General features: G+C 38.7%; 2 protein-coding genes and 1 long non-coding RNA gene across 5 annotated transcripts; 1 reads left to right on the top strand and 2 right to left on the bottom strand.

Moving 5' to 3' along the window:
* Nucleotides 1–21,402: 21,402 nt before the first annotated feature.
* On the bottom strand, nt 21,403–56,039 carry LOC108673281 (cadherin-23). The gene is made up of 34 exons (XM_018161081.2): nt 55,797–56,039; nt 53,730–53,904; nt 52,995–53,242; nt 52,128–52,208; nt 51,462–51,608; nt 49,796–49,927; nt 47,754–47,832; nt 46,676–46,842; nt 45,040–45,186; nt 44,046–44,216; nt 43,078–43,442; nt 42,214–42,436; nt 41,221–41,357; nt 40,607–40,767; nt 39,797–39,962; nt 38,805–38,943; nt 38,170–38,311; nt 37,058–37,144; nt 35,883–35,999; nt 35,271–35,377; nt 34,396–34,549; nt 33,819–33,931; nt 33,046–33,187; nt 32,769–32,858; nt 31,797–31,981; nt 30,352–30,465; nt 29,240–29,331; nt 27,960–28,063; nt 27,334–27,462; nt 25,155–25,332; nt 24,663–24,875; nt 23,634–23,804; nt 23,045–23,223; nt 21,403–22,186 (listed from the first exon to the last, which is right to left on the bottom strand). Exons 1-34 carry the CDS (start codon nt 55,839–55,841, stop codon nt 22,104–22,106), a joined length of 4,983 nt encoding a protein of 1,660 aa, XP_018016570.1. The 5' UTR covers nt 55,842–56,039; the 3' UTR covers nt 21,403–22,103.
* Nucleotides 56,040–80,101: 24,062 nt separating this feature from the next.
* Nucleotides 80,102–92,788, top strand: LOC108673292 (zinc finger and BTB domain-containing protein 44). 3 transcript variants are annotated; one of them, XM_018161093.2, is made up of 8 exons: nt 80,102–80,350; nt 85,998–86,203; nt 87,371–87,460; nt 88,226–88,772; nt 90,030–90,290; nt 91,210–91,307; nt 92,016–92,145; nt 92,176–92,788. In XM_018161093.2, the coding sequence occupies exons 2-8, from the start codon at nt 86,012–86,014 to the stop codon at nt 92,181–92,183; spliced, it is 1,326 nt and encodes a 441-aa protein (XP_018016582.1). In that variant the 5' UTR covers nt 80,102–80,350; nt 85,998–86,011; the 3' UTR covers nt 92,184–92,788. The 3 variants fall into 3 exon arrangements, with proteins under 3 accessions (XP_018016582.1, XP_018016583.1, XP_018016581.1); XM_018161094.2 differs by having other exon boundaries at nt 90,033–90,290; nt 92,016–92,788; XM_018161092.2 differs by having other exon boundaries at nt 92,016–92,788.
* A 3,921-nt stretch (nt 92,789–96,709) lies between these two features.
* Nucleotides 96,710–97,898, bottom strand: LOC125178669. The gene is made up of 2 exons (XR_007156983.1): nt 97,778–97,898; nt 96,710–97,389 (listed from the first exon to the last, which is right to left on the bottom strand). It is a non-coding gene; the product is annotated as an uncharacterized LOC125178669 (long non-coding RNA).
* Between the last annotated feature and the right edge of the window lie 31,520 nt (nt 97,899–129,418).

Here is a 129,418-nt window from a genome sequence, read left to right as displayed (position 1 = left end):
GTCTCTTACATTCCCCTTACTATTGCCTGTGTTGCCACCTCAACATCAGCGTGCAGTGCTCGTAGTTATACTCCGAATGTCAAAAATCTAGTTTACTAGTGATGGCTTACCAGCCAATGAGTTGATGCGAAATTTAACCCCTAAGTATTTCAGATATCTGCCGTCATCGAGGCTCAAATATTCGTTTATACGGTAAATGTGCTAAAAAATTGCAGGGTTCCACGTCAACCCTGAACAGATGTATTTGAGCGGAAAGTCCTGCAATTTGCTGGTGCATCATTACCATTGTAATGGAATGCGGGCATTATTAGAAGCGAGTGGCGTCGCTATTTAAAGGCTAGAAGAGTATAATCCAATTAATCGAATCAACTTTAGTGTTTGCAACGCAACGCGGAAGCATCGTTAACAGAAGAAAATTCGTGTTGAAATCCAGCCTGAAAAATAATCAATAATTGCGTTGAATTTTTTAGCAATGTCCAGCCTAAAATGATCCTTTGCTCTGGCAGCATATTTATGAAAATGTTATCCATCTTTCTGGCATCGTTACAGATATGAGATATCGGATCAATCTTTTAATTTAAATGACATGTGAGCGCAAAAAAATGTTGAACATATGTTTAAGATTGCTACTCTGTCTTAGCAGCAAGTAATTTTGTCTATGAAATTAATCCTGTCAATGTATAATTTACCTGCCTACGGTAAGAATGTGATTGACGACACTTGAACATGATAAAAAAAAGTCACAAGATAGTTGACCCATTTATTAAAGTTATCTCTATCATAAGCTAATTCTTAGGTACCTACAAACTTAATTACAGTTGGAACTCGTTATATTTCGTATTCTGCCTGCCTAATAGAGTGAGTCTATGAAAAATGTATTTTAATTTTAATACTTTTTATTATTTAATGCAAATGCAGTTCTACAACAAATTATACTTAAGCTGACCATGCACCTCAAAGAAAATGGACGAAATCGCCCTCACTATCAACTGTTGATGGTAGACTGATATATACAAGCGTACTGTTGTGTTGACAGCTAGCAACGGTTGTTTATTTGTAAATTAGTATCCTTTAAGGTCGGTTTCCATTGACTGGTTGAGTTCGCCTGGTAATAATGGCATTGTCATCGTAAACCACGAAGCCATTAAAGATTCATTTTCGAAGTTGCACTAACTTTGCAGTTGCGATCTTGCTGATAAATTAAAATAAATCTATCACTCTTCACTCAAAACCTCTTGCTACATTTCGAAACATTTCGTTCAACTCTTTAAGAGAAAGTATCCTAACCGAAGAGCACTATACTGTATACAATATAGAATTCAAATACAAATGTTATTCTCTATGTTGATCCCAATGTTTGTTTTTTCAAAGCCTTTTCATAGCCTCAACACAGGCCATTATGCTCGACGTCAGCTCTTGCTCCCTTTCAGTCAGGGAGAGGTGGCGCTGCTGCTCCTCACGCAGTTCGTTCTCCAGCCTCTGACGCTCTTCTTTCTTCCGTTGCGTGTATCTCTTGGTGCACTTCTGGTTCAGCTTCTTCGTCCGTTGTTCCTTCTCTTCTGGAGTGAACTTGTTGTACTCACTGTTGGGAAGTCGGTCTCGCTTTTGGTTTGTTTTGTTCCTGCTCTTGGATGTTTTCTTGACCGCACCGGAACTCGGCCCTGGTGCTGGCGACCATAGAGACTGCGACGAATCTTGGTTGCTTCCTGAGCCGGTCGAACACTCGCTATGGAAGTCTTCGGGACTGCCAAATGATTTCCCTTCATACTGGGAAGACCCAAAGCTATCATAGGCATTCTCGCCCATGCTTGAAGTAGATGCATAACCGTAAGACGTTTCCCAATAGGATGAAGGGAAAGCAGTCTGGAAACCTGACGAATTCTGGCTGTACTCTCCGTGATGACTGACAAGCTCATTCGTATCTTGCAGTGATCCTGTAAGTTCGCCTTCATCACACCCGACGTCATATTCATACCTTGAGTAACTCGCTGGTTCGTTTCCTGCTTGGAAATGGGACTCAGCCCATAAATTTGTTTGTTGACTAAGCGGATGATCGGTACCGAGGTACACATTCGCATCGGACATTGAATTAGGATCATTTACCAATGTCCTTCGGTGTGTTCTCACCACTTGGGTCTGCACATTCTGACTATCCAAGTTGAAATACTCCAATTTGTAAGTGGTTGTCTCGTCACCCAGCGAAGAACTTACGCACCAGCTCTCGGATGCACTTGACGGCGAATCAAAATCCTGGTTATTTGAGATCCTTGCGTTGTCTGGATTCTCTTGGAAAACGTCATTTTCTTGAAAAAGGCTGGATCCATTCATTTTTTGCTGGAATTTTTCCTTGTAATTTTCAACAGGAGAAAATGGTCCTTCGGCGTAAAGATGTTCTTGCTTCAAAGTGTCGTGATGCTTAGGAGTTTTGATCTTTTTTTGGCACCCTCTTCTGCTTCGATTGTCCTGAAATAATGAGATAATGGGTACTCTTGTTACGAGAAGTTGAGTCAGAAAATGCTCAATTTATGAGAAACCACTATTCATGAAACCAAAAAACCATCCGGGCTGTAAAAGGTTACTTCTTTAGCATTCAAAATCAGATATATATTATTGTAATCTTTTTATTATATATTAGTCATTTAATATTATACAGGGTTATTATAAATTATGGACACACTTTAATAAATTCGCATTTATTTGAGGGCTTTCACAAAATGTGCTTTCTCGTGTGTGGGACGAGTTTGGCTACCGTTTAGATGTTTGTCGTGCAGCACAAGGGTATGTATTGAACTTTTATGCATTGTATAGAACATTTACAGGTTTATGTAGGAAAATAACTTTGAATATTTATCTTTCCAGTGGTTTATAAATTACTCATTTTAAATTTATAATTAAATAAATACGAATTTATTAAATTGGGTCCAAAATTCACAATAACCCTTTATTTTATTAATAAGATAAAATAATATCTAAGTTCTATTAAATTATGTAGCCGAAGCCTATGTATCTTTTAAGGCCACAACCACTATCTAATACCGAAGTCATTTATAATTTCTGATTGCGTAAGAAAAGTTGTGGCATCAACCAGAAATTTCGCCAGAGCGCAGAACTGAATTGAACTTTCAATAGTCTATTTTTATCCATAGAATGACTTCATGCATGAGTTTTTATTTTGCTCCTTTGAAATGTTTAATCCCTTAAAGGTTTTGACCCATCAAAATCTTAAATTCATTAAAAGATTTACTCACTGTTGCTAGGAGCGAAGCAGCAGAGCTCTGCTGAGTATCTTCTAGCTGCAGATTCACGAGTTGGTAGACGACTGCTGGTCCACGGTCGAAGTTTTCACACGAATCAGAGTGAAATTGATTGTAATTAATATTATTTATAGGCCTTGCATCTTCATATTGTAAACCAGTTCCTGAAAGTGAATGTCCAGCGAAAAAATTTGAGTCAATGGGTTGCACCGAAGAATTAGGGAAAACGCAAGCAATACTGGGCAACCGGAGATTAGATGAAAGATTAGGAGTCGTTGTTGGTTCCCCGTTCAAGGGATCCAGCTTGATGCCTTCTAGATCCCAGGGTAACTGTGATCCTGAAATCGAATCCCGGTCATATGTGCCACTTGCATATGCAGGTATTGAATGCATTTCAGTAGGTTAGTTCGAGGATACAAATTTTCTGAAAAAAATATTTAACGCGATTGAAATACTCGTACAATCAACAAAAATTTGACTGACACCGCTTGGATGTTTCAAATGCTTGAAGCTGAAGTTTGGAGTTCACTTATTTGAAATCTTCTTCGCCAGTTGGGGTTCTACTCTACAGCAAACCCAGAAGGCGACTGTCCTCGTCAGTAGATCAGACTGCCTTAAATCATGAGGCAGAACGTTTCTCTCGGCACGAGGGACCCTACTCACATGGTGAAACACCGTAGCAAATTTCTCAACGTATTTTTAACAGAAATTTAGTAGAGAATGATAATAACGAACCGATGTATAAGACTTTGTTTCACAGCACAGAGGAAAGACGTTATTCCGCGTGAAAATTATCGAAATTTGCGACTCGGACTTCGTTTGGTCTCAATAGTACAGCACCAATAGGCAAGAGGCTATCGTTCGCTAAATATTTCATCACTGAAACAAGCTCTATTCTTAAACTTGCTTGCTTAAGTCTCAATTTAAATAAAGGTCTGCATTTAAAACGTGATTTTATTATCATATATCATCTTAAATAGTAAACGTAATTACTTTGAATTATTATTTATAGGTATAATTTCGAATACTTTGATTTATTATTTGTAATTAGAATTCGAAAAATTCATATTTAATATTAATTTAAATTCGAATTTTATTATTTAATTTTTTTAATGAAAATTTTACTTTGATTGGATAATATTTGACCCACGCCAACACGCAGTGCGCGGGCGCGAACGTCTCGCCTGACCGTAAGCCATCCTGACGTACGATCGCCTTACGTGACCGCGACGCACGGCAGGCATAGTAACGAACAGCGTTCCCATGCACCTTGTGCTGAGCAACGTTACTCAGAAGTCTGATGCGTAATGTTGCCATCCTCTTTATAATAATAACGCTACCAAGCCCTGAACAAACGTTACCAGCACGTAACAATAACGTTACCAAGCACTTAACAATAAGTAACGTTACCAAGCACGTAACAATAAGTAACGTTACCAAGCACGTAACAATAAGTAACGTTATCAAGCACGTAGCTATAAATAACGTTACCAAGCACGAAACAAAAAGTGTCGTTACCAAACGTCACGAGAACTAACGTTACTAGCAGCACATAAGTAACGTAACTTGTCATTACAAGTTCAGCAGTGTGACTAAACCAAATAGAAAATACGAAATAAAACGATCTGAATATGGCGCACGATTTGTACGACCGACTCATATGCATGCCGTACTATAATGTATGTCATCACATTATAAGATCTACGGCAAAATGCTACCAAGACGATGCAGTAATATTACTCCTAAATATTTCGATTGAATTTTCGTGCAGGAGGAATGCTGTGAGAGCTTATATAGGCCTATATAGTGTTGTACAGGAGACGGAAGAAATACAAGGATAAGCTTTGAATATAGATAGCTACACGAAAATCTCCCTCGATACTGTCTTGCTGCCGCCGATCAGAGATTATGCATGAACACTCTCATAATTTTCATCAATTTAATTATTGAACGATGAGAATTTAATCCGAATGAAACTGAATCGTTAGCGTTTCAGCAATGATACATATATATAACTATAATAAAATAACGGGTGTAAAGCTCTTCATCGTAGTTCTGGTGTCGTGCTCAGTACAACAGAACGAGCCGAGGACTGCAGTCCCAGGCATTTCAAGGCTTCTTTTTAAGCGATTAACGCCGGATGAGGTCAAGAATTTTAAATACTACAAGATCTACTTATCGACGCCACACAGATAACATAATAGCGCCAGCCTACTGCAGGGCAGCCCAGATAAGAAACAGCGGCTGCGAAGTCTCACATCGAGTTCGTCGAAGAATGACCTTTTTTTTCCTTCAACTTGTTCTGGTTAACATGTTTAAACAGATGTGGTGAATTTTCCTATTGGACATTAGAAACCAACTTCGTATTACGATAAAATAATTGCACTTAGCTAATGTATGAACTCTGCAAAGCATCAATTTGTAGATGATCCTGGAATGAAAAGCTTGTGAGAAAATTGTACAGGCTTGCAGCTTCGTGGCGCTCGACGCGCTGGTGCCTGAATATTTTTATTTATTCAAACACTGACTACAGTTATGCATTGAGTACTGCGAAACCAGAGAATGAGTTGTATTAACAATTTTTTATTATATTTTTATTTTGTCCAACAAGACTTACAGTTTGATTTGCAAGTTCAAAGATAAGGTTTCCAAGAGACATTTAATTGTCGACAAAAAATTTACATTAAAAAGCATCATAACTAAACTAATATTCGCTTCGAGTAATGTGTGATTTGGATATATTTTGTTCCTGCTGATGCCTTAATGCTTAACTTCCATAATTAACCCAAATTGAACGCTTGGCTCCATTTCAATTCATGCCACCACGTCCTACGAGGCTACGAGACTATATGAGTGATGTATGTCAGTGAAGACGGATTATTATCAATTTCTTGATCCAACACATAATAGGTTAACCATTACGGCTTTTTCGCCCTCTTTCTATATTTGCGGCATCGTACTCGACGCAACCTTTCATTTTTTCTCACTCCAATATTCTTATCCATCCCGGTCACTAGGACTGATATATACGGACTGTCATGAATATGCAATGCACACCTAATTGTGACTCGTGCTTGAACATGGGAGCAATCGTGAAGCAGCTAACTTCTCCATGATGTTGACGGCATTCTATTATAGATGGTGCAACTATAATGAGATCATGCACTAGAACTGTTATGTGAATCCCAACATATCATCCGCACGATATTATGCACAATTCGACCAATTCGTGGCCCAAGTTTCGTAGTGCAACGTCGTACGTACGAAGAGGCAATATACCGCAATGGGTTGCGTGCAGGTCGTTCTTCAATAAAAGTTAACCTGAGGTTTGCATTTTTTCGTACAAAATTTATTCTGCCGGCACGCGTCTGCGTTTCTATGAAAAGCGTTACTTAGAAATGTTATACTTCATTTACTTTTTTCGGCGTGTGTAGTACGGATAAGAATTTATTTGGTTCAAGACTTAATCGCTTTGCCAATCTCGCTTTTGTGGGCGAAAATTTCTTTTCAAAACTTTTCGATTTAATTTTTTTATTATCAATTATACGAGAAATAGGTTATACTGTATATGTCTGAATAATATCAATGTGAGCAAATCTGTGTGTCATGGAAGCTGAAGTCTCGTATAATAAAGAGCTTATTACTAATTGAAAATTTAAAAGAACACCTCTTACCGCAACAATTAACCACTTCCCCAGACAATATAACTAACTTTCAAGATATAAATCTGGAAGTCAAAGATGATCATCAAGTTTTTGTATCGAAGACTGAACTTGGCATTAGTTCAGTGACAGTTTTGTCGAGCTCAAACAATATTCATCAATCGCGGCTTTTGTAATTCATTCCCTGACAAAATGTCTTAATAATTACGTATAATACGTTGATGAAAACACAAGATCTCAGAATAATCCTCTAAACACTGAAGGTCCACAAACTCATCCTATTTGCCGACACCGACCATATTGCACGATGTAAAAAACCGGTGAAGGGATACTGAAATAAATGAACATACCGTCAAGTTTGCGCGTAAAGCGTTCAACAAACTGTCACGGTTATTTTTCGACTAAATTACTTTATTCCTAATGGGAAAATCCCAAGTCTTCGGAAGGCTCTAGACCGTCAATCATTTTATCCAAAAGCTTGAGTCGATCGATTGGCTCAAGCGTGATTGACCGTGTTGGAACTCGTATGACGCTTGAAGCGAGATTTGATGTTGATAGATGAAAATTAAATTTGCAGGACTCAAGCGTTCAGAATTGGAGAAGATTAATCGTACCATGGAGATTTTGACCATGTATTGCGTTAGTCACTAGGTATAAACAATGGCGCAACCATTCCACTGGTTCCGAATCCCGCGGAAAATGCGACATATTGTTTATCGCTTTAGCGGGCAAGTTACGATAAATGGTCACTTAAAATTTCCTCCTAAAAAGATCCACAACAGCCCCCAGTTTGGGTTGGCTGTTACTTTAACATGCCTCTACCAATCACCAATCATCTGACCATCATTCCGTACTATTTCCTCATCTCCAACCATGGCCAAGAATTAAAATGTGACGTAGTTTGACGCTGCGGCGGTGGCAATCTCTATTCGATTAATATAATTAATTTGATGAAATATTAATAAATTGATGTTGGATAGTTACTTTTTATATTTGCATCTTTAAATTTAAATTACATCAATTTTTGCTAGCGTAGTGTCCGTTTTTGAAAATTCATCAACTGCGATTTACTCCTTCAATATGCAAAATTTCATGTAATTCATTGGAGTAAGTATATCTTCGAATGATTCATGCATTCTTTTAACGGAATGATAAATTTGAAGTTTTGCATATTTCAATGCCCGCGTAAGGGTTAAAGATGAACTTTCTCATTTTGCACCGCGCCTTGGATCACCTTTGCTCTTTCTTCCGCTCGAGGGCATGCAATGTTAGAGAGAGGAAGGCCAAATCTGATTTCTAAACCATTGCTATCCACTAAAATCAACACAGCTGATCAAAAAATAAGCACCAGCGAAAATATAAGTGTGTACTTATCCAATTTCTGACGAGAAGAAGGTTTTGATCAAAAGATTGAAGGCCTGATTGAGGATGATTGATGCGCGCGTCAATCAAATGACTCAATCGTTTGATCAAGCCCATTGATCGTTTAGACTTTAGAGCCTCCTTCAATCACCAGCACAAGAAGAGACCAACTTCATGTACGAACACTAACAGTCACGGCTCCGCAAACGTTCGGGGACGTGACCACCGCACTCCTGCCAAGACGACACACGGTTTTCTTAGATTTGGTTGGATCTACTGCTGTAAATCACATCCCAACGCCAGCCATTCCCAAATCACAGAAGAAGTATTCGAACATACCCAAATTCTACGTCACTCTTGCCTTCATAGACAAGACGTAATAACATAACATAACATAATGATGTCGGCGCTGAAATGTAGGCCTGATATGGCCTGTCGCCGATTCTTTTCCTTTTCGTGCCTTGTTCATAGATCTAAACTCGTGTCATTTGATCGGATCTTTTCATGACTGGCGATAGTTTGAAGTAGCTACTAGACTTCCACCGGGTTCGATAAGGAGCTAGGCATTTCAAATCTGAATATATATTTTTCCATAGCTTTATCTAGTCTATTCTTGAACGCGATGGAAGCCATAAAAATGGAAGCCATTTTTATGTAAAAACGACTCATTTCTTTTATATTGCAAACTCGCAGCATAACATGGAGTATTTCGGGATAGGTAATCCCTAAGATTTGTCTATCCTGTTCCCATGGCATTATTAAATCCCCAAAATCCCACTCACTTCGTCAGATAGTTCTCCAATATCGTTTCAGTCTGTGAACGAATGTAATGGGAATTACAATAAGTTATTTCAATTAAATAAAGTACAATTTAGCGGTAAACTCGACGTAGGCCTCAATGTAGATGTGGTTTTAAATTGGCAAAGGATTTTATTTGCTGATTTACGGGAAAATTTATTAATGATCATGGTTATTGATTAATATTTAAATTTGTTGAATTGTTCAATATTAATTGATTAAACTAGGTTCCATTTACTTTATCCAGTCCCCGTTTTTCGATGCCTCATGACCTCGTCGCTCTAAAAGTTTAAATGAAATCCTGCCCTCAGTTATATCTGGCCACCTACATGCGCTCAAACGGACCCTCTATTTAGTTACAGTGCCAGGCTTCCAACACGCATACAAGTAAACCTACACAAGTATATATTCGATTGCAACATAATTTAATTAATTACTTGCACTTTTGGCTGCAAGACTACAAGTTTTGGAGATGATTTTTTTATTCGATTCGTAAGAATCTTCACATCTTCGACGAGTCCAATACCTACTACTTACAGTATTTTCACTACAGAGATGAGGCAGTACTCGTGTGTGGGGTGAAACCTATAACGAATGAGGTTTGCAAAACATTTTCACAATATGGTATGATCTTATATATCTATTTTCAATTATTCAAAAGTGAAAATTTCACCACCAAAGGCAACGACATATTCGACAAGATATGATCTTAAAAGTTTCAATTTATTGATATAAACTATTGATTAAAATCTTTCAAATCGCCTGTTATGTGGTTGCAGTATCTGGATATTGACAATGACAGTAGAGTTCCGGGATTTAACTGTTTAAGTTTAATGCCACTGGTAGGAATTGTAGCTTGGCTAATGACAGCTCATCATCCGTCAAGGAGGCATAACGTTGACGTGACGTGAAGGTGCCGTGGCATGACGAACAGGACGGAAGTCAGAAGCGCGGTGATAGCATCTTCATTTGCCGAGAAAATGAGTAATGTTCCATTACGCTTCAACCGTATGTTATTTGACTGGCTTGGTTCATTCGATGAGGTGTTATCTTCAGTAATTGCCAAGTAACTGTAGATGTAGAATTTTGATGCAACAGATAACATGGCGTTATTAATGCCCAGTGCTAGTACGTAATTGATGAGATTAAGGGAAACAGTAAATTGGACAGAGAAAAATTTATTGTATGGTAAGAATAATAATACCTAAACCTTATGCCTAAATAATACTTAAACATAATTTATTATTAATTGGTTTTGTCATAAATCTAATCAGAATTGAGATTTTTTAAGCTTACATGAAAATCATAGTCAAATACATTAAAAATTTATCTAAATTTAAATATATTTCAAAATATTTGAATTCATTTTTATATATACTTTATTTATCCACTTGGACCAACTAAGTTTCATTTTTAAATAGTTTGAAACTAATTCAAATATAAATAAAATAAATAAATCAAGTAAATAGTCCAACTCCCTACAGATGCATAAAATCAGCATAAAGATGTTGCAAACAAAAGAAAACGACAATGACGCGAGATTCACGCAAAATAAGGGACACCGAATTAGGTTTATAGGAAGATTTTGATAGCGACTTAATAACTGCTGATAGTTTAAGAAGCTCCTTAAGCCATTGATTCGAAAATGGCACATAACACAATAATATAGATTTGACTGATATAGCCGACCAATACTCGGGACTGCGAGGAACTACGTCAGAAGTGAATGCAACCCCTGATTTGAATTTCCCCTACACCACCTAAAATAATATGTCGCAATTTTCACTCGATAAATGTTATTTTAGAGGCCATATAATCCCATATATGTATATAATTATCTCTGAAGAATTAAGATTTTCTCGTATTCTTGATTCGAGCATTTGATAGGCGCCAATCTCCCTAGTTATTACGTTGTAAAGAATCTAATTATGTAATTATGATTTGTGTCGCAAGGAAGACTAAAGAGGTACGAGTTTTAGCTAAGGCGACGCAAAACTACAGCGCGTGAGCTTTCGTGTGTGAGCTTCTGAGAAGAAATCTCGGTGTCACTTCTTGGTAATCTCTGTGAAGCGTCCGTCTAGGCGACGCCTACGCCAAACTGTAACTAGTGGCATATATATACCCGTGGTGGTATTTCAGTTCGGTTGTCTAAAAGCAAGAAAAAATATATAACTCATTACTCACTGCAGTGAGTGACAGAGAGCGCATTTTCTAAAAATCGCCGAAAACGTGAAGTCGCGGACAGACGGACGGACATGATGAGCACAATATGACATTTTTCCATAAATGAGAAAATGCGCTAAAAACGTTTGTATCATTGACCTTGATAAAATGAAATTTTTTTTCTACGGTCAGCTACATGGATCCGGAAAAGGATTTTTCTATACATCAAATTGTCATTTCGCATCGCATAAATTGAATTGTGTATTAAATCGAAGCATGGAAGTGAATTTTAACGGTAATTAATAAATTAATATGTAGGAAGAAGGGATCTATTGGAATCGAGCTTGCTTTTCAAAATGGGCTTTTTCTGGACAAATTCTAAGATTTCTTTTTTTATTCAGTTGGCCGGCAAAAAATCAAAATCAATTATGGCCAAAAATTTATTCTATTTTTCAGCGTTTGAAAATTCTGAAAATGTTTTACGTTATACCGCTAATTTCAAATTTACTTACAAATGTTGAATTGTGGCTGCTTGGGCCGTTTTGGATTTGGCCGTTTTCTTTTGCCAGATGGTGGCATGAGAAATCGGGTCATATCCAAATTGCTCACAAATGCTCGCAAATGATCATCAAACAATTTAATGATGATTGGAAATTTTTTAATTTACCGATAATAATTTACCAATAACCGATAATTACCGGTAACCGATAATTACCGATAATTTTAATTTACCAATAATTAAATTTTCGTGACCTAGGAAACACAAATTGTTTTCATCCATTGAAAAAATCAATAAGGTGAAAACCTTCTTAGATTTTTATCGCCCAACGCAATGGGAAAAAGGCCAAATCGTCTAATATGGCAGTGAAAAGGCACATCTGATAACCTTGCTGACAAGTCTGTAAGAAGTTCTTTGTGCGACAGATATGTAGTGAAAGTGATGCCTGCATGGTGATTTCAGCCTCTCCATTTTTCGATGTATTTGCAACGTCGTTTTCTGATGAACTTGTCGTTTGTCTCAGTTGTATGAACTCAATGAATTTAGTTAGGTTTCATCTCCCATTTATACGACTAAATTGCGTACCTCTAGGATTAGCGATAGATTTCCTAAATTTTCCAGGCCTGTGCATCTAATACTGTATAATTTTATACTTGAATAAAGCCACTTTTGTACCCCGCGTTGTCTTGAGACCAAACACTTTTCGTGCAGTTTTTTCGAATGGATCATGTAAGTTATTATCTGCCGTTCACTTCGTTTGATTGAAGCTTTTGTATACAACACTTTCTGCAGTCGATTAATTTTCGTGTCTGTATTTCAATCATCGACAAGTATCAAACCATAATAATGTTTCTAGTATCGTAATTGCTGTACCGAATCATTTTGTGTATTTTCTAATGTGTATTTTTGTTGCATTTTTGCAAGATAGAATAATTGCCTCATTTCATTTCGACACCGAGTCCGGAGTTTAATTGACTACTTATGACTTTCTGATTATACAATTCCAAGAACCCCAATGTATTACAGGAAGACTCCCCGTCAGCCAGAAAGAAACTATCGCAGCGCGCCAGCGTTCGAACCCCTCATGACCGAGCTGGTTTTATAATTAATGAATGTTTTTGTTTTCTGATAAACTTTAATTTCCTGGACAATATAGTCGTTATCCATGGACTTTCTTATCTTATGGACTTTCGTTATCTGACTTTCTTTCGTCAGCTTATCCGAAAAATCAATCTAATTCGTACCAAACAAGTGGATAACCGCTTGGTGGGGATAGCTCACCCGCTTGAATTGAAAATGAACTGGTTGAAAAATAATCTGGTTGACTGGAAGACTGGAAACTGGACTGGAAAATGTTTTATGTTGTGTTGTTATAATGTTGTTGTTGCTTTAAAACTGGAAAATGTTTTATGTATTTAGTCCTGATCTAAAGTTAACAATGATTTAGAACTCCAACATCATTTTTGTCAGTCGCAAATTTGTACGAAATCCATTTCAGCCGATTTACGCCTACTGTGTCGATTTGAAAAAAAAAAATTAACTGATCCGCAGCAAAGGCCGAGAGAATCATGTAGTATGTTGCAATAGAAGGGCCAGACTAACAAAAATAAGTGTGAATTCGTAATTCCGGCTTTCAATAACTCACGGCTTTTTAAGCTAAACTCACCAATCATAGACGAGGAATCGACCGCTACGTGTAACTTGGCCGCTACGTGGACTTAAGGTCGATACGTGTTTTTATTGGCCGTTAAGTGTACTTATGCGAGTTTGAGAAGATGAGGAGATTCAGTGAGAAGATGAGGGTGTCATGCTATCTGCATGTATGCGTGGAAGGATGCCGTACGTCTGCCATACGATACGATTCGTTGTTCAAGATATGGCCCAGCATGAATTCTCTGATTGAATCAACGTTGAAATAATCTCCGTTCGCAACGTTTAAATCATATTGAACACTAGTCCACAATGGAAATTGAAGATACGTTATTCCTGAAAGGTCATGTTGCTGTACAAAATTCAATTGATATTACAACTTTCAAAATTTACGTTTAAATTGCAGTGATTAAAAACTGGTTTTGAAAATTGAATCGACGTTTTTAATGCAATGTTATAATCATGCTTATCCACGACCGGATTCATTATATATGTATTAACGTGCATCGATTAACGTGCATTATTATCGATTTTATTATGTTCTAGATGATTATCATTATAATCTGATATCAACTTTTAATCGATGCCGTTTTAATGCCAGCAGCCAATGTCCCTGTCGGGTTGAAGCTTGACCGTTTTCAGATTTTTAGAAAGAATGAACAGAATTTCTGAAAATATAATTTTTCTCTCGTCATCTCTGTCGTCGATCTGGTATGGACAAACTCTACCGCCAGTTTTCTTTATTAAATCAAATCAGATGTATAGTCATGTATACGTCCACTCATCATGTATATAATACGTCCACTCAACGTTTCTCGAGAACGTCACGCGGTGCTTGTGTGGCCGTTTACGTTGTTTTTGAAAGATTCAGACGTACTTGGAAGCATAAGCAACGTTACCCACACGTTTGAACGTAGCGAGCACCTATACTGTACAACGACGAAACGCGCTCCATCACCAGCGATTAAGGTGTTGTATAATATGAATACCTAACATTTTTCACTATAGGAGAAAAGGGCCAAATTAACAGCAAGATAAAAGGCATTTCATGATTTAGTTTGAATTCCCAACTATTCAGCAAACACTACCGTAAATTTTGGCCGCCATCTGAATAAGAATTTAAGGTTAGTGTCCCCTCCATAACAATTTTTAAAGACTGGCAATTGCGTTCTGTGCGTCAGTATCAATGACGGCACATTTCGCTTGCTGAATGAACAGGAATTATGCTTCTTTTCCTGCGTTATTATTTTTTGTCATTGGCCAGTGTCCCCTTCCAAATTTGTCCTTTGCGTGATCTGTCATTTCTTCAAGGAACCTTGTATCACGGACTGATTAATTATTCTAATAATCTTAACCTTCATTTGATCAAAATAGTTTATCGGTTATCATGGACCGACGATCGTGTCGTCCCTGATTTTCCTTCCAAAAGAATAAAACCTCAGAATTCAAAGTTCAAATCCGTTTACGTACAAGGCATACATTAATTTTTAGAATTAAATTTTCATGTATTGTGTTTTTATTATGCCTAACCTTCGTTTGAGCACCTTAAGGAAAGTATTGGCATTAGATGCTTCTTATCAAGTAGTGAAGAATTGTATAACTTAAATGCTACTTACCTTCAGACCTGTTCATCTGCAAGGCACGAAAGTAGTTCATCTGTACGGACATTGCGTACGTGCAGCTAGGACGCTCGGCCAGATAAGCGGGGGCAGAGTCTTGCAGTTACTGCGAAGATCGGCCATTTTTCCGTCACTAGATTCTTATAGGTAGCTAGGCAGATGGTCAGAATAGGTGCGGTTCATTTACAGTTTATGCAATACGCAGCCATGTTTTTTTAACCGAGTTTGTGTCTTGCTTCTTGACGTAAGCAATGGTACTTGAGTACGTTTGAGTTTTTATGTTATTCTAAAATTATTTAAATTCAAATTTCCGAATTACGTGTTGCTCATCACAACTTAGCGTTCGCACATGACACGTGCAACCTTCCGCCCGCGCCATTTTCGACGTTCTCAAGTGGGCTCATGCGGTAGAGTCAATCCTATTCACGAATACTGAAATGTCAACGATATTGGGCCCGAACTCTGATCTTTCCTCGAGTTATTCGATCGGTAGTAATCATTTCGAAGACCATTGCACGTCTTCAATCTCATGCGTATAAATTCCAATGGTTACTTCTAATTATGTAGAAATTTCTACAATGTCATGCTGCCAAAAGGTAGAAGCTTTTTTTCTCATCGTTAAACTAATTATCCACACTACAAATTATTTTCATTGTCCTCGAAACAGACTAAAATTTCCGTAAATACTAATTCATGTAAAGGTAATTGATGGTCTGGAGGAAAATACATTCATAATTTTCACAATAATAATCAATAAAATAGAAGGCTATTACTTCTCATTTTTAAGCGGCTTGTTAAGCTCCAATCACAACGCCTCGCTCAACCGTTGAAATTCATGCTTGGTTTTAAGTACATGAATTCAGTTTTACATTTGGAATACAGGTTTTTAAGAAATCTGGCCGTTAGTAAATCAATCAGATAGTCTGAAATGAGTTGATATTATGCTTTCAATATGGATTATCATGTTCAAATTGAACTTTCTATGCTCTAAAAGTCTATTCATCATCACATTTACGTAAATTCTACTGATCTCTACCTTCAGCGAACAAATACATATATCCGTACTATCGTGAATGAGCAAAAAAATAATCTCGTACATTCGTTAATAGGATCAGTCAGTGTAATATTATTTAAGCCTAGAATAAATTTAAGATTTATTTCTACAGATTTTGCATCAGATACGGAGTCCATTCAGCCATGTCGTCAAGAGCAGCTGAAGGCGGCCTCAACGACCCATCGCACGAGCGGCGTTACCGCTCGCCCCCCGTCATCTCAGATGACGTGCCGGGACCCTAGCGCCGGCATCACCAGCTGGTATACTACCCCGTAAAAATTTACAGGCGCGGCAGCTTCTGATTTGGGTTACCAGAAGCTGAAGCGACTCTAAATTTTGTTAGGGTACCCCTTCACGTCTGATGGGATGCGATTTGATTTTGTTTAAAGGGGGCAATCGCGATGTAAAATTTTGTTTTCTTCGTTGCTTATAGTATTAAAGTGGAATAATTGTCTCATAGCATCGAATTTCATGAGAATTTTATTCAAAGGTAATTCCAAATATATTCACCATAATTTCTATTGAAATTTTTTTTAGACAAACTTCATAAAAAACTTTCAAATTGAAGCAGGATAAATTTGAACGACAAAATTTTCACGGTGGAGACTAAAACTCATAAGTTGACCAGCTAGCGACAAAGAAACAAATAAATCATTATAGCTATAGACAAAATCAAGCGGGTGAGATAAGTAAACGTTGTTCAAACAAGATTCCCGTTCAATTTTCAAATGATCCCAACATTTTAAAATGCTTGAATCTAGAGTGACGGGGACAGAGAATACTTTAAGTCGCTTCCGGATACGGGTACGTTGCACTCGCTGTTCGCATACCTGAATGAAGTGGCGGCGAAAATAAGTTTCCGGAAAGATGAATCGAGACCAGGTGTCTCAGAGGCAGACGCGAGCCCAGGTGTCTCAGAGACAGACGCGAGCCCAGGTGTCTCAGAGGCAGACGCGAGCCCAGGTGTCTCAGAGGTAGACTCGAGCCCAGGTGTCTCAGAGGTAGACTCGAGCCCAGGTGTCTCAGAGGTAGATTCGAGCCCAGGTGTCTCAGAGGTAAGCTCGAGACCAGGTGTCTCAGAGGCAGGCGCGAGCCCAGCGTTTTAGAGGGAGGGTCGAGCCGAGGTGTCTCAGAGGTAGATTCGAACCCAGGTGTCTCAGAGGTTCCGAAAATTTAATGTAAAGAATTTCCGTTACCTCAGTTCGACGTAAGCCCGGTGCACAATTTAATGTACACTACTGCAGTCGTAAACCTCACTACTACATGTACGTGCTCGTAATATTCCAAAAGCCATGGGTCAAAATTATTTAGATATTCCCATTGGGCTCACTTAACGAATGAATCATCCGAGTGAAGTGTTTAATAACTTTTGATCCATCGACGTCTCAGATTATCTTTATAGTGCATAAGAAAGCTCTTGCGACGCTGATTATAACGGTATAATCATTTTTGCTGTAAATTGAAAATTTGATAACCCTCTGCACTTAGAGTAAAAACCATCCTTTATCTTAACGAGAAATTCACTTACGATGAAAAAGCCACGATCATGGGTCTGGTCGCAGGTGTCATTTTTGGTTAGAATATGTTATGTTAGGTTAGGTTAGGTTGGGTTGGTGGGTTGGGTTGGGTTGGGTTGGGTTGGGTTGGGTTAGGTTAGGTTAGGTTCAGTTAAAGTGCCTTTTTTTACTTTTTTAAGTGAATCTAGTATGAATATTACAAGCGCGTAAAGTTCATCAATGCTCTTAAATCTCATGGCTACAGTGACAGGCCACGATGGATCGCCGCCTCTGATTTTATCGTTCATCCGCCCTCATTTGGGCCACCTGATGTACGATGCTGTTGCTTGCTTCTCGCCGCTGGTAGTGATGCAGGGGAGGTCGATCTGGGATTGTGCCCAGGAAAACGTCCAGTTGTCTCTTGAAGGTCTCCAGGGTGAGCTCCCCCTCTTTTAGATCCTTTGGTAGGGCGTTGAACAGCCTTGGCCCTGCCACGGAAAGTGATCCTTCCCGCAGGGATTGAAATCAGATTCCGGATCTGTTACGTAATGGGGGGATATTGCACAGTCTCCCCCTTCTATCGTTGTGATATGTCTCAATCCTGAAGTTCTCACTCTCGAAGTTCGGCACCATTCCGGTTATCATTTTCCATGTGTACAGAATGACATACCTCTCCAGTCTCCTCTGCAGTGAATACAGATCCAGGTGCCTCAACCTCTCCCAGTAGTTCAACTATTCCATCCCTCTGATCCTGGAAGTGAAGGTTCGCTGGACACCTTCCAGTTGTCGCACTGCGCCGAGTGGAAACGGGGTCCAGAGCTGGCAGCAGTATTCAAGAATTGGTATTGCAAGGGTTCTAAAGTGTGATCATCGGTTCCGCTTATCTTGTTCTGAACGTCCGCCAGATCCACCCCATCTGTCGCCTACCTCTTGCGGTTATTGCCGTTACGTGATCACCAAAATTGACCTGAGTATTCATCAACACTCCTAGATCACGAACAAGTTGCTTCTCTTCGATATCCGAGTTGTCAGGTGGTAGGTAGCGGTGCTCCATACCAGCTCTTCCGCTACCTCTGTATCTCAGAACCTCAAACTTGGTCCCGTTGAACTGCATGTTGCTCAGTTGGGCCCAGTCATATATTGCAGAGAGGTCTTTTTGCAGCCTCTCGCAGTCCCTCTGTCCGTTATGGTCATTAGTATCCTGGTGTCGTCCGCGAATGACGGTGCAGTGGCGTGGTTCACAGCCACATCTATGTCGGCGAAGTGAATGAGGAAGAGGATTGGGCCGAGTACCGTTCCCTGTGGTACTCCACTCTTCACCCTAGCCTCGCTCGATCTCGAGCCTCCTCCAACGACAGCAGGTAGTCTTTCTGTTAGGAAGCTGTGGATCCATGCCAGCAATTCACCTCCGACTCCCAGGATTCTTACTTCTCTGAAGAGGCCACCACCCCGGCCCCCTTCTCCAGCATGGCCAGGACTGGGTGGTGATGCTCCAGTAACTGAGAAAAACAGGAACGATTTCGTTTAAACCGTGTTGCCTTCTGTTGAAAAGGTCAGCGTCTTCCATGTACTGCACCAACCTTCTGGCAACAACCTCCTCAAATACTTTGATTACGTGTGATGGTAATGTAACCGGCCTGTAATTTTGGGGTTTGTCTCTTGCACCTCATTTGTAGGTTAGGGGTAATTAGCCCTAATTTTAGGTCACTTGGAACATTTCCTTATCTCAATGATGTTTTCCAGAGCAAAGTCAGAGGGACCTTTAATGCACCGACACATTTTTTCAGTAATACTGCAGGGACCCCATCCGGCCCGGGAACCGAATACGTAGATAATTCCTGAATACTCATCTCTAGATCCGGTGTTTCAAACTCAATGTTCATCAGCTCCCGGTCCCTGGAAGTTCTTGAATGACTCCAATTTCGTTCTCCTGTCTTGAGTATCGGGGTTCGCTGAATACTTTTTGAAATTGAGCTCCCATGCAGAAGTTCGCACATGCCCTGGTCGTCTCCAACAAGGACATCGTTATTTTTCAGAGGCCCCACTGAGGCTCTGATTTTTGAGGCTCTCTGATAGTGTCACATTTGTATGTATAAGTTAGTATCCTCGCAAAACTATGTCACATTTGTATGTATAAGTTAGTATCCCCGCAAAATAGCGTCACATTTGTATGTATAAGTTAGTATCCCCACAAAACTATGTCGCATTTTTATGTATATATTAGTGTCCCCGCAAAAAAAATGAAATATATATTAGTCTCCCGAAAAATGGTATCGCATTTCTTAGTATCCCCGTAAAATAATGTCACATTTGTATATATAAGTTAGTATCCTCGTAAAATAGTTTCGCTTTTGTATTTATATATTAGTATCCCCGCAAAATAATGTCATATTTGTATGTATAAGTTAGTATTCTCGTAAAATAATGCCACATTCATATATTAGTATCCCCATAAAATGGTGTCATATTTGCGCAGGTCGGCGCGTGTGCCCCGGAGAGAACTTGGCCCGGCAGACGATGTTCCTGTTCGGCAGCGCGCTGCTGCAAACCTTCGTGTTCGAGGCTCCCGAGGGCGAGGTACTGAGCACTCAACGCGACCCTGCCGAGCGCATGATTATCATCCCCAAGCCCTTCAGGGTCATCATGAGGCAGCGCAGTTAGGCTGTGTTGTTGCAGTGCAGTATCGCAATGCAGGGTCGCAGTGCAGGGTTGCAGTGCAGTGTGACAGTGTAGTGTGACAGAGTAGTGCGACAGAGTAGTGTGACAGAGTAGTGCGACAGAGTAGTGTGACAGAGTAGTGTGACATAGTAGTGTGACAGAGTAGTGTGACAGAGTAGTGTGACATAGTAGTGTGACAGAGTAGTGTGACAGAGTTGTGTGACATTGTATTGTGACTGTGCAGTGTGGCAGTGAAGTGTGACAGTGCAGTGTGTCAGTGAAGTGTGTCAGTAAAGTGTGTCAGCAAAGTGTGACAGTGCAGTGTGTCAGCGAAGTGTGTCAGCGAAGTGTGACAGTGAAGTTTGTCAGCGAAGTGTGTCAGCGAAGTGTGGCAGTGAAGTGTGTCAGTGAAGTGTGTCAGCGAAGTGTGACAGTGCAGTGTGTCAGCGATGTGTGTCAGCGAAGTGTGTCAGCGAAGTGTGTCAGTGAAGTGTGTCAGCGAAGTGTGTCAGCGAAGTGTGTCGGCGAAGTGTGGCAGTGAAGTGTGTCAGCGAAGTGCGGCAGTGCAGTGTGTCAGCGAAGTGTGACAGTGAAGTGTGTCAGCGAAGTGTGGCAGTGAAGTGTGTCAGCGAAGTGTGTCAGTAAAGTGTGTCAGCGAAGTGTGACAGTGCAGTGTGTCAGCGAAGTGTGGCAGTGAAGTGTGTCAGCGAAGTGTGGCAGTGAAGTGTGTCAGCGAAGTGTGACAGTGAAGTATGTCAGCGAAGTGTGACAGTGAAGTGTGTCAGTGAAGTGTGACAGTGCAGTGTGTCGGCGAAGTGTGGCAGTGAAGTGTGTCAGCGAAGTATGACAGTGCAGTGTGTCAGCGAAGTGTGACAGTAAAGTGTGTCAGCGAAGTGTGACAGTGCAGTGTGTCAGCGAAGTGTGACAGTGCAGTGTGACAGTGCAGTGTGACAGTGCAGTGTGGCAGTGAAGTGTGACAGTGAAGTGTGACAGTGCAGTGTATCAGTGAAGTGTGGCAGTGCTATATATAGGGCAGTGTATGGTGGCTGTGTAGTGTGACAATGCAAAGGGTAGTGTATGACGGCATTGCAAGATGGTAACGATAGTAAGTCATGTAACGGGTAGCGTTGTGATGCGCGTTACGATAAGTAATATTTTCCGGAAAAGTTAGGTAAGCTATGTTTACATACCATTTATTGATTTTAAACAGTTCTTAAAATTAGGCTTTATAAATTGACATCGAAAGTGTAGGTATAAATCAAAACAAAATTATGAACATGCAAATTCAAATAATGACTAGTACATGCTTATATAATTGTGTTTAATAATAATATCGTAGCTATCTCTAATGTAACAACAATTAAGAAGAAATTTGTTGTCTCTTCCTGCAAGTTTTAACGCGAACTTACTTTATGATTTTTCTCTATGCCATATGATATAACCATATTCTAGAATATGTTCAGCCGTACGCCGCATGATATTCACGAACCCGTTCAATTGTCGATTAATTGATCACACCTGAACTCATCATTGACTACTCGAATAATTAATAAAATAATTGGTTAGTAGCCTCCAGAGATCGTGGCAAGTCAAAATCATGTTTAATAATTTAACGGTGGCCGGTCCAAAGGAGATGTTCAGGCGAATCCCTGTTGACTTCTTTATTTATTTTGTGACATTGAGCATGAATTTATTTTTGTATTCGGTTCGTCTCAAAGGTATTTTTGATGGTATGTCCGAGAATACAATTTAAAGTAAATCTGTCAGTCCATGTGGTAAATAACTCATTTACCTTCAGAAGCAATGAATTTTAACATGAGTTTTATATTGTAATAATTAAAGACATATATTTTGATTACGTGGTTAAAGATTCTTGTTGTTGCACTTGTCACTGGAAAATGAAGTTCGAGTTCGGGGTCCCTAGGTCCCCGGCGACGTACGAGCCTCCGTCGCTGCCTTGGTCTGAAGGCGCTGATGGAGAGATGATCAAAGTTATTATGTTAGTTGGTGAGAGTTATTGTGGTAGTTGGTGAAAGTTATTGTGGTAGTTGGTGAAAGTTATTATGTTAGTTGGTGAAAGTGATTGTGGTAGTTGGTGAAAGTTATTATGTTAGTTGGTAAAAGTGATTGTGATAGTTGGTGAAAGTTAATATGTTGACTGGTAAAGATTATTATGATAGCTGGTGGAGGTTGTTATTCGAGCTAATGAAGATTGTTATTGAAACTGGTGACGGTTGGTATTCTAGTTGTTGAAGGTCATTACGGCAACTGGAGAAAGTTGTTATGATAACTGATGAAAGTTATTATGGTAACTGTTAAAAATTATTGTGGCAGTTGGCGAAAATAATTAAGTTGTGGTTGGTGCAATAGACACTACAAATAGGCTGCAAGGGATCAGATGGTGAAAGTTAATATGGTATTGAAGGAAAAAGCAGGATCGGTTAAATCGGTTCATATGCAGAAAAGTTTCTACTTTGGATACGTATGCATAAAAAATTCAAAACATTGCGAAACTTCAAAATGAAATTATCGATATATTCAATCATTTGTAAGGTACATGAGTCCATAAACTTAGGGCCCATAAATCTTGTACTTCTTGAAGATATAGTCTATTTCTCATTTATGCATTAAAATCGAATTATATAATGAATTAGTGATTAGTCGATGCTGCCTCCCTGGATATTTACTTTCCTACTTCTTTAATGGACCTTCTCTACACACAAAAGTGGAGGGATCTTTGTATCAAACAATCACCATACACTTCCCTCTAATGTACCTGTAGCTGACGTCGCGCTACACAGCCACTATATACACTCCCCTCTAATGTACCTGTAGCTGACGGCTGGTCGAGGACAGCAAAAAGCGGATTGTTAGACGCTACGCCATCCGCGCCCACGTAAGCAGGAGCATCCATTCTGCTGCTGTTGTCCTGCTTCTGTCCGGCTTTGTAATCGCGGAATTCCGGGTTGTCTTCAACCCCAACCAGCACCGAATCACCGCTGTTTATGCTGAAGCGAAATTCGTGGTAATTAAAGACGGTAGTAAATTCACTGGGCTTCAACTTTTAAATTTATAATTTCTAATTTAATCTGAAGATTCTGTTTGGAAACTCTAAAAAATACACAGAAAGGAAATTTTATTGATGACACTGATTTTCTGTGAACTCGATTCGATCAGACATCTTTAGGTGAATCGGACATAATTATATTCATAGGTTACAATCGTAATAGATATCAAGTTTTTCGTGAATATTAATAGTGCACATTGAGAGTGATCAGAGCTTCACGATCGAGCAATTTTCCAGTTTCTAGTTGATATCACGCGTAGATACATTGTACTTTCCTGTTTTCTGAGTGTTGAACTCCAGGATACACATTGAGTTGGTACCAACATAACCAAAAGTTTCAAATTGGCCCACCTCCCAGTTTCCTGTTTGTTGAACTCCTGCAAGGAGATGTTGAACATAGGGTTGGTTCCTTCTCCCTTGAACAAGTTGCTGTTGGGCACCGCCGCGAGGCCGGCGCGGTTCAGATCAGAGGAGTGCGAGCCGAACGTGTTGGTCGTGAGCACCTTGACACGGCGCTCCAGCCTGCACAAGTTTATAGTGTCGGGTGTCAATCAGGGCCCATACTTTCCAAAAAAGTTAAGAGATCGTAAGTTCATCCGCCAATCATTGACGGCTTTTCAAGAAAAATCCACCAATCACAGACAAGAAAATAGAGCGTAAGTACTTACGATCACTTAGCGAGTTTTGAAAGTAAGGCCCCTGGCGTAAAATTCTATGAATTATAATTGAGACGTAATATTCATTAGACGTGGTGGAGATTGATGGAACAGTACTAGACCTGAGTCAGCACGGGCAACATCACGTGATAGATCATGTGATCAAGACCTCAGTAGTGGGCGGAAGCCGTGATTCAATAAAAGGGCTGGGAACTTTATTTAAGCCCCCCAGAAGCTGACAAGTACGCACGCCGCAATGTAACCAGCGTTAAAGCTACTCCTACCTAACGGTTGACGTCTTAGCTTTACCTGTATCGCATCCCTCACATATAACCACCCCGTATCAAGATAAGATCTCTAGACCTGCAGACGGTGTTTAGTTATCCCTCACAAACTTTGTCAACGAATCCCTGTCCTCAAGTGGCGTTTTATATAGCGCCTGACAGTATATTTATTGCACATTAATATTCCAGCTGATAGTCCTAGCGCATTTCTCAATTTCCTACTAACATTCTCGTATATTTATATAATATAACATTTATATTTCTCAAAACGAGAAAAGGAAAGGCAAATTGGATTAAAACGATGTGAATTAAGACAGAAGACGTACAATGCCCTGTTAAAAGAACATCAAGAACGAATTAGACATAACTTTAATCCAATATTTTTCATGGCAATAAAAATTTTCACTTATTCTGAATCACATACGCATGTTAATAATTACTTTCTAGTCCTGACGCAGTACGCGGTGGTCAGGAGGAAGACCAGGGAGCCAAGTACCATGGCGACCACGGCAAGCGTTATCTGGTAAGTTAAAAGTTGGGCCTCCAGTTCGTCGCGGTTGGAGATCGGAGACTCCCCCACTTGGTAGAGGTCCAAACCAAGCATCCTCAAGGATGACTGAAGCTGCGAGCTGGTCACCGCCGAAGAGGCCAAACTGAAGTGGAGTTCATACAATTATGTCATTTAAAGTTGTTACCGTAATTCGAAATAACGTTAGCAGTCTATTAACAGTTATATCTTATATAACAGTCTATTTTGAAGAGTGTATAGCGAGTAGAAGGGTCACAATGGACTCACGTGACTATAATCGAACCGAACGCTAAATTTGGTAAAAGTTTTATTAATCAATATTGATTGCTGAGAATTTCAATTAAATTTGATTAGAGTTTCATTAGCTTAAATCAACTTAAAATAATAAAATGCGTAAAATCACCTCTCGATGACATTGGGCGGCACGATGTTACCGGGCGCCGAGTCTGCGGCGCGTAGGGGCGCCGTGGCGTTGTCGACGAAGTGCGCCGCCACGACGGAGTCACGGGTTGTGTTGTCGCCCCCGCCGGTTATGAACGCGAGGTAACCGAATGTGGACCTTATGACGAGTTTGGGACTTCCTAGTCCCCGGTCACGCTGATGCGCCGCCTTCATCGTCCTCCGTCTCCGAGTCGTTGCTCGGCAGGACACCCCGCCCTCGGGTGCCGGCTGTAATGTTGGGCGTGTTCCGTATATTTGCCCTCTTTTGGGCCAGCTGATGCAAGATGCTGTTGCTTGTCACTCGCTGAGGGTAGTATCCCATTACTGGACAATCCGGGATCTTTCTCAACCACTTGTCCAGTCGTCTCTTGAATGTTGTAAGGGTGAACTCCCCTCCTCTCAGCACTTTTGGCAAGGCATTAAAAAGCCTCGGTCCTACCACGGACAGTTATCCCTCACGAAGAGTCTGTACTCTGGCCGCGGCTCGGTTATTAAATGGGGGAATCCTGCACATTCTCCCCTCCTTTCGTTGCACTATGTCATTATTCTGGAGGTCTCACCCTCAAAGTTGGGAGCCAGTCCGGTTATCATTTCCAAGTGTACAGTATAATATACCTTTATCTTCTCCTCTCCAGTGAGTACAGTCCCAGGTGTTTCAGCCTTTCCCAGTAGTTCAGGTTCAGCTCCCTCGTGCCGCTGATCCTGTACGTGAAGGTCCGCTGCACTGCCTAGCTCTAGTTTCCGCACCGCACCCGCCTTGAGTGATGCCCAAAGTTGTCAGCAATACTCTAGATTGGGGAGCACAAGGGCCCTGAAGAGTGTAATCATTGGTGCTGCTCCTCTCGTTCGAAATGTCCGCCATATCCACCCCATTCACAGCCGGCTGCGCGCGACTATTTCTTCGATGTGGGCATCGAACGTAGCTTCGGTACTCATCAACACACCGAGATCTGGAACTAGTTGCTTCTCCTCAATTTCTGTGTCATTTGATGCCAAGTAGCGATGTGGCATCCCGATCTCTGGGCGGACTCTGTTGTTCACTAGGGCCCAATCGTAGATTGTCGACAAGTCATCCTGTAACCTCTCGCAGTCAAGGTCATCTGTGATCTTCATCAGCACTCTTGTATCTTCCGCAAATGACGATGTAGATGCGTGGGTAAGTTCCGAGTCGATATCAGTAATGTGGATGAGGTAAGAGGATCGGTCCAAGCACTGAGCCCTGTGGAACTTCGCTTTTCACCCCCGCTTCTCTCGATTTCGAGTTTCCAATTGCGACAGCTTATACTCTGTCTGTAAAGAAGTTGTGGATCCACCCTAATAGGCTTCCTCCTACCCCCAACAGCCTCAGCTTTCTAAAGAGCACCCATGGTCAACTTTGTCAAAAGCTTTAGCAAAGTCTAGGTATACTACGTCCACGCCACTGACGCCAGCTCCCTCCTCCAGTAGGCGTGAAATTCACTTCACCTCATCCTCAGTTGAAGTGAAAATTTCAGCGGTCTGTTGACATTGAGTCGATGAACGCGAGGTAGCCGAATGTTGAAGTGAAAATGTCTGCTATATGTTGACATGGTTTCTATGAATGCGAGGTACTCGAATGTTGAAGTGAGATAGTCAGCGATCTGTCGACATGGAGTCTACGAATACGAGGTACTCGAATGTTGAAGAGTGAATGTCAGTGATCTCGTTGGCAGTGATGTAGTTGTTGCAGGGATGTTTGGACTTGTTGATTTAGACCAAATATAGCATGCAACCGTAAATAGGTTGTCACGGTGTAAAAGCTTGTCACAGAAGCAATAACCTGTCCGAAGCTTCACAAGTTGTTGAACCTTACCGTTCAAGGCTAGAGTTGAGTAAGGGAGCTACCGTGCATAGCTCATGCCATGAATTAGAGTTTGAGTTTGTGAATTTGAGTTATGTTGCCTAAACATGATAAACTAAAATTTTGATAACCATCGTACAATTGACCGGAAACTGCACAGATAAGCATACGAAAATTGGAGTAACTCGGCAGAAGCTTTTCTCTTATGCAGTTTTATTATTGATAAAAAGCATGCTCTGGTATTTAATCAAACTTGCATAAAATATGCTTACATAAATACACACACACGTACTCACACATACACACGTACGAAAATACAAACCAACACAGGCATGACTCACGTCGTCTTCTACACTTATGAGCGTTTCGATGTCATTCTTGAAGTAGAAGGAAACTTCGTCATCAGTTGTGACGATGAAGATCTGAACCAGGGCTGTGTCTTTGTGCTCATCTGCACTTACAACAATACTTTCAGTACTTCAGATACGAACATGTTACACTTTTAAATGCAGGATCTGAACTTTATATTTTCAGGGTTAAATACTTTAATATTATCGTAAATGTTAATACAATTTCCTGGATGATAATACAGACTACTTAAAAAGCAATTTGTAGTTTAAAATTAATATACTGTCTAAAAATTGAAGTTAATTGGTTGAAGTAAGCTATGAATACAAAATATAATTGACACCAGAGTTCATGTAAAAAAATTTTCAAGGTGATCTACGAGAATGGTTTCGGAAGAGAACTCCACGGAATCAAAGGCTGTCCATTATCCGAGTTTGAGGACGGAGTTTAATCCAACATAATAGAAGCAAGCAGACTTTTTATGTTTTTTATTAACTGTTAAGTTCTAAAGTTCTTTGTATTATCAAGTACAAACATTGCTGTTGTAAAAGCATAATACGAATAAAAGTTCTCGCTTCATTGAATAGAGCTGTAACTCACCGCCCAAGTGATCGGTGACTTGAACACTAAAAGTGCAATACCCCTTCAGGTTTGAAGGAGACTGACGCAGCCATACGGTGCCGGTAACTGAGTCGTCCAGCACTCTGGCATCGAAATGCAGCATTATATTAAAAAATATAACTCAGTACTCACTGCAGTGAGTGACAGAGAACGCATTTTCTCGTCGACGAAAACTTGAGGTCACGAACGGACGGACAGACGGACAGACGGACAGACGGACGGACGGACATGGCGAGCACAATAGTGAATTTTTTCCATAAATGAGGAAAGGCGCTAAAAAAGAGCATCGCAATGCAATTTCAACGAACAATTAAAATAGTTCAAAATATTCAATAAAAGTTTCGTTAAAAAATTTTAAAATTTTTTATTTCGGCAAATCGATAAAATTATTTTGCTAAAAAACATTTTAATTTAATAGACGTTTCAATTTAAAAACTAGAATTCTGGCTGGTGGATAACAATGGAGGCTTAGAAATAAAGATTCAGCAGAAGTACTTACATTACACAAAATGACTACCTATACCTATAAATAAAGCAAATTATGACTAAAATATAAAAATTTGACCTAAATTTCACTTGTGCTACAAAACGATGAGACGAGGAAAAAGTTGTCGGTTAAATAGAATTTTGATAAGGTTCTATCAACTTCAATTTGAGATTCGGTGAACGGTTAACAATATTTACTGAGAAAAACAAAATGAACAAAAAATCACAGTCGAATAAGGGAAAGTAAAATGTTCATGAGATTAAACAGTTTTGGTTGACGACTATGAATATCTGCATATAAATTGAAATCGCGCAGAATGAAGCTTTTTCTGAAATAAAAGCGAATTTTAGCTCAGTCGGGAAAAAAATAAAATTTCAACATTAGAAGGAGATTCTAAATATGGCCAGAAATGTTGACAAACAAATAAAAGTTGTGAAAGCAAACTTACAATTTGTATTTTGCTTCACATAATGCAAAATTTTGTTAAAAAAATTTAAATTATGCTTAGAGAAGAGATCAGTCACTGAATTAAATATTATTAATAAATAAATTAACAATACTGAAAAAGTTGATGTTCTTATTTTAATATTCCTATGTGTTATTAATGTAACAAAAAATTAGCTCATTCAAGATGAAACATCTTAACTAACGTTATGCAATGCAGCATTTTTTTCAATTAGTTTTACTACCCAGTGAAAATTTACGGACGCGTTAGCTTCTGATTTGGATTACCAGAAGCTGGGGCGACTCTAAATTTTGTTAGGGTACTTACTGGAACACCGAGTCATCGTATTGGACAGGATCCCAATTGATGTCGCCAATCCTCGAATAGATTAGCGTCTCGTTCAGATCCTTGTCAGTAGCCTGAGAAACGACAATTATTTAATTACTACAACCTTGTAATGGTTATTTGTTCGCTCTGTACTTTTTTAATTTTATCTAATTATTACACCCTTGTAATTAGAAGTTGTGCCTCGACTTTGATTTATCAAATTACTAGATATTCTAGATGATTAATTGTCAGCGTGTATAAATTCCTGGATAGGAATCTCTTTCCTTTTTCATGACGAGAGCTGAGATTATGAAAACAGTTACAAAATTAAGAATTTGACGTATACACTCAGATACAGTCCGCAATATTTATTTTTGCGTCTCACATCAAGGTATGAAATTAAGTAATACTTTTTAAAATTAAATTGTCCTTCAAATTTTTCATGCACACATTAATTCTGGGTTAATTTAGAAAAATCGTCGTAAATCAAAAAATAAAATCGTCTCAAATTAGGGTAACGAATCTAGGATAACTCATAATAATTCTTCTGTAAATAATTAAGCTGATATCCATAGCTGAGACGAGGTCAAATTTAATAAGATAATAGACTTGTGGAGAAAATTTTTTTATCATGATGTACAATGAGCGAACGAATGATCTTTTAGAACCTATAATGTGCAATCAAATGTTTTTCAAGGATGTACAATGCGTGAACAAATGTTACGTGAGGATTTACGTGGTGCGGAAAACTTTGCAATTTGAAAGGCACCAAACTTTAACAAAGGGAACCAAGTTGATGGCCTATAATGGGTCCACCAAACTTTTGGCCGGATTTTCGTAACCTTGACAAGTACTCGATCATCATACTCGATCTTTTTTTTAATTTCCGTAATTTATCGAAAGAAATTTAAAAAAATAATCGTTCCACAAAATGTTTCATGGCAATCTGATGAAATATTTATTTTACGTACAATCTTATACAAATACAAATTATTGTGTGTACAATCTGATAAAAAATGCTAAGCAAAGAACGTAATTTAAGCAATAAAAAATTGTCATATATATTATTCACATAATAATCGATATGTATTATTAAGCTATTTTTCTCGTACCAGCAGATATGCCGCAACTTGGTCAACGCTGCCGGTCTGCAGAACACTGCCGTAGATAACTTCTGAATCAAATATCGGTGCGTTGTCGTTCTTGTCGATAAGGACAATTTTCAGCTGAAATGCAAATATTAAAATAATTAAGAGACAATATAGAGCAGGATAATTTTCAGCTGAAATGCAAATATTAAAATCATTGGGAGACAATATAGATCAGGACAATTTTCAGCTGAAATGCAAATATTAAAATCATTGGGAGACAATATAGATCAGGACAATTTTCAGCTGAAATGCAAATATTAAAATCATTGGGAGACAATATAGATCAGGACAATTTTCAGCTGAAATGCAAATATTAAAATCATTGGGAGACAATATAGATCAGGACAATTTTCAGCTGAAATGCAAATATTAAAATCATTGGGAGACAATATAGATCAGGACAATTTTCAGCTGAAATGTAAATATTAAAATCATTGGGAGACAATATAGACCAGGACAATTTTCAGCTGAAATGCAAATATTGAAATCATTGGGAGACATTATAGATCAGGACAATTTTCAGCTGAAATTCATAAATTAGGTTGAGGGTTTCGCTTGTCTGGAGATACGATTTGCAATGGTGTACGATTCATACTTCGGGATTCGAAAATTTTTATTGCATTTTTAGCAAGTGCAGCGCGATTATTGCCATCTCGTACAATGGTGCTAAGATAGAACTTCAGTTCGCTTCCGTGATTTGCAGGAATCAGCTTTGAAAAATCGCTGGAATGTCTGTTTAGGCCTCATAATATGTGAGCTCAATACTGGCCTGCGCTTCTTAATATATGGATAAATACGTAGATGCATTAGCTCTTTCATAGTTGATATATATTTGCGTCAATTTATGCGTTTCACAATGCACAGGCTCCTCAATATGTTTATGAAGAGAAGCAGAGAAGCCTTAATCCACACGTTGCACATTTCAATAGCTCCTAAAAATGTTGATAAATAGGAACAACTATCAACAATTCTCGTATGTTAACAATAGAAGAAATATGAAACTAAATCTGTGGCAACATAGACGCTTAAAATTCTTGTTTATACAGGGTCTCATATAAAATAGTTAAAACTTGTAGGGTCGTACCTTTAGCGGAGTAAGTGGGTCGACAGCTCGAAATTAGAAAATGGCCTCAATTGAATCCAGAATATCAAACAATCACAGCAGAAAAACTCAACCTTTGATGATAAAAAATAATAAACTAACCAAATTTGTAGGAAACATTACCATGTAGAATTATGCCCAATAGTATGGTCGCATGATAGACCACATTCCGTGGTCGGTTAATGCGACGTAAAAGAACTAAGATATCAACAAAATGATGCTAGATCTGTTTAATCTTAAAAACATCGGACAAAAATCTTTTATTTTGTTGCAAGAGACACAATAGTAAGGAGTCAACTATTACCTGTAGCATGGCAGTTGTTGTTGGATTGATGTCGGTACCCTGAGAAAGTGGAGGATTCTTGGAGTTGGTAGCTTGTATTAGTACAAGGTACTCTCCAGGTCCAGGGTAATCCCTATCCAGAGGCTTGAGTGGTTTCACAAACGGCTCTTCAGGGTCGGGGATCTCAAAATTTGCAAATTCCTGACCTGCGGCATTAATTAGAAATCAAAGACTAGTTAATAAAATTTGGTAAAAAGTCAACTCTTAGCGTGTAATCAATTAATCGAAAAATATTAATCAATAATTAATCAATAAATCAATCAATCAATAATAATCAATCAATTATTATTAATTAATAATTAAGCGTATATATTAATAATTAATAATCAATAATCTCCAGACATGTTTTTCTCCAGGAGTTCTATGGAGCTTTCATTGCTACAATAGCACCAATGATGTCATACTGATAAACGGTATCTAGGAAAGCATGCTTGCGAAAAAATGTTTCTTAAAGTTAAAAAGAATGTATATCCTTGCTCCTCCGTACTTGTTTTGAGCTAAAAAATTACTGGTCTGGCTTAGGTTGATATGATGAGAAAAGGGCTGGAAAGTTTTATATTTATATTTTTCGCCTAACTCTTCAAAATATTCTACATGTTTGCCAGTTATAAACTCATTGACAGATGAAATCTATCAACAGCCTGCGATTTCATGTGAACAGTAAATTTATCCGTAATTTCTAGACATTCCTATTTCAATGCCGAAATTAATATTAAAATAATAATTTTCAAAATAATGTTAGCCTCAATCTTGAAATAAACCAAATTAAATTGAATTCAGTTCATTAGGTTTCCAGAAAAAAACTGCCTGATACAAAAATCAAGAGTTAATTATAAGGTTGTAATCTTATATGATGATTTTCTGTGTCCAAGGATTATATGATTAAATTATAAATAAATGCATAATGCATATCTTAATGTTATGCCAACCCACCGACGATGTAATAATAAATGATGTCATCGACCGCGTAGAGGTTGTCTTCATCTGTAGCGACCCTAAATTTTCCGGCATCCGTTGTTTCCTCTACAGAGAAAATTAGAAAAAGAATTTTGTAAACGCATACCAAAAACCCCCACAAATATACATAGATATAAATATATCGGTCATGGTAAAATAAGATATTAAGATGAAAAATGCATAGTACACTAATAGGAAAATGTTACATACGTGCTTTATTAAAATTTCTAATTTCTATACGGTGACGTCTCACCTAAAATGTAGGTTTCGCCATGGCACTCGGTGATGTTGGTGCAGAACGCGGGTTCGAACTCGGAGACTGGCTTGAGGTTAACGTAAATCCACGAGTAGGTTACCAGGGGAGGCTCGCCGTAATCCGTCGCTATTAAACTCAGCTGCAAAAAAAAAAGAACAATAGCAATCTAAGAAAATGTTTTCTTCGCAAGCCAATAGTGAAGATAATATGAACATCTTATGCATGATTTCAATCAAATGATATTTAATTTAGTTTAGCGCCAAGTCGTCGCAATGTTGAAGCAGGAAGATATTTTCCATGCAAGCCCAAATAAAAGATAATATAAAACTATTATGGATGATATTTACGATCATAATTGAAATTTCATTTAACAAAAAGCTATTTTACTGGTAGCTAAGTATATTTCATCCTTAATAGCCCTGACGAAAAATTATATAAAACTAATTTTTGATGATTTGAACCACAGTGAAAGCACTGATTCAAATTTAATCGTTAAACTGCTACCGATCCAACAAAATTAACGTAATATCAATGTGCAGTTAAGGGACATAATTGATGCCTACAACTGGATTTAACACTGATAAGAAGTGCCACATAATTCTGCAAAGAAGCAGCACACTTCATTAAATCTATAAAATTTTAATTTTCCACATATAATATATGATTTTATCTCTGTACTTGTTCAATTGAAATAATTTCAAATTCAATACTACATAAGATTTTCGTCACAATATCAATACGGGAACTTCACTAAACATGTTACTGCTCACGTTATAGGCCAAAGCTTCAGTCCGACTCAAGTTGCCGACCATGTCAGACTTGAGGCAAAGGTTGAAAGTTCTTGGTTTAGACGCAGCTTTCATAATGAAGTTTTCTAGCTGCCCTGTAGAACACAAAGTTTAATAAACTCAGTAAATATTACCTATTATATAAATATTGTAACTATGATATTAGTAATGTTATAACCATTATTATAAATATTGTAACTATAATATTAGTAATACTATAACTATTATTATTACAATTTCTATTATAAAATATTCTTTTTAAATACGAACTACTCGTATCCTTGTTGTGTAGCTATTTAGTCTCGTATATGCTAAGATTATCATAGAGAAAGTTTGAAAATAATTAGGCGGAAAATTTGTTTCATAGGTAAGGTTTGAAATATTATCCAAATCGAACTAGTTGTAATCGAAAATGGAAGTACGCCTTAACCATAAAATCTTGAATTATTTTTTCAAAATAATCAAGAACTTTGATCAAGTTTTTGCTGAACAATATAGCGAAGCCTATTTAAATTTTCCGCACTAAAGTTTTTCTAGAAAGCCTTTTACTTGATCTCACCAGTAGCATTACTAGGATAAATCACAGAGTTGTCATAGTTGATCACGATTTCAGCTTGGTTGTTTGGTTTATCTTCATCGTTATCTGTGTAGCTCACTTCTACCCAGTCCAAGTCATCCAAACAGGGCAGACAGTCTCCTCCTCCGTATGTGGACTGAAAATATAAACAGGATAGACAGTCTCCTCCTCCTGTCTCTTATACACATCTAGATGTGTATAAGAGACAGAGCATATGTTCAGTCTTAAAATGCCTAGCAAATTACGGAGCAGGCAATAAGTCCAGCAGCTATCTCAATCAATCGTCAGTTATGGAAAGATCGGGTTCCAAAGGCCGGATCCCTTGTGAATCAAGTCACGAAAAGTTCAAGAATCGGCAACAGGCCATGGGCCTATTTCTTCAACGCCGACACTTCTATTCTATTCTATTCTATATACAGCTATTTGTGAATAAATCTTGTTTCCACTTGATTTTAATTTATTCAGTAAAACGAACGCGTAAATTCGTAAGTATACATTTCAGTAAGGCAGAAAGAAATGGCTTAACGGGAAAAATTAAGAGATTGAAATACCTTCATTTGCTTATTTATAAATACATTGCACTCTACGCAATATATGGCTAATTTCGATACCTTTGCAGGATTGTTGCTAAGAAAGAGTGATAAAAAATTGAAAGACTCAAAGAAAACATGGACCAAACATTCAATTTACATTGTGGAAGTAACACGATGTTGCTATTTTTTTGCTGATACTTTGACTGATTTTAAGCTCTCGAGGTAGGAAAGGGAAAAAATATGTATAAATAAATATTTTTTTGAAAAAATTGCTGTGAAAATGTAATACGGCGCGAATGAGCTTAAATTGCTTCTAAACCTCACCGCTGTTAGAGCCTCGTTTGCCGTTAAGGTGAGAGGGGCGGGTAGGTAAGGCGTCTCGTCGTTCTCGTCTTGGACGCTGATTGTTATGTTGCAAGCGTTGGTCCTTTCTGCAGTGTTAAACAACATTTCAACTTAAAGAAGCAATTTTCACCACTGGTGCACAACTTCGTACCACAACGAACTAAATGAATAGCCATGCAACGAATAGATTCATGCCAGAAAATTTGAACAGCGGATGTTTCTTCCGTAACTTGGGAATAGAAATCCCGACATTAATGCTTAAGGTAGAATTAACATCGATCTAATAAAGCTATACGATTACAACATCTAATTTTTAAGTTTATCCACTTCCAATTACTATTGGTATATAAGTTAGTGCATGAATTGAATTATTAGACACAAATCTTTCCGACATTACTTCACACAGTCTAGCGATTCGTTGTATAGAAAACACAAATTTAAAAACAATTACTATCAAAAAAATTTAAAATACCATTCGAACCAAACATATCTCATCTCATCAAGTTTTAAGCTGTGAGTGCACACAATTCAAAGTTCTACAAGTTATTTGAAGTTTGGCATACATGCAGCGCGCGTCCCCTTATATCCCACCTGTACAGCTGGGCTCGTTAAATTCACAGCTGTCGATGGCTTTTACTTGCAGCACCCATGTAGCGGTCTCTTCTCTGTCTAGAGTAATTCCGTTACCCACTTTCACAACTATTTCACCTGGAACAAAAAGAATTTGTTTTTTACAACACTCCTCTTTAACTTCACTTCTTGTTGTGTGTTTGTTTGTTTGTCTGTCTGCTACAAATCTTATAGTCGATATTTAGCACACTTCTACCTCTCCAATCGATCTGAAATTTTGCACACTTGCGTGAAGTTGGAGACAATGCGTGAATCGATTGGCAGAATAAATAATTTTGGAAATTTTAAAAATTTAATTTTTAATATTAAAACAATGAAATAATAATTGTTTCTGATACATATCTTATAATCAATATTTAACATACTCCTACCTGTCCAATCGATCTGAAATTTTGCACACTTGCGTGTTGGAGACAATGCGTGATTCAAGCGACACAATAAATAGTTTTGGAAAATTTTAAAAAATTCAATTTTCAAAAATAAAATTTAAAAATTACTTTTTTAATATTTGATAATATTTGCTACCAAAATTAGTAACCCATTGTACATGTGTAACATCAGAGACACTGGATTCTTTAGGTGTTGTCTTTAAAAAGTAATTTTTAAACTCATTTTATTTAACCTTCATTTCCAACATTATTAAATGATATATCATTATTATATGACTGAAGTGACATATAAGTGATGCATCGTTAAATTTAACGATGCAACAGTCGACTTCTATTATCTAAGATTTTAAAAGTAGATGAAACGCCAAAGAAATTCATTATATTTTAAATAGAGTTTTTATTTACAGAAAACATTTTGGAGTGCAGTCATATCGTTAATTAGAAGATTCTATAATTCAAATACAATCAGTTAACACAACTGAAATTCGAAAGTTGAACTAATATTATAAGTTCAACTTATATTATTAGTTTAACTAATATTATTAGCTCAACTAATATTATTACCTCAACTGATATCATTAGTTACACTAATACTTTACTTCAACTAATATTATTACTTCAACTGATATCATTAGTTCATCTAATATTATTAGTTCAACTAATATTGTTATTTCAATTAATATTATTTCTTCAACTAATATTATTAGTCCGAATAATATTACAGTATAGGCTCAGCCATGCTCTCACCTGTATCGGCGTCGATGGCGAAGGGACTCAAAGGGCCTGTGCCGCCCGCTATCTTCGTCAGGATGTAACTGATTTTTGCATGCGCGCCTTGGGTAGAAAAAGAGCGTCAACGTCAACATAATTTTGGGTGGCGGGACTGCCACGCCGAACATAATTTTGGGTGACGGGACTGCCACGCTCGAACATAATTTTGGGTGGCGGGACTGCCACGCGCGAACATAATTTTGGGCGGCGGGACTGCCACGCGCGAACATAATTTTGGGTGGCGGGACTGCCACGCTCGAACATAATTTTGGGTGGCGGGACTGCCACGCGCGAACATAATTTTGGGCGAGCGGGACTGCCACGCGCGAACATAATTTTGGGTAGCGGGACTGCCACGCGCGAACATAATTTTGTGTAGCGGGACTGTCACGCGCGAACATAATTTTGGGTAGCGGGACTGCCACGCGCGAACATAATTTTGGGTGGTGGGACTGCCACGCGCGAACATAATTTTGTGTAGCGGGACTCCCACGCGCGAACATAATTTTAGGTGGCGGGACTGCCACGCGCGAAGGAAATATGGAACTTGGACTGTGGTATAACTGGAACATTGGCTGGCGAAATTTGAAATACGATACGTAGTATAGGTGGCAGGACTGCTATGTTTTCGCTTTGTAAACTGATATGACTAATAGAGATTATTATTGATGCAAGATAAATGGGGAATTTTATATAAAATATATAGATAACAAAATATTTTTGTGTACTTATACCGGGAAATAGAATACCGTGGGAAAAATACTGATTAAATAAGGAGTAAGAAAACTGTTATTTAATGAGGCATGAGTATGGATATGAATGAAATAATTGACTAATATATACGAACGGGGAAGTTTTCTGTCATTTTCAAATAAACTGTTATCACTTTATCATTTTTAATAACTACCATAAAATGTTTCGCACTTATATGGCGCCTTCAACCAAGTAGATTATCTTAGAATTATTCAATAATTTAAGTCACTTTAATTTGATTTAAGCAATCCATTTCATACCAAAACTTAAGGTCGTAGTTTTAAAGGGTCGGCAAAAACTGCCAACTTAAGGTCGGCAAAAATTGTAATAATTACCTTCATCTTTGTCAGTCGCCGTCATCGTTACGACGTGCGTTCCGTTGGCGGCGTTTTCGAAGACGTTGTCGTAAGTTTTACCGCATAAAGCTTCGTCCAGAACCGGAGATTCATCATTCCGATCTTTAACGGTTATGGAGACCTGAAAGAATTTATTTTACTATTAAAAATTAATAATCATATCATGTTTACTCCAAGATAAAAATCTATTTTTGGAGTCACCGATAAAGAGTCTTTTCTTGGAAGAAAACAATTGAGTCAATGTATGTGTTTCGCACTTCACAAATTCTAGAAATATCCTGCTACTTAGAAATGGAAAACTTCAGTCAATAAATATATATATATAAATCCGCGTTCAATCAATGATCGTATGCATTCCGTGTTTTACGATATCACAAAATATCTTACGCCATAACGGAAAATCACCGTTACACCTCCAACAAAACAGACGCCTTATATTTTATATACATAATTAATTATTATTATATAATAATAATAGCTGTACAATAATAATAATATATAATGATAATAATGACAATAATGCTTTTATGTAATATATTAATATCGTGAACAAAGGTTCGTTTTAAAGCAGTAATAATAACTTAAGATGGCGGCACTTGCAGCCTCGCTCTTGCCTCCATCACTGCGGAGTGGCCGGCAGCATCGGTGACGGTGATGGTTACGTTGATGTAGGCTTGGGTCTCCCGATCAATGGAGTTTACTCCAACAGTTAAGGCGCCCGTCGAATTATCCAGTACAACGGTGTCGCAAGAACTGCCCGAGTTTAATTAAAATAAATTATAAAAATAAAGTCGTAACTCACAGCCGCTTCACAGTTCAATTAACCAACCTCCATTTAAAATTGATTAATTTCACCGGGGTGCATTTGGAACACTTTTTTGGTAAATTTTGACTTTAATAGCTTTGTATTCCTTCTCAGGCGATGAAAAATTGTCTTAAAATCAACGATTGACGTTTAAATTGCTGCTCGAGAATAATTTTGTTCCTACATAATTATTGCAAAACAACGTCACAACAAAAAATAGTAATTTCACATGAAATGAACCAATTGAATATTTTGAAGCCTAGAAGAATATTTTTAACCAAACGGTAGAGACATTCACACTTAATTGAACCTTACTTTAGATACAAAAATTTCAAGTAAAGTTAACTCGAGAGGAATTGAAATTTTTTGCAAACTGTTAAACAAAAATATTTCCACATACACGACGGATTAAAGTGATGCGAACTGTTCCCGATGTCCAGTACTGGTGCAAAGACTAAACCATTTCACTCTCAAAGGCCGCGCTTGTTATCATGTACTTTAGGATTAAAGTTTCTGTAGATCGGCTGGTAGATTATGTTCAACTTATGTTCAACTCACCCTGAGTGTGATGAGTGCACTCACCGGCGTGTGTGAGTAATAGACTAGTGGGGGAGCGCTGGTCATACTCATTGAAGTAGGCATGACAATCTGCCATCGTACGTGTAGTACGAATGGCCCGCATACGTGCCATCGTGCATACAGTAGTCAAGTAGTAGGAAATTTCAGCATACCAGCCATCGTACGTATTAGAATAGATCAGCATACCTGCCATCCAATGTATAGTACAATAAATCATATTACCTACAATCGTAGATCAGAATATCGTCAAGATCCTCGTCGGTGGCGTAGATCCTAGCTATCAAAGATCCGCTCGGCGAGTTCTCGTAGACAGAGTCGTCCTGGGCACAGGTGTCGCAGAAGACGGGCGTCTTGTCGTTAACGTCCAGCAATGTTATGGTCACGTCAACTGCAGCAATCAAGGAGTTCGTCAGAGACAAGAGATTTTCATGTATTTTAAGCTTTTATGAATTTTCATGTTTTTCGCGCATTTTCTCATTTATGAAAAAAATGCACTATTGTGCTCGCCATGTCCGTCGGTCCGTCCGTCTGTCTGTCCGTCCATGACTTCAAGTTTTCGTCGACGAGAAAATGCGCTCTCTGTCACTCACTGCAGTGAGTACTGAGTTATATTTTTTCATGTATTTTAAGCTCTGATGAATTTTCATGTTTACGAATCTCAACGCTTATTAATAAAGGTTGAGCTAATATCAAGAATTAATAATACCTTCTCACTAAAGTGAGATTGAGATATTATCACGTCGAGATATCTAGGTTGAATTATTACTTTGATTCAACCACAGAAAGGTAGAAACTTTAAGCCTACTACGTTGAATGACCTCATTAATTTCACAGTAATGCCCTATGATGTTGAATTACTACGCAAAGTTTTTTACTGCGTGCTACGTTGAGCCCGTAAAAACAATTTAATTTATACAGTTAGCTCACACTCTAAGTTTTAGCGTTCATTCTCTCAGATTAATGAATACAATATACATTTATTTTTTGCGTTCATAATAAATCTAAGTTCCTAACCGAAAAAATAATTCCCACCTGAATCAGTTGCAGCGTTCATGTCAGTGTTGTTGTCAACAGCAATGATCTTGATAGCCACCTTGTCTTGCGTCTCCCGGTCCAGCTCAGCATTTGTTTTAACATCAGCGCAGAAGTCGCCTTCTTCTGGCTCACATGGTCGGTCTTCGATGATAAACCAACTGTCGGAAATATCGAATTCGATTTAACGAACGAAACCAGCTGTTCTTCCATATAAGAAAGTGGTGCATCTCTGTATAATGGAGATGTAAACACGGGTTCCTCCAACTCAATATAATTAGTTTAAAAATTAACTTGGCTGCAGAAAAGACAATTATTTTTCTTTAACCATAATTACCATACATCAGCCATACTCTTAATTCCGGTCAACAATGAGGACAACCTACTAGTATTTAGCGATATTCATTTTTATCTCTGAACTCTTATTTGGTACAATGTAAGCTTGATATTTTATATATTAAATATTAACCAAGTTGATATAAACACGTCAATTAAATTATTAGTACAGCAAATATTACTTTACATTATAATTATTCTCGAGAAATGCACGGTTAACTCGCAAGTAAAGCAAACCTTAATTCTCAACGCTCAAATGAACGGATGAAGCAACTCACTCTTCAACACCTGGCCTGTTATTGTCCTCATAAATGATGTAGAAGTTAACCGAGGCGTTGGTGTCCTTGTCTGTAGCCGCGACCGACACCAGTACGCTACCTACGGTCTCGTTCTCCAACACTTCATACGAGGTTGACTGAAAAAGAAATTAACCCTGTTAAATGCAATATTTGAAGCGTGACCACTACGATTAACAGCGTAAAGTAATTCACAAATGTACGTGAATGTACCTGCGACTTTGACTACAACATCGCAGGTAAAAATCGTGCTCAATAAAGCCTTTATATGAGACTAGAAGCATGTTCCCGGAAATTCTCTCAATTGGAAAATTGCTGAAAGTCTGCTTCATTTTCCCGCTCAAAGATTGTGAAAGGGACGGGTTGACTATATTTTTTTATAAAAGCAGATTTAATTACTCAGTATTGAGAAACTCACTGCAATCAGGTGGTATCTGTAGAGCATTATTACTTCAACTTGTATTGGGTTATAGGTATAAATTGTTTCAAAAGTTTTTTATCCCCGTAGAGCTTCAGAATGCATTACGATACTTGAATAATAATCGTTAGTTTAAATATGAGGAAAGGAATTGAGATCAAATGAATCCACTCCTGGGTCAATAAAATGATGAAACGTTACCCTCGTGGTCGTCTTGAATCTTAACGAAAACTTCAAGATATCTCCAACGATTCCCTGGACTGCAGCTTAAATTGATATCAATTTCACAAGTGGTCGCAAATACAGGGGCAGAGTTTTTAATTAATGTGACGCCAGTAATTGACTTGATAGCTGATTAAACTCATCTACCATGCAATGTTGTACTTGATCAACTAGAGCGACCAAGGTCTGGGCTCATATCTAACGGGGAAAATATGGAGATTCGTACGTACCTAATTTCCGGGTTCACATTCTAGGTCAAAAGTTTTGAAATTCATCTACTGAAACTGATATTTGAATTCATTTGAACAAAACGAGTTAAGCCTCTGGGTCCTGACCATGACAGCTATGTCGGGAGGAGTGTCGTCCACATCTACCAATTCCACGACCAACGTCGACGTTCCTTTCAGGTATCCAGTTCCTCCCTCCAGATCTCGGGCTTCTAAATTGCACTCAATTGTGTCGCGCTGCTCATAGTCCAAATTCTGCTGCCCAGTCACGGTTATTGTTCCAGTCACGTCATTGATGGTAAAATACGAGTCACAGTTGAACATGAAGTATCTGCAAATTGATTGCGTTAATACATCAATAGATCATTTATCAGCGCTTTATCATTAGTAATCAGATCAAAGCACTTTAAAACGTGCACTTGCCGCTACATGTAACTTAAACAAATGAATACGTTTTTTTTTGCTGTTCGTCATTATAATTAATCCAAAGCATCATGGTAATCTTCCCCAATTTAAGAAATCGATTCATTACAGAAATTATCAAATTAAGGAGTTATTTCATAATTACTCTAGTGCGCATTGGCGCACGTTGAAGCTACATTCACTCGGTACTAAGTTTATGATCCCTATAGGGGGTTATGAGACCATTCAAACTTTTAAGTGAACCTTTGTTGTTAACTCAATGCTGTTCTAGAGCAACTTATAACTACCCTTTAAAACATTTTCAACTAAAACCTTCTCGTTTAATCTGTATCATACAAATAGCATTGAAAAAGTTATGATGTGTACACTTCGTTTAGTGTAAATCGTTTAATATGATGAATTACGATACCTAATTTCTTTCATTGATACAAATTTATTGAAAATTAAGCTAAATCTCTGCACTCGGGTTTGCAAGTTACTGAGTATCAAAAATATTTCTACCGTAGCTAGCAAAATTTGAATGTTAATGATGACATTATAGAAACTTACCTTAAACTAAGAGTGCCATACTCATCCGACTTGTCGTTGTCCGTCGCTAAAACGTTGATCACTGGTAATTCATTTGCTAAGTTTTCGTAAATCGAAGCGGGGTATTGTAAATATTTGAAGACAGGATAATTGTCGTTGACGTCTTCGAGTGTGATGATTAGAGTGATGGAGCTGACGTGTGAGGGGTCTGCTACCTCCGTAGCGTTGATCTGAGGGAAGAAAATGAGTGTGATGATTAGAGTGGGGGAGCTGACGTGTGAGGGGTCTGAAGCAACATTAGAGTTGATCTGAGGGTAGAAAATGAGTGTGATGATTAGAGTGGTGGAGCTGACGTGTGAGGGGTCTGCTACCTCCGTAGCGTTGATCTGAGGGAAGAAAATGAGTGTGATGATTAGAGTGGGGGAGCTGACGTGTGAGAGGTCTGAAGCCACAGTAGCGTTGATCTGAGGGAAGAAAATGAGTGTGATGATTAGAGTGGAGCTGACGTGCGAGGGGTCTGAAGACACAGTCGAGTTGATCTGAGGGTAGAAAATGTATGTTTCCAGTTTGTTTATACTATTCTTTAGGTTAAAAATTAAAATAGGTGCACGTGCTAAAATCGTTGGCAATTTTCCTGAATGTCCTCTTCGAATCCTATTTATTCGCCAATTCCTTTAATTTTTAACGGTAAATTTCCAGCCAATGAACATCCTCGAAGAAATCTCTGTAATTTTAGCGGTATCCAATCAAATTATTTAATCACCATTTCGTTTCTACCATATTTCTATCACTTAACATCTTTACAACTCACGACGGTATTAAACTCATATGCAGTGGTTAAAAAAATTTCTAGTGGTATCGAGTCATTATTTCTTACGTATTACGTGCAACAAAATTGAAGCACACATCGCAATTGCTGGTTTCTTACGTATTACTTGCTACAAAGTTGAAACATACATCGCAATTTCTTCTTCTTCAATACTGGTTACCTCAATAATGATGTCGTAATCATTGTCTGGCCTTGACTCATAGTCGTAAATGTTGTCATCAGGAACATAGAGAGCCGTGACCGTGAAGTTAGTTTCACCGGAACCGGAGCGCGGACTGAACGCCAGGTGTTGGGGCTGCGAACTGGTGAGCGCGTACTCCCCTGCTTGGTCCTATAATGTACAGAAATAATCGAATTATTTGTAATGACTATGATAATTTCTTTTCTACAGATGTTTGTAGTGATAAGCAATTGTGAAACTCAAGTTAACATCCCTGGGCTGCGAACTGGTGAGCGCGTACTGCCCAGCTTGACCCTACACCGTACAGATATTATAATAGAATTATTTGTAATTACTATGATTAGAATTATTGTACGGTGAGACATTTATACAGCATGCATTGTGTATAACACATAGTGATAGCTATGTATGTTTTTTACATGCACTCCTTTTATCAGCATCAGCACTGAACATTCACACAACGAGCAACAGCTAAGTAGATATAGCTCAGTAGATAGCAATATAACGTGATATATATCAATATAACGCAGTATTTCGTGCGTATATAGCAATATGACCTAATATTACCTACGTACGTAACTATATAACTTATTATTCTATACGCAGAAAGCAATATATCATCTTATATAGCAATATAACCTACTATTACCTACGCACGTAACCATTTAACTTATTATTACATGTGCAGAAAGCAATATAAGATGCAGATATAGCAATATAACCTAGTATTACTGCGTACGTAACCACATAACTTATTATTATACACGCAGGAAGCAATAGAACATATAATATAGCAATATAACCTAATATTACATGCATACGTAACCATATAACTTATTATTATGTACGCATAAAGCAATATAAGATGCGTAGATAGCAATATAACCTAATATTACATGCATACGTAACCACATAACTTATTATTATATACGCAGAAAGCGATATATGATGCGTAGATATAGCATTACCGCACCTCGTCGAGATCTTCCACGGTGATGTAGCCGATGACGAACGACCCGCCGCCCGCCAGCGCTGTCAGCTCCGACATCGTCACGTTCATGGCGGCGGCCCCGAACTCCGGCACGCAGTCGTTCACGTCTGTCACTTGCACGTTGGTTACCTACGTGCACGTCAGGGTAGACTTGTTCACGTGGTTATTAATTGTACTTTATTAAGCGTAAACGTTGTTTTTTTAACGAAATTATTCAACTGTGAAAGAATAATTTATATTTTTGGATTCTATTAATGTGGTATTTATTTCATGTCCGTCCACCGACATCATGCAATTTTTACGCACAATTAATACATCTCACGGCACAATTAAATGCATGTCATTTATGAACTACACATCTCGCGTACATCACATCTACACCATGTGCAATTAAAGCGTTTGACACTGTGGTTCCCAAAGTGGGCGATATCGCCCCCCTGGGGACGGCGGAAAGATCTGGGAGGGGGGGGGGGCGGTGAGGAAGAAATGGGCAGTAGGGGAGCGGCAGTCCTCGAAGTCGAAGTCAGAAGTTCGTACGATTGTTTGACGATTTGTACACAACACATGCAGAACATGACTCTGACTCGAATCAATTTTCACATGCTAAAAATCACTGTTTGTTAGTAAGGAATTTATATTCAAAATGTCGTTCGAATCTGTTCCGTAGTTTGGAAAAAATTCTTTGATCACTGCGAATTTCGGCCCGTATCGTCATATAACTCCCGAATGAAGGTGAAATTGAAAAAAAATTTCGCGAGCTAAACATCATTGTTAGGTCCTAATTAATGAATACGTGTTCCAAGTTTTATCGAGCTGCGTTCATTAGTTTGGGAAATATTCCTTGGTCACTAAATGTAAAGATTGGCCGTGAGGCCGGCTGCGAGACCGGCCACGAGTCAGGCCGTAAATTTGTCCGAGCCGTCTTGAATTTCTAGTGCCGGAACAGTTAAAACTGTAAAAAAAATATATTGGCTTACTAAATTGGGTTCTATTTGTGAAATACACATTTGTGTTTAACTTTTCTCCCTTTCTCTTTTAAAATTGCAGCGTACTAAATATCAAGAAAGAGGCGTTTGTTTTTATGTTTCTGTCGGGGGGGGGGAGAGGCGCTAGAGATTCACCAGGGAGCCAAAGGGGGCGCCAGCCTGAAAAAAATTTGGGAACCACTCTCTCATCGCATCCACATTTATCGCGTGTGTCCGATGAAAAGCGCGATGAATGTCTTAAGTGCATCACGTACGTAGGTCTTAGTAACGACATACGTGTTGCATTCATCACGTAGGCCTCACAATCACGTCCTACTTGTCGCATTCAACACGTATAGGCCTCACAATCACGTCCTACTTGTCGCGTTCAACACGTATAGGTCTTACAATCACGTCCTACTTGTCGCGTTCACCACGTATAGGTCTTACAATCACGTCCTACTTGTCGCGTTCAACACGTATAGGTCTTACAATCACGTCCTACTTGTCGCGTTCAAAACGTATAGGTCTCACAATTACAACAGACAAGTCACGTTCAACACGTATAAAAACGTACGTAAAACGTATTAAGTCTCACAATTACAACGCACGTCTCACGTACCGGAGCTCATGGTCTCTCGTGCTCCTCGTACCTGAGTCACGTTGTTGGGGTCTGGAGCCATGCTGCCGTTTGCCAGGACTTCGTACGCCATCACCTCCAGGTTGAAGAACGTCGCATTCAGAACCTCCCTGTCTATTGCTTTGGCTGTCGTCACGACGCCCTTCGCTTTATCTATCGCGAAGTAGCCTCCATCGTTGCCTTAGTCCAGAGAAAAATAGACGGAAATTATAAAAAAAGTGAACAGAAAGTGTATAATGAATTAGACGTTATATTCCTATGGGAGAAAGTTTACAGAAAATGTATTGTGAAATTGACGGTATAGCTCTACTAAACAGAGTAAACCTGGAATGCATCATATTAATTGGCATTCATAATGATGTCAGAAGAAATTAACGTTTAATGTTATGTAACTTTGAATTAAATTATGTTGTAAATTAAGCGTTTTTTTAAGAGAGTTGAGTCACGGTTTCAGCCACAAATGGCTTCATATTATTGAATTTTATTTGATTTTGACTCATTTGGCCTTCTTGGATTTTTCATTTACTTCAGTTTTGTGATGCTCGGACCGAAACGATTTTGCTTTCAAGCTTAAGTCGTTAAGAGAGCAAATTTCATGTTTAATTCGTAAATAAAATAAGTTCCAAATTAAGTTCGGCAAGAAGGCGAATTAGGAAATACCGGAGCATCGTGAATTAAACGTGAACTGGAGTAGAAATAGTGTAAGAGAACAATTGTAGGCTGTATGCCTGCATGATGAATTAATCTCAACACAGAATCGATAATATCAATGCGATGCTGAATCGTTAAAACAAACCCAGAAGCAGTCATTTAACAATTCAATTGAACTAGACTCAAAGACGCTTATCTTGGATACATTAGCATTATTTCGAAGTTTCGAGCGAAGTTAATTGCCGAGAAAATAATACTCTCATACTGAACAAATGAAAAACATTTAATAATCAATGATAATGGGAAACACGATATTACTATACTATTACTATAGTCACCCATAAACCTCAGTACGCTTCATAAATTCGATACTGGTGGCTACTCCAAGAAAATTCATCATAATAATGGTATGAATGAATGTTGTCGCTATGCCGACTTACCATTGGTGATATCATAGTTGATGTCGTTGTCGATGCCGATGTCTCGATCTCTAGCCAACACGCTGAACACTTCCTTGCCCTGAGGGATGAAAAGAAGGCAACTGGCGTGAGAGGGGAGCTGGGGCATGATAGGTGACATAGTATAGTATAGTATAGTATCTTCGGCATTAAATAAATAGGCCTGGATAGGCCTGTCGCCGATTCTTGTACTTTTCTTGACTAGACTGGCCTTACGGACGGTAGATTTAAAATCGCTTCTAGATATCAGATGTTCCGTAGGGTACGAGGCATTTTAAGACTGATTAACCCACAGACCTACACCTCTACTACACTGCTCTTCGTTTAAATTATGAAAGCAATCAAAACCTGGCAACTGAAATTCAACTGGTAAAATTTTCTCCCCGTGATTTTTGGGGAGTGTCTCTGTAATACAAATAATGTCTATACACTCGTTTTCGATCACAGTTAACAGTTCATTTATTTTGTTCAAAACGGAATCAGAGTTCGTGTAGAAACATTTCAAAACTTTTTGTGCACTTCCATCTTGATGTATGAATAAACTTTTTACCTTATTTACAGAGCTGGATTTATATACATGATTATCACTATTTAATTGTCTTCCATCTCCCGTGACTGTCGGCGAGCGGTCGGAGTCCTCGTGAGATCTTGAATGGTGTTGACATGATTTTCCGTGTTTCTGCGTCTGTTTCGCTCCTGCCATTTCTTGCGGTATTCCGCCCTCTCTAAAGGGGTGGAATCCTTTTTCACAAAAACAGACTTGAATTCAACAGTTTCTCCTAATTTTTTCGCTGCTTTCAGCACGCTCCAAACCTGGGCCGGATCCTTCACAGTCACCAATAGAGGTCTGCATGCGTTAGTAGCAGCATTCTTGGAGCGCAGCCTCTTACACAATGCAATATCAACCGGCGTGCTTAGTGCTTTACTACAACAGTCTGCCACATACTTATTGTCGGCCATCACACGTTTGTTCGTCTCAGATGCGGTGCTTTCGGGAATGCTGAACCAAACAAGGTTGCACTTCCTTCGTTCTCTGTCTAGTAATTCGCGGGAGCTTTCGCTAGCGATTTCGGCTATGTCCACGTTGTGATTCTTCCGTTCCATCTTTTCCAAGTTTTCTATATTTTTCCGTTGAGCTCTCTCTTCGATCAGCTCTTTGCGCAACGAGCTCAGTGGGGCATGATAGGTGACGTGGGGCATGATATTGGACGTGGGTTATGATAAGGAACAAGGAACGTAAGCATGATAAGGAACGGGGGCATGATATGGGACGTGGAGCATGAGAAGGGACGTAAGCAAGATAGGTGACGTGAGGCACGATAGGGGACGAAAGGGCTTGAGAGGTTAGATAGGTCGTGGGAAGAGGGCTGGGGATGAGAGGAGGGCTATGGAATGAATGGGATACTGAAGAATGAACGTGGAACTGGGAGAACAAGAGGTGGCTGTGACTTGGGACTGGAACTAGGGCGTAAAGGTGGAACTAGGCTAAGAGAGTGTAACTAAGGTATAAGGGTAGAAGTAGGGCATAAGGGTGGAACTAGAGCAAAAGGGTGGGACTAGAGCATATAATGATATAAGGTTTGAACTAGGATACTCCTTAACTTGGTCTGATTCCACCTGTACAATAGTTCAACTGTGTATCTGCTCTTCAGCTTTGTTTCTCTCTCCCTTCAAGACGGTCTGGCGAGGATTCGTTTTGATACTTGGTCTGACGAAGCGGTCAGCCTTGGATCCATTTCGATACATAGTCTGACTCTAGATCCAAGGTGGTCAGCCTTGGATCCATTTTGATACATAGTCTGACTCTAGATCCAAGGTGGTCAGCCGTGGATCCATTTTGATACATAGTCTGACTCTAGATCCAAGGCGGTCAGCCTTGGATTTGTTTCGATACGTATAGTCTAACTCTACATCCAAGGCGGTCAGCTGTGGATCCGCTTTGATACTTGATCTGACTCTACATCCAAGACGTTCAGCCGTGTATCTGACTCACCACACTAATATAATACACTAATCTCACTCACCACTTCGTCTGACTCCTGCACAGAGACGGTCGGCACGATCTTGAGCCAGAAGGGCGGGGAGTCTGGCAAGTCGTTGATGAACAGCAGCACCGTAATCTGCGTCGTGTTGTGGCTTCCTCGGGAGTCAGAAGACTGGAATAGGTTATACCTTTACTAACTTCAAAAAGCATGAATATAATTTTTGAATTATAAATGATTGTATTCATTTTTTAGATTGTCGAACTGATGATGGAGCTGGACTCCGAAGCGCTTTCAATATCGATATGGTGAATTTGCATGGCGTTTTCTTTGCTTTTAAATTCCTTGTGAACTTGCGATTTAAGCCGACTGTTAAAATAAGCAAAAATGTGATTTTGACATAGGGAAAATTTGTAGACTAGCTTCCATTTTTTCGTATCGTAGCTTCCAATTTTTCCGCAAAAGTTAATATGTGCATTGTACTCGTACTTTAGAATTAACATATTCACGACGCATTTCGTTCCTCCGCAAACTTTAAAGTTACTATACGTAAGTCCACATCTCTGATAAAAAATAATGAAAAATTTCAGAAAATTCTGATATGATAACTGTGATCAGAATTTTTTTTACTTCCGGATCAAATTTGTATAGTAATTTATATTCAAGCTTTCTTTGTAAATACAAAAAAAAAATCCACATTCTGCCCTAACAAATTTAGAGGTGGGCTAGACTCTGGATTAGGTGCCACCTAGGGCTCGTGGAAAACGTAAACCAGCCATTCTATATGTCTGCTTTGGCTCCGGGTTTTGAGTGCAGCCTCTGGCAGCTTGCTAGCTTGGGGTGTGCCTATGCTCGGCAACCCTTCTCATACTCTCAAGCTACTATATGTATAGCCAGCCGGACAGGAGATTCCGACCAGAAACTGATTCAGATTGGGTGGCCGAGCAAAGACAGAATATGTTAATTCAAGTCGAGTGTAGCGCCTCTTGGGCAGAAGCCTATAGGCGGTACCCGAATTATGTTAAGGTATTATAGCTTTACCCCTGTCAATTAATATTCGGGAACCACCTATATAGGCTTCGGCCGAATAGTCACCACACTCGGCACAAAGTTATTCTGGGCCTTCTTGGCCACCCGATCGAAATCAGTTTCTGGTCAGAATCTCCTTTCCGACTTTATAGTCGCCTAAGAGTATGGCAAGGGCTGGCAGAGTCGAGTCATTCCGAGCTATCAATTTGCTCAGAGGCTGTCATTCAAACCCTGAGCCGAAGCGGACACAGAGCAGCTGATTTACGTGCTCCCTGAGTCCAGCGCGGCACCTAAAGCAGGGTCGCGCCACCATCTCAAAATTGTGTAAGGGACAGACCAATTTATTGAATATAGTTTCACAATGTTTACAACATCTCAGTTGGAGACGTTAGAGAATTAATCTTAAAAGGTGATTTTGCTGTTTTCTAAAACCATTATCCATACTTTTATTCATTTATATACAAATTATGCGTTTTATTTTCATGCAATCTGGAAGCTTTGGAGATTACAAACTTTTCTTAATTAGAATATGATAACTCTGTATATCATAAGCATTTTTATTTAATTTATAAAAATTTCAGAAAAATTGGTCGACATCTTTGCTAGGATTAAGACTTACCGTTGTGTTACATAACTGTAGGCAAGCTGACTTTTTGGCTGCAAAGCATTAAGTTCTCACCGTAAAAGTGGCTTCAATTTCATAGAAGACGCCGTCTTCGTAGTCGAGGGACTTGGCCGCCACGAGGTCGAATGTGGCCACCTCACAGGAGCTTGCCTCGCATCCGTCATGTCGGCGTAAGGCAAATCGGTCGTCAAAAGTATCGAGCTACGAAAGTAAAAAACAGTTATTTGAGGCAACCATGGATATATGGCACTAGCTAAGCAGTGGATATATTAATCAGTACAATAGAAAACTCTGTTACAGATTATGAAGTATACAGCATCTGGTGGTTGTTTTAAGGGCATAACATGCCAGCATGACATTTGACGCTGCATCACCAAGGTGTTGGTATCAATACATAACTTGAGATAGTGCTCGAATTTGGCTTGAATATAACTTTCCTACATTATTAAGTTTTGAAAAATCTAAATTGCATAATTTCAAATTAGTATTATTCTTTTAAGGTTATTTGGCGTCTGCCTCCAGGAGACATTGCATCAACAGCATCATGCGATTAACCGCTCCAGTTTGATTTGCCCTTCTTGTCTTGAATGCATAATTAACATTCACCGAACAAAGTTTCTCGCGTCTCTGTGGTTGTATTCAGCGTATTTCTTGCGCATTTAAATTAATTAAAATAACGTCGAGTGTTAAGATACACCAATAACGAGATGAACAACTCACAAGAACTCCACTCAAGGTTGATGTCTCCCCGTAGTCTGGGTCGCTAACGTTGATGGCGAGTAAGAAATAATCCGGCTGGTTCTGGAGGATAGAACGTGAGAAAATTATAGAACATCAATTAAAAAATAAAATCCTTTCACTTTCGTACTGGTTTTACCGAAAGAATCTCAATTGTCGCGTACCGTGTATGGAAGTCTGAATTGCATCCTAACAACTGGACTTCAAATTGATTCCAACATCAGGTATTTGGATATGCAATCTTTCCAATCTGAAGTTGTTTTCCAACCTGGTTTATGAGAACAGTTGTGAATCGTGTGCATCAACGTACGTCTGAATGACGTCTTACATCATTTACATAACATTGGTTGAACACTAAGGAGAAAGTTATCATCCAGAAAACCTTCTTGCACACCTACCTCATTCAACAGTGCAACTTTACATTGAACGGTGAGCCGTCCTGTTGTTTAAAAGCGAGCATAAAACACCATGTGTCTGAACAACCATACAGTTTATTTCCACTTGAAACTGATAATGAATAAGTTATGCGTTACTTTGTCAATTATTAGTAAATCTGGATTATAATCACTTCCGAGTTAGTTCATTTGTCTCGTGGTTTCTAAACTGACGATGGAATTGGCCCTCGTTGCGTTTCCAACGATAATAACATAAATTCAATTGGTATTTGTTAGTTGTTTAATTTTGGGTGAATTTTTATTTTTGACATCAATTCTCATTTCAAATAACTGTAAAAACAGTCGTCAATAGCAATCCAGCGAAACTTTATTGCCCTATCACGTTTGATTGAGTACGTGTGATATATTTGATTAAGATTACACAACCTCGGTAATTAAAATATTAATCACTTACATTTTCGTCCGTGTAGATAGTGAGCGCGGGCGCCTGGTTGGTCAGCATAGGCGGAAATTCGTCAACATCGACGGTTTGTAAGAGGGCAGAGAATTCTGTGCCATTGATTGTATATATTATTTTTTGTAAACAAGACGGAGGTATGCTCCCAAGTTCAGCATCAAGTGCATTGTTCAGTACAACCGCATTATTGTCGTCAATGTCGACAGCTCCTTTGCAGTTAGAAGTGCCGAATGAAACTGAAGAACCTGAGGAAAAAATACACAGTTAAGGTTTCAAGACACAAGGTTGTTATCAAGATCGCTCACGTATAATGAATCGCGGTACAAGTGTACTCTACCGCGGCACATGCATGATCATTGATCGCATTATAGACGCACTTGTGATTGCAGCACACGCACATTGAGCGTAACACACGCACATCTATCGCAGCTCACGTACAGTTATCGCAGAACACGCACATTAGTCGCAGCACACGCACATTTATCGCAGCACACGCACATTTATCGCAGCACACGAACATTTATCGCAGTTCACGCACCGTTGATCGCAGCACACACACATTTATCGCAGCACCCGCACATTTACCGCAGCACACGCACATTTATCGCAGCACACGCACAGTTATTGCAGGACACGCACACAATTTACATAAATCGAATTTACATTTTATTTACGTAAATGGACAATTTACACAAATCGAATACCAAACAGGGAAACATATTGAATATTCACCTTCAACAATGAAGAGCGACGATCCCTCCTCGCAGTCTTCGTATACGTTGACGACGATATTGCAATTTTCTGGGTTCGTCCCGACCTTGCCGTTCTGGAGGCAATCTGGATTTTGGTCCAAAATCTTTGGACATTCGAGAGCAGCGACCGGCAGAACAAGAATGCCCGCCAATATCTTCGGAGGATAACAGTTCAAAACAAAATTTTTAATAAAGATTACATATCATAGAGGATATAGGTATTGCAAATGGTTTACAGCTGAATCCACGTAGCAGCAGCAAATGGTGTACGGCACCTGGCAATGCATGGCCAGGTATGACTGTTTAGGAAAAATGTTTGACTTTGGTTATCGTCGTTGAATTTCCTTTTTCAATCGCAAATGAATGCGAATCATCAAGATTGAAACATAATCATTTTCGAGTTTTATTTCCCGCATTAGATCATATTCGATCATTATATTCGAACGCAATATACATCACAGTCAAGTCATCCTGAAGAAATTTATCGTAGTATAAGGCTGAGAGTCTGATACAATTGTTTACTTTAACAATAATCAACTGTTATGTTTTTTCTTCGTCACATGCGGCATATTCTTTGCTTTTTGTTATTAATTTTAGTTACAAATTAATGCCAGAGATGATCGTTTTTTGCAGGTGTTGTTTTGGAGGTCGGCCACATGCAGCAGAATCCTTTCTCGGAAATCTAATATCTGATGAGCTCATGGAAATTTGCTTTTCGCTTTGGAATTTGCTTTTCAATTTTACGATACATGCAGCTTCTTCATGCTAAGCTCGTTATTCATAGATGGAGAATGATTAAATGGTCAAATTGTTCGAAATTGTACGTACAGTGTACAATTATACATTATTTCAACACGGGTGGTTAATGGCCAGAGAATTCGTGACTCCATCTATCATCTCAAAACTACCTGATTTTCTAAGCTTTGAGATTGTTTTGGAATTATTTTCACGGTTCCAGATTTTCTTGTTGTATCCTATTTACTTGTATCATGTACTAATTTCCACCAAAATTTCTGTATTCAATGCTTCCTGTAACTTGAAAATGAATGTTGTTACATTCGAAACGTCGTTAATAAAGTGATATTACTCCCTTGAACCTGCATTTTGATCAACTAATGTCGTCTGAAGAATATTGTTCGACCCTGAAAATTTAAATTGACGAATTCTCTGGCCATTAACCACCCGCGTTGAAACAAGCTTATTCTGCCTTCTGATACTAAATTATACATTAATGTATTAGTTGTATTAATACAGTGTACATACAATTTCGTAGATACACAACTTTATGTACGATACACTGTATTACTTAATAACATTAATCCTCAGGCGAACTATCACTATAATTAAAATTTTCGTCTGTGTCCATTGATGTATGAATCATGTAAGGCACAATTCATTAAAATTATCGTCTGTTTCACGTGATAACATTGATCCCCAGGTGCACCGCCAGACATTCATGGTTGATATCGTTCTCGTATGATGAAGATAAGTTTGAAAAACAATAAATTCTTCGTAAATATTTAAAAATACGTTATAAATGAAACGCTACTAATACAAACTGAATTAATCTGCTAAAGATTAATTGATGATTGATGCAGTAGGAACGATCATAATACGATCAGACATATCCAAACTGATCATAATACGTTGGTTATTATCTTATTGCAAATTAATAATCATGAGAGAAATGATATGACTATGTTATAAATTACATCATCACAATACAAATTATATGTTCAGAATATAAATATAAAACTTGAAAATAAAGATGAAATTGGATATGAAAATTTGATGGTCATAATAATATTTGACGAATCTCAATGCAACAAAAAGCGAATAAGAGAGACTGAAAAAGAGAGGCCAAAATAAAAGAGGTCGAAAAAGAGAAATCCGAAAAGAGAAGCCGAAAAAGGAAATCCGAAAAAATAGGCCTTAAAATAGAGGCTAGAAAAGAGGTCGAAAAAGAGAAATAGAGAAAAAGAGGGACCGAAAAAGAGAATCCGAAAAAGAGAGGCCTTAAAAGAGAGGCTAGGAAAGAGGCTCTTACCAGGATGAGAGATGACAGCAGCGCTCGTTGTCCCGAGCTCGACATCTTCGTCCTCGTCTTGATTAAATAATCACCTTCTTGATTAATTAATCTCCTTCTTGATTAATTAATCACCTTCTTGATTAATTAATTAATCACCTTCTTGATTAGTTAATCACCTTCTGATAAATCGGCTTCGGCTTCCTATTTATTGCTTATGTATTAAAAATGCCCGTTTAGAAGAATTCAATCGAAAAACCACGTCTGGAAGGAAGCACGGTGACTGAAATTATCGAGTATATAGCTTTAATTTTCTGAATTAAGTTGATGTATGCATATCATTATTATTAATAATTTTTTGCTGTAGTAGCTGAATCTTCTAAATATTAAATTCGTGGTAGTTAATTGGAAACTAGTCTTAAGGTTTCAAAGTTTCCGAACGTGCAGGGAAACCACACTTCTACCACTGATGACGAACACCATCACCTAGCCTACCATCGCTGTACTACACACCGACCACTAGTAATTAGGACCACTAGCAAACTATCGCTAGTGTTACACTCCTACCACTGGTAACTATAGGAGCAAACCATTGCTAGTGCTGCACTCCTATGGTTTAGAATCTAGGCTCACTAGCAAACCGTCCCTAGTGCTGTACTAATACAACTAGAATCTAGGACCACTAGCAAACTATCACTAGTGCCGTTCTAATACCACTAGTGCCTAGGACCACTAGCAAACTATCACTAGTGCCGTACTAATACCACTAGTGCCTAGGACCACTAGCAAACCACCACTAGCACTGCACTCCTGCCACTAGTGACTAGGACCACTAGCAAACCACCAGGTCTTGACGGTAGGCTGAGGCCCACTGGCCATTTGATGATGCAGGAGATAGCGCGATAACGGCTTTCTTATCGCCACGATAATGTCTCCGCATTGCATCCGCGACCTGTTATCGTATCAACACGCTGCGTTGGTTAATTATGTCATTGATACATTATGTTGAAAATGTTATGAATCATCGAATGTTGAACAGTGGATCGAATATCGAAATTCTGTCATGAATGTGGCGAAGCAAATTCATGATTTGTAAAATTTATAAGTTCGCCATTTAAATTTTACGCATTTATAACTTCGCCATCCTTCGACTTATGGATATGAATACTTTGACTAATAAATATGCAGTCTTAGAAATGCTGAAACGTAATTATTTGTTTTCTATTTAACTGTTAAGGTTTTACTGAGATGTTAAAACAGACATTTCGGTTCTTGTTCGTCCGCTTGAACACATAAGACTACAAAAAGCTTACGTAACAGCATGCGCTGCTTCAATGCTAGTGCTTCGGTGATGGTATATGAATTTATTATTTTTATAAGCTAAAAGTGTAGCTTCTCCTTTGACATAGAAGATATTGTTTTGATCTACGCAAAAGTGTTCGTTGACACATCTTGAGTCAACTGTCCAGTTGCTGCATGATATCTGTCAACTTATAATCCAGTTGACGCATGATATTTGTCAAGTAATGTACTAGATAGTCTAGTTGACGCATGATATCTGTCAACTTATGTCCTATAGTCAATTTGACTCATAATATATGTCAACTTATATCCTATAGTCCAGCTGACGCAAGATATCTGTCAACTTACATCCTGTAGTCCAGTTGACGCAAGATATCTGTCAACTTATATCCTATAGTCCAGTTGACGCATGATATCTGTCAACTTATATCCTATAGTCCAGCTGACGCAAGATATCTGTCAACTTACATCCTGTAGTCCAGCTGACGCAAGATATCTGTCAACTTACATCCTGTAGTCCAGTTGACGCAAGATACCTGTCAATTTATATCCTATAGTCCAGTTGACGCAAGATATCTGTCAACTTATATCCTATAGTCCAGTTGACGCAAGATATCTGTCAACTTATATCCTATAGTCCAGTTGACGCATGATATCTGTCAACTTATATCCTATAGTTCAGTTGACGCATGATATCTGTCAACTTATATCCTATAGTCCACTTGGCGCATGATATCTGTCAACTTATCCTTTAGTCCAGTTGACGCATGATATCTGTCAACTTATATCCTTTAGTCCAGTTGACGCATGATATCTGTCAACTTATATCCTATAGTTCAGTTAACGCATGGTACCAGTCAACTTATATCCTATAGTCCAGTTGACGCATGATATCTGTAAACTTATATCCTATAGTCTAGTTGACGCATGACGTGTGTCAACTTATATCCTTTAGTCCAGTTGACGCATGATATCTGTCAACTTATATCCTATAGTCTCGTTGACACAGGACGTGTGTCAACTTACCTCCAGTTGACATATCCACTCGACAGAGTATATTGCTGCTCCGTCGTTCGTTATCCATGACGGCAAATTTGCACACAGTTATGAGATTATGACTCATAATAATACATTACAATAATGAGCTTTATTTCCATTTTGGAAAAATTTGTCCTGCACTGAAAATTGTGCTGTTGATTAACCATTTCAAAAATAACCACAATATGTACCTCCACAAACGAGGCACTCCCAAAATCATCCATATGATAACCATCACAATCGATCCAGCCACTGCAGTTGCCACACACTCAAGCCACTTCCAAAATAACCAGCATGATAACCTTCACAAACGTCGTGCACTGACGCCCGATATTCGAGTATTTTTGGGACATGGATTACTTCTGTCATACATTACATAAATGTTAATAACAAAGAAATGCTAAGGAATCTTTGAAATAATACTTTTTTAATTTATTTTCGAAGAATTTTGAAATAATGCTTTTCTATACGTGAAAACCCTGTCTTATGTAACGTCCATTAGCCTCTGAATTGCCACCGATAAACCGGCGATGAATTTGCTCATTATGTGGGATTTCTCTGTGCAGCGATATCGACATGATGCGTTCGAGAATGCATGGTATGAAATTAATAGTTTCCTTGTTATTTAGGAATGAAAGGAAATTATATTCGTCTAGTGTACCATTACATTCTCACGAAAGGATAGGTTCACGATGTAGGCTTTCATGACACTATCACTTTCATCACAGTATATGTCCATATTGGTTGCAGTATCTAAATTATAATTACATTACTTGTGAACTTCATAAGCTTATGCAATCCCAAAATAAATTATAATTTTTAATGTTTGTCCATGTTTGAGTATTTTAAACCTGGCATCATATATATACAGCCACTGTTTGTTATGCGTATCGTCTCGGGATATTATCCTGGACCTGAATATTTGTTCCTACCGGGAAAATAGTGAGGCATTGAAATACAATGATGGATTGAATAAAAAAGTATAATTTCAATTTTAAATTTTTTAATATAAATATAGTTTCAAAACCAGGATCTTGTTAAGAATAAGCACCACAGTATCAAAATATGGAATCATATTTTGGAATAAACAGAAGAGCCGGATGAAGAAAATGTTTGGCCGCGAAATGAGTTTTTTAAATTCCTATCTTCAATAATTCACGTGGCGAGATCGCTTCTCAAGAAATGCTCTTGAAATTTCATGTGATCTTATTAAGGCCCCGTACTTTGACAAAGATGTTTAGCTTATCGTTTGGGATTTAATGTTTTGCAATGTATTTTTACATTGAATTGGAATTCATAAAAAATGCTTAAATGTAGCCAATTTGTTTCCATTATTCATTCAAATAACCTTGTTGAGATTAAGCACCCCAGTAACGTCTAGGGATGCTTATTCTTAAAAAGATCTAAAAACCGCTAATTACTTATTCAAAATTTTGTAGCAAAACTCGAATAATTCTTAAGCTAAAATTCTGCGGCAAAGATTTGGAGAATAAGTGCTGAAAATAAGAAAAATAACAACTGACGCTTGTAACATCGAAGGCATTCTCCTCACATGTAACATATCCGAAAAGCATCGACCCAACGGCGTTTAGGTTTAATTTACGTAGAATAATTAATGAATCGATTGGAGTTGACGCTTCACTATTCTACCAAAAAATTGTTTAGGTTGTTTCATAATATTTACAATTAACTAACTATTCAAACGGTGATCGCAACCTTGATGATGATAATTCGTCAATGTTCTTTCATAATCGATGAAACGATCAATGTTCTACGATATGAAAGACTTCATTCATTCTTGAATGAATTTGCGCGTTATTCCGAGGCAGGTGTGGTTTGCCATTTAGCTCGACGTTCAGGAACTAGTTGACCTCGCGTATAGTTAGTCGCATGGCGGCCAGATTTCTCGGTAGTTGGTAGTGTTGCGCCCTTTTGGGTCGCGAGGCGAGGGTTAATCTTCGGAAAGGATTAGGCTGAACAAGCGGTGAGAAACAGGTTACACATAGGTCACTTGTTCCAAGGTTTTGCGTTGCAGGAGGAGGTTATTTTCTTCTAAAAATTACTGTAATTATTGCTTGGTTCTCGGCACAATCAAGACGATTCGCTTCAAGTATAGAAAATCTTGCCCGCGCTATTTTTGTACTCAGGAACGTGCATTTCGTTGTATGCGCACTGTCATCTGTTTTCTACCAACATGCTTTTAATTTCCGAATTAAAAACGATTTAACTACCTCAGGGCTTCAACAATTACAATAAAATCAATTGGCAAATGACATTACCAAAGTCTTTGACTCGCTTGCTGCTAGTGACAGATATGAACGATTTTCTGCGAATTCTATCCCGCGATGCATGACACTCAAGGATACGAGGATACGATCCTCTAAGAGTGAAAGCGTCCGACCTTTAGCTACTCGACCGCAGTCGGGATAATTTGACCATGGAATTTTTTAAGCCCTAAGAATTATTCTGTTAAAGAGGCATACATATGAACACACTCTGCTTCCTTTTGACACTTATTGTTCTCCAACTTAATGAGTGACGGAATGAAATGTGGGATGTGTCGTTGAAGTTTGTGTTCGACGTCATTATGGTTCATCATTATCACTCAGCTGCCAATTTGCTGTTCAACAACTGATCACCAAACAGTTAAGTAAATTATAGCAATTAAGTAAATTAAGCAAGTTCATTACGGTTCGACTAAAAGATTGTCATGTCTTCCTATCCATTCAGCTGATGCCTGGCGTTGGCGTTGCTTCTGACGGCATTCCAACTCCTGAGAAACTGTGTTCGTGGTTCCAAGGTTATGAGCAGCTAATATATGCCTGCGACCCAGATAGATCTGTGATGCGACCGCAATATATAACAATGCATGTAAGTGAATAACTAAAACAGCGGATGGATTTCAAGGTTAGCATTCATTTTATGTTGAATGCGTTATGTAGGCTGTCTTGTTGACGAGCAGAAACAATGCCCAAAGTGAGGACGAACATCCAGCAACTGCAGGGACACTAGTTCCATGTTCCATTTCTTCCTTGGTCACCTTGCATTTCTTCTTCTTTGTCCGATTGCTTTGCTTCTTCTTTGCTGGCTATTTCCAGCAGCTGTTCTTTCCAAGACGCAGTAGCTCAAAGTCATGCTAATCCTGACGCAAGATGAAGTAAGAATCTTTATGTGTATCGCGAATTATTTGCTTTTTGCGTCTTTGTATTGCATTGTTTGCCACTCGAAGTAAAGTTCTGCTGAGGTTACAATGACGTTGAAAATGTTCTTGACCTAATGTTACCGGGACCCTAAATTTAAAACGAAGGTTTTGTGTAATATTTGATGTTACTCCAATATTTGAAATTAATCCTAAGAACAGAACGATACTGCAAAATGAAGCGGCTACTCTTGCCTTGCAGCCGCACAACCATAACTTATTTAGTACACGTAGCGGCCAATTTCTTGATTTTTATTCATTGGTTTAGTGAGAAAATCCGTCAGTGATTGGCGGGTGGAGATATTATTTGTGATAGTATGACCAATGTCGACCATGGAAACTTTCATATCATCGCCCCTAGAGTTTGTCATAGAATTGAGTTAGGAATTTTTTACTGTCAGGACAGACTGTGTTAAAAATATGGAAAGTGATCGGATAGTGGATATAAAATATTTCGACATATTTTTGAAAAATTTTTCTACATGATAGTTATATTCAGTTCTTTAGCAGCAATCAGCAGTATCTTCATGCGAACAATCATTAGTTGTTGTCGACGTAAATGCTGGTGATTGTTTAATTTTGGTCCGTGGCAAATCCTAACTAACTACCGAAAAATCACCTAAATGGATTGGAATAAGTTTGGGGAATTCACGTCTGTTTTTTTTTTGCGTGTCCGGAACTAACGTGACGATAAGTAAGGTGAGCGGTGAATGTCATGCACTGCGCTTCCATTACCGTGCCGAGCAAACGCTACCCGCTTCCATTACCGTGCCGAGCAAACGCTACCCGCTTCCATTACCGTGCCGAGCAAACGCTCCTCGCTTCCATTACCGTGCCGAGCAAACGCTCCNCACATCTAGATGTGTATAAGAGACAGCTTCCATTACCGTGCCGAACAAACACACCGCTCTTCCATTACCGTGCCGAGCAAACGCTCCGCGCTTCCATTACCGTGCCGAGCTAACGATACTCGCTTCCATTGCCGTGGTGAGTAATCACCCCGCGGAATGAATGCCAAAACTAGCAGGCCAAGAATGCGCGCTGCACGCGATTTTCTTCACTGCGAGACCATGAAAACGAAGCGTCGACGCTATCGCTGCTCCGGCAGAGACCACCAAGTTCAAGGTTGGACAACAAAAACTTGCTCAACTTGTTCCTCAAGCAAACGCCGCAGCCTTCACGCGCGCGATGCGAAACTGACACGCCTCTGCGCTCGCTGGTTCGCCTCAGTGTCTCGTCGCTCGTTGTAATTTAGATGTTCGATGAAACTTCCAAATGTTACTGATTTTGGAAGCTGTTGACGGTAATATTTATCAATTTTACTGTAAATCTTTTCCCTTCAAGATTGAAGCCCGTTCTATTTTCTAAGGTGACAGAATTTGCAGCACGAAAATTTTCACTTGTAACATTGAAATAAACTTTAAAACTCTATGCCTGGCCATCATCGTCTCCCTAGTTGACGAATAAAAAAGTTGCGTATAGTTTACTAAAAATGATTCATTGTTCATTGCTTTAAATGTAACAGAAAATAAATGTTATTGGCCCGAAATTCTTTTAGAAAGGCCATCCGATGTTAAAATAATTCTAACAACATGTTTTGACTTTCGTTAGACCAATCTTACGATGAAACCAACGAGCATTTTTTTCGAGTAACTCAGCTTCGAGAGCAACTTTTATTCAGATAAGTCGTCAAAACTGAGAATTTGTTTCTACCTTGCTATTCTCGGCGCACGTTTTCACTTTCTGGTCCCCGTGGGGTTGGCAGCACACGGTGGGCTCAATATCAACCTGCTTAGCAGCAATCGAAACTCGCGGGAGCTACCGACAAAAAGCGACCAACCTTGACACTGCGCGGGCCGACGACGCTCTCCAGTATAGAGTGAAGCGCGCTCATCTGGCCCGCTGAAAATGTGCTCAAACTAATTCTTAGTTTTACTAGTTGTTCTCTACTACCTACTAGTTTTTCTCAAACTAATTCTTAGTTTTACTAGTTGTTCTCTACTAACTACTAGTTGTTCTCTCAAACTAATTCTTAGGCTTTCCTAGTTGTTCTCTCAAACTAATTCTTTGGCTTTACTAGTTGTTCTCTCAAACTAATCCTTAGGCTTTACTAGTTGTTCTCTCAAACTAATTCTTAGGCTTTACTAGTTGTTCTCTCAGACTAATTCTTAGGCTTTCCTAGTTGTTCTCTCTGACTAATTCTTAGGCTTTCCTAGTTGTTCTCTCAAACTAACTCTTGGCCTTAATTTCTCTCAAACTACAGTAACTCTTGACATTAACTAATTGTTCTCTCAGACTAATTATTAAGCTTTAGTAAATGTTTCCTCAGATTAATTCTTAAGCTTTGCTAAATGTTCTCTCAAACTAACTCTTAGCCTTAACTAGTTGTTCTCTCTAACGAATTCTTCCTACCAGTCTTGCTGATTGTCGCCGATGACAGTGAGGGATAAGTTAGTTCATTTCACTTGATGAAGAAACACCCGTCCTCAACGTTCCCTGTGATAAGTTGCAGTTTGCAGGGTCATATAAACAGATTTCTCGTTTCGCAGATGCAACATATTCTAAACCCCAACAAACTTGGACGATTTTGTCTACGATATCGAACCTTGCAGTCTAATTACCAGGTATGGTACAAATTTTGTTAATTATCAGTAATTAAATGTGCTAAACAGACAATTTCAAAACTTTTTCATAAGTACGCTCAGAGTACTTGTGTTCGGATACTCTAATCCTTTGAAGAAAGTAAAACATAAATTCTTCTGTATCTGGAATCTTTCCACATTATTTCGTTGGGATAAGATATAAAAATCTGTGTTATATCTAGAGACAATACATCTCGTGACATTACATCTAGAGACATTGCCTCTAGTGCAATTGCATCAGTGAAATGCATCAACGGAAATTGCATCAAATGGCATTGCATCTAGTGACGTTGCTTCTAGTGACGCTGCATCTAGTGACGTTGCATCTAGTGACGCTGCATCTAGTGACGTTGCATCAAATGGCATTGCATCNCATCTAGTGACGTTGCATCTAGTGCCGTTGCATCTAGTGACATTGCATCTAGTGACGTTGCATCTAGTGACATTGCATCTAGTGACATTGCATCTAGTGACGTTGCATCTGGTGATGTTGCATCTAGTGACATTGCATCTGGTGACGTTGCATCAAGTTACGATGCATCTAGTAACGTTGCATCTAGTGACGTTGCATCTAGTGACGTTGCATCTAGTGACGTTGCATCTAGTGACGTTGAATCAAGTGACGTTGCATCTAGTGGCATTGTATCAAGTTACGATGCATCTAGTAACGTTGCATCTAGTGATGTTGCTTCTTGTGGCGTTGCATCTAGTGACGTTGCATCTAGTGATGTTGCATCTAGTGATGTTGCATCTAGTGACGTTGCATCTAATGACGTTGCATCTAGTGACGTTGCATCTAGTGAAGTTGCATCTAGTGACGTTGCATTAGTGACATTGCATCTAGTGGCATTGCACCTAGTTACATTGCATCTAGTTATATTACATCTAGTTACATTGCATCTAGTTACATTGCATCTAGTTACATTGCATCTAGTTAAATTGCATCTAGTTACATTGTATCTAGTTACATTGCATCTAGTTACATTGCATCTAGTTACATTGCATCTAGTTACATTGCATCTAGTTACATTGCATCTAGTTACATTGCATCTAGTTACATAGCATCTATTTACATTGCATCTAGTGACAGTGCATTCTGTGATGTTGCATCTAATTACATTGCATTTAGTTATATTGCATCTAGTTACATTGCATCTAGTGATGTTGCATCTAGTGACATTACATCAAGTGACATAACATCAAGTGAAAAAACATGGTGATATCAATTCAAATATCCAGTACATCAGTGGATGCCACTGATATTACATGTAATTAAATGAAATTTTCAGAAATATGTGGACGTGTTCTCAGTGGTGCAGGTGGTACTTCATGTCATTGATTTTATATCTAATTATTTTTCTAAATGATGTGAACTTTTTTTACGTCAGGCCTCGCAGCGCTACACGTTTCACCCTCAGCCTTGAGTGAGAACCGCCCTCTGTGTCTACACTCTGAGAAATGATGGAAAATTTGTCTAAATAGCGATGCCATTTCTACTTTAGTGTGTGTCATCATGACACCGTTTAGGGAGTTCTAAAAAGCGTTTCGGTGCTACTTGCTGGAAGTGCGTCCTAATATGACCAATTAATTCTTTTAAAGTGCTGGAGCCAACATAAAAGTTCATAAAAGTTTGTTAGATGACCAACCCTGCCGCTGAACAACAGTGTGGATGTAAAGACGTGTAAAAATAGACGAAGACGTGTAAAGTGTAAAGATAGACGAAGGAAATGTAAGGAAAATGAAGGATGGTTGAAGTTTTAGCAGAAGTTTGAAGACATGAAGAGTGAGAAATCGAAAGTGAGAGCGTGGGTGGTGAGAAGGAGGAAGAGGGAGGGAGGGAAGGGGTGGAGAAGTATGAGTTAGGGAGAGTTTCTAGGGCAGAGGCCGGTTTGCCCCCTCTACCTCACTCCCCCTTCATTCTCTGCCCCCTCACTCACTCCACTTCCTCCTCTGATCGTTACCTTACTCCCTCCCTCTTCCATCTCCCTCACTCCATTTCCATCTTGCCCCCTCTATCGTCTATCTCACTTACCACCATTATAAACATTTCATATCATTCACGCTTCATCCATCCTTCGTTCTTGACATAATTCATTGTTAGTGTAACCAACATTGAAGATCATAAGATCAACCAACTCATTTTCATTCAAAATATTAACCAAGTTGTTTTTCAAATAATCGTGAGTATCACAAACGAATAATAGTGATTCGTAAATATCTTTTTAGCGCATTTTCTCATTTATGGAAAAAAAGGCGCTATATTGTGCTCGTCATAACCGTCTGTCCGTCCGTCCGTGACTTCACGTTTTCGTCGACGAGAAAATGCGCTCTCTGTCACTCACTGCAGTGGGTACTGAGTTATATTTTTTTTATTGATATACTCAGAATAAGAAAAATACTTTAGAAAAGACACATTTTTTTCTACCACTAAATTTTTGAACTGACGAACCGAGACGATGTGAACGGCGACGCTCCGTCGCGTTGTCAGATCCTGTTGTCTACACGTGCATCCCTGTTGTTATCTATAATATGACACCACGTGTTATCTTTACTTGTTCACTTATCACACTTATCATCTACTCTCTTCTATATACAGTCCCGTTTTTTCCTTTGCATTCACATAGGCTGCACCCGCGAGTCCGGTTAAGCTCATTCATGTTTATTTGCCCATCAAACTTCATTCATGTTAATATATCCATCTATTTTCATTTAAATTCATTTATCCATCAATCTTTAATCATGTTCATTTATGCATCTATCTTCATTTATAACCATTTATCCATCAATCTTTATTCATTTTAGAGTGTGCATCAATCTTCATTAATGTTAATATATCAATCTATATTCATTCATATCCGTTTATCCACGGACCGCGAGTCTTCATTTATGCATCAATCTTCATTCATGTTCATATATCCATCAATCTTCATTCATGTTCACATACTCATGCATGTTCAATGTTTTTGTTCATATTTATCCATCTATGTTCAGTGTTCATGTTCTTGGACCCCGCGACATTCACGCCATCCTGGCTTGGCTATCAGAAATCTTGTGTCACGACCGCCTCCGCTGCAACCTTATTTACATTGCATTTTTGACGCCATTATTCCCAATACATCCGCTATCAATTTCGTTATTAAATATTCGTTGATTTCGTTCAACAGCATTCTTTTTTCGATCAATTATTCGGCATTCTTGATATTAGCAGCTTATTTGTCTTATATTTATTTATTTTGTATGCTTGTGTTCATTATAAATTCAGCACAGTTAGTCTTTTAATCTTGATTGCTATCTAACACGAATCTGATAATCCGTCTCCGAGATTCTTCTCTAGTGTTTTTGCGATAGTTTTGCCTCGTTCGAGGGCTTGGGTAATCAAAAGTTTAAAATAAACTTACGACCACAAGGGTCATGGTTGGGCTTCGTGTTTCAACACGCTCAAGGACTCGATATTTCTTTTATTATTTCATTTCATAAACCACATCAAAACATTTCATCCGTGCTGAATGATAAGCCTTGGCTTTAAAGTCCACGGACACACATCGGCTTGATAATGTTTTTTTTTCCTTTTCACTGCTCAAGCATTTGCCTGTATTCATTAGGGTGGTTATAAGTTTGAATGATTTATTGTATTAGCGTGAATGATTGTTTAAAATCTTTCGAACTGTTTCAAACCATAATTCAGTTTCCTGATATTCTCCCAGCAATAACTGGCATAGCTGTCCAAGCTAAAGCTGTCCAAGCTAAAATCTAGTGGGGAAATTCTGGATATGAAAGAGGCAGCTTGTTACATGCAGTTTTTCCATGTTCCTAAAATATTTAGTTGCAATTTACATTTCCATACAATTTCCGAACAATGTAAGCTATAGCTGCGGTACTGCCTGTTGACGTATAAATAAAAACCTATTTTAAAAAAACTATCCTTGAAATGACTTAGTTTTCGCTGAAATAAGTTTGCTAAAAGTACATGTATGGAATTATCTGTCCCTACATCTTAATTTTTTATCAAATTAAGCAGCAAAAGGTCCACGAACAAAGACGTTGCTGGAACCATAGCAGTTCGTCGTCAAGGTTCTGATCCAGTCTGAAAAATCAGGTTTGTGAACCGTTACATCTGAAGAACGCTGTTAACCTCGCGGTCACTAATACCTTTACTGGTCCTAGCAGCCAGTTCCTGCCAATCCTCTGTGATGGGCTGCTTGAAATACGGTGATAGTGAATTATATTGATAGATATTGGCTACTGAACATTAAAATTTATGTTTGATTCCTACATATACGCGATATCCGACAATGGATTTTCAAATGTTGTCTCGGATATTAAATATGAAAATTCTTCATAATTATTCAGTATACTTAGAGTATTGTAGCACGGTTTAGGATGAATTAATCCTTTAAGGTGCATATAATCATATATTTGTACCCTATTCAACGGCCGCAATGGCATGGGTAGCGGGAAGATGAGTGATGTTGAAGCCTGAACAGAGAGGCTGAAGCTGAAGAGTAAAGGTCGACTGGATCACATGACAAGACCTCCTTCCTCACATGGGTTTGGGGTGATAAAATGCTTTGCCATATTCAGTTTATGTTCAGCACACCTAAATTCCGAAATGCGTTGGCATGTTCAACGTACGTTCAACAAGCATAATATACCGGAATGCATTCTCATGTTCAACGTATGTTAATCACACCAAGCTACCGGAATGCGTTCACATGTTCACCGTAGGTTAGTCGTGTCAGCGTCTCAGGAGCTCATTTCGTGGGAGAATTAGCCCCGAGAACAACACAGACGTCTGAAGGTCCACAGGTTCTCGCTTCGTCACAAAGACCATCTTTTATTCCTGCCACACGTCCTCGAAGTTTGAAAACTTGCTAGTGTTTTTCGTTAGTTCTTTTGCTCCTCATTAGTTGAATTAGTCCATTAATAAAGATGGCGACACTACCATATTCGATTAAAGTAGGAAATTCTACCCTTACTTACGAGAATTTCAGTTTGTAAAATTGTACATTTCTTTCAAACCACTTTGTATTAACATAACTGTGGTTGTAATCGCTGCCTTGCAGTCTAAGAGTTACGTACCATTCTAGTAATGGTCTTCACGTTTACTGACTTAGTAATTCACACAAGGGCATGAAACTATAATGGATATTCAACACAAACAAGTTTTATTACAGCAAAGTTTCGCCAAACGGGCTTCAAGTTAGTCTCACAGGTCTAATTCCGCAGGTTGAAATTATTTGCATTTTCGTCTGCAAAGAGATTAAGGGCTATTACATACAGTAATAAATCCTACAACTATTCAAAATAGCAATATGACAAATGTTCAACATCTCCGCACCATACCGTACTGGTCGGCGTCGGGAGCAAAGTGACACGTGGAGAAAGAGTGATGCTGAAAAGTGAAATCTACTAATGGTAAACAAATGCTATAAGAGATGCGTCAACCTGCGGCTACAGTGGTCAACCGCCCATGTACGTTTACAAAGTTTACAAATTCTAAGTGCAGCATCGATACGTTAGTGGGACCTTAACCCTCTACCGTGTGACACGAGTAACCGAAGTAATATCTATTGTCACAAGCCTACCTCCCAAAATGAATACGTTCTAGTGAGCGCAAAATGACTTGCACTGATGGTTGCCGCCACCTACGGCAACTTTAAAACGTTCTCTGGTGAGTACAAACGTCCTCAGGATGCTGCCCTCAATAGTTTTCGTATAATTTAAGTTGAAAGTTATGTTCCCGGAGAGTGACATACGGCGGTAGAGGGTTAAGTCGTCTGCTGCGGCATTGTAAGAATTTGGACCAATTGGAGGTTGACGCTTGACTAGAAAATAAATTAGAGCTTTTTTCTTCCTATATTCGTACATTGAAAATTTTAGCACCTTGCGTATTTTCTGCAAGACGATCGAACAGCTCATCTTTCTCTACTGGTAAAATCGTGTATGGTCTGTACCATGTTTGGTGGCAGCATGGTAAGTGGTAAATCATGGTTAAAAAAGTAAAATATCAGTATTTTAATTCACGCGAGGTTCTGTAACGCGGTAAAACACTTTGTTTTGTAATTCATTCTTGTAAATATACACGTGTGTGGTGTGCGACAAGCGGTAAAACACGTTGTAAAAAATTTAAATGCATACATTGAAACCATACTTTACAAATAAATAATAAATCAATTTAAAGTAACCACAAAGAGACAGACCTGTCTATTTAAACTTCTAGGAAATAAGAACTAAGTGCTACATTTTATACTAGGCTTCTGTTTGAAAATATATATGCATTTTTGTAAAATCGTAAGTCACAGCTCGGCATTAACTCGTACAGGTGGAGGGAGGTCTATGCAAGTAGATTTCTTGTACGATAACTCCGCCCTTTTCGGTGGCAGAACGTTGTATGCATGTTCATTCATGCGACTGTGCACGTGTATGGTGTCTGCAAAGCGATAAAAAAAGTCCAAAAGTGGCCAGACTAATACAGTCTGGCGTCTGTAGAGGCGCGTGGTGTCTGCAACGCTGTAAAACATGTCTATCAATACAGTCTGGCGACTGTAGAGGCGAGTTGTGTCTGCAACGCTGTAAAACACGTCTATCAATTCAGTTTGGCGACTGTACAGGCGCGTGATGTCTGCAACGCTGTAAAACAGGTTTTTCAATACAGTCTAGCAACTGTTGAGGCGCGTGGAGTGTGCAACGCTGTAAAACACGTCTACCAATACAGTCTGGCGACTGTACAGGCGCGTGGTGTCTGCAGCGCTGTAAAACAGGTTAACCAATACAGTCTGGCGACTGTAGAGGCGCGTGGTGTCTGCAGCGCTGTAAAACAGGTTAACCAATACAGTCTGGCGTCTGTACAGGCGCGTTGTGTGCAAGGTTTTCTCACAAGGCTTCTCCTTATCGTGACCTGCATCGCCTTCTTGCATGGCCTTCCCTCGCCAAGTCCAGAAAGCTGCCCTGGCTAACCTGCTGCCAGGCTTGACCTTCATGCCTTCCTTACATGGCTGCTACACGGCCAACCTGACACGGTGAAACTTCTACCCAACTCTGACCTTCTCATGAATAAATACAATGAGTAATTTCCTCGTGATTAGTTGATACATCGGACTAACGTAAAGGGTACCGGTATAAACTAAGTATGAATAAGTACTATTAGTAATTCCCTCGTGATTAGTTGATACATCGGACTAACTTAAAGGGTATTAAATAAGCGTGAATAAGTACAATGAGTAATTCCCTCGTGATTAGTTGATGCATCAGACTAACTTAAAGGGTATCAAATAAATATGAATAAGTACTATGAGTAAATTCTTCGTGATTAGTTGATGCTTTTGACTAACCTAAACGGGATTAAATAAGTATGAATGAGTACAATGAGTAATTTCTTCGTGATTAGTTGATGCTTTTGACTAACTTTGTACCTGTTAGGATATTAAATAAGTTCTACTGAATGTGGAATGTTTTTTAGTCGCCTGGGTCTCTTCATGTGTTGAGGTTCGCGCTAAACTTCCATGTTAATGACGAATTTATTACCTTGATGTTCAACCCGCATAGATTTAGGCTTCTATTGAAGAGCATAATATACGCTCTACTTACTCAGAAGTTCTCGGCATGCGTACTCAGAAATGATCTGTTTAATCAAGAAATTATGTACTCGACTACTCAGAAATGTTCTGCGGTTCTAGAAATGTACTGATAACGAATTAGCAAGCATGATATCTAGTAGAGTTCTACTTACGTGTTATTCATACGAGGTATTCATGGTATCTAGTAGAGATCTACTTGCGTGTTATTCGTACGTGGCAAGCATGGTCTCTAGTAGAGTTCTACTTGCGTGTTATTCGTACGTGGCAAGCATGGTACAAGCATGGTATCTAGTAGAGTTCTACTTGCGTGTTATTCGTACGTGGCAAGCATCGTATCTAGTAGAATTCTACTTGCATGTTATTCGTACGTGATTCGTATGTTATTCGTACGGCGGGATGTGGGACAGACGAGCGTCACAGTGCAGGCGGGATGTGGGGACAGACGAGCGTCACAGTGCAGGCGGGATGTGGGGACAGACGAGCGTCACAGTGCAGGCGGGATGTGGGACAGACGAGCGTCACAGTGCAGGCGAGATATGGGACAGACGAGCGTCACAGTGCAGGCGAGATGTGGGGGCAGACGAGCGTCACAGTGCAGGCGAGATGTGGGACAGACGAGCGTCACAGTGCAGGCGAGATGTGGGACAGACGAGCGTCACAGTGCAGGCGAGATGTAGGTCAGGCGACGTGTATTCAAAGCACATAGCCAATCAGGACACGTAGTGTGCGGCCAATCATCCAATTAACGAATTAATTCAGTTACAGAGAGCTTTAACTCAGCCTCGGCTGTGATGTGTTGGCCAAAACTGTCGATTAGGTGATTATAACCTCTAGTTCAGGTGATTTAACGGGCTATCAAGAAGTCATAATTAATGAATAAATTATAATTGATCTTAATCAAACAAGTTAAAAATTAATCATTATAAACTCAGCTTTTGTATACCTTCTAATAATACAATGATTATGTTTATTAATAATATGAACCTATACATTATATATAAATAACTTAGGCCTATTTTATCTTAGCACAATTACTCATTAATCAGTCAGCTTTAGAAATCAAATGGCTACAACTCCATTAATTATTTAATATGCAGTAGTTGTGGAAATTGCGAGCCTTCATATACTTCATATACTACTGATTACATATCTTTAACTTAGGACGAATTGCCTGGAATTATGAATGGTTTTCCCTCAGTAATATACCGCGGTCGAAAACTGATCGATGTCAAACCTCATGATATGATGACCAAAAATTTTCAAAGTTTTTACAGCCAGAAGTGTCAAAAAGCAGCACCTGACATGAATATATACAGTTTAAGTATGAACTTATATGGTGTAACACTAACACTAACACTAACACTTGTTTTACCGAAGTGTTGCAAAAAGAAAGGAAAAAATACACGCTAAGAAATATGTTTCCAATATATTTTATTGATAAATTAACTACTAATGGCAATTATTCATAAATTTGAATATATAAGGCAAGGTTAAGAAATTATTTTTATATTTTAAATTATAATTACATTCCTAATATGCGAAATAATGTGAGAATATTGAATTTTCCTAGAAACGACATGGCGCGCCAGCGCGATTTCGTTCTTGGACGCTTATCTCACTTATTAATATAAAATGCTTCTTGAGATATCCATGTGCTATATACTGTGCATGGCTCAGCTAGATGTCCAGTATGTGCTATATACTGTGCATGGCTCAACTATATGTCCAGCATGTGCTATATACTGTGCATGGCTCAACTAGATGTCCAGCATGTGCTATATACTGTGCATGGCTCAACTAGATGTCCAGCATGTGCTATATACTGTGCATGGCTCAACTATATGTCCAGCATGTGCTATATACTGTGCATGGCTCAACTATATGTCCAGCATGTGCTATATATTGAGCATGGGTCGACTAGATGTCCAGCACACACTAGATATTGACAGAGCAAAGGTCTTATCTGAGTGTTGCTGTGTTGTTCATGTATAGAATACATCACATCTCCTAGTCAGTTCTATTTCAATAGAACTTTTGACCCTACTGATTCTAGATAACATTTGTAGCGGCGAGTTCAGTACACCCATCGCTTGAATTCTCTTCTAACGTTTTTTTTTTCAATACTTTTATATTAAAGTTTAATGTTCGTATTATACAGTATATGTCGACCGGTTTGAATTACTTACAAGTTTCCCCGGATATGAACGATGTTTTTTTATTATACTATAATTCTTTTATATTCAATCCTATTTGTATAATTTTTAGATGTGAACCGATGTGCGGTTTGGTGCCAATATTTCGTGGCTGTTATAAAAAATTAACGTTTTTATTACTCGTTAAACAATTTTGCATGTTTACTTATTCAACTCATTTAAATGCGTATAGCATTGAAAATTATTCACATGTTATGCTCCGCAAACGAAATTTAATTTTCAAGTTTTTTTTATTCGTTGAGATCGTATCGTTTTGTCCCTACCTTCAGTCTTGAATTCGAAGAATAATTTATAATTGATTAAATCAACTTACGGAAGGTTTTTAAGCAATAATCTATTTTCCTAAAACGGATATATCAGACTTTATTTTTATTTTATATATTTATAATAGTTATATTATAAATATATAAAATATTATATATATATTCTATACAAATATTCTATATATCTTATATATCTTTATGTTCTATATAAATATAGAATACATTTGAATTTTAAATCAAATTTTTTACCCTTACTTAATACGTTTATTTTTTTGTACCCTAATTCTTATTTGGTTCGCCTGCTTATCGCTAGCAGGAGATAAGGTGCAATTAATCAAAAGCTTTTATATATCTCAAACTTTACGAGTTCTTAATCCAGAACCAAACAGGATATTTCTAGAGCTGGTGCCGCTGCAGACTGGGTTACTTATCTCTGACCAAATTTTGTATTTCACTTTATTCTCTTAACCATCACTGCTATTATAATATAGAATTCCTGGTACATTAAACAAATTTTATTTGGAGTATATACAGCAACTATATTCACTACTACCCACCATCGTATTAAATAATGACCACTATCATAGAAAGTGCTTATACCGCCATCATATAAAATACTAACTATACTCATAAACAAATAGAAAAATACAAAGAAAACTTATGGTTGAAATATTGAGCTTCATCAATTTCCTGCATAATATTCATATGTGGTGCACACATATAGCACATATTATAGTGCACACATAATATTCATATGTAGTGCACCATAAATATTATACATAAAATCATATTTAGTACACACATAATATTCGTATGTGGTGCATACATAATATTCATATGTGGTGCACACATAATATTCACATGTAGTACACCATAAATATTATCCATAAAATCACATGTGGTGCACATATATGTTCGCTCCGCAACTGCAAGCCTCGGTTGGCTGCGGATGAAATTCCTTCTTCGTGTTCAAGATATCGCAACATCTCATCTTTTAACCCCTCAGCTGAGGCCAAACTTGCGTTCCCGTGTAATGTTCACTGCATGTTCTTCTCATTATAATGATATTCCTACCTGCATTGAGAATGAGTCATTAAACTGTCGCATTTTTGGTATGTTATTCTTACGAGAAAAGAACTTTTATAGGTCATTTTACATTCGTCACTTCAATTGCGATTCAAATCTCCCCGGTCTCAATAAAGAAGGATTTTTTGCAAAGCAATGCTATTCCTACCTGAATTGAGAACTGAGAAACAAGCGGAGTGTATCACCAAGTACATAGTTTGATTTGTACTGAAAAAAGATTAAATCAGGGTCGGGGTTTAACGCTGCGTGCCGTTGTGTTAGTTACGAGTGCCATTTATATGCATGATCCGTGATCACGTTATGTTGTTATATTTTTGAGTTTATGTAATGAAATACTGAAATTTATCAAGCGTACAAGTAGAGGAATTACATTGACAAACAATATATTACTCGACTTTCATAGTAAAATTTAGTAAATACATTATACTTTTATTCAAGTTTTTTGTTAGAAATTTGACCTGGGAAGTTTTTGTATAGGTAAATATTAGTAAATTTTACTGAATAAATGATAAAAAAAGTAACAAAAATTAACTTAGTATTGTTCTTTTCATTTTCCACTTGTCGTTATCAGAAACATTTCCTTCTAATATTATTTCTCAAAATTATGACTGCAGGTAACGAAATTTAGAAGCAGAACCACTTTTTCATTCACGTCTCATGCATCCCATCCGTGTGTGGCCGGTGTGAAGCATTCCTCATCCCTGTACATCATCTGCACTCCTTCATCCCTCCCTTGGGATGTGAAATGTTTCTCTTGTAGCTGTAGTTGTGATGATGGCAGTGTCTGCAGCACTAGCAGTGTCTGCAGCACTAGCAGTGTCTGCAGCACTAGCAGTGTCTGCAGCACTAGCAGTGTCTGCAGCACTAGCAGTGTCTGCAGTGAGCTCTTGATAGGGAAAGTTGAGTCTCAGGTAAGAGCGAGAGTTTAAATGAAAATAAAAGTGTGAACTTGGAGCAGCAGGCAAGCTATTTCGACTGAACAATAGTTTAGCCAAAACAATGATATAATGGAACATCCATGGAGCGCTAACAGAACCTGAACAGACCACCATCATAGCTCCGTGTAACAGCATGACAACGGTGGCAGCGGACGGGTAGCAGCGGTGGCTAGGAGCAGGGGACGACTGGCAGGGAGGCAAAGTCCTGCAGTGATGGCAGGAGGTGGCAAGGGGGCAGGTGACAGCGGTGGCAGGTGGCAGCGGTGGCAGGGGTGGCAGGGGTGGCAGGTGGCAGCTGTGGCAGCTGTGGCAGGGGATATTTAAAAAAAAAGTTACCCAAAACGAGTTAAAAAAGGTAATCGAAAAGTTGAAATTGTTGAGAATGTAGGATTCGAGAAACAATGTTGCACCTGAGAAACCTCACCAATGGAGTCAATGTATTAATATGACAAGTTCTCCCTCGATACCACAACACATTCTTATCAAACTTTATAGCTTATTATTCTGAACGTTATTGTTCTTGCTGAAGTTCTGGCACACGATTTCACATATACCGTTCGAAAAAACGCCGTAAAATATTAAAACGGTCCCACCAGCATTGCAGTGGCCGGGGACATACCGTTAAATTAAACGCTGGGGACGTTTTTCTGGAGAAAACGGTGCGCCGGTTCTTGTATTTATTTAGTCTTTCATTAGCGGTTTCTTACTATAATATCAGTATTGTCGAAGGGCATAATAAAAACTCAGAAAATTTATTGAAATATTAATTCTTCATGTTCAACATTGAATAATTTTAATTAATTTTCAAGCTCAATATTTATGATTTATTTGAGTTGTTTTTCTAACCGGGATCGCGAGTCTTAAGTCACTCGCGTTCAAGTTCATAAAAATTGTTAAGTTCAAGGATAACAGAACTTGAGCGTTCATCTCAAGTAAAAACTCACTTCAAGAAATTAAGAATCAAGAAAACTTTTCTTTTGAATCAATCAGACGTTAGCGGCTAATAACTATCATTGAAATTTTATTTGAAATTATGTCACAAAGAGTCTCTACATTTCTGTTTATTCCTTGTATTAATTTATTTTTATATTAATTACTTACACAAGCGTCATGATAATTGAAAAAATCATGATAATTTATTCACAATTTTTTTATCAAATTTGAATAACTTGATACTAGAATACACAGGCTAATATTTACTAGTGAAAGAAACACCGAGATTTTGAGACAGAATAATAAAAATCTTATAAGCAGACAACTTCAAAACCCAAAAGTATTCACAATATCACGAACCGAAATCTCATCTGCATTTCAAATCATATTCTTAATCTTATTAAGAATATGATTTGCATTTGTTTAATTTCCCTCGAATCTAAATTATTTATTTATTCGGCACCTGCCACGGGTGGCGGCACCTGCCACGGGTGGCGGCACCTGCCACGAGTGGCAGCACCTGCCACGGGTGGCAGCACCTGCCACGGGTGGCGGCACCTGCCACGGGTGGCAGCACCTGCCATGGGTGGCGGCACCTGCCACGGGTGGCAGCACCTGTCACGGGTGGCGGCACCTGCCACGGGTGGCAGCACCTGCCACGGGTGGCAGCACCTACCATGGGTGGCGGCACCTGCCACGGGTGGCGGAAGTGTTTTCGACTGTCCGCATTTCCTTGACGGTTGCAATTACAATTAAAGTTGAAAATAATAACCCAGGGCACAGTGGATAACATGATAAGCAGGAAGCGTTTTAGGTTGTTTTCAAATCTCGATACCATTTTAAAAATTTCAGCTGAAATATTTTTAAGCACGAGAAAAAGACGTGAAAATTACAAGCGGATATACGTGCATTAGGATATAGTAGTTAAATGCTTGTTTTCTTGCAGGATCAGGTCACAAGCTCGAGTCCTGAGTCTGTCCTTAAATCATAAAAAATGCATCAAGTATCTTCAATTAACATCCGTTCTATTTTAATTCTGGGCTAACTTAAACTCTTATAAAAATAACTATATACGACACTATGTAATTTTTTAAATTTAATTTAATTTATTTTATTATATTTAAAATAAAAAAAAATAACTATATACGACAGTTTTTAATTATATTTACACTGGTCAAATGCTTGGTTTTACTGAGCGCTGACCAAATGCTTTACAGTTTTTATTAAGGGCTGAAACACTCCTACTCCATTGTACATTCCATTTTAATTTCTAACATTTATTTTGCATTTAGTGAAAGCGTGCACCTCTAGGCTAAACTTGGGTTTGTGGAAGCGCATATCAAGGTTATACGTTGTCATAACCAATTGCTGCTGCAAGTAACAATACATTTATAAGTGAAATTCTCGTCGAGTTACTTCTTAAACTAAATATGGCTCTTCAACATTACGTTCCCCCTCCAAAATCCACCCACGACCCATGAAGTACTTCAAAACTACTAAAAAATATCAGACGAGGTCTTAAAAGCAGTTGCGAGCAGCAGGCAGCGTGAAGTGCATCCACAATCCTGCTCGTCGACCATGAACTACTTTAACCCGAGCCTCTTGGCTACAACCAACACCATCTTCGTCCGCCTCACCACCACGGTCAACTGGTTTAGTCTAGCGAGGTCATCCTTGCCATCGCAGCCGTACAGTCAGAGTCACACGGCACAGTCATACAGCCAGAGTCACTAGTAAGCAGTCGTACAGCCAGAGCCACACGGCACAGCAGTACAGTCAGAGTCACAAGGCGCAGCCGTACAGTCAGAGTCACACGGCACAGCTGTACAGTCAGAGTCACAAGGCACAGCTGTACATTCACAGTCACTAGTAAGTAGTCGTACAGTCAAGAGTCCCAAGTACGAAGTCGTACTGTCAAAGTCACACGGCACAGTCGTACAGTCAGAATCACATGGCACAGCTATACAGTCAGATTCACAAGTGCGAAGTCGTACAGTCAGAGTCACAAATACGAAGTCGCACAGTCAGAGTTACAAATACGAAGTCGCACAGTCAGAGTCGCAAGTACGAAGTCGTACAGTCAGAGTCACAAATACGAAGTCGCACAGTCAGAGTCTCAAATACGAAGTCGTACAGTCAGAGTCACAAATACGAAGTCGTACAGTCAGAGTCTCAAGTACGAAATCGTTCAGTCGGAGTCACAAGTACGAAGTCGTACAGTCAGAGTCAAAAGTACGAAGTCGTACAGTCGAGTCACAAGTACGAAGCTGTACAGTCAGAGTCACAAATGCGAAGTCGTTCAGTCAGAGTCACAAGTACGAAGTCGTACAGTCGAGTCACATGTACACAGCTGTACAGTGAACATTCATAATCACAAGCAGCGCTCATTTAGATGCAGTTTCTTCAGTAAACCTAGTGCCAATAAATTAATTTAATGTAAGGTAGAAACAAAATTGGAATATATTTGAAGGCGTCGATTATTCATAACAATGTGGAGAACCAGAGAAGACTAGAAAATGTATAATGCTCATGATGATATAGGAGTGCAAACTAAATTGTCGTCGGAAACAAGAAAAGTGAGTAATGAGAAACGTGTTCAGGCTGCTTCATATATAAATATGGCATTGACGAATGTTATTCGGAATTAAATGAGTTAGTGAATGAATTTGAACATATATTATATATAATGTCATCATCCCTAGTAAGGGAAATGATCGGGTGAGTAATGGATTTCGGTACACATCATTGTAATAAAAACTCTTCTCTTTATAATTAATTCTTTATAATTATTTCTTAAAAGGATTCAAGAGTAATGCGATAAAGAAAGTTTGTTGAATTTTCTTAAATGTATCAATTATTTTCAAGGTCTGCCTGTTGGTTGGTAAGCTGTTCTTTAAGGTGAACTAATTCGAGGAAGGCTGTTTGGTTCGGGTTGAACCAGTAAAATGAATCCAAATAAAAACTAAAACAGACAGGAGCGTTTGAAATATGTGTTTTTGCTTATAAGACGAATGAGACATCCTGTAAGCGTTTTTAGTGCTCACGCTGTGTCGCAACTCAGCCTGAGTTACCTGCTGGGTACAACTGGCACTTCCCACTCCAGCTTTTCAATGACGCCTCGTCAGTGGAAGTGAGTCAGTTGCGGACGCAGGTGATGTCTGCAGTGAGCTCCGCCCTTCAGTGCAACCGTCTCTTGACCGAATGTCTCAGTCAAGGTGCACTCTTATCACAATAAACGAGTTATTTCGGACGTTTCTCCATCAGTGTTCTTTGATGCTAAATTACTGAACTTAGTGTTTACTTTGTAGTACATAATTCATAGAGATTATCGTTTTCCCTTGTTTAGTGGCGAAGCAAGGCCGAGGATCGCTGAAGGAGGTCAAGGTTAGTGCTGTGCTTGAGAAGCGGTGCCCGGATCAGCAGGGCCAGTTTCGCTTTCGTTGGTCCCCTAACTCTTAGTTGCTCGAACCTATGCAGGTCACGTGAAACCCATACGCTCGATTTTATTTAATATATCGAATTATTCTGTCAAATTGCTTCATATCACTATAATTGGGCTTCAGCCATCATGTTTTTATGTTAGAGGCTCTTAGTCAATAGTCTTAGAGCTGCTTTGGCAGGCTCAGCCCTCAGGCTGAGCAGCTGTTTTATCTCTATTCAAATTATTCAATGATTCCATTCTACTGTAAGTGCATGACCAAAATTTCTCAACGCAAGCACAATTCTGTGCATCCTGTGTTGTGTAGGCTAGCTTTTTAATTATGTGTTCTGAAGTCTGAACTTCTGAAAGGTACTTGCTTAGTCTTTATATTAGTGATTACTGATTTGTAATTGTGCAGTGCTTATCCCAATTTTATACTCGTGAGTTTTGATGCCTTAGAGTTTTACTTGAAGTATAAAAGTTTAGCATTAACACAACACATCCAAACAACTGAAACAAGCAAACATCAAAATTATTCTTATTTTTAGTGCATAATAATAATAGTGGTAAAAAAATATAGTATGTCTATATTATTTTGTTGACTGTGGACTGTGGTTTGTCATGGCTAAATATGAAGGCTTTTACCATAAAAATTTACAAGTTATTATGTCCATTTCTCAAAGATCTCTACCAAAAAAGTAGTAAGTGTAACAATTTCTTAAATACCTAGTCTTATTTTCCATGCAAATGGTACAAAAATGACAAAATTTGTGTCCATAGAAGAAAGCAAAATATTGGTATCTATGTGACTATGCCTAAAAATTAATAACAATTATACTCATTTTAGAAGCAGGTAGGCCTAATTATGAATTTTGAAGCTCTTGTAGTTTGTGACTTTGTGGTTGTGGTATTTTATTAACCACCCAGTAATAAAACTGGAGCCCAGTGTTTGGTTGTGCATTGAAAGCCAGACCTGCCTGCTGCCAGAGAGCTCTGTCTAAGTCAAATTAATTTTATGAGCTATTTATAGGAATTATAGCTAGCACTTTTTGGCCATGTATAGAGCTGTGCAATGTGCATTTTATCCATGGAAAGTTAAATACTATCCAATTGTTAATAAACCCATGCATTATGCAACATGCATACATTCAAGCCATAACATTCAAAAATCACGTATTTTTAACATTTATCTTCTCAGCTGTTTAGAAAATATCAAGTCATTTCTAAATCTTCTTCCAATGCTTTTGTACATGCTTTTTTGGAAGTGACAATAAACATAAATAAAAATAGAATTTAAATCTTTAGAGACATTCATCTCCTAAAGAAAAGTTTTGGATAATAGTGATGTCAGTGGAATTCATGAAGAATTGTGGCAGCAATGATTTATTAAGTATAGTGGCAGCAACTGTCATGTTATAAGGAAGGCCAATAATAATAATAATTATATTGTTAGTGTATTGTATTGTGCAACTTTTTATAGGTATTGGTTTCACTAGTATCTGAGAAATAATTATGCTCTACTTGTGAAATTTGTAAGTAATTTTCTAAATGTCTATGATTGCTATAGAATAAATTTAACAAAAGGTATAAAGAGCCATGAAATTCATTGTTTTAGTTGGGAATCAATATATAAAGATATATGCCATCATTTGACAGTATCATTCATTTGACTGATTATCATCATAATTTGACATTATCATCATCATTTGACATTAACTTATGACACCAACTTTTCCTGACCATGTCCATTTGCAAGGCCAAAATTCAATCTGTAATATTCATTTAGCCTTCTATGTGTACCGGTATTGATTATTGTTGTAAAATTGAAGCCTATGTGTTTGCCTTGAAATGTATACACCTATACCGGTACTTATGTATTTTTTGTGTATGCAGGAGAGGGAATTGCTCATGTTTTTGCATTTTCTAGGTTTCATTAGTGTGGTTCTGAAATGACTGTCCAATTTTTTTTTTTAGATTTTGATCTGAGGCTTGGTTAGTCTGATGCTTTATGTTCGGCTTTAGTTTTCCTTTTGGGACTTCTTACTGTATTAATATCACACACCTTTGGCTTTATAAAAATAGTTTTCACTGCTTCAATTTTCTTCATACAAACCTTTATAATATTGATATGATATATATGTACTTATATATAAATATCTTGTAGGACACCACCTTATCACCTTATATATAACTAATGTGAAAAATACAAAACATTTCAGATGTTGAATGTAGGACACCACCTTAGCTACATTTATATTGGTGTCCTACACTGCCATGATAACAGATCAAATACTCTTCCGATATACACTGGTTTTATATAAAATCAAATTTACTTGCGATTTACCCTTTCTCTAAAACCTATCAAATTAATTTCTGATATAGACCGCTTTCTGCTGTTGAATTTCATGTTGCTTTGTCTAGACTCTAGACTCTTAGACATTTATTTGACTTTAACACCTTGTTGCACTGGCTTTAATAACATTCAACATCTGAAATGTTTTGTATTTTCACATTAGTTATTTCTAGTTGTTGAATTTGATATACTTGGGATTTGATGCAGCCCTTAGATGTATATGTGTTACAAAATTCGTAGTAACAGCCATGGTATCATGAATGGATAAAGAACTGCTTTGAAGCACTGGGTGCTGGTGGAGTATATATATAGACTTGTGGCAATACATAGCAGTAAAGGCCGCGTGTAGATTATCAGCAATAATAATAAAATACTAACACGCCTGACCTCGTTTTTCACTACAATCTAAAATACAATTGTGTCTCAAATCTTATAATTCTTTCTCCATACTCTACCTGAACCGAACCACGCCATGCCAGACAGCATTGATCGGTAAATATTGCGCATACTGTACGTGAACGGAAATCCCTGTGCTTGAACGTTCAATTCTACACATTTGTATTTCTTGTAATTTGTAAAAGTTTGCTCTAACATGTACCCGGCACCTTCACGCGTTGTGCCCTAAAGCTTATCGAACGATATCAGGCGCTACGTGACCTAAAAGAAAGATTTAAGTTAACTTTAGCGCTCTTCGTAAAGAAATCCTCGTCAATAGCGTTTATATGCTTGCGGGTAATACTTGTATGAAACTGAACCTTTGTGGCCAATATTCTGCTTTTTCAGTTAGGGACGCGTTTGTATGTAATATGGGATCATTTAATTCAAACAAATAAAGGACCAAGCAACTACGAGATTCAAACATATTCATAATAGATGCCTGCTTTCCGTTAGATTCGCATTCTATTTTTCGTTTTTTTAAACCAAGTTAATAGACGAGAAATTTATCTATAACAATAAAATAATTCAAGTCGTATAATTTCGAAGCAGTATTTTCATGCTCCACGTACATGGATGCCCGATGCGTACGGTATATGATTTGCAGTCTAACCATATTTTATAGCCGGGGTTTTAAACTGAATATAGACCTACCTATATTAGGTGAGACTGCTTGATACGAACGGTTATAAAATGCGCTCAAGGACTGGTGTCGGCCAATTCGACTCGTCTTAACACTGCCATGATAACAGATCAAATACACTTCCGATATACTACACTGGTTTTATATAAAAAATCAAATTTACTTGCGATTTACACTTTCTTTAAAACCTATCAAATTAATTTCCGATATAGACCGCTTTCTGCTGTTGAAGTTCATGCCGCTTCGTCTAGACTCTAGAGCTTCGAGATAAATATAGATATAGATGCATATTTTACATTAAGGGATGAAACACTCCTTTAAAATTTATATCCCCCAATAAATATATTGTATATATTTACAATTGAACCTTGAGTTACGAGTTTTTCCCTGAGTTCGGTCAGGTTTGATCATCAATCGATTTAAATTGATGTGATTATCTACTGAAACGTTGTTTGCGATAATTAACTGAGCTGTATCTCTTAGTTCACTGCACAAATGCTTAGTCAGCTTAGTATGAAGACAGTGAAATGCTGCCAGCGACTGCTGACGCTATATGTAATCGAGGATGCTTTGTCTGACACTAACATAAAAGTTTAGTGCTGATGTCCAAAAATTTCATCTGTAGTGATAATATTTGTTATAAGTTCCTTTGGCTAAATGAAAAAAGTATTTACGTATAATATTAAGCCTTACAACAGCCTGACAATCCGCTTGTTCGATACTGAGATCGAGGATACAGTAGCGTGTTAAAAGAAAATTACGACTGCCTATTATTTATTCCTTGTAGGATATTAGCTGTCGCATATTAGGATACACTGTCATGAGGAAATTGCCCTCAAACTCAGCTGGCGTCCAAAACATCTTGAATTCGGCGCGTCCACACGAATCGCATGCAGTTAGAGCGCCATATCATGAAATTTCAAAACCAAGTTTCAAAAGAAATTCTTTCCATCGAAAAAAAAACGGCGTTGATCGTGTGACAGTCTTTCCTCAAGTTCTGTCAGGATAATTGAAATACTGGCTGCAAATTAGGAAGACCCGTATTAATAGCTTTTACGTACTATTTATTTCGTATCAATTCTTTCATTTCAATATGCAATAATTCCGGGTGTGGTGCACATCTCATTTTTTTTATTTTTCATTAAATCTTACTCAGAAACTACTCAAGCCAACTTTGCGACGCGTTTTCCCATGCCACATTTACTTTTCAGTACAAAATAGTACATATATTAATGGTAATTGCACAAAATATACGGACTCTTCAATGGCTAATTTGTCTCTTATTCTTCAATATTTTAATCCGATCAAGTAGCCTCAGCCGCAGCCCATCTCTCCTCAGTATGGAAGGCCGCAAACATCTCTTAATTATAGCGAACACTTGCATGCTTATTGCAGCCTTACGTCAGAACAAGGTGCTTAAAATTGTCATCTTAAATTGCCCTTGAAATTAATTAATTTATCATTCGAACAAAGTCTCTCCTCGTCACAGTTTTCATTTGCTACGTCATTGAGTGGAGTAACTTCATACGTCGTTGGGATTCATCCTGCCATGCCCGCTTGATCTAAATTGCTCAATACGTCTCGTTTTAGGGTTGACTTTATCAATTATTTTTTAACCCTTAAAAATATCACTATCATTCACTGAAATCAATACAGCTCGAGCTGAATTAAGCTCTCAAGTTCTTTATTTTTTTATTTCCTACGTTTCAGTTTCACTTGAAAACGCTATTTAAACTTAGCGGAACTTTCGCCTTGCACGTCTTAACAGCCCTTGCATGCCTTTACATCCATAAAGTGACTTCCATGTAATATCATCCATGCAGTGACTTCCAAACAATATTCACCCAGTGATTTTCAAGTAATAACATCCATGCTGTGACTTCCACGTAATATCATCCATGAAGTGACTTTTATTTAAGATCATCCATGCAGTGACTCGTCTATAATTACTTCTCGCATTGACTTGCAAATAATGTCATCCAAGCAGTGAATCTCTAGTAATATCATTATATGATGCTTGCATTGATTAAGTAATATCATCGATGCTGTGACATTCATGTACTATCCATGCAGTTACTCTCAAGTAATATATACTGCAAGTAATATATTACAATACATTATATCAAGTAACATGTATCACACGTAATATATTACATAGAAGTAATCTAATACATTGCAGTTATAGCTGACAACATGGACAGCAACGGTAGCCAATGTTTCTGTCTGCGCTGGAACAACTTCCAGAGCAGCGTGGTGACAGTGATGCGCACGCTACTGCAGGACAGAGCCTTCCTGGACGTCACGCTGGCCTGCGATGGCCGCAGTCTGCAGGCTCATCGTCTCGTGCTCGCATCCTGCTCTGATTTCTTCAGTGACGTACTTAAGGTAAGGCATTAATTATAAACGTATTTTAATGATCATTAGAAGTAGCATTTTAATGATCAGTGGCTGTTGACCCGGGCATGAAATTGTGTGGTAGTGTTTAAACTAGCAGCTTGCAACATTTGCTAGCTTCTTCAGTGACGTACTTAAGGTGAGGCATTAATTATCAACGTATTTTAATGGTCATTAAAAGTAGCATTTTAATGATCAGTGGCTGTTGACCCGGGGTTGAAATTGTGTAGTGCTTAAACAAGCAGCTAGCTACATCATCTCCGACTTCTTTAATGACGAACTTTAGATGAGTATTATTAGCACAGTGGCAATTTTCAGGCTGTAGACCCAGGGCTTCTAATGGTTTGTAGTGTTTAAACAAGCAGCTAGCTATACACCTGCGCTCCCTTCTTCAGTGACGCCCTTGAGTCGAGCATTATCATCACTACGGCAATTGTTCAAAACACTCGTGGCTCGAAAGCTACACCTAGTGCATTGAATAGTGAGTGCATCACTATGGAACCCATCTTTTTCCTACCAATTCTACAAACAGCCTCACTGTGAGAGCCAATTTTTTCGTCCTTAAAATTCTATTACCAGCTTTTCCATGAAACCCCATTTTTGTACGATCAATTCTATCAACCGCTTTACGAGACGCCATTTTTAAGCAAGATCTCCTAATTAAACCAATCCGTTTCGTGATATTATTTTATTACATGTAAAATCTTTCGGAACGTTTGGTGTGGATTAATATATGGCCATAGAAATCATTAGGTACATTTCTGTGGATCATTTTTCCGTAATGGTAATATTATGTGTATACTATGTACTATTTCGTACATATACATAGTTGATTTTAGATCACACATATAATATTTTATTGGGCTATTTAGTTTGATCGGACGGACGTTGCATAATTTAGCGATACTATTTCTTCTTTTTTTTTCAAGGAAACCGTAGCAATTTCTCTAAGATTTATTTTTCTTTTTATTCATAGTTTGACATTTGCCAACCACATGCATGGGTTTTCATAATCGTCACTATCTTGCCGGAGAAATTTTTATTTCTGCGATGCAATTTATAAATTGAGTATATTCGGGATTCATGTAACTATCTGCAGCAAATGTTTTCATTTTAGTATACGACCATCGATGTGTATTTTTAAATATTTATTTGCAGGAGAACCAGACGGAACATCCCATCATTTTCTTGCGGGATGTGAGCTTCTGGGAACTGGAAGCCATCATGGACTTCATCTACAATGGCCAGGTCAAATTTATTGCTTATAAAATTTATGTTAATTTACGGTAATTAAAAATTTAAATAGCACTCTCGGTTACAATGGCTTATGATGAGATTCAATCTTAATTGCTTCTGAGGGTTCAATTCAATATTTTAATAATTTTCACTGTAATGTCGGGAATAAATTGAAACTTGCATTGGTGACCATCGAGCTATGTTTTAAGTATCGCTAAGCTGATTTATTTTTCATTTGCATTGTGAATTTCATACTCCGAGTTTCCGTATAGTACATGGATTGGTTACTCACCGTCATCGCATTCATCTTGAACTTTAATTTGTATTAACTTGTTTCCTATCAATTTCAAGCTCTGCAGCACCGTATTAACGAATGTGTTTTTTCTTGAATTTCAAATAGTATATTTAAGCTCTGTAGCACCGTATAAATGAATATGTTCTTTCCTGAATTTACAATAATATATGCAAGCTCTGTAGCACCGTATTAACAAATGTGTCCTTTCCTGAATTTCATGTTATAGGTATATTTAAGCTCTGTAGCACCGTATTAATGAATGTTTTTTTTCTGAATTTCAAATAATATATTTAAGATCTGTAGCATACCGTATTAAGGAATATGTTTTTTTCTGAATTTCATATAATATATCTAAGCTCTGTAGTACCGTATTAGCGATTGTGTCTTTTTCCTGAATTTCAAATAAAATATTTAAGCTCTGCAGCACCGTATAAATGAATGTTATATACTGAACTTGACGTAACAGCAACATGTTTTTGCAGGTAAACATCATGCGGGAACAATTGCCAGGCTTCATCCGCACAGCGTGTGCACTGCAGATCAAAGGACTCGCGGCCGTTAATAACAACAACAGTCCATTTAATTTCAATAATAACAGCTGCAGTCCCACAAGCACCAGCAACCCATTCAGTTTTAACAGCTCCATCAGTTCCAATAACGAAATAAACAGCTTTTTAAATTACAACAACAACAACATCAACAGTGTTAACAATAACATTATTGCCGCTGTTAACAATAACAATAATGATTCAAAATTTAGCAATAGACAACTAGAACCTATGGCTCTAGACACCAAGTTTAGGGTACGTTCTCAGAGCCCTAGAGCTTCCCCTCCTATCGCTGCCTCCCCTCCCACTACCCCAAGCTTTAAGAAGAGAAGGCATGACTCCCCCATTCCTCTTCCCCTTTCATCCCCACGTTTCGGGGACCCTGAAGGTCCCCCCAGGTCCCTGGATGAGGACGGTCCCAATCTCAAGTCCTCGTCCCCTTTCGGTATCACTGATACCATCCAGTCCCTCGCGTTCTCAGGTGAGAATTTCATGATGTATACATAAATGACATTTTTTGTATAATAATAATATCTTACGTGAATGATATTCTCCGGTAAGATATTATTTTTGTCGTTGATAAGAATTCTGGTGCTTGTAGACGGGGCATTACCTAGTGGCGGCCAGTAACTAGTGGCGGCCAGTAACTAGTGGCGGCCAGTAAAACATCAAAATACATACCGTCGCTATTTACGGCGCTACTGGCCTTGTGTACAGGCGCTATTGGCCACGCAAAGAGCCAGTAAGCTTTAGAACGGACCAGTATCATAATAATTGGTCACAGTTACTGGCTGCTGCTATATCCCCTGTGAAGAAAAACCTAAAATGATAGCCCCTGTTTTGTCACTTCGAGTTAATTTTGAAGTTTCAAATACTTTCCCTTAATCCATCTATATTTTTAAGCGTCTCTAGATGAGTGAGATGGTGTTTATTTATTTTATCTCTTGCATTTGAGTAAAAATTATGCAAGCTGTTCCCATTTCAAAGCTGGTCTACGTTGGCAGCATAAATCCTGATTTCTGAGATACGTTGAAGCATCGAAACGTTTAGTTTTCCTATCCAAATACCTACATATATGGTACAATGTGGAAAAGTATCTCTTACCATTAATTTAAACGGTACAAAATTTTTCGATAATTTGACAGACATGAACCCAGTTTCTGAAATGTCTTTCTTAAAGATTGAATGAAAAAATGTTTCCATATTTATGGCAATTAGAAAGCAAAAAGGGCAATTTGCTTACAACCGCGGACATTGTATGCTTCTCAAATTCGAGTTATTTAAAAATTATCTGTTTAGTTCCACCTGAAATGTCGTAAAAATATCGTCATCCGGATATAGAACATCATTCAAATATCTGATGTTGCTAATGATGAAAGATGTAGGTACCTTTTATAGATGTTATTGACGTCATAGATAATTTCCGTGTTAACATTTTCGAGTCCTTGTAGCAAAATATTTGGTAGACAATTCGATTATATTTCCGATTTTCTATGATTATCTCTGTCCAATACGCGGCAAAGATAATCATCGAAGTAATAAATTTTAATATTGAAAGATGAATGTTTTCAATGTTAATGATATCATAGATGATTTAGATATTAAAACTTTTGAGTTTTAGCAGCGAACTCTGCGGTGGGCAACACGATGACGAATCTTTGAAGTAATAAATTTAAATGTTGAAAGATGAACGTTTTCAATTTTAGATGATTTAGATGTTAAAATTTTCGATTTTTAGCAGCGAACTCTGCGGTGGGCAACACGATGACGAGTGTGGCGAGCATGGCCAGCATCTCGGTAGCGAAGGCGATCTCGCTCTCTAAACTTGTCCACGAAATATCCTCGCAAGCCTCCATTGCCAGCCTCAAGTCTGCCTCTCTGCCTCCTCATCACACCAGCCTCCCTCCTGACGAACTTGTTAACGGCGACCTACAGCCTCACACACCGCCTCCCCAGCAGCCTCTGCCTCATCTCCCCTCAGCCCATCTCCATAACACGAGTCAGTTTTGGGGGTATACGAGTTAGTTTTGGAGGAATACGAGTTAGTTTTGGAGGAATACGAGTTAGTTTGGGGGAATACGAGTTAGTTTTGGGGGTGTACGAGTTAGCTTTGGAGGAATACGAGTTAGTTTTGGGGGAATACGAGTTAGTTTTGGAGGAATACGAGTTAGTTTTGGGGGAATACGAGTTAGTTTTGGAGGAATACGAGTCAGTTTTGGGGGAATACGAGTCAGTTTTGGAGGAATACGAGTTAGTTTTGGGGGAATACGAGTTAGCTTTGGGGGAGTACGAGTTAGATTGGGGGAATACGAGTTAGTTTTGGGGGAATACGAGTTAGTTTTGAGGGAATACGAGTTAGCTTTGGGGGAATACGAGTTAGTTTTGGGGGAATATGAGTTAGTTTTGAGGGAAAGCGAGTTAGTTTTGAGGGAATACGAGTTTTTTTTTTTTTTGAGGGAATACGAGTGAGTTCGGGCACAAAGTCAAATATTTGTTTATATCATATTGATCCAAAGTCACGCAATATAGTTTCGTTTCTTGAAGAAACCTTACCTAATTTTTACCATGGAATACGTGCACACGAGCATCCTTGCCATCACCACGCACCTGTGAGCTCGACACATGGCAATGCTACAGCTGTGCATCACTTAGAATTTTTTTGTGAATTAGAGTGCATATCAATCATTTATATCGGAGTGCATATCGCTTATTTAATTTAGAGCGCATAGCGCTCATTTAATTAGAGTGCATATCACTCATTTAAATCAAATTGCACGTCGATTATTTTAATTACAGTGCCTATCGCTCATTCCTGAACGTCTAGCCCTCTGAGGCTTGAGTAGGGCTGGCATTATTGCTGCTCTAATGAACGCATTTCTCTAATTATTGCAGCTCTAATAAATATATTTGTTGAGCAGAAGACTGGGCATCAAGCAAGAACGAGGACGGCTTCCCCGCGTGTTCGCTGTGTGGTAAAGTCTTCAAGCATCAGGGCTCATTGGTGGCGCACTATCAGGTGACCATATCAGTCTCTTTATCACTATATAGAGTGTGTCATCACTTTGACACAATATATTAGTGTCTCATCACGCTGACACACTCTATAGGTTGTGCCATCACGCTGACACACTCTGTAGGTTGTGCCATCACGCTGATACACTCTATAGGTTGTGAGCCAACTGATCGCAATCAGCGACTGGTCAGAACCTCCTGGCCGACTTTATGGTCTCCTGAGAGTAGGGCAAGAGTTGGCAGAATCCCCTCAGTCCTCTCACCAGGCTCTGGTAGCTGTCTGATTCGGGACCGGAATGTAGACCAAAAAGCGGACATATAGAGAAGCTGATTTACGTTCGGTCCTCCTATAGGAACCTATTAGGAACCGACTATAGTCGGTTCCTAATTCAGGGTCGCCGCAAACTAAAATTTGGATAGGGCTTGAGCGCTACCCACAAATTCATGCTGCATGAATTCGTATTGACATTTATTTTTTGTCACTAAATCAATGGATTCATGGGAAGGCACTAATCAATTTTGCACTAATTCAACGGATTCTTTACGCTAGTATTGTTTCAACTATGTTGAAAAATTGTTTACTCTCAAACAAAGTTATCGCTTTGTGTGATACGAAAAATTTCATCTGTTTGGTGCAGTGAAAGTTTAAAAATCATGTTAACTTATCTAGCAAGTTAAGTAGAAGAAGGGTAATTATTGACTGTCCGTGCAGGTTCACCAGCAGCGTACCAAGTGCCCGGTGTGCCAGAAGGTGTTGTCCCGCCACTACCACATGAAGGTTCATCTCCTGACGGTGCACAAAGTCCCGGACTCTGAGATAGACTCGCTTCTGAGAACACAATGTGTCTGATGTGCTGTCAAGTTAACACAATGTGTCTGATGTGCTCTACTCTAGTTCTTCCTTGCCTTGTTCAGGATTCCTTGAATATCCTGTACAGATATTGAGTTTTCTGGCTCTGATTACGCGAGGTGTCGGAAATTATCTATTAATATTCCATGCCAGTGGAACGTTTGTGGTGCTATTGTACAGATTTCGGGGAGCGTGGGAAAATCTAGTTGATGGGAAATTTTATTTGTGAGGTCCTGTTAGACATGCAGAATATTTTGCATTGCTCTAACAATAGTAAGTACAAGATCGGAAATGCGGAAGTGAACGACACCGTTTATTGTGTTCATGGCCATAATGGAAGGGTTGGCTAAATTTTTAGATTGCATTTGTTCGAATTTTGATCGCGAATCAAAAAGCCTAAATACATTATTTTAATTTCGATCTGGTATATAGGGCTCATTCGAATGATTTTTGCAGCCTTAATTTTTTCGTGCAATATTCCGTGCCTGGTAATTTTTGTAGAATTTTTATGGAGTAAATATTTATGTCGAGTCAAGATTTTCTTGGTTTACTTCTATACGTTGACTGAGGAGTGCATCTCTGCATTTAATGTGAACTGTTTTATTTTATTATTTCTGTACCAAATTGAAGAAATTATTGTTTTATTATGTTTTTTCTATCAAATTGAGTTGCCCATTATAAATATTATTGAGTAAAGTATCATAAAGTGTAGTAGATGCAGCCGTAGCTCGCGGGTGTCATATCTGTCTGAACTGATACAATATTGACATTAATAATTCTTCTTTATTTTAGGAATGCAATGCAGAAGTTATTCACCTACTCATCTGCACTTGAGTTCATAGTAAATTATTGAGGGTTATTGTAATAAATGAAGTAACTCAGTGAAGTTTCACGGCGATATATTCCTGCTGCGTTGATGTAGCATCACTTTAGGAGCCTCTAATAAAGCTTCTTAAATTACGTATAGGTACTAAGTTAACCTTAAGGAATTTTAGTACCTGCTTGCCTCTGTGTCTAGATTTCTCCGTCCTCGCTAACCATTAGTTTAAGTCAATAAATAAATGGCGATCAAAGTAAAATGGCGCTAAAAAAATTATGCAAGCGTTACTGGGAAACGAATTTGTGGCCTGGAAAGCCTAAGCGAAAACTTCATTTTTTGTTGGGAATCTGAATTTTTCGCTCACCTTCTCCTGTTGCCTGTCGTTCAGTAATGTTGTGCGAATGTAAGATGCCAGTGGATAGACTAAAGCTATTTAATGGGTCCTATTTTATTAAAAGTCTTGATACTTTTCTTACATATTTAGTTCAATTTTGAACAGCGTATTTCTTGTGGCCTATCCTATCACCAGTTAGTGAATGTGAGAGTCTTGATTATTGTTCGTACGTGGCTCCTTCAATGGACTTTCTTGCGCCAATTGTAGCCTTTTGTGACTTTTATTCATAATATCTAAAGGACCACTTAGGCTTGGCTCCAGTTCATTTTAATGTACGTGTATTATTACTGGCGTGTGCCGTTTTGTGCTTACTTCTCGTGAATATGGACTCTTCTTATTTTATGTTCTTTTTTGTGCTTTGCCTTTGACTGTTGTGCCTTTATGTCCATCCTTCGTATTTCTTCTACGTATATTTATCACCTAGCGTTTGCAAGTAGCATTTTTGTTGGAAACTATTCTTTTATTTTCTATTTATACTAATTAATTTTTCTTACGTTGAAGCATGTGCCTCATTCGAGCTTACTCGCTCAGGCTGTTGCGTCTCGAAGCAATCGTTCTGAAACGCACCACATTTTTTAACATCGTCGTATTTTTACAGTTTGCCATTTCCGTGGCATCACAAAATAAGTTTAACTAGCATTTTAAACGTTTTAGTTTGGCTTTATTTTCAAAAGATTTTTAATACTGCTCATGTTAATCGTGCCATTAATGTTTTAATCTTGCAATTTCAATTTCTGGCGTTCGAATGACCTACGCATATTTTTTTCTGAACTACTCGTAGTTACGACGTACGTTTTTTCTGAACTACTCGTAGTTACGACGTACGTTTGCTACACTCGGAAAATTAGTGGGTCATGTTGCGAAAGTGGCAGAAAGTGTGTCACTATTTGGAGAAAATGATCCATTTATTTTTAAGAGTGTTAGGCTCACCAGCGTTCGAGGATTTTCAATTATTTGTTATCACCGGGATTCTGAAATATCATTTGTATGACTAACTGAAGTAAGTTCGGTTTGAATGGAACAAAACTGAGCATCAGCCACGTATTTGTGTTGCATTGCAGTTTAGGTTCCTGCTTCACCTTTGGTATGATGCCATCAAATTCTTATAGAAATTTTGTTTATCAGATGAAGTTAGCAAAATTCGGTTCACTCGTTATTCAAGATGTGCGCAAATTTTCACAAAAAAATCACGATGTATGCAATTATCGGATATTTTCTGATCAGAAATATCGCTATTGTTTACTATTGAGATCAATTTACGCAGGTATTTTTGAAATGCCTTATTTATGACTCGCTTTACATCGTCATTAATGGTAAGGAATAGTTTGCCTGCGCTTACCTAGATTAGAATTTAACGCTTGCCTAGATATGCAACAACTCGAGTTACTTGCTCTTGAGTTCCGTTCCTAATAATTTAGTACACGTACATTTGTCCAATACTGTAGTACATGTACATTCGTCCAATAATTTAGTACATGTACATTCGTCCAATAATTTAGTACATGTACATTCGTCTAATAATTTAGTACATGTACATTCGTCTAATAATTTAGTACATGTACATTCGTCCAATAATTTAGTACATGTACATTCGTCTAATAATGTAGTACATGTACATTCGTCCAATAATTTAGTACATATACATTCGTTTATCATCGGTTTGTACACTTGCATTTACTATCAGATTTCTGTAAATTTGTAATTTTGCGCCTTTGTAATATGTAAGTGTGCATTTAACTGATGTACTAGCGTGCAATCGACGTTTGTACCTGCTTCGTCTATGTAATTTTGCCTTTAGTTATTTTGTACAGTTTTATTCATAAGCACTCTTTTGTACATTAGAACTTTCGTGCAATTGTTTTCCCAAGTCACTTGTGCACTCGTAGACTTCGCAAAATTTATTTTATTTGTATTATCTGCGCTCAGTTTTCCTGTGCATTTGTTTGTGTTCATTTCTCTTCTAATTTATTGTTTATTTAGCTTTGTCCTCTTCTCCGCTGCATCTCGCAATTATTGGCTTGTCTGCAATCCTGCCCTCATCGTCGCTGATTATAATTAAGGATAATTATAATCAGCGATATATTCAGGGATTGAGTTCCGAGAACTCGGCTTTTCTGAACAACCGAATAAGTTACATCCCAGAAATCGAGTACTCAGACCAACAGAACAAGATATTTCTGAGAACATGAGTATTCAGACCGACAGAACAAGATATATCTCAGAACCCCCAGAAATCGAGTGCTCTGACCAACAGAAGAAATTTACAACTCAGAACTCGACCTGATGCGATCGATAACTGCAGGCGCACCATTTAATTTTACTTCTCGCTTTGACTTGCCAATGTTTCTACCTGCCTGTGACGCGTCTGTATAGTTAGTAATGATTTATGTATACACGTGCCTTGATATGTATAAGCTGTGTAGTTCCTCTGCTACAAACGCAGGCATGAAAGACAATATTTGTGAAGGGAGGTTGCCCGGTGCTGGAAAAATTCTCACCTTCTCTCTTACTGCTCTTCGTCTTCTGGGCGTACGATTTTTTTATCTACGCAATTATGTTCCAAATAGGATTTCTGTTAAGTTAATAAATTTTGAAGCGCGATTATGTTCCAAGAAATAGGATTTCTTTGAACTTGATGAACTTTGAAGCGCGATTATGTTCCAATGGGATTTAAAATTTGGAAGCGTGATTATGTTCCAACAAATAGGATTTCTTTGAACTTGATCGCGCTTTAGAGCCTGAAAGTCACGAATATGTTCCGAGAAAGAAGATATCAGTTTGAAGTTCCATGAAAAAAATGTTGTCAGTTTGAAGTTTCATAATGAATGGCAACTAATTTTAGTCGATGACAGTTTATTGGAAATGACTGTTGTACGAATAAGAATAAGGTACATTTTGTTTCCGAATGCAGCCATTTTTTTATCTTTGTCATAGTTCTTTATTTAAGCCCATATAAGCTCCTTCGTAGACTTCATTCTTGTGTTTCATGTTGCAGTTTCCTGCTTCGTTGGAGTATGTACAGTGAATGCAATGATCTCTGATACAGACCAGGGGCCTTACTATGACAAATAGTTATGAGTTTGTAGCTCCGTCAGCTAATAGCTTACTGCTTCTCAAGTTGAACCCGCCAATCACAGACGAGAAATCGCCCGCTACGTGTAATTTAGAGAGTTTAGATAGTACGGCTAAATGCCATATTATAACCACTGGCTCGGTAACTGGCTCCACATTATCATATAACGACTGGCCTTTGCGCAATATTATTATATGAACAATAGCAACCAACCGCAATTGATTCATTATAAAGGGTGTAGGCCTCGCCTTGCTAATAAATGTCGCAAAAAGGAATAATTTAATATATTTCATGTTTCCTGCACAAGCTTGGCACAATAGAACGGCAAGCTTTCAAAACTATTTTTTGAATATATTAAAATTAAACGTTAGGCCGCCGTATTTGTATGACCCAAAACATTCATTATATTATAGTTACCGCTTCAAAAGATCCTGAATGTGTTCGCCTGAAGTGTTTGTGGTGCAATTGTATATATGAAAAAAATTCTTCAATAGTATTTATTAAATTATTTTATACAATTTGAGTTTCAATATCCAGGGGAGCATCATAATAACTTTAATAACCAAGACAAAAATCAACATCTTACTCATTGACTGTCAGATGCTCGGGAATGCTACATTTCAACAATGAATTCAATCACGAATTAAAATGATTGAACTTTATTTTAATTAACTAAACCTACGACACGTACACGACTCTCAGGCCATTGTAACAATTCTCGTATTAATATCTCGTATTTTGTACACAAGAATTAAATGCAGAGTCCCTGCATTAGGACTTGCTTAGGCTTGGACTTAGGACTTGCCAAGACTTAGGACTTGCTTAGGCTTAGACTTAGGACTTGCCAAGACTTAATTAGGACTTGCTTAGGCTTGGGTGGCAGCGTCAGGCAGTGACTCTCCGCCTTCCTTGAGGTCTTCGCTGGCCACGAGACTCCAGTGCGGGTTGCCTGCGAACCAAAACATTTTTGAGGAAATATTCATCGTTGAACAATTAAAATTTGGAAAATTGCCATCATTTAACAATTAACGTGTAAATGTCCGGTTAACGGATGTACAAATCTAACACTCAATGCACGACGTTCTGAACTGCTAATAGTAAGAAGTTGCGTATAATATTCTTCTCATAAATGAATTCCAAATTAAGACTATGGTGTATTTTTGTCATTTAAATAATTTGACCGAATGATAACAATGTCACAAGGAAATAATATTAAAGAATAATATTAATAATATTATTAATAAATAATAATAAAATTAATCTAATAGGTAATATTAATGTATGCTACAGGAAATATTATTATTAGTGAAGAGCAGCAAATTACTGGGGTCTCTCACCGAGGAAGTGTTGCCGAGCGCGCTCCCCGCCCGCCTCGAAGTATTCCTGCCGCGTGATGCCGGCCTCCTGCAGGAGACGGGGGGCGGCCGCCCTCGCCCCATACCACGCGCCCAGACGCGGCGTCTGTACATACAACGTCCACTCAGACAACTTAATGGCACATATTGTCCAAATAGTGACACGCTTACCCACACTCGCCCCATACCACGCGCCCAGACGTGGTGCCTGTACACACACCAAGTCCACTTAGATAACTTGGCACATATTGTTCAAGTAGTGAGACACTTTTTAGCGCATTTTCTCGTTTATGGAGAAAATATAACTCAGTACTTACTGCAGTGAGTGACAAAGAGCGCATTTTCTCGTCGACGAAAACGTGAAGTCACGGACGGACGGACAGACGGACATGACGAGCACAATAGTGCATTTTTTCCATAAATGAGAAAATGCGCTAAAAAGGCGCTATTGCGCTCGCCATGTCCGTCCGTCCGCCCGTTCGTCTGTCCGGCCGTGACTATCACGTTTTCGTCGACGAGAAAATGCGCTATCTGTCACTCACTGCAGTGAGTACTGACTACTGAGTTATGTTTTTACCACAGCACGACCAGAGAACGGACGTAGCGCTGATACGCCTGCTTTGCCCGGCCAAACTGTGTCAGGATGACCTACACAAGAGCGTAAAGTGCGAGGCTATTGGATAAACTCTCACTCATTACTCTGAATATCTGGTCGCAACCGCAAGAAATGATCATTGAAGTTTATGAATATCAACAGGTATTTATACTCTCATCAAAGTTGAGAAGCAACCCGTACGGAAAATTTAAGTGTTGATAAAATATTTGGTTGATGGTCATATTCTCCATTTTGGTTGATGTTGAAATTCACCAGCTTAGCTATTGAAGCAGTTAAGGGGAGCGTCTGGGTCCAAAATCAACAATTTTGGCTTTTCCGGGTTTTAGTCTCATCTTAAAGCTGACATTCTGACCTATCCAACGGTACCAGAACCATCTCTGTACGTTGATTTATGCGTTCACGACAGATCGCGAAAAAGCAAAGGTTGGTGGAGTTCTTTAACATTTAACATAGGGAGCAAATGCCGAAGTGCATCTTAAATAGCTAGTATTCACACTCTCCGCTCCAGTTACCCTTCAACAGTCGTGTGGGATGGTTCTTGCTCTGTCGTTCCCACCATCCTTGACAGAGATTTAGCTCCAGTATCGTCTGGTCTTGCATCCTTGCAACCTTGAATGCCGATTTCGAGGCGCCCGGGACTTTGTCGGACTCTACTGAACAATCACACTTATTGTCACTGGAAAACTATCTCCTCCTACAGTTTTGAAGCTACAGCAATGAGAGATATATCATTCGATTCGCAAATAAAAGATTTAGAGATTGGTCGTAGCTTTTTTCCAATTTCGTTATAGTTTTTACAATATTTTGAAAAAAGAGGGGGGGGAAAGTGGGAAATCGAAAAATTTTTGGAAATTTTACGAAAAATGCCCCCACGCCCGGAAAAATTCGAATTTCGATAAAGCTACGACGAATCGATAGATATGGACCTTACTCATCGAATGATATGCATCTCGATGTCGTAGCTTGAAAATCCTAGGAGGAGATAGTTTTCTACAGTACCCCCTTTTTGGCCGTTTTCTAAGGATTTCACGTTTTCTTTAATTTTTTCGAAAAATTTACACGAACAAAAAAGTCTTAGAATTATTTTTAACATATGTGTACCAAGTTTTAAAGTTATCCGTCCGCAAATAAAAAAGTTTTTCTAGGACCCAGACGCTCCCCCTAAGTTTGGTGGATGAGTTCATTTTATAGTTTCTAATGTCGCAGAACAAAACTTATGAACGGTTCACGGCTCAACCCTTACAATTTGTAGTTAAAACAAAACTTTCAAACAGAACGGGGTTAGTGAGTCAACAGAGTGGGGTTAGAGGGTCAACAGAGTGGGGTTAGTGAGTCAACAGAGTGGGGTTCGAGGGTCAACAGAGTGGGGTTAGTGGGTCAACAGAGAAGCTTCTTAAATGATCGCAACCTGCAAGCTTCTTGAATGATCGCAACCTGCAAGCTTCTTAAGAAGCTCGCTTAAGGTTTTTACAAAGTTAGCTCGATGTTACTAGGAAAGATGGATCTTTCAATTTGAGAATCCTCTTTATCCAAGTCTGGTCAATAGTCTCTTCCTTAATATGCCCTAATTAAGAACGGACCGGCTTCGAGCAGTACTCAGAAGAGATCTGTCATTCAGATCCGGTTCAGAAATTTAGCGGAAACTTGAGATTTTAATTTTCTGCATGAAATTTACGCATGCCAATGAAATCACTGTCCGTTATTTTAAGCGAACTCTCGCTAAAATATTTCAATTCTCATGACTTTATCACTGGATAAAACTTTACTCCAAGTAATAATGTGACCCAATAAATCTCATCAAAACTCGGCCGAGCAACCACAATATATTTACGGCGCTAGGCTTCAAACAAACTTTGATGTTATATATTTTATCAAATTTATTTATGTATATATATATACATATTTACAATTCCGGAGAACTGAGGGTCTTTTGTGTGTCGACTGAAGAAGGAAACTAAAAGCCGGGGTACAGGACAGCTCTCTTGGTTCCAACAACAACGGATACCGACTGTGAAATTAAGTAAAAATAAGCTATTGGAATCGAAATATATTAAATATTATTTATTGGAGCAATTGAATTCACAGAAAACACAAGTTTCATACACCCCTAAAAGATAAGTATCGTAGCTTCAAGGTAGCACCTGAACAAAAAATGGATCAGATTAACAAGGAAAGTTAGCTGGAGTCTCTTGTGAATAAAATTTTGCTCGCGAGCCTTTATTTTACATTCGCCTGAATTAAAATTTGTACGGTGTTTGCTTACGTACGTTGAATTACATAATTTTCCCGAAAAATTGTGACCTAATCAAGAAGTTACTTGTTGAAGTCTGTTTCTCTATATTGTTAAACTAAAAAAAAAGTTATGCATGTTAATGTATTCGGGTATAAATTTTAATTTCATGTTTTAAATCATGAAAGTCTAAACTTACACCTGAACTTAAGGGAACTTACTTAGCTCCCTTAAATTGCTTGCTAACAAGTCCAGCTAACTTTTCCTATCAGCCTTAAGGTCTTTTTGATCGAAGCTTCTAATCTAGCATCGTCCATCACCGTTATCTGGAAGATATAAGATCTCATTTCCATAGAGTAGCTCGAAAATCCTGCACGCTTGCAAAGTCTTAAAATTCAAGGCATTCTCATCAACAGAAATCGTAGAGAATCGTGAGCCATTCTGCCGTAGAGTTATTTGTGTCATGCAGCTTTGTCATTGAAATGAGAGCGCCCGTCATTTAGGATACGACAGCGGCTCACTAAACGCACGCAAGATCAATGACTTTCATAAGAAGGCTCAGCGATGCTATTTTTATTACGAGCAAACTTAAATAGGTAATTCCAGTATTTGAAAGAGATGGACGTGTCCCAAGGAAAATGGGCCGACGTTGCAGTTTCTGGAATTTCAATTATGGCTGTAAGAATTTAACGGAAAGATTTGTTTTATTTGTGACAATTTATGGTCAATTGCTGGGCAATATTTGTAAATTAAAACATAACTGGAAGAACTCTGCATTGGCGGGAAGTGGATATGGTAGTGGATGTGCTTGTGGTTTTATTTATATATATTTTTTTCAATTTATTTTTGTAATCCACAGAAGTTTTGTTATTTATCGTTACAAAAATATCCAATCATGCATGCTTTTACTTACTAACTGAAACTTTTGCTACCAAAAAACTTTGTAAAGTTAAAAATCACCGTGACACGGAAAATCGACACTTAAAAATAGTGTCTAAAATTGTGATAATCAGTTTGAAACAAAACATAAGGACGAAGTAACCTTTAGAAAAACGTTAATATTGTCAACAAACTGCCAAATTCTTATCTTTTCAACAATACTGATATTATTCATTTTTAAATGAATTGCTATTGGGCTTTACTACATATTCAGCTTCGGGCTGAATAATGTATGTGGGCTTCATATTTGTGCGAACAAAATCTTTCTTGTTCAATTATCATTTCATTTACTTATGAACAATTATCAACCAAAAAAAATGAACTTCAGAATTGCATTCCAGTTAATATCCAGCACAGTCATTGGTGAATATCCAGTCATTGGACAGCATTCGCACGATATTCACCATATTCATACTGTGGAAGCTCGTGAACTGGAAAATTATCTTTTCTTGATGAGGTTTTTCACTTCGTATTGCCATTCAAATAGGATTCATCGTACCTAATCATCGTACCTAATCTCGATGATGCTACCACTAACGACCTCATGAGAGTGGGCAAAATTTTGATAACCTATCAGCATTTAAATCCAACCCTAATTGCAGGATAGCACGGATCGGCCGCGCATTCATCAAATATGGATAGGAAATGATAACGTTCAGGAACGATGCAAATTATGTCATCAATCTCACGACTGATTGTCATGCAGATATTCGTTTCATTTGAGCTTCAATAACTATAGTTGGCTTGAAACTGACGAGTTTTGGAAAGTATACTGTTAAATTTTGTTTCTTTGTGAAAATTACGTTTTTAAAGTATTTTTATTCTGCAATGAATCGCAGTTGTATTCAGTGCATGAGCATTTTCAGTGACAAATGAATCTACTTTATTTTAGGTGACATACTTCTACTTTATTGCGAGTCAGTAATTGTAAATTTTAGAATTGAAAACGTAAATTCAAAGAAACTTGAGTAAATATCATAGATTTTGAGTTGAGGAAAGTCGAACCGTGGCATGAAAATCTAGGTATTGAGGAATCTCACTCATAGTTCAATAATTCAAATACTGTATATCATTAAATACGTACGAAATCAATTATTTCAATTATTTTAGCTATAATTTTGTTTTGATCTGCAGTTAAACATGGCCTAATTTTGTGTTGCATTCTATATTTCTTGTTTGTGCAGCATTAAGGCCTACATAGAACGTATCCTAACATTCGTTCCTAAAGCCTTCATGGTTATGCTAGACGCTCACAGGAAATGGCATTAAGTCATTTGGTTTGACGGACAAATATGTGAATTAGAGCATTGAAAAAAATAATAGTAAACTCTTTACCGGCAACGGAAAAAGCAATATGAAATGCTTCTCCCCGATCCAAATGAACGCAAAGACTTCTGAGGCGTTGCATTATTCAGATGAGCGAGTGATTATATGTGTATGATTGATTATTTGCATTAAGCTGTCAAATCCCAATTTTTTGCAATCACTAAATTATTACCAGGGTGCAGAGAAAAAATTTTTTTATTCATTTGTGCTAGTTTTTTCACTACTTTGGATCAATGTCTTCCAATGCAAAAAATATCTCTTGATCGTTTGGAATTCAGGTTCGTTTAAGAGAATCCCGGAATCTCGAAGGCGTTTGTGCCAAATAAAAGTTGTTTTTTCCTCTCAGGCCAGAAAAATCTCGAGATGACAAATTGTCAGAACTTGTCGGCCGGGAGAGGATCTGGTTGGGTCTCCGGGACACATCCGTTGGGGGTGTGACTTTAATTTCTCTTGGATTTTTCTCGTGTCATTTCGGATGCCGGGCCAAATGCCAGTCACATATTTCAAAATGGGATTTTGTGAGGCTGATTTGGTTTGGAAGCCTACTTATTGATTTTATTTCACATGAAATAGTATCTGCAGAGCTTCCATGGTAATTTTGATGTATATATAATGAAATATTACATGCAATTCTTCAAAACTAGAATCTCGATGTAGTAATTAAGATTTAGAAAAAACGATAAACTTTTGAGCACCACATAAAATTATTATATTGAATTTTAGTTTCGTATTATAACAGGCGATTAAAGAGCATACAGGAGCAGTAGCTGATCACTACTTAAAATGTTTTTTTTTGTTTCACTATTTTTTCTAAGGATGGTTACGGAAATATGTAGAAGCTCGATCGACGTTACGAATCAGTTTTTGGATATTATTTAGAAATCGGGTCCTCCGAAATCTATTACCAGTTCAAATTTCGTTTTTTCTGCACATAATTTTGCAATACGTCTCCATTATAACGCAATCTAACCTAACTTAATGGGACAGTAAACAAGTAAGCAACAGTTTTGTCGAATAAATGAGTGGAGTTGGACTACCAAACATGTGAGACTATCTATAACAAATATCTAGCAGGTGTCAAGTCGATGGACTGAGTCTTATATTTTACAGATATTCTTTAGAAATGGAGCGAAATAATTCGATGCATAGAAAAAATCATGTAATATTTCATATTTTTTCTTTAATTCCTGATGTTGTTATTGAAAATTTATAGAACGAGCACCAAAAACTACATAAGGTTTGAGAAGTACGACTTTATGTCGAGACCATTCCTGATTTAAAACAAGCTCTATATTTATTATATAATTTTTAGTTATATGTCCCTTTGTATTACTTTAAAATTATAGGAACAAAATTTTTAAAGTATTTACGCATATATTTCACGAAAGCAGCTTGGTAGATATTAGGTTTCGGTTGTGCCCGGACTGATCAATATTCCGGACCCTAAGATTACTGGTCCACGACACGCAGCTTCTGGAGGCTTCCTAAGCATCAAAGCCCGGGGCAACGGTACTCAGGGTATGGATGGTATTTATGGTAAGGACATCAAAATATCGATCCTGCTAATCCTCAAAATATCTTTGCTATAAACGGTGTCCAAGATATAGATGGTATTTATGGTAATGACATCAACATGTCGATTATGCTATTACTCGACATTTCGTTGCCACAAACGATGCTCATGATATGAATAATATTTGTGACCATGTCATCAGAATAGTCACCATGCAGAGTTCTCCTAAGCATCATTGTTACAACCGGTATTCATTGTACGGATGGTATTTTCGATGATGCTATCATTTATGTTGACCAAGCTGTTTTATATAAATGCTACTGTCATAGCCATAAAATTGATGTTAATTATGATGGTGATCAAATCTGCATCTGGATCATTTTCTGTTCCCGCATTCATCATTGTTATTGGCCTGCCCTGAGTTTGGTTGATTGTTTAATTAATTTATTCTATTTATTATGACATATTAATTGAGTTAAAATTAGTGGAAAGTGTGTTCAAGATATTAATTCCTGCTCCGTTGCTTATCATCATATAGTATATTATAAAGAATTAAGATTAAAACTCGTACACTTAAAGCAGAATTTTGATGTATTAGAAAGTTAAAGAAACCTGGAATGGCCTTTACGTTCCATGCATGTCAAAATAGCATCAAATATCCAGATGACAGAGCCACCCAGTCGTGAAGTTTCGCGACGACACCTGCCAACAAATTTATTGTGCGAAAGAATTCCAAACGACGAGTCAGTGCGATGATTTGCATGGAAGTGAGTCTGCTGTGTTCTCTCCTACGCAGGCAGACTGTTCTCTCCTATGCAGGCAGACTGTTCTCTCCTATGCAGACAGACTGTTTGTTCTCTCCTATGCAGGCAGACTGTTCTCCTATGCAGACAGACTGTTCTCTCCTGTGCCGGCAGACTGTTCTCTCCTATTCTCGCCACAATTCAGAAGAGCTACAATTGGTCAGGAGAACCAAATTGAATCAGGAATTGTCTTTTCAGTATGCACGCTGAAATATCTCGACACCATTGAAGAGTGTCCGCTTCGCTAGCACGTGAACAATGAACATGAATTTGTTGCTGTCTGCATAATTGTGATGAATGAATAATTAGCCTCAGGACTTAACGGCTGCTAAAGGATAGCTTGTTAGACAATATATCATTTGAATAAACAATGACTTTTTAAATAAAATTAAATAATAGCTTGTGTACTAGAATAGCGTATTTTAGATGCAACAGCTGCATTAAAAAAATAAATAAATAAATAAATAGCTGCATCTACTCTTTTTCTTGAGTCTCTAGAAGAGCACCGGCCATCATGAGGTGGCCTATAAATTTTTTGTTTTCTTGATAAGAAATCACACATCATAAAATTATGATGCGTAATTTAGTTGTCTGAGTGTAAAATTTTAGAGTTTAAAGATGTGTACTTTACTAGCCTGAATGCCTAACTTCATTAGTGAAAAACAAAAATTAGTTTCATCGATTTGATCTTATATAATATGAATAAATTATCAGTGATGTGATTGCTGCAAACTTTTCATTTGGAATGCCAAACTGTGAACAAGTTACCCGTAAAAATATTACAAACTTGTAGGAGAAATCCGTAATATTTTTATTTGGGTAAGCATTTGAATTGAAAATTATGAAAAAGTCTCTAAAAATTTTGACGTCGCGTGAAAACTAGAATTGTTTTCATCACATCTGAATTGAAAATATTTACAGACGCAAATTTGAGATCCCTGAATTTATTGTAAACTAAAATAACATAGAAGAAAAACTTTTTTATATTTAGAAAAACAAACATATCAAAAGTAAGAAGAAGTGAAGTGAATCCTCAGATCGTGCAGACGCTCTCCTTTTGAAAAGTCTTCAAACTTACATCCAGCAATCATTTCCCAAAAGTCATCTTCATTGAACTTTCTATAAAAACTTGGCGAGGACACAGATTAGAAGTTTGTATACGCTGACCTAACTTAAATACAAGCATCATATTTCAAAGGAACGCGAGAACTTGGAAGTGGAACTTAAAGTTGTGTCCTTTGTTAACTAATCTCACGTAGAGTTCCGGCTGCCTAGAAGTCTTTGAATAGAATAACATTTACATAAAATTACAAACTTGCTGCAGCCGTATGCAAAAACATGCACACAAACCGCCTGAATTCCACGCATTTAATCAAAAGATCATTCATCTCTTAGTACTTTATATTTGTGTTGCATCATGAACTCATTGCAAAATTGTCGAGCGCTAAGTGTCCAGTTCGAATTAACTTTTCAATAAATTACATTGTTTAAGTGAAATTACTGTTAAACATTTTGATCCCCATGCAGTGTACATCAGGGATGCATGAAGCTGATCTAAATTAAACTAGAAAACATAAGAAAAATCTTGCACTAAATTCAGTTTGTTGTGAAATTCAAGCTTTCGAAGAGACAGAGGAAAAATTTTCCTTGCTATCCGTATGATATTTTCATAAAACTTCGCTCCCACGTCGCATTGTGATTTCCCTGAAAATCGGCCATCGCTACTACGGGCTTGCAGGGATGCCTTCCAAAGTTACCCTAATCGTCTTCACTAACTCGAATTTTGTGTGTGGCTCAAACTTTGGTGAAGCGGAAAATTGCAGCCTTAGTTTATAAAGAAAGAAGCTTGTGAAGATGCGTAGCCGGGGCTTGGGCTTGGTGCTGGTGGCTATCTGGCTGTGGCTGAATTTTGTTCGAAAGTTTTTGATATCAGAGACCATTTAGTTGTTTTAAGACTTATGTGTCTAAATAATTGTGAAACATTCCGTCCCTTAGTGAAATTAATTTGTTATAAATAAAACGGACGTTGAGCAATGCTAACATTCAATAAAAAGCGCTGGCGTGTCTTCTCGTGCACACATCTATGTATGTCCGCTATGACTCCACTTTACGCAAAATATGAGCATATTATAAATAAGTCTTCATCTTCTTAAAAATTAGCAATCCCATTTTTAACCAGCATGAAACAAAAAAAATGACTCCCACATGCCGATGAGCCACAATTTTTGGAGAAAGTCTAATTTAAAATACATAAAAAAAATTCCATGCTCTACCAAAAAAATTCCCTACTGATGCAGCTTTTGAGAAGCAAAACGGAAAATATAATTTAAAACTATTTTCTCCATACGATTAAAAAGATTTATTGTAGCTCCAAAGAATGCACATGTCTTCTCTCTCATGAATTTAGAAATGAAGAATTCTTATGTCTATCTCATATATACTGGTGCGTTTTATCCGTAATTCCAACTACTTTCGTAGTTTAGAAAGAAATTTCTTAATTATAGTTGTTTTCGCTAACCTGAATATAGGGCAGTTTGGGCAGGATAAAATAATTTTTTTATACGAAATACAATCATATCCATGGCGTGTCTTGGCATGGCGTGTCTAGGCAAAAATCGTACGTCTCATTCAAACCTGCTAGGCTAGACGGTGCGCAGCGAATGAAAAAAACTTCAACTCTTTGAGCTCGAACGTTCAAAGCGTAATAGATATTCTGTCACTTACGTGGTAATTCCATTTTACGAACAAATATCAAATACAGTAAAACGATTGCATGTAAGTTAACTTTTTAAACTTGTTCTCTAGAATTTGCCAACGTTGCATCAATGTTTTTTCACGGTTTTGGAACCATGTCCCAAATGCAATCCTACAGTGAGTTTACCATATCAAAGTCATGCCAAAGTTTGGTGGCTTCAAAATACCTTTTGTATTCATGACATGAGCATGGGAATCAGAAAAGCCTGGAACAACTGGTCCTAACCATTAGATATGCACGACAAAATCCAGCGAGCGGCAACCAGAACTTTAAAGTTCGAACCCGGGTTCTTATCGGTAGGCGGCAAATCATTCACTGATGGGAGCTTTGCGCTCATAAAACCACGGCTTAAATATTAGCTCAGGGATGTTATCATAGCTTAGAACTGTTTCCATCCCTAAAAACTGCCAACTTCCAATCCAGTCTTTTTACAGCCTTTTCCTGCCTGGGCCGCGAAAATAAACCGAAATTGGGTCTGCGTCAGCAAGCGTCTTTTGCCGCGGTGGTCAACGAAAAATTGCATCAGAAAATTTGAATGCAAGTGAGGCAGCGAAAGATAAGCAAACGTGCGTTACATTTTTTAACGAAACGAAAACTTGATTGAAGAAGACAAGTCTAGACGATTTTCGGATTTAATCAAAAAGATTTTGTAAATATTTAAATGTTAGATAGTATTTAAGATAAGTAAAACCGTTTAACACGAATTTTTATAAAGATTTTACTATATACAACGGGCTTCATTTGTATTGGTTTTTTCTTGGTAGCGATCTTTTCTTGTTGGAGCCCTGTACTTATCCCTCCGCTCTTTGCTCAGTTATACAAGTGTGATCAGACATCCTTCAATTCTTATTTGTAGTCTTAAGTGTTAATAATTATTAGCCTAGTCGTTCATCATTTAGGTGTGTTCTTGAATAAATTTTATTGCGAAAGTCATTTATTTTGAAACTCGGCAAGCAAGTTCATTACAGCGAAATTATATGAAAATTTTTGAAGATTCGATTGTAAAATCTAAGAAGGAAGAGAGTCAGATCGAATGGTCAAAAGAAGAAGCGTATAAGAGAAAAATGTCAAAATATCTTTCGGCGTCAAAGTGAAGTCTCTCATATGCACACTTTTCGCATGGTCTGGTCCAGTTGAATTCTATTTCATTAATAGCCTTGCAGTGTTTTTTTTAAGGCCTCCCACACTCACCATTCCAACAAAAAGAAAAAGGGAATTGATTTTATTAATTAAAAACAGGGAATGGTTTCATGTCAATGATCAGGGCCCCGACCTTAACGCCTCTGATGGTGGCCTACACCGACTCCGAGGGTCACTGAGGAATAGCGTGAAGCCACAAGCCACTCTCTCTCTTCGCCGCCGCAAGTAGACGAGCCCTGGATATTTGGTCCGCCGCTGCAGTGTTTTACTGTACAAATGAACGCGGTGGCAAATGAATTTAATTCTTTAATATTGTCCTCCTTCCTCCTCGTGTTCATTGCTGTTTTGAACAGCCTTGCAGTGTTTCCCAAAGCCCGTTCTTCGCAGGAATTTACGGTACCAAGCATGTCCAGACCAGTGCTTCAGTATATGCTTCATTAAAACGCAAGGCTGAATAACAGGCGGCCTGGCTACGGCTCTCGATGACCATGGATGTGTAAGCGATGTTTTTTAAAAGGATGCTTACGCCATGATAAGGTATATTCAGAAGCCCGCTGTAGTCTTACGTGCTGGCTTTCTGAGGCATAACTTCATGAGAAACGTGTGGAGGAAAGAATTTTTTAATACTGAATATTATGCTTCTAGCTCCCCATAAATCTGTCTGAGCCCATCCAAGTGCAAGGGATAAATAATGAATATTCATTCTGGGAATTCGCAGTTCACAAATAACAGTTGTATCAGTTCAGTCGCACGATGAAGAAATTGATTGAAAAAAGCACATAGCTTCACGTAGAAGCTTGTTGATTTATTGATGATTACGCATTCATGTAGAATTGTGATGTAATTAACCACCCGTGTTGAAACAAGATTATTCTGCCTTCTGATACTAAATTGTGATGTAGTGAACATAAAAAATTCATGGACCAAAAATGTGAAAATTTCAATGAGAATTTCATTGCGACTTCATTCCTAACATGCCCTTTGTATGGTCTTAATTTCGGCAGAATTCACATAAGCTTCTCATTGGCATTCGTCCCAAGTGAAAGCACCCGTGCAGCTTGAAGGAATAGTCGATAAAAAGTCACTGGCGTAATTAGAATATTTGTATATTAGAATATTTGTATTTTTAAATTAGCTCTCACAACTGAGAGAAAGTTTGAAACTCATAGGGATCATCACGACAATTCCGTAAATAAAATTTGCAGTATGAATAAAAAAATTTACAACCTTTCAAATTTACAACCTTTTCGACTTCGTTCTGTCACCAAGCAATTAACAAAAATTTTATATAAATCCATTTGTCATCAATGGATAATCAAACGATCAGAGTTCAGTAGAAACTTTTTCTTTGTATTAGCTCAAATGATGTCTCTGGAGCTGAGGGCTCTAAGGGAGATCGTCGCTTTCATTATCAAACGTTGTTAATTACCTGACGTTGACGCTTGAATTAAAATTAACGAGAACGAGCCAGAGGCAATTTTCGTAAGTGCCCCATCGACAAAAAGTGACCTGGCCATAGTCATTAACGACGTCGACGATAATTAATAATGAATATGATGGAAACTGACGAGAGAAATTGAGAAGATGAGGCTTTGTTTTCACCGACTGGTTGGGAAGAAAACAGTGAAAAAATTCTAATGTTGTAATGTCCCATGATTGATTATTTATTTAAACTCTGATGAAACTTAAATTAGAAATTGGTAATTTTTTTCATCTATGAATTTTTCTCGAAATTGATTTAATTTACAGCTGAAAATCTTCCAGGATTGCAATCAATTAGATTTGAGTCAGAAATAATCTCTTCACTGCAGCTAATCTCCTGTCTACCTTGAATAATCGGACTCGCCTGCTGGACGAAAGGGTGCCAGTGGATGCACTGTACCTCGATTTTGCCAAGGCATTTGATAGTGTCCCGCATGAGCGACTGTTACGTAAAATTAATTCTTTGGGAATAGAGGGAAATGTACTCCAATGGATCAGGAATTTCCTAGTAGGCAGAAGACAACGTGTCAGCATTAACGGAACCATATCAGACTGGGTAACTGTGCGCAGTGGCGTACCGCAAGGAAGCGTTCTTGGACCTGTTTTGTTCGTCGCTTTTATAAACGATCTACCAGAAGTAGTGTCAAGCGTGTGCTCCATGTATGCAGATGACACAAAAGTTTATAATACAGTCAAGGATGCGTCAAATAAAATGCAACTGCAACATGATCTTGATAGTTTAGTTGATTGGGCTGATACGTGGCAGCTGCGTTTCAATGCTAACAAGTGTAAAGTACTTCACCTCGGCAAGAACAATGAACAGCAAGCTTACAGCATGAGAAAACACGGTTGCAACGAGAGGGTTATGATTGAGAAGTCTTGCGTGGAAAAAGATCTTGGAGTTTGTGTCGACAAGGAGCTAAAAATTTATAGGCATATTGAAACGCAAGTTAATACATCCAATAAACTTCCTGGGCTGATCAGACGCTCCTACGAGTATCTAGATATAGAAATGATGAAGCTGTTGTTCACCTCTGTCGTGCGCCCGAACCTAGAGTTTGGAAACGTTGTGTGGTCACCGAGACTTGAAAAGGACAGAAATTTAGTTGAGAGTGTTCAAAGACGTGCAACAAGGATAATTCCAGGATTAAAGGGTAAGTCTTATGAAGAAAGATTGAAGATTATGAAGCTTCCCAGTCTCCGTTATTGTCGCCTGCGTGGTGACCTCATTGAAGTATACAAGTATACTCATGGTTTGTACAAGGTCCCAGAAGGATTATTAGAATTTGAAACAAGAACCAACACCAGGGGCCACAGCTATAAACTAAAAAAACTGCGGTGCAATTTATCCACGCGACAACATTTCTTCTCGCTTCGAGTCACCGACATGTGGAACAGCCTCCCTGAAGATATTGTTGACGCTCCGAGTATGAACGCGTTCAAGAACAGACTAGACAAGGCCATGCATGAGCATATGTTTAGTCTTAAAATGCCTCGTACCCTACGGAACAACTGATATCTAGAATCGATTTTAAATCTACCGTCCGTTGAAAAGATCTGATCAAAAGGCCAGTCTAGTCAAGAAAAGCACAAGAATCGGCGCAGGCCTATCCAGGCCTACTCTTTAATGCCGAAGATACTATACTATACTATACTACGTAATCTCTGTAGCAGCTAATCACTGTAGCAGCTTATCACTGTAGCAACTAATCACGGCAGCAGCTACTCACTGTATCAGCTAATTACTGTAGCAGCAAATCACGACAGCAGCTAATCACTGAATTAGCTAATTACGGTAGCAGCTAATCACGACAGCAGCTAATCACTCTAGCAGCTAATCACTGTAGCAGCTAATCACTGTAGCCGCTTTATTAAATTGTTTTAGCTACCGGTAAGCCATCAGATCTGAAGAGATTTTCTGAATGGGACGCTTCAGGAAATGGATAACAATAATTAAGGCTTCATATATTCACCAGTATTGTTAACATTTCAAACAAATTTCTGATGTTTATTTGGAAATAAAATTTATGCGGTCGCAAATTGCGGTCCAGCGCCACACGAGGTCCTAAGAAATTTCCCTACCCACTCTAGCACTTTAGAGAACAAAGTTATCCTTAATTCGATATTCAAAGTTGAAGACGAGTCTGACGTAGTGCTGAGTCGGCTGAGTGGAGAAGTGGAGAGTCTGACGTAGTGCTGAGTCGAATATTCGATAATTGACTGCGATGCGAGCTGTGGTTCCTTACTCAGCTTGAATGCCTGCTGGGACAGCATACGGCGGTACGGTACATGCAGTCTCCTGTCTACTATGATGTTTGTGGCTAAATATTCTCATTGGAATCTCAGTAAATAATTTCAATTGATTTTGATTCTCATTATATCGAGTGAGCATTATTGTCTATGATTGGCAAAACAAATTTATTTCTGTTCCTTTTTCTGTAACATTCGCACAGCTTTTGTGCTAAATTTTCAACCTCTGTCGAATGAAACGCACGCGCAATGTTAAGATATCCTCATACATTTCGACTGCTACGGAACTGGAAAATTTATTGCTTTATGGTACCTTAATTTTGTATATGTTATATTTCACATTATTTTTCAATTGCTTATATACAATTGCACTTGTTGCATTGACATCTTTTTCTACAAACGTTCAAAAGAGATTGAAGCATCAGTGCAGTGATAGGAAAGATGACACCGCCCAGTATCATTTGCTAATTGTTTTTTAAATGCAGGTAAGTATCCAGAGCGTTGGAAGGTAATTATTTTATCAATTCAGTCACAGAAGCCAATTTGGTTCAACTTATATTTTTTTTGCTGGAAAATAATATACGAAAAATTTCTTTGAATCAGAACCCTGCTCCAATTTCCTTCAAATTGCTTACGTGTAAGAAAATTTGTGAGATGTCGAGCTGACTCTTAAATTTTTTCGAGGAAAATCTTATAGAAGCTTCAAGAACGAGGGGCAAGGTTTTTGTGAAACACTTGACAAATTTATAGCTCAATTTAAGGATATAGAAGCTCATAAACGACAGACTTAGGACACAAGTCGACGAAATTCTAAGCATATATTTTCTGTGCGTGCTAGGGTAAAATTTCTGGTAGGGTAGCCAGAGAATAGCTTTAGTAAAAAATTCATACCTGGGTATATTCTAGAAAAAATACACTTGAAGATCTCGAAGCCGTAGTATAATATTTAAACAAAGTTTCGCTTTTGCAATGACGTGCACACAAATGAAGTTTAGTAATCATTTGATCTGCTGTTATTCTTCACAACCATGCGTCGAATAAATGATTATCATAGTTCGATGAAATTGATTCTTATACATAAGTTAATGCGTTCGAGCGTGATTATATTATTGGTATAATTATTTTTCTGAAAAAAAACTTGTCTAATAAGCCGTTAAGCTATATTGCGACTAAAATAACCATAAAATTTATTGAATCACCTACAATCTGATTTCTTCGGCCTGACTTCGGCACATCAAGAGCAAATTTAACAGTTTAATTTAACATCGGCGACGCGATTGTAGTTTTTTCTGGAATTACGTCTCGTCTCAACCTGATGACCGTCAGATTATGCCGCCAATGTTGTCTGCTCTCGTGCAAGAATTCTGCACATAAATCACAAACGTCCAAAGTTGGACGAGCAAATTTTAGGTCCCCAGCAAAGTTTCCCCTCTTTTTGATCGGTGTTTGCGCTCTTCTAACGCTTGAAAGACTCGGTCAGAATTTCAGGTAGGAAAAATTGCGTCGGGTTTTAAAAATAAAATGAAACTGCAATTTTTTTGTTAATTTTTGTTTGTCAACTCTTTGACATTACACAACTAGAAATAAACAAATAGCAGACACAAATCGTGGGTGTCTGCTAAATGTTGACAAATTAGTTATTAAGAAAAGTTGTATGATTATACCAAATTTATCGCTCAAGTTATATTCATTTTAAATAGGTATAAGTGCCTAATATGTCGTCTTATAGAAGTATTATCGAATATTAAATATAAGTGTGCATACTACTCATACGTAAAGACTAAGTTGATGCATTATTTCACAACATGTCAAAACGAACTCACAAATTTGAAAAAAAAGAATTTGGTGGAAATAAACAGAAGAGAAATGTCAAAAATTTCGCCGTAGCTGCCATACTGAATCATGAGCGATGAGCATTGTAGTTCGGAAAATGAGGGGACGAAATTTCCCTAGTGACCAATTTAACGGCGTTAAAAACAAGCAAGTTCGCTGTAACGAGCACTTTGGGGTAGAATTAGCGCTAGTTTGGGGAATAATTGGAAAGGAGGTATTAATCGACCAGAGGACCGGAGAGATAGGAAGCCAGCCTCACAAAGATTGGGTTCAAAGTGCAATCTTTCGTGAGCTTCACATTAAAATTCTTGTCACAAATTCCTCCCGTGGGACAAAGGCATTTTCCCGATGCAGGAACATCACTGCAGCGACTGTACAGGAGCAGCAGCATTATAAGATTTCTCATAATTGCTTGGCCACACCCACAAAGAATTTATTTAGCTTTAGAATCAAACACCTTAATCTCTTCATATTAAATTGCACTCATTTGATGAGTTTGAACAATGTATTTGATGATTTTGAATAAATATGAGCTGAATGTTTATATTTATTCACAATTTTCACGTTAAAATACCTACCAATTAAAATTTATATTACAAATACTTAAACTAAGTGACATTAATTTATTCGAACATTTTCCATGATAACGCCCTTCTGCACCTAAAAAGAAGGCAAATCTAGACTGCACTTCTTCACTTAGCATATTAGGTTGCCGCACACCATCGTCCAGCGTTCATTAAAGTAAAAGCTCTTGCAAGTCTAAAGAACCGCCCGCCTATGCAGACACGTTCGCGAGCACCTCAGTTCTAAAGGAGGCATGAATGTGCAGTATTTAGTGAGATGACGGCTATACAACATCGCTAACCGAACAGCTCTTAAATCTTTACTCGAATAATTGAATGTCCATAAAGATGAATTTATAATTCTTCTCAAAGTTCACAAAAAACGATGAATGAGAGCTCGAATCCGGTATGAAAAATTAAAAAAAAACTTCTGATAAATATATACTGTAAATCTTGTTGAAGTCAAGATGAGATGAAGTAGTGTACAAGAATTATGACCATGTTCAACAATGAACTAGTATGTTTTATGTTTCAGCAGCGCAATCGATTATATGCATGTATCTGCATATTGTTATTGGTGCAATTTGATCGCTAACAAATTAAATCGCTTTAGTAGCCGCACGAATTTGGTGTGTGCATAAGATTTTAAAGCTCCGCTTAGGTAATGGAAAAGCGCTATAACGCTTCTGCATTCAATGGACGGCCACATGAAAATAACTTTTACAGCTGAAATTTGTCAGAAAATGCTTCATTACATAATATTTAAATAATGGCTAACTTCTTCACATCCCCGAGATAAGTGTCCCAATTTGAAGGCCTTCTGAATATCAAAGATGAATCTTGCATTAATTTGATGTCAGGATCAGGTTTGAGGGAAAACTGTTAAGTTATTTTATCGATAATTCCGGTGAGTGTAACTCTGCTTGCATGTGGACGCTTCAGCGATGAAGCGATCGATACACTTAAGTGACTGGCCCACTATTAAGGTGATTTGACGTCGCCGAAGAATAATAACTTAAATTCAGAGGGCCATGACTAAAAAACACGTCGTGAAGCCGAAATTATTTAAATCTTGTCCCTTTACAATCAGGATCGCTTACACGAGCTAATTTTTGTTACTTTTTTTTTGATAGATTTCCTGCATACATCGATCGCATGGATCGCACATACATGTACATGGATTACATGGATCGTGCATGAAACCAATAATTTTGTATGCATTCGTGCACTTTGGCAGCAGCTGTAACTGAATAAGGTGCGATCAGGCGAAGATCAATAGTTACAAAGCTTCAAAATACCATCAGCTGGTTTCTAGCAGGATTATACTGAGGGCGATCAAAAATTGCCAAGGTATTTTGCATAAGAAAACTTGAAGTCTTTTAGAATTTCGTTTCGGAATTCAAATCCATCGACTGTATAATCTTTTAAAGTATACAGTGAAGAATTCAAGTCATTCTGAATGAATATTTCAACAAATTCGCGCCTGAAAATTTTACATAGTAGGCGTTCGCATTATAAAAAGAACATTATGTATAATAAAGAAGCATGATTTCTATCCATCCCACCGACTTCTGGACAAACAATAACATCTGATTTGTGGAGATAACTGCAGACGTATTGCGATGTTTACAACCGAGCTCTCCTCATGCAATAACATTTTATTATCGGAAAACAAGGCATTGGGTCCACAGATCTTGCAACGGAAGTCTCGTTCGCTGCTCTTTTTGGGCGGAAAGAATGATTCTCCCTAATAATTCTTGGGCGTTTTGGAAGTAGTTTCATCAGAACTTTGCTTCACACTCATCAAAACTTAGCGTGCGGCGCACTGGCGGAGTTCATATAAAAGAAAATGAGCTGCTTTATCAGGCAAAAGCGGCTAAAAAGACCTCCTGTGACGATAAAATTGTTACCCCAAGATGCCGAAAAGTTGCCCTGAAACACGAGCTAATGCTTGTCAAGTTTCTGCCGGCAGGATGGTCAGAATTTCCGGGAGATGATCTCGAGCAGAATTTATGGCGATGCTGTCACGTTAAACTGGCGATAAAAACCAAATATTTACGACCCAATTGGAATCTTAAAACTTTTCTTGATAAATAAAACCACATGATATTTATACCAGTTTTGACACTTTTTTTTATAAATTTTCGACGTACCTGTAATAGTTCACAATCCCAAATGATAAAGATGTTAAGGCCCACACAAGATAATAAACAGGTGTCCAATGATTCCTAAACACTCACACTAAAGACATCGATCAACACACAAGCCTTATACAAAGCCATGAAATCTGTGACTTCGCAAAATAAATACATTTTCTAAAAAAATTTCTATTGTTCATTTATGGAGCTGAATAAATTAGCAGATTAGTGCCGCCTGCAGTTATGGAAAGATCGGGTTCCAAAGGCCGGATCCCTTGTGAATCAAGTCACGAAAAGTACAAGAATCGGCAACAGGCCATGGGCCTATTTCTTCAGTGCCGACACTTCTATTCAATTCTATAATAACCAAATTTTATTCATTTTAGCTAAATCATCGTTTTTGAAGCTAAGTATACAGTGGGGGGAAAAAATATTCGTACACTTGAAAAATCGTATTTTAATGTATGTAAGTACAGAAACTGAACAGGAGAAGTGATTTATATTATGTATAGAGGCGCATTGTATTCAAAAATATCATCAATAGAAATTAAATCTCAATGCAACAAAAATTAATTCAACATGTTTACTTCTTCGGGTCAAAAAAGTATTCGTACAAAACAACTTTTGACTAATATTTCACACCAGAACATTCCAGAGTGTACTAGAAACATGTAGCACGTTCCAGTAATGTAATCAGTAACCATAGTTAACGTATTTTGTAACTACCAGATCATTCTGCAACTGGCTGTTCGACGTTGAAACTGCGAAGACATAAACCGAGACGGGTCTTGTTTGAACGTTCATTGTGAGAGCCTGAGAGGTGCTACCTTACTATCGCTCTAAGTTCGAACCTAAATCTGTCCAAAGTGCTTAGTCCCGCGTTTTGAACATCAATTTGATTATTGATCAACTCCTGTGACTAGTTTATAGTAAAACTCGGTGTTTCCAAGTGCTAAGAAGACAGCCATGTCTGCCTCTCCATCCGGCCACACAACTAGCTTAGAAGACCACAGCTCAACAATGGCGGACCTCTCGGTAACCGACGACTTTCCTTCGCCCTCCCCTGTCCTTGGCCGTACTGTGATAACAAAGAAACCTCGACTACATGCTAACCCCACCCTTTCAGCTGAATCTAGTTCTATGACATCTAGCAGACAAACGAACAGCGAGCAACCTATACAAAAATCCTCTTTGACCTGCCTCCTTCTACGAGAAGACAAAAAAAAGCCTTGCCCTTTAATGTCTACTCACAAATAGCCCCTAACTGGGAAGCGCTAAAGCTGGTTAAACCAGACAGTCTCTTTCGGAATGCCAAAGGCACAGTAATTACCGGTGAAGTGGACCAGGCGGACATCGAACGCTTCTCAGACGCAAATCTCTCGTATAAGTACAATGACATTCAGTATGTCATTCGCATTCCCAAAGCCCCATCTCTCCATCTTGGTGAAGTAGTCTTTGACTTACCTGACATGGAGGACAAATCCCTTCTTGCCTGCGCCCCAGAGGAGCTCTGCGCCCAGCTTACCCTTCCTTCTAGCCATACCACCAACAAAATCCTTGCCATCAGAAAACTTTATCCCAGCCACGTAGTTGAGGACCCAAATCAGAGCACATTCATGCCAATGCGTATAGCAATCGAGTTCTCTGACGGCGTGCCGGACAGGGTCTTTTATCATAGCGTTTCCCAAAAAGTGTACTCCTACCTTGCTCCCCCCCCACGATGCTACGGCTGCCAACTATGCGACCACTGCTCTATCTCCTGCAGAAGACTACCGATTTGCGCCCGCTGCTCATCTCCCTCCCATACCGTGCAGAACTGTGATGCAACAAACCCCAAATGTCCATCATGTAAAGGATCTCACCCGGTGACATCCCCTCGCTGCCCAGTCTACAAAAAAGCACTCGCCATCTCGTCACGAGTAGCAGCAAGGCAGCTAACCCGGGAATCGGCGGCTAAGGAATATGCCACACTATACCTCCCTCTCAAAACCCACTCCGCTCATCCCAGCCAAGCGCACCAAACGCATCCCAGCCTCACGAGCACTAGTAACATGCACAAAAGCCCGAGCAACACAGAACGAGTGGCAACTCACACCCCGCAACTGCCACAACTCCTCTTACACAAACTTACGCCTCTTCTGTAATAACTCCAGGGCCTATACTTTCAAAAAAAGTTAAGAGATCGTAAGTTCATTAGCCAATCATTGACGGCCTTTCGAGCAAAATCCACCAATCATAGACTAGAAAATACAGCATAAGTACTTACGTTCACTTAGCGAGTTTTGAAAGTATGGCCCCAGGACAGCACCGTACGACTACTGCAGACCCACCTTCTCGCAAAAGGAAAATTTCCACATCTCCCACTCTGCAACATCTAACTGAAGAATACCAGCACATCCTCAGTGGAGATAACTGGACAAACCCAATCTATGCTCCTCCCTCCCTCACTCAGCTATCACAAAATAGCCCCCCGCCTCGACGCAGAGAAACCACATCAGAAGAACCCACACGAGCCCTCCCCTTCGCCGAACTCTGCATGAGCATCCTCAAATCACTTTCCACCAATGCATTCGTACTCTCTCAGAGTACTTAGCTACAGCAGAAAGCCCTCTAGCCACGGTTATTCAACCTCATCTTACCTCACTGCTTAGCCATCTATCCTCCTCGTAATGCATCTTCCGTCAATTCTCATTTGGAACGCCCGAGGACTCTTGTCCAAACACTCAGAACTCAAACTATTCCTATTCCATGCAAGCCCAACCATAGTATGCATAACAGAGACGCACCTACAAGAACGACACTCACTTCGCTTTCCGGGATACACATCCTACCGACAAGACAGAGCTGACGGCTATGGAGGACTACTCATCCTAGTCAGCACCCAAAAGCAGCAAAGAGCAGCCACACTCGAACCTTTCGCAAACGGATATATGTATGCAATCGCTCACAGTAGATGTGGCCCTTTTTGGGACCTGGTCCCGCATCCACCTCTTCTATAATCCCTGCTGTCCCATTTCCCAGGCAGAATTTGAACACTACTTCTCCCTCATCGGAGATCAGGACCTCATCTGTGGCGACTTTAACGCGCATCATCCCCTATGGGACACTCCAAATACTAGGCAAAACCGCACTGGCACCTCCCTCTTCAACGCAATCATCAAATCTCGTCTATTGCTCCTCAATCCACCGGGCCTGCCGACTCGCATAGACCCTCATACCGGAGGGGGTTCAGCGCTGGACCTATATTTCGGCTCTCCATGTTTCCACTCGTACTCCGTTTCTCTTGGACTGGACCTGGGGAGTGACCAAACCCACCTACTATTACAACACACTGCAACGACCTCCGAGGCTCCAGACTCGCCCGCGATGGTCTCTCCCTCGCGATTTTGGTGCGGTGGAGTGGGGGGATTGGCGTGCGACTCTGGCGAGGAAGAGCATCCCCCGCGGAGATACCCCACAGGAATCGTATCAGGTTTTCTCCCGTTTGCTGAGACAGCACAGTGAGGACCATTTTAAGTTGAGGCAGTCAACCCGCCCGCACAGGCCGGGTTGACAGCTAGCTGCGCTCGAGCGGTCTACGCCCGGAGGAGAGCCCGAAAACTCTTTTTCCGACATCCAACTCCAGCAAACAGGACCACCTACGCCACCAGGTCTCAAGAAGCAAAAACTGTAGTCGAGCTGGCAAAAAAGAAATCTTGGGAGAGTTTCCCCTCCCAAATTAGCCCCCGGACTCCTACTGCCACGGTCTGGGGAATGTTTAGGGCGGTATCGGGTCGTTTGCCCCCTTCGGCGATCCCACTGACAGCTGCTGCCCCACTCACCCCTGAGGGGACGGCGGAGGCTTTGGCAGCTCATTTTGCGAAATCGCTGTCCCATAGATGCGCAATTTCGCCGACAAAGGAGATCGAGATTGAGAGAGCGCTAATCTGCGAAGACGACTCGGCAGTAAACTGCCGCTTTACACTCGAAGAGCTTTTGAGGGGAATGCGCCGCCTAAAAACTCGCTCCTCCCCTGGCGCAGATCTCATTCACAACGCTTTCCTCGCGCACCTTCCTCCTGCTCACCACTCAGCACTACTCGCAATCTTTAACCAATCCTTCCGGCTCGCGGAGCTTCCCCGCGAATGGCAAACCTCACTCGTAATACCGATCCCCAAACCGCAAAAGGATCCTTGTGCCCCCTCGTCACACCGCCCAATCTCTCTGCTTTCCTGCGAGGGAAAGCTGATGTAGAGGCTGGTGTGTGACCGACTCTCGTGGTACCTAGAAAAACAGGAGTCTTTCCTCCCCCATCAGTTTGGTTTTCGGCGTCGCCATTCGACTATAGACGATAGACGCCTTAGTAGTTAGTACCGCTCGAGCACGAGATCCAAATTACTCTGCGCTCCGGACGAGTCCTACTGGCAGTCTACTTCGACCTCAAGGGAGCTTTCGACAATGCATCTCATTCCGACTTGACACTTGGTCCCTCACCCTAAATCCCACAAAATCAGTATTTCAAATATTCACCCGAAAACGAAAAATACATCCTCTGCCTTCACTCCACATCTCTGGCACGCCAATTCCAAATATCCGCCATTACCGCCTTTTAGGCCTCGTACTGGATTCTCCCACCCTAACTTGGAGAGCCCACATTGACAGTCTTCTGACACGCTGTCAAAAACGACTAAATATCCTCAGGGCACTGAGCGAATCTACCTTTGGCGGAAACCTGGCAGTCCTCCTCCGCTTTTACCAAACCTACATAAGAGGGTGCACCGACTATGGCCTGGCAATCTACTCGTCAGCATTTCCGTCTATACTGTCACGTCTTGACGTAATCCACTCCACCGCCGCACGCCTGATCGTGGGAACGTGGAGGTCGACACCTCTTCCAGCCCTGTACTGCGAGGCGGGGCTGCTCCCTCCGGACTTTCACCGCCATCAAAGTACGATCTCCTACTACATTCAACTTCTCCATCGCCCACCAGCTCACCCTGTGCACTCACTCTACCGCCGAGACCGGTACCTCAATATTGCCCCGTTCCGCACCCAAACTTATAAGCTCCCTCTAATCTCGAGGGCGCTGCATGCGCTGACCCGTTACCAGCTTGTACTCCCACCATCAACACCCGCCCCACTGACCACAGACCTTCCACCGTGGTACGCGTTGACCAAACAAATCCATCTCGACTTCCCCAGTCAAACCAGTCGTGGAGTGGAGGGGGCAGCTGCGGAGTTGTTCGGCGAACTTCTGGACACACGCTTTTCAGGCTACTGCACAATATTCACTGACGGCTCACTCTCAATGGGCCCACCGCGAAGAGTGGGCACGGGAATGGTTATCCCGTCGGTTCCCCACGTAGAGGGGTGGCGCTGGACTCAAGGCACTCGATTGTAGCAGCAGAACTTTATGGCATCTTTCAAGCAATGACCTACCTCTCCGCAAATCGCATCTGGCCAAGTGTCATCTGCACCGACAGCCTGTCGCGATCGTCCCTGTAGTTGCTTTCTCAACCACCTCCAACTAGCTACACGCACCTCATTGCCTCAATCCACAACCTCCTCACCCGAATACCAGCGGGAGCAGTCAAGTTCCAGTGGATTCCCAGCCACACAGGCGTGCCGGGGAACGAAGCCGCAGACAAGGTCAACAGGAGGGCAGCCTCATCGGAGAGCATCCCGGTTGAACTTCCTCTTGACGTAACAGAACTAAAATCTATGGTCCGCCAGGAGGTCTGGCGGTTTTGGCAATCAAAATGGACCTCAGCACGCGGTCAATTTGCCTTAGGCATGACCAAACTCTCTGTCCGACCATAGTCTCTTCGCACGCTTCAGTCTCGCCGATTTGAGGCTCTCTTTGCTCGCCTTCGTCTCGGAACAGCACCACTCAATAAAGCCCTCTACCAGATTCGTCAAGCTCCGTCACCACTCTGCACCTCGTGTCAAGTCGCCGAAACAACCCACCACTACCTCATTGCATGCAAAGAGTACAACGAAGCACGATCGCAGCTGCGTCGCCAGTTACAATTGCACGGAGTTCAGGTCCTCAGTCTGTACACACTATTGGGTGGAGACACTGCCAGTTCACGGGAGCGCAGCCTGGCCTCAGACCTGCCGAGCAGTTGAGCAGTTCATCAGCAAAACACATCGCTTTGGCCAATAATTTTGAACAAGAGCAGTTCACGGAGTGAATCGTATAAAGCGTAGCATTCCGTCAAGCCACCGAATAATAATAATAACCTTATATAGTTCAACCATGGGCGGGACCATGGGGACGATATCCTTCAAATTCGCGGGGTTCGCTTTTCCGCGGCATTCTTACGATTGATTGTTCGCCACGTCATATGCTGTCACTTGTTTAGTATCAGTTGACTACGAATAATCAATTGATCATCTTTTTGTTCAGAATTTACACTTTTTGTTTGAAATTATATGTATTCTTGTTCGAAAGTTTTTCCTGCTCAATTTGTATAGGTTACATCTCAAGCTATTTCTCAGGTTTCTGAAACTGTAAAACATGCTGTCTGCTAAAGTGAAAGAACATCAGACCCGCCAGCAACTTCGGCGAGAAGAACAAGGTTGGTATAAAAAAAGTAATAGCCTAATAGGCCTATCTATACTTTATTATAGTTTATAGCTTTTGAATTCTTGTTTTTCTATTATGACTTCATTTTGATGAGCTGTTAGGATTGCCTCCTGTCTTCAAATTCAAACTGCTATTTGCTGCTGAGTGCTGCCACTAAAATTTGTATTAGGTAAAAAAATGAATTTTATTAAGCCTAATTTCCTTAAGTTAGGCTTTGCAATATTTGGCAGAACTCAGAAGTTTCCTAAAATTGCAGGTAGCCTAAGAATAATTGTTTAACACATTGACTACGTATTGGTACATTACATACTAGGTACCTTCGTACCTAGTATGGAATATATCTACTTGGCAAGCCGCGACTGAATTTTTCAAGCCGTGGTTTTATGGATTTGCCAGCCGTGATTCCATTTCTACGAGCCGTGATTCTATTTCACCGAGCCGTGAATTCCATATCTCGGCCATGAAAAGCCATTTACGAGGTGCGAATGCAAATTTATTTACAAAGTTTATGCAAGTGTTACCCCAAATCTCTAATTTTACCCTTAAACAGTCAAACGGCAACAATAAAATTTGTCTCTACTGTAAGTTCAGCACGTGTTAATATACAGTCTGACCGCTTTGACATGACCGCAACTATGCGCGATCTTCAACAAACGTTTTGTTTATTTGTTTACATTACGATGTTTATGTTTTTTCTGCAAGATATTTTTGGCGGACACGGTAAAGCAATGCGGATTGCGGAAGTTGAAAATTTTATGAAATGACATGTTTGCGAAGTACAAACCGCGATTTTTTAATCAAACAAAAATTTATGGCATTCGAGCCGCGAGATTTCATACCTACTGAAATTATATGATATTAGAGCCGCAATATTTCAGACAAAAATAGGACTTTTCCAGACTAGCTAGGTACATATCATTGTAACATATGCGTAGGGTAAACGCGGTATATTCCGACATCGTAGGTAATTCCGTCACCTCTCCAGCTTTTCCTTTATATTAAGCTTTGTTTTAGTTCCTTGCGTTCATTGATGGTTGAAATGGTGACGTCATACATTTGCAATACGTATCAGTTAAATTTGAAGCGCTGACGCAATACAACTCACCACGTGTCAAATGTTGCCACACAAAGTGACGGAATATAGGGATTTGGTAGGTTTCCATTCTAAAGGCTTTTTAATAAATATGGCAACATTTTGTGACGTTTCAGCGTTGCTGACGCGTAGTGAAGTGTTTTGAGAGTCATGTGAAGGCAACAGAACCTACGTAACGCGTACGTTTTTTTTATAGTTTTTCATTTCTCGATGCGTCCTTAATGTGTCGGAATATACCGCGTTTACCCTAGGTACCACGAAATGTAGGATTTCTCCAGGAGCAGGAGGTAGCTAGGTAGTAGTGCATAGTGGACCAGTGGTACATAATTCAGGTGCAGGTTGCCTAAAACCGGCCAAATACAAAAACAAAAAAGGCCAAAAGAGGCCAATAATTCAATGTATACTACTTTATTTGTAGGTTCTGCTATAAAAATTCCATTTATTTTCTTTTTGCAGTATTCAAAATTTAATTAGGAAGTACCCCTATCATAAATTTTAGCTGGCCAACACAATTGAGAAAAACTAAATCACGGAATTTGTCCAGAAAAAAATGACCGTCTGGCAACCCTGCTTTAAAAAAGTACAAAAAAATGAAATAATAGTACAAGATGAAGCAATCGTAGTCAACGTGCTAGGGCGCAGAGCTGCAGAGCCATGGTCAGGAAGATGTGCCAGGTGCGCCGGAATTTATTTTGTCATTTTAACGACCTGCGTGGTGCGCCGTACTACGTTGGTAAAAAAATGCGCCGTGCGTGTACTTTAGAAAGCTAAAATAGTTCTACTATTTTAGTCGACAATATACGCGAGTATATTGACTACGCGAGTCGAACTGACAGAAATAAAATGTAAGACATGTCCGGGTTACTTCTGACTCTTCCGGTTGTCCGCCTTGTCGGATACGGAACGTACGGTAATCGTAAACTGCGGCTGTTATACATACAAAATGTAAACAGATGGTGTTCAGTGTTGCCATATGACTTTGGAGAAAATTTCTTCTAAAATTAAGATGGCCGGGATTGCGCGAACACGTGCGCGAAGATAATCAATTTTCATTACATTGCGCCAACTGTGCACAGCAATAGCTTAAAAAAAGTGGAAATGCGCGGGAAAATTCACCGGAAACATACATCATCCTGCGTGTGGCGGCAGAGGGTGGATGCAGCATTGCCATATGGGTTTATAAGCCCTAAGCGCCGCCGGGTAATTTTAAGATGCGTCGCCGGGTAATTTTTAATGAAAAGCCATTTACACTGAGTAGGGTAAACGCGGTATATTCCGTCACATTAAGGACGCATCGAGAAATGAAAAACTATTCAAAAATAACCGTATGCGTTACTCAAGTTCTGTTTGCTTTAGGTGACTCTCAAAACACCGTACTATGCGTCGGCAACGATGAAACGTCACAAAATGTTGCCATATTTATGTAAAAGCCTTTAGAATGCAAACCTACCAAATCCCTATATTCCGTCACTGTATGTGGCAATATTTGGCACGTGGTGAGGCGTATTCCGTCTGCGCTTCAAATTCTACTGATACGTAATGCCGTCATCCACGTGTTCGAATTTGGAATATTGGAATACAACACGGCTTTGAATTAGAACACTAATGAATATTGAACACTACTTAATTATGCTTTTAATTAACAACTATTAGGCTTTTAATTAAGCAAATTTTAATTTTTGTACAAAGCTTGGAACGATCTGTGTGTGTCCAATTCAAGTTGTGACGGAATTAGTTTTCATGTGTCAAAATCCATTACTCAACTTAATCATCTATTAATTTATTTACCACTTGATTGTTGGCTGACGCTCAGGTGACGAAAATATATCAGTTGTTGGCTGACGCTCAGGTGACGAAAATATATCGGTTGTTGGCTGTTGCTCAGGTGACGGAAATATATCAGTTGTGGGCTGACGCTCAGGTGACGAAGTTAATAAAAATGAAATTTGTTTATAAAATCTGCTAAACAATATACAAGTGTTTAAATGGCAAGAAGTATGCCATATCAAGAAATAGATTGACGAGAGACAATGGATTGTTTTATTTAGGTACAGCAAGTGATTTTTAGTGTTAAAATGTCTTGCACGTTAAGATGTTTGAAGCTCACTGCACGGTTGCATTGTTAACCTAACCTAAGTTTTTTATTCAATAATGCAGCCGACTACAAGCAGCGGCGGTGCCTTAGCAGAGCAACTGTCCTTGGGGGCATCACGGGAGATACGCAACTCTGAGCCTCACACTGAGGCTTCACTTCCCACCTACAACCTCATTACTCCTCCCACCTTCAGCACTAGCGCTTCCAACACCTCCAATGCTATCACCCAAAACACCACCAGCGCCGCCACTACCAACACCATTACTCCTAACACTATCGCCTCCAACACCACCACCATCACCTCCAACACAATTTCCCCCAACCTAAACGTCAACACCAACGCCAATTTAAACACAAGTTCACGAGGTGTATATACTCAAGGACTCAGCCCTGAAGAAATATTCAGGTATGCAGTAGCTAAGAAGTGTTATTTTTTGTGAATAGGATGTAATTTATTGTCAGCTTGAAAATTGATTCAGAATCGACGTTGATGAGTAATTATTGATTATAGATTACTTCGAATATAATCTAATAACCGGATTTCTTTCCATTTCATACATATTTGATATTTTCAACTTGTGTCATATGATATAAACATAATTCACGTGTCAATGATTATCAAACTTTACTGAATAATTGAAATGCAAAATGCGTTCGTGCAGACTGCAGTTTGGAAGTAACCAGTTACAGCAGCTGGTCGATGCTGCTGATAGCTTGCTGCGCTCCTGTCTACCGTTCCTGCCTGCTCTACTGCAGTCCCAAGCGGGGGCGTGGCTCTACAGACGCAGTGAGACTCAACACTGTCTTGGTGGTTCCATCACACCCCACTTCCCCGCCACTGCCATGCATTTGCCTCAACAGTTTGATGCTTTTGGTGGAGTGCAGTTGGCCCCACATGGCTTCACGGGCCCCATGACGGAATCACTTTACCGCGACCCAAGATATTGGGGCCAAGTCAACCATCTACCTACTGGGCTTCTCAGTCGAGATGACCGAACCCTACATGTTATCGGTGTGTAATGTTGGTATCTTTCAACTAATATCTAATAGATTTTTCTTCATGCTTCACTTTGAAGAGGTGAATAAATGCTCCTTAACTTGTGTAAGTCTTGAGGAAATTTTCTTCTGGATTTTTTTTAAATATTACAGCTAGCGTTTCCACTTTAGTTTGCTCTGCAGTTTCGTTTTTAAATCGAATGCTGATAATACTATCGTAATCAACAGTTGTCAGACTGTGACGATAACCTTTCCCTATACTCGGTGGATAACCTTATAAAATTAAGCAGTCTAGCACGGTTTAAAAATCAATTTGCGATTATAGATGACCTGATTATTTTGTTTATTCTATAGAAGAGTTGAGCGAGCCCGGGGATTTGAAGACCAGCAGCCGAAACACAAGCAGCGCTGCCGCAGCTGCTCCTCCTAACGCAGCTGCTGGCTGCAGCGATAACGCCAGCAGCTGCTGCTCTTGTGACAGCAGTAACAGCAGCCTGGGAGAAGAGTTCCATGAGCAGCTGGCTGTGCTTGTCACAAACTTCGGCGAGAAGACATCGCTGCTCGTGGGTGCTGTCGAGGACAGGTCAGTTGTGGGTCTCAGGGAATAATGGAAAATAAATTGTCTGTTATAATAAAGTGAGAGAATAAACAATCTTGGATACTAAAGTGAGATACGAATTAATCTGTTATACTTTTTGTAATAAACAATCTGGGATACTAAGGTGAGATACGAATTGATCTGATATACTAAAGTGAGAGTAATCAATCTGGGATACTAAAGTAAGATACTGATCAATCTGGGATACTAAAGTAAAAGAATAAACAATCTGGGATACTAAAGTGAGAATGAATAATCTGTGATAGCAAAGTAAGATACTAAACAATCTGGGATAAAAAGTGGTGGTTTGACGATTTGAACAGACGATCTGAGGAAATGTTTATGTCTGTGCTTAGATTTTATGAGAAATTTAAATTTTTGCATATTCTAGTGATATTAAACCATCCGCTTCATCCTATTTTAATTAGTTACCTTTCATTAATAGTCGAATTGGTACGTTTCTTTTCATCTTATAATCAATGTTTGAAACAGGGTTGGCAATGATAAAATCATGTGATTAAATCACTTGATTTTTTTTTGTAAAAAAATCATGATTTTTTATTTTTTCGATGTTTTTATTTTTTATTTTTTCATATATTTAAATATATTGAGTGGCAGTCTTTAATTTATATTGAGGTATTGTTATTCATGGTTTAGTATAAATGTACTATGAATGACAAATTGG

This window comes from Hyalella azteca, unplaced genomic scaffold (genome assembly GCF_000764305.2).
Source record: "Hyalella azteca isolate HAZT.00-mixed unplaced genomic scaffold, Hazt_2.0.2 contig11760, whole genome shotgun sequence".
Taxonomy (NCBI): domain Eukaryota; kingdom Metazoa; phylum Arthropoda; class Malacostraca; order Amphipoda; family Hyalellidae; genus Hyalella; species Hyalella azteca.
The sequence above is the reverse complement of the archived record's forward strand: the minus strand, read 5'-3'. Positions and strand labels throughout refer to the sequence as shown.

Coding starts and splice junctions, on each gene's coding strand:
- LOC108673281 (XM_018161081.2), bottom strand. CDS start 55,841: ATGTCGAGCTCGGGACAACGAGCGCTGCTGTCATCTCTCATCCTG. Junction 43,443..44,045: donor ATTACGACATCATTATTGAG/GTAACCAGTATT, acceptor TTCTTCCCTCAG/ATCAACGCTACGGAGGTAGC. Junction 38,312..38,804: donor GCCACTCCGCAGTGATGGAG/GCAAGAGCGAGG, acceptor AAATTCTTTCAG/GTCTCCATAACCGTTAAAGA.
- LOC108673292 (XM_018161093.2), top strand. CDS start 86,012: ATGGACAGCAACGGTAGCCAATGTTTCTGTCTGCGCTGGAACAACTTC. Junction 86,204..87,370: donor TCTTCAGTGACGTACTTAAG/GTAAGGCATTAA, acceptor ATTTATTTGCAG/GAGAACCAGACGGAACATCC. Junction 91,308..92,015: donor CATTGGTGGCGCACTATCAG/GTGACCATATCA, acceptor CTGTCCGTGCAG/GTTCACCAGCAGCGTACCAA.